The 141,259-nt window shown below is 34.2% G+C and overlaps 7 protein-coding genes and 6 pseudogenes across 9 annotated transcripts; 9 read left to right on the top strand and 4 right to left on the bottom strand.

Moving 5' to 3' along the window:
• Positions 1–2,156: 2,156 nt before the first annotated feature.
• Positions 2,157–3,764, bottom strand: LOC120193996 (transcription factor bHLH93-like). The gene is made up of 4 exons (XM_039196400.1): positions 3,085–3,764; positions 2,822–2,989; positions 2,563–2,730; positions 2,157–2,478 (listed from the first exon to the last, which is right to left on the bottom strand). Exons 1-4 carry the CDS (start codon positions 3,637–3,639, stop codon positions 2,392–2,394), a joined length of 978 nt encoding a protein of 325 aa, XP_039052331.1. The 5' UTR covers positions 3,640–3,764; the 3' UTR covers positions 2,157–2,391.
• A 38,420-nt stretch (positions 3,765–42,184) lies between these two features.
• LOC120194496 (phosphoglycerate mutase-like protein) lies at positions 42,185–46,015 on the top strand. Its single transcript, XM_039196788.1, has 8 exons — positions 42,185–42,267; positions 42,377–42,484; positions 42,762–42,841; positions 43,401–43,563; positions 44,672–44,758; positions 44,858–44,946; positions 45,073–45,192; positions 45,497–46,015. The coding sequence occupies exons 1-8, from the start codon at positions 42,208–42,210 to the stop codon at positions 45,624–45,626; spliced, it is 837 nt and encodes a 278-aa protein (XP_039052719.1). The 5' UTR covers positions 42,185–42,207; the 3' UTR covers positions 45,627–46,015.
• A 431-nt stretch (positions 46,016–46,446) lies between these two features.
• Positions 46,447–49,527, top strand: LOC120194086 (phosphoglycerate mutase-like protein). Of its 2 annotated transcripts, XM_039196486.1 has the most exons (10): positions 46,447–46,477; positions 46,982–47,047; positions 47,142–47,249; positions 47,349–47,428; positions 47,680–47,812; positions 48,268–48,342; positions 48,441–48,529; positions 48,611–48,745; positions 49,053–49,097; positions 49,218–49,527. In XM_039196486.1, exons 2-10 carry the CDS (start codon positions 46,985–46,987, stop codon positions 49,348–49,350), a joined length of 861 nt encoding a protein of 286 aa, XP_039052417.1. In that variant the 5' UTR covers positions 46,447–46,477; positions 46,982–46,984; the 3' UTR covers positions 49,351–49,527. The 2 variants fall into 2 exon arrangements, with proteins under 2 accessions (XP_039052417.1, XP_039052416.1); XM_039196485.1 differs by lacking the exon at positions 46,447–46,477 and having other exon boundaries at positions 46,951–47,047.
• A 9,629-nt stretch (positions 49,528–59,156) lies between these two features.
• Positions 59,157–60,887, top strand: LOC120194088 (annotated as a pseudogene).
• A 154-nt stretch (positions 60,888–61,041) lies between these two features.
• On the bottom strand, positions 61,042–64,417 carry LOC120194087 (annotated as a pseudogene).
• Positions 64,418–69,002: 4,585 nt separating this feature from the next.
• LOC120194495 lies at positions 69,003–70,031 on the top strand (annotated as a pseudogene).
• Positions 70,032–79,268: 9,237 nt separating this feature from the next.
• LOC120194038 (CBL-interacting serine/threonine-protein kinase 8-like) lies at positions 79,269–82,516 on the top strand. 2 transcript variants are annotated; one of them, XM_039196436.1, is made up of 13 exons: positions 79,269–79,359; positions 79,459–79,530; positions 79,616–79,723; positions 79,807–79,881; positions 79,994–80,047; positions 80,149–80,274; positions 80,475–80,564; positions 81,001–81,132; positions 81,304–81,423; positions 81,696–81,812; positions 81,987–82,043; positions 82,138–82,212; positions 82,396–82,516. In XM_039196436.1, the coding sequence occupies exons 1-13, from the start codon at positions 79,318–79,320 to the stop codon at positions 82,420–82,422; spliced, it is 1,095 nt and encodes a 364-aa protein (XP_039052367.1). In that variant the 5' UTR covers positions 79,269–79,317; the 3' UTR covers positions 82,423–82,516. The 2 variants fall into 2 exon arrangements, with proteins under 2 accessions (XP_039052367.1, XP_039052368.1); XM_039196437.1 differs by lacking the exon at positions 79,459–79,530 and having other exon boundaries at positions 79,303–79,359; positions 82,396–82,514.
• A 1,271-nt stretch (positions 82,517–83,787) lies between these two features.
• LOC120194494 lies at positions 83,788–89,274 on the top strand (annotated as a pseudogene).
• Positions 89,275–91,169: 1,895 nt separating this feature from the next.
• Positions 91,170–91,837, bottom strand: LOC120194493. The gene is made up of 2 exons (XM_039196787.1): positions 91,451–91,837; positions 91,170–91,352 (listed from the first exon to the last, which is right to left on the bottom strand). The coding sequence occupies exons 1-2, from the start codon at positions 91,835–91,837 to the stop codon at positions 91,170–91,172; spliced, it is 570 nt and encodes a 189-aa protein (XP_039052718.1).
• Positions 91,838–94,691: 2,854 nt separating this feature from the next.
• Positions 94,692–96,723, top strand: LOC120194492 (annotated as a pseudogene).
• A 6,448-nt stretch (positions 96,724–103,171) lies between these two features.
• LOC120194028 (NHP2-like protein 1) lies at positions 103,172–104,815 on the top strand. The gene is made up of 4 exons (XM_039196430.1): positions 103,172–103,399; positions 103,533–103,636; positions 104,413–104,544; positions 104,645–104,815. Exons 1-3 carry the CDS (start codon positions 103,291–103,293, stop codon positions 104,527–104,529), a joined length of 330 nt encoding a protein of 109 aa, XP_039052361.1. The 5' UTR covers positions 103,172–103,290; the 3' UTR covers positions 104,530–104,544; positions 104,645–104,815.
• Positions 104,816–119,257: 14,442 nt separating this feature from the next.
• LOC120194491 (transcription initiation factor TFIID subunit 14-like) lies at positions 119,258–120,056 on the bottom strand. The gene is made up of 3 exons (XM_039196785.1): positions 119,906–120,056; positions 119,452–119,540; positions 119,258–119,372 (listed from the first exon to the last, which is right to left on the bottom strand). The coding sequence occupies exons 1-3, from the start codon at positions 120,008–120,010 to the stop codon at positions 119,258–119,260; spliced, it is 309 nt and encodes a 102-aa protein (XP_039052716.1). The 5' UTR covers positions 120,011–120,056.
• A 6,400-nt stretch (positions 120,057–126,456) lies between these two features.
• Positions 126,457–133,609, top strand: LOC120194369 (annotated as a pseudogene).
• Positions 133,610–141,259: the final 7,650 nt, after the last annotated feature.

Here is a 141,259-nt window from a genome sequence, read left to right as displayed (position 1 = left end):
TCAGATCAGATGATAAAATATAGTACTAACTATATATATTTGCAGCAGGTAAGCACGAAAACGTGAACCAAAGCATGACCTTGGAAACTAGTTATCTGCACCCTCCAAACAAACAACCAATATTTCCTGAATTAAAAGAAAACTATATTATTACATTTTTTCTTGGATTCGGTGTCCTTGTCTATCCCATACAAACACTCAATCGCAGCAAATGAAACATGGAACTATTGCTGTCTTAATACCTATACGTAATTCCATTAAGTTGTAGAAAAATTATAAACAACACGGCATAAAATACTGAATAGGAATAAGGAGATGTATAACAATGGAAACTAATAATTAACATAAATTCCAGTAATATTTCGCCACAATTTAAAATATCTCGACAAAAGTCACTCTAATGGTAATGAACCAATCGACACAGGAAGAAGTGGAGGCTTTTTTGCTGTTATCTTAAACTTTTCAAGTGTAGCCGGTTCACATGGACAGGCCATAGCTAGGAACCTTGGAACTTCATCCCCTGGCATCAGTACCGGCAGGCCTTGCCTTCTGATTTTTAAGCGGTACTCAATTGTAAGTACACCGAAAGTTTGTATTTTTTTTAGCCATGGAAAAATAATTAGGCTACAAAAATAATCCGGTGGTGAGTGATCGGTATCCGATGGAGTGTTGTGGTTTTCATCATCTGAAGATCGGAGAATAAGGGACTGAAGCTTGTGCCAGTTGACGCAACTGATAAGGAACCCGCTTATGCAAAACAATAAGATTGAAAGAAAGATGAAACCTAGTGGGAACGCTATGAATGGTATACTTGAATACGATTCTGCATTTTTCATCTTTTTTATTCTTGTTTTTCTTCGTTCGGAGGCAAGATATGCAGAAAATAGGGGAAGCACCGATGGTGAAAGTTTTAAAATAAATAAATAAATAAATAAAATTTGGTTGAACTTGATAACAGTATTCGTGGGATTACTGAATACTGAGTGCACTTGATCAAGCACCGAAACTAAGCGTTCCTTTTGCTGGTGATTATATCTACACGAAAACATAATTACCCACTCCTTAGATTTCTTGAATATCTTCGGATAATATACTTCAAAGAATTAAATTACTACTATACATGTATGCATGAAAAAGCTTAATTTATTTATTTATCAAATATCTAAATTCAATGTTTAGCATTCGAAGACGAAGTTGAGGGTGCCTTTAATGCAAGCTGAGGAATTAAAAATGAAAAATATATATTAGTACTTGATTTCAAATGTTCAAGATGAAGAATAGATGGATAGATAGAAAGATACAATAATAACATAACCTTCTCTGGTAATATATTGAGTGACTTTGGAATTTGATTTTTTGTTCCTTTATTGTATTGCATATGTTAGGTCTGCTTCATTCCAAAGTAATTAAAAGTATTGTTATTTTTTTATAGGTCTCGAGTTCGAATACGACATCTATAATATGCATGAATATTTGAATGTTTATTGTCAAATATCATAATTCCTTTGTTTAGTCTAGCAATTGGGCATTATATTTACCCCAAAGGTCCCAAATACAATTTCATTGAGCTTTAAGTATTTTCCTTTAGTTTTTCACTAATGATATGGTGAAACATGTCATAGTTTAATTATTTATATTAATTTATTAAAAATAATATATAGAAATATTAACCCAACTATCGTTGATATGTGAACATACTACATCAATGGTAATTGAAATGATTTTTTTTAACGATAATAATTATAATAAAAATTGTTAGATTTTGATGGCTAAAATGAAAAGTGTTAAGAATTCAGTGACAGGTGTAGTCGAACTTTCCATATCATTTTTTTTTTCTGGCATTGCAAGACAGAATTGCATGCAAAATCCCCAGGAAAATCTTCAGGGCTTCACCTCAATCTCAATTGAGTTTTCCAATTTTTGGAACTCTACTTGTCATTACCAGCATATGTCAACACCATTCTGCCATGTGATATAAGAACCCTTAATTATTAAAAGTCTTGTACTTATGCAGAGCTGTCTCTGCATGAACAAACCATGAAGCATCTGCAGCTTAAGCCTGAAAAAAGCTCCCCAATGCATGAGATATGCAAATACACCTGTCTCTTTCTGCTCTTTAATGCATCACTGTGATCGGATTGCTTCTCTTACATTTTAGAGAGAAGAAAATGATAATAAAGAATTTTGTATTAATAAACAACTCCAGCTGAAATAGTTATTACAAATCTGTGATGACTTGGATTTTCTCTTATTTATGAAGGCAAAATTTACTAACAATCCATCAACTCAAAAGCTCATTCAAAAAGTCACAGAGAATTTGGGAATAAAAAAAAGGAGAAAATAACATAAAAATCACCAAAAAGTTGCTTCCCTTGTAGTCTAATTTTGATCCTACAAACATCTTCCTGCGTAGCCAGCATTTCTAAACAATGTTTGCTTTATGTCCTCAGAACTTGTTAATGTCCTCTGTTTCAAGTCCTGCAATAATGACCAAAACGCCTGTAAGATGAGTGTTTCAGACAGAATTAACTCCAGACATTACCAGTTTTGGTTTTTTATTACCTCTGAGCAAGAAGCTTGCATTGCGAAATCATTGAAGCAGCTAATAACACATTGTTCAATCTCAAGCCCTAATGCTTCCAATGTTGTTAAAGTTGATAACAACAATCCCTGTTTCCCCGAGCAACCAATCTCAATCCTCGTATCCACGTCTCTTCTTTCCACCTCAAACTGCAAAAAAAGCAAGTTTGGGTACACCAATTCCGGGTTTGGGTGTTTGAAATAAGGTTTCACCTGAAATGTTGCAGGAGAAAAGCAGTACCTTTGGTGTCTTTCTCACCAAGATGTCATTTGGTTTTATTTCATTGAAAATGTGAGCCATTTTTAACTCACTTGAGCCTGCTTCGATTTCTTGCTGCAAATTTGTGATCCTCTCTAGAAGCTCCTTTGTGTAATCTATGGTATCTCCAAGTATGGATGTCCTATCCATCTGTTGAAACATTAATAGAAGAAAAAAAAAACAGATAAGTCCCCAAAAAACGACTTTCATTTTAGCGCTAAAAGACTGTCTCGTGGATATCTTGCCTTGCTTATCTTAGGAACAATCGACCTTAACATGGAAAGGCGGTCGTTTAGGCGCTTTCTTCTCCTTCTTTCCGCCATCAGATTCTTCGACGGCTGGCCCTTTAATTTCTTGGCTCGATTGTTACGGTCTGTAGTACTGCAGGTCCTCATGTTGGAAGGCGCTTCAGGTGATTGAATAGGCTCAGCTTTGCAAGCAGTTAGCGCTTGTGCATCCAGCATGTGAAGTTCATGTACGAGGAAGCCGGATTCTGTTTCCTCCACCATATTGAAGCAGTCTTGAATCGGAAATGGCGTCGTATCGAACGTGTTGTTCGAAGTGTCTGTCAGTTGTGGTGCTGCACAGAATTCATCGCCGAATGGAACGTCGTAGACGTTGTTGAAGTTGAAACTCAAATCTTGGGAGAAGGAATCAGGAAGAAAACCAGCTGCATCATCAAAGCAATCAAAGTTGATGTCATTAGAGAAAATGGCATTCATTTCAGTTGGAACTGTGTCCCAATTGTCTCTTCTCAGGCCCAATAATTCCTCTAAGAATCCTTGTTCATTCATCTCCATCTCTCCCTCTATTTTTTTCCTTGCCTTTCTCTCTCTCTTGGCAATGCTATTATTACTAAAGATGCCTTGAGGAAATGAAAATCTGAAACCAAGCTTAAGAATTTATAGCCACAACACATTTGAAGTGGGATTATACCCTATGATTATTGTTTGAAATTATATTGTATTAATTTAGCCTTTAAGTGTAGGCCAAGATTGCAATGAAATCTACTTTAGCCTGATTCTCTCTCGGCAGCTGTGCAAGTCATTCACTACTATAATATTTTGTAATTTAGGTCTATTCAAATTTCAAATCACCATTGTTAAGTAAAATAATATTTTAGGAACTTATGTTGTGCGGCGCCTAAAAAACGGCTAAAAATGGTGTGACCGGTTAAATAAGTGGTCGGTTAAAATTTAGATCGGTTATGTTATATCATTTAACCGGAAATATTACCAAGCACAATAACATATTAGGTAGCGCTTAGATAATGTAATAGGTAGCGCTTATATAATAAAATAGGCATTTAACCGGAAATATTATCAAGTACAATAACAAATTAGGTAGCGCTTATATTGACATATTTTCTCATAAAAACGGTAAATTTAAATCGGTTACATTATAAATTGACATATTACATTATAAATATCGGTTTCGATGTTTTCAGGATCGATACAATTTTAAATGTATCGATATTTTATGCGTGCAACTAGATTGTGCTTTATTTTGGAAAAAAGTATCGACACATATTTAAAGAGTGTTCGATAATAATGTAGACATATTTGCTAATTAACCGGTATATTTAACCGGTTACATTGTAAATTTACCTGTTACAAATAATATCGATTTTGATGTTTCGAGGATCGATACTTTTAAAATGTATCGACACTTATGCGTACACCTCGTTTGCCATTCATTTTGAAAAAATGTATCGACACAAATTAAACAAAGTGTCGATACTTTATGTTGACCTATTCTCTCATGAACCGGTATATTTCTACCGGTTACATTGAAAATTTACCTATTACATTATATTATCGACACAAAATTAATAGTGTCGATACTTTATGTTAACCTGTTTTATAATAAACGGTATAGTGTACTAGTTACATTGTCAATTTACCTATACATTATATCATTGTCATTAAAATAGTCTAATTTTACCACATTGTAATTTTACCTATTACTTTAAAGTTATTGAATTCTGTAGTTATTGTACATACCTGAATATGTCCTGTAAATTTAATGTTGTACCACCCTTCACTACCACCACTGCCAATACCACATCCTATTGAAAGCACCACCGAAACATGTTCAATGAACCTTTACTTACATACATCTCCATCAACTCCTGTTGGGACTACTGAAATTGCACAACAAAATTTTTGCCAAGGATCATATTGATGTATACAATGTTAAGCCAACCGAGGAATGCAATAAAATACATAATGTTGATGAATCTGACATATTGTTGGTAAGCTCTTCTCTTCACGTAATCAAGCTTGCTACTTTACAAGGAATTCGCACAGGATAGGGTTTAGTGCACGTCGGGGAACAACACGGCTGACAGGAAGGGAATGTGAAGACACAATAATTTTGTTGTTCCAAAGAAGGGTTCGAGTATCAAAAGTCAATACGTTGATCGTCAACGTGTCATACGCCAATCACAAGAACATGATGCAAGGCTAGAATCGTAGTTACATCAACAAACACAAACGATCAGGGGTTTATAATAAGTCTTATCAGAAACATAATTATGCATTGTGACACCTGCTATGAACCATTTATGCGTTCTAATAGAGCTGTAACTAAGGCTGATATCGATGAGGCAACAACATTGAAAGGTCGGTGTTGGCACGTCACAAGTATGAACTATTTAACGCAGCAGGCAGGGGCTATCATAATGTTAGATTTACACATAAAGACCTCTACAATGCACTTCAAAGAGGCAACGCAAAGGAAATCGTTGATGGGGATGTGAATGCGCTTATTGCTTACTTTGATTAAAGAAACATGATGATCCCGGGTTTTTTGTGACATACTCGGTAGACGAATCAGGGGCGTGCATAATCTTATTGGTCGGATTCACATCGAGATCAGATACATATGCTTCGGTGATGTAATTGTGTTCGATACAATTACATAAGTGTCATACTTTATGTGAAGTGTCAATACTTCGAGATTACATAAGTGTCAATACTTTTATGTGAAGTGTCAACTTTCGAGAAGATATTTACCTATTTCTCTAAAGTGTCGATACTTGTTACGCGTACTTATTAAAGTACCGACACTTTCAACATAACCGGTAGCGTTTTACCGGTTTTGTCATTTTAATACCGGTTTTATCATATTTTTACCTATTATATTGTTATGGATCGATACATTTTCTTAAAGTATCGACACTTTTTAGGCGCTATAATTTCTTCTCTTTTAAATTATGAAAGTGTCGATACTATATTAATTTATCGACACTTTCAATATATCCGGTATCTTTTACCGGTTTTATCATTCCGAGACCTCTTTGTCATATTATTACCGGATATATTACTATGGATCGATACATTTGTATAAAGTATCGACACTTTTCAGACGCTATAACTTATTCTCTTTTAAATTAAAAAAGTGTCGATACTTATATTAATTTATCGACACTTTCAATATATCCGGTAGCTTTTTACCGGTTTTATCATTTCGAGACCTGTTTTGTCATATTATTACATGTTATATTGCTATGGATCGACATATTTTTATAAAGTATCGACACCTTTTAGGCGCTATAACTTCTTCTCTTTTAAATTATAAAAGTGTCGACACTTATATTAATTTATCGACACTTTCAATATATCCGGTAGCGCTTTACCGGTTTTATCATAATGACACCGGTTTTATCATATTTTTACATGTTATATTGCTATGAATCGATATATTTTTAATTTGTATCGACACAAACCGACAAGCTAAGTTTGCCGGTTGCCAAATTTTTTAATATTTTCTTCATGATTTCCACCTACAACATTGTTATTACTCGATATTTCAGGTAGCGCTAAACCGAATTTATTAAATATATTATAATGTATCCGATAACGCCGTATATTAGCCCGCCTTTCCTGAGACAATCCCAATATTTTAACGTTTATTCAAACCATAAAATGAGTGTTATCCTTGAAAATGTGAAAATCAAGAGTAAGGATAATGCACAATAAAATTAAAAAAAATCAGGGCATGATTGGTGCAGTTTATGGAGAAGCCTGTTTCATGGACGGATGATTTCAAGTCATTAATATTTTAATTATGATCAAAATATATTAAAAAGTTATTAAACCATGTTTAAAAGATCATTTGAATTATTAAATTTTCATAAATAATAAAATAGTCATCATATTTAAAAAAAACTATAAAATAATCCATGATCAAATTATTATAATTTATTATAATTAATATATTTCGATAATTTTTTAAATTTAATTATCCTTTCATAATTTTAAATAATTTATTGATTAAAATAATTATTTGTGTGACTTACTTTATCCTTTAATTAAAAAGATCCTCCGAGAAATTTAACCCAAAAATATAGTTAACATGATAGGCCACGTAAGGCTGCTTGAATGGTTAAAGCGTGTTAATAATGTTGGCCTTTCGGCCATAATCATATAAAAAACCAAGCTCATGTCCCCCCACACGTACACGGAAAATTTGGTAATAAACAGGGGTCCCATTCTGCTTCTGCCTCTAGAATTATGCTCACAAGTTCATAATTAGTTTTGGTTGGCACTGTTTCTGTTGTTTCCTACCCTTTGTTATTCACTCATTTTGGAATTACGATACCGTTCTGCTTTGGATTATTATAAACTAATAACTTAGATTTGACTGTGCTATGGATACATGGCCTGCCCAATGTAGAACCTGCAACTCAACTGTGTGTTAAAGGGATGGTTTTGGCTGATTCACATAACTTTTACTGGGTGCATGAATATGTGGAATACTAGATTCCAATTGTCTACCCTCATTTTATTATGTCTGCTGTTTACCCCTCTGTCTGGTCTACCAGCAATGGCGTTACTTGAACGTGGCATTTATATGCTTGTCCCCTTCTCTCATTCCTTTATCATTTGGAATTCTTAATGTCCAGTTTATATTGTTAGTATAGATAATAATTTTAATAAAATAAAGACGTCAGTATTTGTAAGTATAGATAAAAATAATTTTATTTTCATAGGTATGACATCCTAAAATTCATACAATATTAATCTTACACAAGACATTGAGGGTTACTTTTTAATTATCTATCAATAGTGCTTTTGGGGGGGGCGGGGGGATACTGCCAAGCGAAGGAACTTGATGTTTGACCCTTCAGTGTTCACTTAATTATATGATGACAGAGAATCACCACCGCAGGCTTTTTATTGGAACTGAAAGCCGAGGAAAAAAATAAAAAGAAATACTAAAACATACGGTGAAATGGAAGTATATATGTGAAGTATAAGAATTGTATTCAGCAAAACAAGAATTGCAATATTTTATTACGTTATATAATATGAAGCACACTAGGGTTTTATTTCAAGTTCCAATGCTTCTTTCCTACTACTGTTAAGTCAGAAACCCTTTTCCTTAGCACATAGTTCTATGTGCTGTATGCTGCAAAAGAATATTAAAACTATATCATAAATCGCTGTAGAAGTGTGATTAAATGTCAGTTTACATGAATTAACTGGTTAAATTACGATCATTGACAAGCCCCACGAGAGCAAGATGGGGTAATTGTCATTATATCAAAGCATTGTAATCATACAAAAATGGGAATTCTCCTCAACACATCAAATCTTTAGGTGAGTAGGGGGAGTTTCTATATTCATTACCATTAATTATAATACTGTTTTGTATATATATATATATACATACGCAAGCCATGTTATTGAATGAATAGTACGTATAATGGTCCAGATAATAATTAATATTTCATTTTACTTTTATACTATTCCACGTAATACTCTAATTAAATATTTTTTTCTTAATTTAATTATAACCTATACTAAAAGTATCAATAACAACGCACGTGAGAGAGCCCCTTCCAAAAACCTAAATCTAACACGATGTCTGGCTTATTTTAAAATAATAAGAAAACAAATTAACCTTTTTTATGACTATATTTATTATCAAAATGAATAAAATTATATTACTGCATTTATGCTTATTTTTCATTTTGGATGTCATCTCGATCTATTGTGCATCATCACAAATCTCTCTTTTATTTTTACTTAAATCAACAGTACGAAAGAATTGTCACCCGCATATATTTATGCATGTTAGCAATATTAAGTTTGCATTTTGGTAAGACGGATAATAAAATCCCCCTAGAGTAATAATCAAGAGACCCGAATTGGGTTTGTTTAATGGGAAAGTATACATGTATACAAAAATAGCTTGTTAGATTATTAGCAAGACATCGTGTTAAATAACTAAATAATAACAACACAGACATCAATATATTAAGATTATGCTGGGCTGTTCGCAAATAAGCGTCAATAATTTTTAGTCTCGCAATTTATGGGATATTAATGAACCCATATTGAGGTTGGTTTAGAAATTACTTCAATATTTATCATAAATGTACAACCCGATTTTCAAAATAATATTTAATTGAAATTTTTGGGTTTAATTGTGAAAATTTGGCGAAAATTTGGGACTGAATTGAAAGATTTTAAAACTTGGAGCTTGTTTTAAAGTTAAAGAAAATTCAGGGACCAATCCCTGAATTAACCTTGGAGTGTCGGCACAATTGTTATATCGTGATTTCTGTTTTTGAAAAACAGAATCAATTTCACAAATCCTTCCTCACGCACACAACTTCCAAACTCGATTCCGACGCCGCCGTGTGTTCATCATCGAGCGAGGAACAACCCTTCAAATTAATTGAAGCGAAACGCGGCCAAACGTCAGGAATTTCCATCAAAGTACGACGGTTTTGTTAGCTCTATCGCCGAGAAAATCTTAAATTCACCGCTGATCGTTGCTCCGTTTACGACACTCCGCACCATCGTGTTCCTTGTGCCGTTCGAGTTCACCGGTGTCAACCTTGTCCGCCGTAGACGGCGCGCGTGAGGAGGTGTGCAATCAAAGATTCGGCCGATTTGAAATCGAGCTCTCCGCCGTTCAAAAATTTGAACCGATCGTTGTTAGTATCTCGAAATCGCTCAAAATAATTTTTAGAAATTTTTCCGGGATTTTTAGGGCCCCGGAGGACGCCTCACGCGCTGCCGCAGGGCGAGTGGCTGCTGGAAACCGGTTTAACCGGTTTGACCGGTCTGACCCGACCCGAGCCGACCGTTGACCCGACCCGACCGTTGACCGTTGACCGTTGACTTTCTTTGACCAAAACTTAAAATGGCTTTGACCGAGCATTAAACGACCGTTAATCTTTCCGAGTATACCTATCCTGATAGTTTTTCGACGTGCCGATCCATTTCCACTGTCGTTTCGTTAAATTCGAACCCGAAGGCCTCCAAATAGATGGTCAAAGTGGTTGACTTTGACTTTGACCACAAATTTGAATTTCCAAAAGGTCATACTTTATATTTTTCGACGTCCTGATTCCGTTTCCGCAATCCGTTTGGTCAAATTTAGACTCGAAATACCCCAAATTGATAGTCAAACTCGAAAAATGCTTATATACTTAAGAAGACTAGCTTTGAACAATTAAATAGGATTTGGGACTGATAGATTATTATTGTTTGAAGGTACAAGAGACTCTTCGGATCGTTCGACAGCTCGACCCAGCTCTTCTAGATCAGTTAAACCACGTGTGCCAATATTCACCCGTTCGAAAATTGTAGCAGAGCGTGGTGAAACCAGCAATCAGTAAATTTGCTATTTGAACCTATTGTCGAGGTGTGTTCCCTACTTATTATTGAACTGTTTTATTGGTTTTAATATGTGGTACACCGAATTCATTGGCTATTGTTTTATGGATGCACCAATTTAATGTGACAATTTATGGAATATGGCTGCTATCTAATTTTTGTTTTGAAATGGTATATGATTACCATGTTTTTGGATTTATGGAATTTATGTCACGGTGCAATTGAATTTTGGAATTGAAATATGATGGAATAGCTATGATCAAGCTAACTGGGCTTAATGTGACTCTTGAGGGCCCCAAGATGTTTCATTAGGTCGGCTTTCCTTTGCTGTGTGCTTAGGGTAAGCTATATGGACTTATTGACTTGGGCTTAAGGATACAAGCTTCATAGCCTATTCTTAAGTCGGCTTTCTTTTTGCTATGTGCATAAAGTAAGCTATATGGAAAATAATTTTGGGAACTACTGATGGTGTACCAGAAAAGGGTTTAAACTATGATTTTCAAAAAGTTAAACTCTTTTACGAATTTGTGAGATTACTGGACTATGATTTGTACCTATTGTGATTTTATAGAAATGTTGGGACACACTGAGCCTAGCTCACCTTTTGAAAATGTTTTCCCCTTTCAGATACTGTTGGTTAGATACCTTGGTTCGAGCACTTGGAGGATCAACATATCTCTTGAAGTAAATCAAATTGTAATGTTTTTATCTGGCAAGTTGACTTTATTTTGGTGACATGGACCTTATTTTAAAATATCAGATTTTATAATGATACTCTTTTGCTAATACTGCTCGGTTTATTGTGATATTGAATTTGAAGACATGTTTTAAATTAAATTATTATTTATTGGTACTATATTTACAAGTTGGATTTTGATAGTATAATTTGTTTATAATTTCATGTTATTTATAATGTGATTTTATATTAATGGAATAACGGTTTCGAAAAATGTCTTTAATAATCATAATGTGATCCACTAGACTTAGTCGAAACGCATAGGCCGGGTCTAGGGGGTTCCATTTATTGGTATCAGAGCTTTTGGTTTTTAACCCTCGGACTGTGTATGAGTCCACATTGAAAATACAGTTTTGAAATATTTTACAAAACGAGTTAAGGCCATGTTACAAAGTTATTAAGATTTTAACTATGTTCGAGACTCCAAGTGCTTATCTAACCTTAAGTTTATCTTCTGTAGTAATCTCGAGATCTACCAAAATGAGTGCTAGACGTGGTCGTCGAACTAGTCGTGACGAGGTCGAGTAGCTAGATTTGCAGATCCGATTGATGAGATACGAGTAGATCCCCCACCTCCAATAGGTGATCCTGCTCCTACGACACCAACGAATATGCACCTACCGATGGTATTACATGACTACACCGATCATAGGAGCGACCGATATTGAGTCAGAGTCTACTGGAGTTGCATTGGATGAAATTTTAGTAGACAGTTTCTGGCAGTTAATACAGGGAGCAGTTAGAGCTACTGGTGTTGTATCTGAGGTTCCTATTTCACAGACGTTGATTGCCAATGGAGTTAGAACTTTTGGGGGACAGATTGGTGGAGCTCCTACTGAAGCTGAGGATTGGCTCCAGGATACAGAGAGACGCATGGATCAGTTGGGTTTGGACTCAACTAAGAGATATCTGGGTGCTGTAGCAATGTTAGATGGTAATGCTACACTTGGTGGGAGTCAGTGACCAGTAGTGTTCCTACCCATCGTTTGACCTGGAATTTCTTTAAGGATGCTTCGAGAGTCGTTTTCTGGGAGAGCGCTACTTAGCTCAGAGACGACAACGGTTTCAAGACCTGGTGCAGGGAGACATGACTGTTTCTGAATATGAGATCGAGTTCCTAAAATTGCTGAAGTATGGATTCAGTATGGTACCTACGGAGAGAGATCGATTTCGTAAATTTACCCTTGGACTCAGATACGAGCTGCGTAGGCAAGTTGTAACCCATCAGGATGAGATATTTGATGTGCTGGTGGGCAGAGCCAAAGATGCGGAAGAGGTGGAGGGTTTAGCTTCTGGTAGAGAGCGTGTTGATCAAGATCGATCTAAGAAATTTTCAGGTCCGATGGAGTCATCAGCACAGTCCGGAAAGAAGACTCGTACTTCAGCCCCTCAGAGAAGCAATACACGTTTCAGGCCTGCAGCATCCTCACCTTTAGCTGTCAGTCGAGGCGGTTCCTCGTCGTATTATAATGGGACCCTTTGTGAGTATTGTGGTAAACAACACTCAGGAGAGTGTCGTAAGAAGATGGGTCTTTGCTATCAGTGTGGATCTAGTGCTCATTATCGGAGGGATTGTCCTCAGTTAGTTTCGTTTGAGCAGACCACTACCCAAACTCCTGTTCGTTCGCAGACTATAGTACAGACCCCAATTAGAGATCGTAGTCAAGGAAAGACTCGAGGATCAGCGTCCAGGACAGACAGTAGAGTCCGACCTCAGCAAAATAGAGGGCCAACAGCTTCTGAGGCTAGACAGCCAGCTTTGGTTTATGCAACTAGACGTCGTGATGACAGAGATGAGCCTGAGGTTATTGCAGGTACATTTACTATTTATTCTACCCCATACTTTGCATTATTGGACAATGGCTCCACTCACTCCTATGTATCGAGCTCAGTATCTCGAAACCTTCAGATTCTGATCGAGAACACTGAAAATACTATTACAGTTACAAGTCCAGTAGGATAAGCGGTATTAGTGAATAAAGTATTCCGGCGTTGTCCTCTCGAGGTTCAGGGAGAAATTTTTCTCGCTAATCTTATGGAGCTTCCTTTAGAGGAGTTCGATCTAATTCTTGGAATGGATTGGTTGAATAAACACAAGGTAAAGCTGGATTGCGAATACAAGCGGGCTACTCTGAAGACTTCAGATGGTCGGACTGTTGTGTTAATTGGTGAACGGCGTGGTTATCTCTCCAATATAGTTTCAGCGATGGAAATTGATCGTATGATCCGGAAGGGATATGAGACCTTCATTGCTTGTATTTTGAACACCAAGGGTGCATTGTCCACGATCGAGGAGATTCGTACAGTTAGCGAGTTTCCTGATGTTTTTCCGGAGGAGTTGCCTGGATTACCTCCTGATAGAGAGGTAGAGTTCGAGATTGAGACTTATCCGAGATCTTCACCTATTTCTATGGCACCTTATCGTATGGCTCCAAGGGAACTTAAAGAGTTGAAAGTCCAATTGCAAGAATTATTCGATCGAGGATTTATCCGACATAGTACTTCACCATGGGGAGCTCCAGTTCTCGTGAAAAAGAAGGATGGGTCGCTAAGATTATGTATTGACTATCGGAAATTGAACAAGATGACGGTCAAGATAAATACCCACTACCCAGGATTGATGATTTTGATCAATTGCGAGGAGCTACTGTATTCTCTAGATTGATCTTCGTTCGGGGTATTATCAATTGAAAGTTAAAGGATCAGATATTGCAAAAACGGCTATTCGCACTAGATATGGTCATTATGAATTCTTAGTGATGCCTTTTGGTTTGACGAACGCTCCTGCAGCTTTCATGGATTTGATGAATCGGGTGTTCCGACCATATTTGGATCAATTTGTGGTGGTCTTCATTGATGATATTCTGATCTATTCTCGTACTGAGGCAGAGCATGACGAGCTTGAAGATCGTTCTGCGGACTTTGAGAGAGCATCGTCTATACGCCAAACTAAGCAAGTGTGAATTTTGGCTTCAAGAAGTGTCGTTTCTGGGGCATATTATTTCTGCGCGAGGTGTTCAGGTCGATCCCAGCAAGATAGAGGCTATTATGAATTGGAAACGACCTAAGAATGTATCTGAGATCCGTATTTTCTTGGGCTTGACTGGTTATTATCGACGTTTTGTTGAGGGCTTCTCGATCATTGCTTCTCTTTTGACAAAGTTGTTAAGGAAGAATGTGCCGTTTGACTGGGGCGAGGCACAACAGGAGAGCTTTGAGAAATTAAAGGCGGTTTTGACTCAAGCACCGGTGTTGATTCAACCAGAGTCCGGGAAGGATTTTACGGTGTATAGTGATGCTTCACACTCAGGACTTGGCTGTGTTTTAATGCAGGAAGGTAAAGTGGTGGCTTATGCATCCTGTCAGCTACGACCTCATGAGTGTAATTGTCCTACTCATGATTTGGAGTTAGCAGCAGTGATTTTTGCCTTGAAGATTTGGAGACACTATCTTTATGGAGAGAAGTGTTATATTTTCACGGATCATAAGAGCTTAAAGTATCTCCTGACCCAGAAGGAGCTTAATTTGAGACAACGGCTCTGGCTAGAGCTTCTGAAGGATTATGATTGTGTGATTGATTATCACCCTGGTAAAGCTAACATTGTAGCGGATGCTTTGAGTCGAAAGACGGTATCGGAGTTGAGATCTTTAATGGCCAGGATGAATTATATGATGATGGCACTTTGTTAGCAGAATTGCAAGTTAAGCCGACCTTGGTTATGAGATCAAGCTAAGCCCCTTGATAGCTCCTTGCTTTCCATCTTTGAGCAAGTAGAGCAGGGGACAAACTCAGATTACGCAATTGATCAGGATGAAGTTTTATGCTTTAAAGGTAGGTATTGTGTGCCTGATGATGCTGAGTTGAGACAGACTATCCTTACTGAGGCTCATAGTAGTCCATATGCTATGCACCCCAGTGGAGATAAGATGTATCGGAATTTGAGAGAGAGGTATCATTGGATCGACATGAAGAAGGACATCTCAAATTTTGTAGCGAGGTGTTTGACTTGTCAACAAGTTAAGGCAGAACATCAACATCCATCAGGTTTGTTACAGCCTATTAAGATTCTGAATGGAAAGGGAGCGTATTACTATGGATTTTGTTACTAGCTTGCCTATGACTCCTTCGAAAAAAGATTCAGTTTGGGTGATTATTGACAGACTTACAAAGTCAGCTCACTTCATTCCTGTGCGAGTAAATTATACTTTGGACAAGCTGGCAAGATTGTATATTTCAGAGATTGTCAGATTGCATGGTGTTCCTTTATCTATTATTTCTGATCGAGATCCGAGATTTACTTCGAGATTTTGGAAGGCGCTACATACGGCTTTGGGAACAAGATTAGATTATAGCACATCATTTCACCCACAAACTGATGGTCAATCTGAGAGAGTGATTCAGATTCTTAAGGATATGTTGCGGGGTTGCGTAATCGATTTTCATGGTATCTGGGAGAAATTTTTGCCTTTGGCTGAATTTGCTTACAATAACAGTTATCAGACAGCATTCGTATGGCACCCTATGAAGCACTCTATGGGCGTAAATGTCGCACTCCGATCTGTTGGACTGAGTTGCGTGATAGGAAAACGTTGGGACCTGAGTTAGTGCGAGAGACAGAGGACACAGTCAGATTGATACGTGACCATTTGAAAGAGGCATTTGATAGGCGGAAGTCTTATGCAGATCAGAGAAGGAAAGATATACAATTTGAGGTTGGTGATCAGGTCTTCTTAAAAGTTTCACCGTGGAAGAAAGTATTGAGATTCAGGCGTAAGGGTAAATTGAGTCCACGATTTATTGGGTCGTATCGTATTCTGAAGAAAGTTGGACCTGTTGCTTATCAGCTTGAGTTGCCTTCCCACCTCAGTCGTATTCATGATGTTTTTCATGTGTCTATGTTAAGGCGATACCGTCCAGATCCAGTCATTATTCAGGTTGAAGAAGTAGAGCTGAGACCTATTTCATATGAAGAGGAGCCCATTCAGATCTTAGAGAGAGATGAACGAGTTCTTCGGAATAGGCGAATTCCAATGGTCAAAGTTCATGGAGTAATCGAGGCCCCTCAGAAGCTACTTGGGAGACATTGGAGTCAATGGAGGCTCAGTTTCCTCAACTATTTATAAGGTAAATTTCGAGGACGAAATTTCTTGTAGAGGGGGGAGAATTGTACAACCCGATTTCAAAATAATATTTAATTGAAATTTTTGGGTTTAATTGTGAAAATTTGGCGAAAATTTGGGACTGAATTGAAAGATTTTAAACTTGGAGCTTGTTTTAAAGTTAAGAAATTCAGGGACCAAGCCCTGAATTTAACCTTGGAGTGTCGGCAGACAATTGTTATATGCGTGATTTCTGTTTTGAAAAACAAAATCAATTTCACAAATCCTTCCTCACGCACACTTCCAAACTCGATTCTGACGCCGTCGAATTCCGATCGTTGTTTAGAAACCTCGTTGTGTTCATCATCGAGCGAGGAACAAACCCTTCAAATTAATTGAAGCGAAACGCGGCCAAACGTCGGGAATTTCCAGTCAAAGTAGCGACGGTTTTGTTAGCTCTATCGCCGAGAAAATCTTAAATTCACCGCTGATCGTTGCTCCGTTTACGACACCTCCCGCACCATCGTGTTCCTTGTGGTTTCGAGTTCCGGTGTCAAACTTGCCGCCGTAGACGGCGTCGCGTGAGGAGGTGGTGCAGTCAACGTTTAATCCCATAATTTTCGGGATTATTCCATTTCAAAGGTTTAGGTAAAGGTTGTCAAATCTCTTTGACCTTGGTGACTGATTGTTTATTGATTTTGCTTAGTTTTCCATTATATCAGCTTCAATGGATGGCATGATTGGTGGCAGTGACTTGCTTGGTGATTGGCTCATGCATTGATGGAAACCGGTAACTGGGGTAATGGTCACTGGGTTGAGCTTGAGTTATAGGAAATTTGTAATCTGGGTCTTGAGCCTGTAAAAAAATAATATGTAACATTAATAATAATATTAATAATAATAATAATATAATTACATTGAGGGTTACTTTTTAATTATCTATCAATACTGCTTTTGGGGGGGGGGGGGGGGATACTGCCAAGCGAAGGAACTTGATGGTTGACCCTTCAGTGTTCACTTAATTATATGATGACAGAGAATCACCACCGCAGGCTTTTATTGGAACTGAAAGCCGAGGAAAAAAATAAAAGAAATACTAAAACATACGGTGAAATGGAAGTATATATGTGAAGTATAAGAATTGTATTCAGCAAAACAAGAATTGCAATATTTTATTACGTTATATAATATGAAGCACACTAGGGTTTTATTTCAAGTTCCAATGTTTCTTTCCTACTACTGTTAAGTCAGAAACCCTTTTCCTTAGCACATAGTTCTATGTGCTGTATGCTGCAAAAGAATATTAAAACATATATAAATCGCTGTAGAAGTGTATTAATGTCAGTTACATGAATTAAATGGTTAAATTACGATCATTGACAAGCCCCACGAGAGCAAGATGGGGTAATTGTCATTATATCAAAGCATTGTAATCATACAAAAATGGGAATTCTCCTCAACACATCAAATCTTTAGGTGAGTAGGGGGAGTTTCTATATTCATTACCATTAATTATAATACTGTTTGGTATATATATATATATATACATACGCAAGCCATGTTATTGAATGAATAGTACGTATAATGGTCCAGATAATAATTAATATTTCATTTTACTTTTATACTATTCCACGTAATACTCTAATTAAATATTTTTTTTCTTAATTTAATTATAACCTATACTAAAAGTATCAATAACAACGCACGTGAGATAGCCCCTTCCAAAAACCTAAATCTAACACGATGTCTGGCTTATTTAAAATAATAAAAACAAATTAACCTTTTTTATGACTATATTTATTATCAAAATGAATACATTATATTACTGCATTTATGCTATTTCATTTTGGATGTCATCTCGATCTACTGGGCATCATCACAAATCTCTCTTTTATTTTTACTTAAATCAACAGTACGAAAGAATTGTCACCCGCATATATTTATGCATGTTAGCAATATTAAGTTTGCATTTTGGTAAGACGGATAATAAAATCCCCCTAGAGTAATAATCAAGAGACCCGAATTGGGTTTGTTTAATGGGAAAGTATTACATGTATACATAAAAATAGCTTGTTAGATTATTATTATTCTATACATTAATATTCTCATAATTGAATTTAAACTTTAAAAGCAGCAAGACATCGTGTTAAATAACTAAATAATAACAACAACAGACATCAATAATATTAAGATTATGCTGGGCTGTTCGCAAAATAAGCGTCAATAATTTTTAGTCTCGCAATTTATGGGATATTAATGAACCCATAATTGAGGTTGGTTTAGAAATTATACTTCAATATTTTATCAATAAATCACACCAGTAGTAACGCAATTGGTGTTTCTTAATCCTCCACAAATAAAATCATAGCATATCAACTTGCATGTACATCTTCTTTCCAAAAAAAAAATTGTAAACAACAAAGAAATATCAAGATTATAAATCAATAATATTAATATTATATGCTTAATTGTAAATGATGAGATGCCATTGATCTTTGGTTCATTTCCTTATTATTTTGGCACTCTCTAATTAACTATATAAACTAGCCAATAGTAGAATACAAATTAGATTTTTCTCGGTAGTTAAAGGAATCGCTGTTTTTCTTTGATGTCACGAGTTTGAACTCTAACGAATGCAATAGGGTGATTGAGCGTTCAATATTAAATGGTTGAAAGTTTTTTTAATATATACTACTTTGTAATCACGTTAGCTTAATTAAAAAAAATTCTTTCCCGAAGTTATGGATTTATAACCTCCTCTCGTAGACTGATCTCGTATGCGTATCTTGTTAATAACAACTTAATGGATCATTCCGTACTAGAAACAACTAATATCATAACTAAGAAAATATCAATTAAGAATTGATTGTGGGAAGGGAAGGGAGGAAAACCAACATATTTTTTAATATATCTATATAATTGACAATGACACGCATCCACGAGATGCATAATACTATAGAAAGAAGGAAAGCTGAAATGAAATGATAAAACCACGGGTTGTTTCTCCCTACCACCCCGACACTAAGCGGTTTTGTCAACAGCAAAATATAGAGGGGAGCGGTCTCAACTCTCAATGGTCATGCTTCACTTTCAACGTGACAGCCCACAATATCTCATTTTAGGGTTTTGTCTTTTCCCCTTCTCCTCCTCTCATCTTTTTTTTTTCTTGTGTCTGAATTTGACAGCTTGTGTTTTGTTTGGTAGTGGATACTTCAATGGAGAGGGATCCGAAGAAATTCCTACAGTGCTGCCAAATACAGGCCACTTTTATCATTCTAGAAACGCAGGGTTTATTATTATTATTATTCATTTCGATTTTATTGATATTCATGGTTGTTTCTTATGACGCTATATAATCTACGTTCTAAATTTCATTATTTTTTTAGAGAATATAATTTATATTACTATTAACATTTGTAATGTATGAGACTTTGATTCAATTACGTGTGAAAGAATGAGAGAGTGCTCTCATGTACACTATAAAAGATGGACAACATTGTTCGTGAGATTTAAATCACATTTTTTTATATCAAAATATTAACAAACATTCAGTTAAAAATTATCCATGCTCGCATTTTTACCTTATTCGGGTTGCATAGTTTTCGGTTTTCTATTAATTGAATAAACATAACTAAAGATGACTTTTGTTTTGTGAAAGTGTATGGAAATAGAAATATATGATTGGGGAATTTGAAAAGGAGGTTAATCATTAATTGGGTTCACGAGTCATTCCAAAGCAGACAAAGATGAAAAAGAATTTATAGGCTAACCCGACAAGACAAACTTATTAAAAGACGTGTTGATATCAAATTCTCATTTGCCATTAGAAATTAAGACGTGGAAATTTAGGAAGAAAAAAAATCAAATAAAAGTTTTCCCTTTCAATTGGTGGTTCACGGATTCGGGACTTAGTACTTGTGATGGAGTTTTGCGTGATTCTATGGGAAATTGGGTTGGCGGGTTCTCGAAATCTATTGGTATGTGTTCAACCTTGGAGGCGAAGTTATGGGGAAGGTATGTGCTCACTTGAGATTCGGGAGTTCGAAAGTTGGTGGTGAAAACGGACGGCAAACATGCATTATCAGTTTAATCCGAATCAGAGCGAGGTTTCTTTCTCCCCTTTGGTGATGTGCATTAGAGAGGCTTTAGCTCGCCCTTGGAGTATTGTCATGGTGTTCAGTCCTCGAGGGTGTAACATGCTGGCAGACGGATTGGCAAAAACTATTTGGTAACTACCGTTCGGATTCCATTTCTTTGACTCCCTGATGTGGTGCAAGATCTCTTCCGAGTGAATTGTGAGGCTTTATCTCCCAGGATCATGTAGTTTGTGAGCTACTTTCTTTTGTATTAAAAAAGTGTCGATCGAATATGAGTAGAATAAAATTGGGTACATTACATAAATGGTCGCCAGACTATTCATATATTTCAAACTCATTTTTTGTTAAAAAATTAATGATATTCTAAGCTAAACGCTAACATGTTGACTGGGATATGATAGTTGTTTGAGATTTTATGATCATATTTTATCATATCACACTCACCAGGTTAATGTTCAACTCAAAATGCAATGAGATTTTTAACCAAAAAGGACGAGTTTAGGATATGAATAGTCGGATGATCATTTTTAACTTTTAATGGTTGAGAGACTCAACAAAATAATATCTTACAGTTAAGAGACAATTTCGTAACTTTTAATTGTCAAGAGATACAATAAACTAGTAAATTAAGATCATATAAGGATTATACAAGGAAAAATTAAATCTAACCAAGAAACTCGAACAAAGATATATACAAACAGATATGATCGCATCGATAAGGGGATCACAAAAAGGGGATCAAACTATTGGCCATCGACAAATTATAAATCAAACTCGAACGACGTGAAAAGTTATCCACGAATACAACTCGGGTATCCAAATCCAATTTGAGAGTTCAAAACAGAGAAGAACACAAGATATCAGATAAGCATCATCTTGATAAGTCGTGACGATATTAAATAAACCCTTAAAAGAAAAAAAACGAGAAAAAAAATGAAAAATATGTCAAAAAGCATAAGAAAACGTGTCATAAAGGTAAATGAACATATGCAACACAGACTTATTAAAAATAAAAAAATAAAAAAAATAAAGATATAATATAAAAAAGAAAATAAATAATACCTGTGGTCGACAACTAACATTAAAGATTGATCAATAAAGACGAAAAAAAGAAAGATTAACTGTATGAGAGAAAACCAGATTTTTAGGGATAGATTTTTTAATTTAATAATATTATTTTTAAAAATTGAATATAATTTTTTCATTAAAAGTAAACATATTTTACTACTACATCTAACCTTATACTTTTTAATTCGATAATATATCTTTAATTCGGTAGGAAAGTCTAGCTAGAGCTCTGGTCTACTTCTACTTTTTACCCACCACTCTTAGCTATATAACATGTGACTGCTGACCAATAAACGAAGGTCGTGGACCCAATTCCTGATCGTGCCAATGTCGAGTTATTTTGTGCCCACAAAAAATGTAGGATGTTGACGTTTAAACTATTTATTGATGAAAAACTTAGAAAATATTAACAATAATAAGGGTATTTGATTTGTAGTAACAGTCGATCGGCCCACCTCACACTCTCTTGCATAAATAATGTTAAAAAAATATCTTTAATTTACCAGCCCACCTTGTTGGGACTAAACCAATTATTGTTAGAGTTTGTCTTCAAGACATAATGAATTTCTTCTTTGTAATCCATGTTGAATCAGTCGTCTATTCAAACATAAAATGATTACCCCCCCCCCCACAATGAGAACGGGTTGAAATCTTGATTGTTAGGGTGCGGAATATAAAATTAAGGTCGAAAATAATATTATGAAAAATAGTATTATAAAATATCATGTTTGAAAGAACAACAAAAACTGATTTTTTTTGACCTAATTATATGTGCATTTTTAATGCATAAGCTAGGAATCTTGGAAACCTCATCACAATATGATTTCTTATACAGCTTTTCAAGAAACATACAAAAGCTTTCAAGCCCAGAATAAGGACATAAACATACGGTATCTATGTATTAGTGGGAATTAGTTATAATCTTAGCTATCGTTTTTTTTCCTTTTAATTATTTCACATGATAGCTAAAGTTCATATAAAAAGATCAATTATATATGTGGAGCGCTTAAGGATCCAAAACGACGACTGACCAAAAAAAGGATGTTATTCAATTGCCATAATATCTAAGCATAATATAAGTTAATTGAAACAAATAATAATTGGTTGTATGTTTGGGAGTCACACTACATGAATTTCATCATTTTTGTCTGTTCAAAGATTGAATTATTTCTTTAATACATTATAGCATAATTCCTTTTGTCATATATGAAAATCTTGTTTACGTGTGTTCACTAACTTTATCGAACAAAATCCGATGCCAATTGCAACTACGAATTGAATAATCTTCACAAATTTCTAAGTGTAATGATAATTAAACAAACAATTTAACCCCAAAAATCCAATCGCTAGACTGTCTCCTGCAAAATTCAATTTCGGAAACCCGAGTGGCGAATGGGTTTTAGTTAAGATGACCTAATATTATTATAAAATGTATCATTTCATTATATCTATTGTTGGAATCAACTTAAATTAGATGAGATCAAGAACGATGCTTTCTTTAAAGGTTGCAGAACACACATGAATTGATACTTGAAAGAATATGTAAATCCCACTTGTTTCGTTGTTTGAGTGGACTAAAAGCTCGCCACGCGTTAATGAACTGAATATATTTTAGCCTAAATAATATTTTTGGCGTCTTCAACCTTCATTTCCAGAAGACTAATCTTGAGTTTAAGATATGTTATTAACTGTCGTAAATAGGGGTGAGCGTTCGATCGAGTCGAGTTAAAAAGTTTTGAGTTATTCGAGTTGATGAATCATATTTTACAACTCAGAGTTAACTTGAAATTTTCTCGAGTCGAGTCGAATTTTTGAGTTTGTGTTTAAATTTAATTATCAATATTTATAATATTATGATATTATTTGATTTCAATTTAAATTATTTTTTTATGATCATACACAATACATATATATAACAATAAATTCCTTTGTGATATTTTATAAAAAAATAAAATACATGTATATTTCATTCATATGTGATACACATATACCATACAAAATTGAGAGACTCGACTCAAACTTGAAAATTCATCCACTAATTATTAAAAAATTTGAGTTATTCGAGTTGTATTTTACAACTCGATTTGAACTTAAAATTTTATCGAGTCGAGTTTATGAGATTATAACTCAAAGTCATTTCGAGTCGAGTTTTTTTCAAATCGAGTCTAGTTAAAATAATCGAATTTTTGAATCGAGTCGAGTTTTACTCACCCCACATTATTCGGAGAAAGAGCCAACGACGAACTAATTGTTTGACTAAGGTACAGATTTTGTTGAGCGATAAAGACGACAATATATTTATTTAATAATCTAAAACGTGGCGATAGATTGTTTTTATTTGTAAAATCTATTCAATTTTTTAATTAATTAATAATAAACATACACCTGCAAATAAATTGTTCGAATCATAACTTTTAAAATGAAAAACATTTTTTACTACCGAGATTGCTAAATAAATTCTAAAGACTCTTACGGAATAAATTCATTTTTTAATGTATTTGAGTGACATTTCGAGTCTTAATTTAGAGAAAGTATTTGATATACATAATGTGTAACAGATAACTTATATAATATGTCTATTTTAATGCTAAACACTACAATATAAAACTCTAAATTCTAAAACCTAAAATTTAAACCTTAAATCCTAAAGTCCTAAACTCTAAATTTTAAATAAATAATGACATATAACATTGTGCAAACTAAAATTTATACAATTTGTATATCAGATAATCTTTCTTGAATTTATGTACTTATTTTGCTCTAATATTGTTACTGTTTCTGCAATTTTTATGCGGACTAGAGTTGGATTAGGTTCTTGTAGGATGAAGATGAATTAATGTGTTTAATGTTTAAATCAGTTAACGATTCACCATTATGGACATAATATAAAGACGAGAGACCCTTTTAAGGGTTTCAATATCTTTCAATTTTGTTTGGGCTTGAACTTAGATCAGATATCATTGAACTTTTTGACGTACTAATTATGTAGGCCGGGGACAACAGGTATCTTGCATAATTAACAAACAATTAAGGTTTTGATTAAAATCAAGTGCCACTGAACAAATGGAACAAACCGAACCAAGTATTTGGTGCACGCGGTGACGTGTATATTTTGGGGATATGAAGTCTACGTACTATAAACATTCGTATTCACTGCACGCTGCCCTCGTTGACAATCAAACTTGTTGCGACAAAATCACCCGAAAATGTGTCTCACATCATCCCAACATCAAAATCTCGTACCTTTTCAATTTCATGCCATCTTCTAGGTGGACGAAACTCTTTTCCTTTCGTGTGATCTTCTCCTGATGAAAATTTATAATATTTAATTATTAATTTAAATTATCTATAAAATATCACTATTAATATATATTATAAGATCTCATTTCAAAAGTTATGAAATAAATAGGAGAAATCTTAAACTTATACATAGATTTTAGTTTAATTATGTGTCATAATGACTTCGAGGTCACATATTTATTAACAAAATAAAATATAAGAATTGTCATCATTCATTTTTTATTTAGGTGTGATTGAATCATCTCAAAATATGTCATTTTAATAAAATAATTAAAGAATTCTATTATAACGATAAGTTTAATATACAAAATTGAACAACAAATTCAAGAGTAAGGTTACACGTAGGAAAAATTAGTACGTTCATGACAGCCGTTAATAATAACAATACCACTTATTTAAATTGGTTAATAAAATTTATCCCCAAAGAAAAGTCCTTTAAACAAATGCTTTAATGTATAAAAAAAAAGCAGCCCTCGGTTTAAGAGATTTTAGTGTTGTTTAAATCATCCAAAAAAAAAATTTGTTAGTTTAAGTTCGTTCCACCTTGATATAAATATTGGTCCAGCTTATTTGGCCCATTGTTTTCTAATAGATTTGAGCCGAAAGCCACTCTAATTCCTATTGGAATTTTGTATAAGAAATATATTCCGTCCCATCATCACTTTTTTCTTTTTTGTGGTTAAAATTTTAAAATTTCCTCATTATTATTTTAGATAATTAAATATTATAATATATATTTAAAAACAATTTGATTGGATATTTTTAAAATACTTTTTCACATTTTTGGTAATAATAAATATTAAATATTAAGAAATCAAACGAAAATTTTGACTGCAAAGAGATCACTATATTATAAATGAAACAATTAACAAAACTCTTAACAACCCAACGAAACCCATCACCCTACCGGAATAAGAACAAAAAAAAAAAAAAATTAAAGTAAGCTGCAATCTGCAGCCAAAGCAGAGGAGGAGAAAACAACCTTAGTGTATCCAGCTAATCTCAGCCTAACATCACGCTTAATCTGTAAAACAATACCCTCTATACAACACTATGCAACCTGTTGTTCCTCTCCTGTCAAATATAATAGAGATAGCAGCATCAGGCTATCCGAATGATAGTGGCCTTTAAAGTTCTACCTTTACCATGATTCTGCACCCAACCTACCATATCCATCCAGCAAATCAACAACCAATCCTCATGACAAACCTGCATAATTTTTCTCTAAATCTGTTTGAAGAAAACACATTCAGCAAATAGGTGATCCCTAATTTCAATTTCAGAATCAAAACACACAATTTGGGTTAATCTGACCACCCCCACTAAGTATACGAGCTTTAGTTGGCAACCAATCAAGCAACACTAATCAAGATATAAACGAATACCAAGGTATAAATAATATTTTAAACTAAGAAAAGCCTTTTCAATCTGATTAGAAAGATGATTTGTTTCCACCGAGTTTGGAGCAAGTAAATTTGATAGAATTTTCGGTGGTTGATGTGGGATAATTATGATGTGTTTAAGGATTAAATTGATTAAAATTTATAATTATGAGAAAATAATTATTTAAAATTAAAATTTAATAAATGTATATATATATATATATATATATATATATATATATATATATATATATAAAGATTCAAACTGACATCATACTAGGCCACTTCACCAATGACCAGTTTTGAATGAAAAGTAACTTCACTGATTAAATTTATAGAAATAGAAGTTAGGTGACAAACAAAAATATGGTAAGACTTAGTTGACTAAATACGTAGTTTACCCAAAAAGTTAATAAAGAAGCAACACCAAGCTGGAAGATGCCAATTGATCATGTGAGTGCGTAATGCAAAATAGCAATGTTATTAATGTAACCCTTAGACTCAGTCTATGCGTTTCGACTCAGTTTAGCGGATCATATTCATGATTTTTAAAGACATTTTCCGAAACCCTTATTCGATCAATGTAAAATCACATTATAAATACATTTATAAAAGGATATAATAAATTACGATAAAACCTAACTTATGAATATAAAACTAAATAGTTAAAAATTTAATTTTTAAAACATGTCGTAAAATTTGGATCACTATAAACCAATTATCAATAGCGGAATAATATTCATTTCTGAAACAAATACTTCAAATAAAGGTCCATGTTACCAAAATAAAGTCAACTTGAAATATAAAAGCATTACAAATAGATGTACTTCAAGATATATGTTGATTCTCCAAATGCTCGATCTGGGGTATCTAACCAACAGTATCTAAAAGAGGAAAAACATTTTCGAAAAGTGAGCTAGGCTCAGTGTGTCCCAATAGTACAATAAAATCATAGTAGGTACAATAACCGAGTAATAGTTCAGTAAATCATCATAAAATCATAATGAAGTTTAACTTTTGAAACTCGTAGTTTAAATCCCTTATCCTGTACACCAACCGCAGTTCCCAGAACTGCGTCCGTAGGGCTACTTTAAGCACACAACAAAAAGGAAGCCTACTTAAGGATAAACTTTTGGGCCTGTATCCTTAGGTCCGTAGGGCTTACTCTAAGCACACAGCAAAGAGGGCCAACCTAATAGAGCATCTTGGGGCTCGTGAGCCTACCCAAGAGTCCATTAAGTCCGTAAGGTTTACCAGCTTGATCAAAACTATACCTCTGTAATTCAATCCAACCCAAAATCAATATTTCAAAAATACTATTTATGCAGTAAGCATAATTTCTATAAATCAGTAAACATCGTTATCATATATTAATGAAAACCAATAGTCATATATCAGTCATTGTCCATAAACCATCAATAAACAATAAATCATAGCTTTCAATGTACCATATTTCAAAACAGATAAAATAATTAAATAGTACTTAGGGAACACACCTCGATAATAGGATCAAACTGTAGATCTACTGAGTACTAGCCTCGCCACGCTCTGCTACAGTTTTCGAACCTAATTCATAATAACACTACATTACTAGAGGGTAACATAATCAATTTCTGAAATTATAAGATTTACGGGTCATACGGGTAAATACTGGCACACACGGTTTAACTGATCTAGAGGAGCTGGGTCGAGCTGTCGAGCGATCAGGATAGTCTCTTATACCTTCAAATAATAATCATTTATCAGTCTCAAGTCTTACTTAATCATTCAAAGCTAAAACTCTTAAGTACATATGCACTTTTTCGGGTTTGACTATCAATTTGGAGACTTTAGCGTCTGAATTTGACTAAACAGATTGTGGAATCGGAATTAGGACGTCGAAAAACATAAAGTATGACTTTTTAGAAATTCAAATTTTTGGTCAAAGTCAAAGTTAACGGGTTTGACTGATGATTTGGAGACCTTCGGTTTTGAATTTGGCAAAACAGACTTCGGAAACGGATTCGGCACGTCGAAAAATGTCAGAATAAGTATACTTGAACAAAATCAAATATCTTTTAATGGCCGTTTAAAACCAGTCAAAAGGGTTCAATAGTCCACAGTAAAAAAATTATAGAAATATCATTTTTTTTAAACAATTACCAAAATATCACTATTTTTAACAATAATTACCAAAATAGAACAGTTTTAAAATTAATTACGAAAATAACACCCTTTTTAAAAATAAATACAAAAATAACACACTTTTAAAAATAATTACGAAAATAACACCATAACCGAAATTAATTACGTATTTATCACTCTTTTAAAACTATTTATCAGCAATCTAAACCAAGACCAACTATAATATGTTTTCAATCTAAACACTGAAATATTATCCAAATTAAACGATCTTACTTTACCTACGGCGGATGAACGAAACAAGACAGTTGTTGGAATGGCCAGAATCGACAAAACTTAAAACGACGATCAGGGTTTTAAGTGTCGATTTCCCTTCTCGATTCAGTCTATCTATGACAGATTTCAGAACTGGGTTAGTCGAGGTTGTACAGATGGTTGCTGCTGAGACTGAAGGACACGACGGTGCACCACACCACCGATCGAAGGAGGCAGGCCGAATGTTCTAGAGTGAGTTAGTGAAAAATTCAGTTTTGGGTTCTGCACGGGAAGGTATTCTTGCAGAATTTATGTGTTAACTCCTAATATAATATAAACCCACCATTATTTGTTTCCAATAAAAAAAAAACTAAACATGGCATAGTGGGTATTCTTTTGTCTTCACTTCATTTTATTTTATTCTTAGTGCTATTATAATATTTATAGTGCTTATTATTTTATTTATAGTGCTTATTATTTTATCTATAGTGCTATTAGATATATATATATATTTTTTCTAGTGGAAAATTATGGGGCAGAGTGTGATAATTCTCCCCCTCTAAAAGAAATTTTGTCCTCGAAATTTACCTTATGAAAATTACTGAGGAAACTGAGCCTCCATTGACTCCAATATCTCACAAGTAACTTATGAGGGGCCTCGATTACTCCATTGAACTTTGACCATTGGGATACGCCTATTCCGAAGAACTTGTTCATCCCTTTCTAAGATCTAAATGGGCTCTTTCTCATAAGATAAATCATGTCTCAAATCTACCTCTTCAACCTGAATGATGTGACCTGGATCTGGACGGTTTCGCCTCAACATAGACACATGAAAGACATCATGAATACGACTGAGCTGGGGAGGCAACTCCAGCTGATATACAACATGTCCTACCCTCTTCAATATACAAAATGGTCCAATAAATCTTGGACTTAACTTACCCTTACTCCCAAATCTCAGTACTTTCTTCCACGGGGATACCTTTAAAAAGACTTGATCTCCAACCTAAAATTGTATATATTTCCTCCTTTGATATGCATAAGACTTCTGCCTATCAAATGCCTCTTTCAAACGGTTACGAATCAATTTGACTGTGTCCTCCTTCTCGCGCACTAACTCAGGTCCCAAAGTCTTCCAATCACGTAACTCAGTCCAACAGATCGGAGTGCGACATCTACGCCCATAGAGTGCTTCGTAGGGTGCCATACGAATGCTGGTCTAGTAACTGTTATTGTAAGCAAATTCAGCCAACGGTAAAAAGTTCTCCCAGCTACCACGAAAATCAATTACACAGCCTCTCAACATATCCTCCAAAATTTGAATCACTCTCTCAGATTGACCATCAGTTTGTGGGTGAAATGATATACTATAATCCAATCTTGTTCCCATAGCCGTATGTAGCGTCTTCCAAAATCTCGAAGTAAATCTCGGATCTCGATCAGAAATATAGAAAATGAAACACCATGTAATCTGACAATCTCTGAAATATACAATCTCGCCAGTTTGTCCAAAGTATAGTTTACCCGCACATGAATGAAGTGAGCTGACTTTGTAAGTCTGTCAACAATCACCCAAACTGAATCTTTTTTCGAATGAGTCATAGGTAAGCCAGTAACAAAATCCATAGTAATACGCTCCCATTTCCATTCAGGAATCTTAATAGGCTGTAACAAACCTGATGGATGTTGATGTTCTGCCTTAACTTACTGACAAGTCAAACAACTAGCCACAAAATCTGAGATGTCCTTCTTCATACCGACCCAATGATATCTCTCTCTCAAATTCTGGTACATCTTATCTCAACCGGGGTGCATAGCATATGGACTACTGTGAGCCTCATTAAGAATAATCTGCCTCAACTCAGCATCATCAGGCACACAATATCGACCTTTGAAGCATAAAACTTCATCTTGATCAAGGGCGTAATCTAAGCTTGTCCCTTGCTCTATTTGCTCAAAAATGGAAAGTAATGAGCTATCAAGGGATTGCTTAACTTTGATTTCATCAACCAAAGTAGGCTTAACTTGCAATTCTGCTAACAGAGTGCCATCGTCATATAAATTCATCCTGGCCATTAAAGACCTTAACTCCGATACCACTTTTCGACTCAAAGCATCTGCCACAATGTTAGCTTTACCAGGGTGATAATCAATCACACAATCATAATCCTTCAGAAGCTCTAGCCAGCATCGTTGTCTCAAATTAAACTCTTTCTGGGTCAGGAGATACTTTAAGCTCTTATGATCCGTGAAAATGTAACACTTCTCTCCATAAAGATATCGTCTCCAAATCTTCAAGGCAAAAATCACTGCTGCTAACTCCAAATCATGGTGGGATAATTACACTCATGCGGTCGCAGTTGACGGGACGCGTAAGCCACTACCTTACCATCCTGCATTAGAACACAACCAAGTCCTGAATGTGAAGCATCACTATACACTGTAAAATCCTTCCTGAACTCTGGTTGAATCAACACTGGTGCTTGAGTCAAAACCTCCTTTAATTTCTCAAAGTTCTCCTGTTGTGCCTCGCCCCAGTCAAATGACACGTTCTTCCTTAACAACTTTGTCAAATGAGCAGCAATGATCGAGAAGCCCTCGACAAAACGTCTATAATATCCAGCCAAGCCCAAGAAACTGCGAATCTCAGAGACGTTCTTGGGTCGCTTCCAATTCAAAATAGCCTCGATCTTGCTTAGATCGACCTGAATACCATGCGCATAAATAATATGCCCCAAAAATGACACTTCTTGAAGCCAAAACTCACACTTACTTAGTTTGGCATATAGACGATGCTCTCTCAAAGTCCGCAGAACGATCTTCAAATGCTCATCATGTTCCGCCTCAGTACGAGAATATATCAGAATATCATCAATGAAGACAACCATAAATTGATCCAAATATGGTCAGAACACACGATTCATCAAATCCATGAAAGCTGCAGGAGCGTTCGTCAAACCAAAAGGCATTACTAAGAATTCATAATGACCATATCTAGTGCGAATGATCGTCTTTGGAACATCAGATCCTTTAACTTTTAATTGATAATACCCTGAACGAAGATCAATCTTAAAGAATACAGTAGCTCCTCGCAATTGATCAAATAAGTCGTCAATCCTCGGTAGTGGGTACTTATTCTTGATCGTCATCTTGTTCATTTTCCATTAATCAATACATAGCCTTAGCGATCCATCATTCTTTTTCACGAACAGAACTGGAGCTCCCCACGGTGAGGTACTATGCCTAATAAATCCTCGATCGAATAATTCTTGCAATTGAACCTTCAACTCCTTAAGTTCCTTTGGAGCCATGCGATAAGGTGCCATAGAAATAGGTGCAGATCCTGGATAAGTCTCAATCTCGAACTCTACCTCTCTATCATGAGGTAACCCAGGCAACTCCTCCGGAAAGACATCAGGAAACTCGCTAATTGTACGAATCTCCTCAATCGTGGACAATGAACCTTTAGTGTTCAAAATACAGGCAATGAAAGTCTCATATCTCTTCCTGATCATACGATCAATTTTCATAGCTGAAACTATATTGGAGAGATAGCCACGTCGTTCACCAATTAACACAACAGTCCGACCATCCGAAGTCTTCATAATAGCTCTCTTGTATTCGCAATCCAAATTTACCTGGTGTTCATTCAACCAATCCATCCTAAGAATTAAATCAAACTCCTCTAAAGAAAGTTTCATAAGATCAGCGAGAAAAATTTCTCCTAGAACCGCCAGTGGACAACGCCGAAGTACTTTATTCACTAACACTGACTGTCCTACTGGACTCGTAACCGTAACAGTATTATCAGTGTTCTCAATCGGAATCTGAAGGTTTCGAGATACTGAACTCGATATATAGGAGTGTGTCGAACCATTGTCCAGTAATGCAAAGTATGGAATAGAATAAATAGTAAATATACCTGCAATAACCTCAGGCTCATCTCTATCATCCCGACGTCTGGTGGCATAAATCAAAGCTGGTTGTCTAGCCTCTGAAACTGCAGGCTCTCGACTCTGCTGGGGTCGAGCCCTACTATCGGCTCTGGATGCTGATCCATAAGGCTTTCCCTGATTACGACCTCTAGATAGGGTATGTACTGAAGTTTGAGAACGCACAGGAGTCTGGGTAGCGGTCCGCTCAGATGAAGCTAACTGTGGACAATCCCTCCGAAAATGATCACTGGATCCACACTGATAGCATACCCCCATTTTCTTACGACACTCTCCTGTGTGTCGTTTACCATAATACTCACAAAGGGGTCCATGAGGCCACAATGAAGAACCATCTCGACTGAAAACTGAGGGTGAATATGGTGCATACCTAGAACTGGTATTGCTTCTCAAAGGACCCGAAGTACGAGTCTTCTTTCCAGGACGTGCAGAGAACTCGTTTGGGCCAGAAAATCTCCTAGGCCGCTCTCGATCAACACGGTCTCTTACTGGAGCCAAGGTCTCTACCTCCTCAGCATCATTCGCTCTGCCTACTAGCACATCAAAAATATCATCCTGATGGGTCACAACCTGCCTACGTAGCTCGTATCTGAGTCCAAGGGCAAATTTACGACATCGATCTCTCTCGGTAAGTACCATACTGACTCCATATTTTAGAAACTTCAAGAACTCGATCTCATACTCAGAAACAGTCATGTCTCCCTGAACCAGGTCCTGGAACTGCTGTCGTCTCTGAGCTAAATAGCGCTCTCCCAGAAAACGGCTCCGAAAGTGCTCTTAAAGAAACCCCAGGTCAAACGATCAGCCGAAACACTACTGACCACTGACTCCCACCAGGTGTGGGCATTGCCATCTAACATCGAAACTGCACCCAGATATCTCTTAGTTGGGTCCAAACCCAACTGATATATGCGTCTCTTAGTATCCTGGAACCAATCTTCAGCTTCAGTAGGAGCTCCACCAATCTGTCCCCCAAAAGTTCTGACTCCATTGGTAATTAGAGTCTGTGAAATAGGAACCTCGGATACAACACCAGCAGCTCTTACCGCTCCCTGTATCAACTGCAGAAATTGTCTGCCAAAATTCACATCCAAAGCAACTCTGATAGACTCAGACTCAATATCGGTCGCTCCTATGATCGGTGTAGTCATGCCAGTAGCAGCAGTATGAGGCAAATTCGTCGGGGTCGTAGGAGCAGGATCACCTGTCGGAGGTGGGGGATCTACTCGAATCTCATCGATCGGGTCTGCGAATCTAGCCACTCGACCTCGCCCACGGCTAGTTCGACGTCCACGTCTAGTACTCATTTTGGTGGATCTCGTGTTTACTACAGAAGATGAAACCTAGGGTTAGATAAGCACTTGGAGTCTCGAACACAATTTAAATCATAAAAAACTTTGTGACATGACCTTAGTAACTTGTTTTTTTTTTAATATTCCAAAATCGTATTTTCAATTTAGACTCATACACAGTCTGAGGTTTAAAAACCAAAAGCCCTGATACCAATTAAATGTAACCCCTAGACCCAGCCTATGCGTTTCAAGTAAGTCTAGAAGATCACATCCATGATTTTTAAAGACATTTTCCGAAACCCTTATTCGATCAATGTAAAATCACATTATAAATACATTTATAAAAGGATATAATAAATTACGATAAAACCTAACTCATGAATATAAAACTAAATAGTTAAAAATTTAATTTTTAAAACATGTCGTAGAATTTGGATCACTATAAACCAATTATCAATAGCGGAATAATATTCATTTATGAAACAAATACTTCAAATAAAGGCCCATGTTACCAAAATAAAGTCAACTTGAAATATAAAAGCATTACAAATAGATGTACTTCAAGATATATGTTGATTCTCCAAGTGCTCGATCTGGGGTATCTAACCAACAGTATCTAAAGGGGAAAAATATTTTCGAAAAGTAGCTAGGCTCAGTGTGTCCCAATAGTATAATAAAATCATAGTAGGTACAATAACCGAGTAATAGTTCAGTAAATCATCATAAAATCATAATGAAGTTTAACTTTTGAAACTCGTAGTTTAAATCCCTTATCCTGTACACCAACCGTAGTTCCCCAGAACTACGTCCGTAGGGCTACCTTAAGCACACAGCAAAAAGGAAGCTTACCTAAGGATAAGCTTTTGGGCCTGTATCCTTAGGTCCGTAGGGCTTACACTAAGCACACAGCAAAGAGGGCCAACCTAATAGAGCATCTTGGGGCTCGTGAGCCTACCCAAGAGTCCATTAAGTCCGTAAGGTTTACCAGCTTGATCAGAGCTATACCTCCGTAATTCAATCCAACCCAAAATCAGTATTTCAAAAATACTATTTATGCAGTAAGCATAATTTCCATAAATCAATAAACATCGTTATCATATATTAATGAAAACCAATAGTCATATATCAGTCATTGTCCATAAACCATCAATAAACAATAAATCATAGCTTTCAATGTACCATATTTCAAAACAGATAAAACAATTAAATAGTACTTAGGGAACACACCTCGATAATAGGATCAAACTATAGATCTACTGAGTACTAGCCTCGCCACGCTCTGCTACAGTTTTCGAACCTAATTCATAATAACACTACATTACTAGAGGGTAACATAATCAATTTCTGAAATTATAAGATTTACGGGTCATACGGGTAAATACTGGCACACGCGGTTTAATTGATCCAGAGGAGCTGGGTCGAGCTGTCGAGCGATCAGGATAGTCTCTTGTACCTTCAAATAAAAATCATTTATCACCCTTAAGTCTTACTTAATCATTCAAAGCTAAAACTCTTAAGTACATATGCACTTTTTCGGGTTTGACTATCAATTTGGAGACTTTAGCGTCTGAATTTGACTAAACAGATTGTGGAATCAGAATTAGGACGTCGAAAAACATAAAGTATGACTTTTAAAAAATTCGAATTTTTGGTCAAAGTCAAAGTCAACGGGTTTGACTGATGATTTGGAGACCTTCGGTTTTGAATTTGGCAAAAAGGACTTCGGAAACAGATTCGGCACGTTGAAAAATGTCAGAATAGGTATACTCGAACAAAATTAAATGTCGTTTAATGGCCGTTTAAAACTGGTCAAAGTTATGGTCAAAAGGGTTCAATAGTCCACAGTAAAAAAAAGTACAGAAATATCATTTTTTAAACAATTACCAAAATATCACTGTTTTTTAACAATAATTACCAAAATAGCACCGTTTTAAAATTAATTACAAAAATAACACCCTTTTTAAAAATAAATACAAAAATAACACACTTTTAAAAATAATTACGAAAATAACACCATAACCGAAATTAATTACGTATTTATCACTCTTTTAAAACTATTTATCAGCAATCTAAACCAACACCAACTATAATATGTTTTCAATCTAAACACTAAAATATTATCCAAATTAAACGATCTGACTTTACCTACGGCGGATGAACGAAACAAGACAGTTGTTGGAATGGCCAGAATCGACAAAACTTAAAACGACGATCAGGGTTTTAAGTGTCGATTTCCCTTCTTGATTCAGTCTATCTGTGACAGATTTCGGAACTGGGTTACTCGGGGTTGTACCGATGGTTGCTGCTGAGACTGAAGGACACGACGGTGCACCACACCACCGATCGAAGGAGGCAGGCCGAATGTTCAAGAGTGAGTTAGTGAAAAATTCAGTTTTGGGTTCTGCACGGGAGGGTATTTTTGCAGAATTTATGTGTTAACTCCTAATATAATAAACCCACCATTATTTGTTTCCAATAAAAAAACTAAACATGGCACAATGGGTATGCATTTGTCTCTACTTCATTTTATTTTATTATTAGTGCTATTATTGTAACACCCCAACCCGTACCCGACCCAAATACGAGTCCGAGATGTCACATTGACTTTTAAAAACGATTTCCTTTCAAAATAATCGAGCATTTTAATTTGTATTAAGAAAATACGACCATATATGGTTCACTTGTGCTTGTTATAAAATTTTGAGTTCAAAAATACGTATTCGTGAACAGTAAAAATACGTTATGAATAGTGAACAGTGAATAGTGTGATGAACAGTACAAAACTTATAAAAATTTACATATTAACTTATAAAAATTAACCTTTCATCTTTATAAAAATTCCCATCTATGTTTCCAAATTTATTTAACAAAATAAATTGAATATTATTAATTACATATACTCATTAAAACATTACAAAACTCATTCGTATGACTTTTCAAAACCGATTAAAACTTATCAGATTTGACCATTTATTTACATGCCAACCACTATCGTTATTACAAAATACACATTATACATTTCTTTTCTAATCTGATCTATGGAAAGGAGAAACTGACCTGTTTTGAGTAACTTTTATCAACCGTCATCTTCTCGTAACCTACGCGTGAAACAATCACACGCTAAGTCGTTGACTTAGTGAGGCATATAAAAATATAAGAAAACCATATAACATTTTATCACTAATTTCTTTATATACTATATCAGCATATAATATAAACTTCAAATCTCACTATTGCATAAATAATTACCAATCTCATATAACAAATACATTTCACTTAGGAATGCACACAATATCACATATGAATCTTGTAAATACTTTCAATGTCTTTTATAGGCCCATGTACATTACTGAGAACTTAAGGTATGCGAGTACTGTGAGGTTGTGCACTATGCTGTCACCACAGCTCATATAAATTTGCACCGTAGTGCCACGTAGAATTTTGTCCCGAAGGACCGCGTAGAAATGCACCGAAGTGCCACGTAGAATTGCACCGTAGTGCCATATAATATGTCTCTAAGGACCTCATATAAACTCCTTAAGAATCATATATATGCTAAGGATCAAACATGTGTCTCACAAGACCTCATACATGCTCCAAAGAATACATATACGTCCCGAAGGACCACGTAGAATTTGTCCCGAAGGACCGCGTAGACCCTCTACTCTTGGCATGCCAACTATACCTCTAGATCTCATGACACATATCATGGGCATTATTCTTTATATTATTTCATATATTCACATAAAAACATAATTCACTTACACGTAGAACATTTCCATGTGATTCACATTCACATGTTCATATAATCACGCAATTTACTTTCATGTAATACATGTCACTTTTCATATGAATTCATATTCATATATCACATAGCTTATACTTTGTTCTTATGTCTTCTCATAGACATATATTATTTCTCACGTAGTCACATATATTCATATCATATTACCTATATTATTTCTCATGTATTCATGTAAACATGCATGTCTTATTTTGTTCACATATGTTCATATATACATCATATAATCCTTTCCTAAAGTTCACACTCTATTTTCCCATATGGCATATCACATAAATCACATAGCACATATAAGCACATATCATTTCATATAATCAAGTATACATACCTTTTATGTCATTCACATCATTATAATCAATAATCCATACACAACAACTATTGAAAATAGACTTATCACAAGTCCAATTCCTTATAATCCTATAAACTAAAATGCACTCATAAGAATCATACCAATCATATAACATTTTAGGAGTCCCTTCTTACCATAGTAACTCTGTCACTGGCTCATCGCGAGCCAATGTTTTTCGATAGCATAAGTACAATTAAATTGCACTCACCTTAGCCTTGCTTGCTTTGATTCAATCCTAATCCTTTGATTATTCCAGAACTTGTTTAGGCTCAATATCTACATAAATATAACATTTCAAACGACTATCAGAAGCCTAAACCTTAAATTTGATGTTAATAACTTAAGCCGGTTTAATAAACTAAATTTTCATTTTTCATTTAGGGGGAATCGATCCCCCCCCAGGGGGTATCGGTTCCCTTTGCATAATCTGGAAATTTTCGTTCCAACCCAGAAAATTACTGTTCATTACACGAAAATTCTCTATTTTCACTTCAATTCTTCATATTTCATCCCCTTTCATATTCCTACCTCAAGTATACATACTTAAACTAATTTATATCTATTTATTTTATCTTAAACCTTAGAATTCTATTCTCCATATAGAATTCAATAATCATATCAAATTTTCCATGTTATCCAAACTTAATTGTAACACTTATAACTTCTTATTCTCATAGATGGCAAGTCAAATTCAACCTCCAAAATCATTTAAACATTTCTATTCAAAATTTCACTTCAAAACCCATTTTCTTTCATCTGTCATAACTCCTTTATCTTTTGAATTTAAGATAACTTAAGCTTTCCTTAAGCTTAATTATCATTTAATGATCAAAACCTAACCTTTAATTCAACAAATAATCAACAAAATCGAAAACTCACCTTTGACTAGTCTTCCATGGTTGGAGAAGAAGAAGAAATGAAGAAGAAGATAAAATGCATTCATCTCACACGTTTTTATCTCCTATTAAAGGGGATAAAAATATCTTTAATGTCAATTGACCATTTTGCCCTTTAATTCATTGGATAATCACTAAAAACTTTCAAGAAATATCCTCAAATAAATCATTGAACTATTCAAGTATTCTACTTTTATCATCAAATTCTAAAATTTTACAATTTGGTCACTAACCCGTAGTTTGGGATGTTACAATTATAATATTTATAGTGCTTATTATTTTATGGGTAAAGTATAGTAATGGTCACTGAATATTTCTGAAGCTTGCATTTAGGTCCCCCAACTTTTAAAACTTGCAATACAGTCCCCCAACATTTATTCTGTTTGCAATATGGTCCCCCAACTTAAACCACCGTTAGAAATTAGGGTAAATTATATAAAAGGTTATTGAACTTTTCAGACACTTGAATTTAGGTCCCCCAACTTTTAAAACTTGCGAAACAGTCCTCAATTTCATTCTAAACCCCAATTTCCAAAGTAATTTAATTTCATTCTAAACCCTAAATTCTAAAATAATTCAATTAAATTCAATTATGTCATATTTATTATTATTTAATTTCATCTTATTTCATGTGATAAGTATTTTTTATATAAATATAATAGTATAATTCTTATCTGTTGAAGAAATTTTTTAATTAAAAAAGTAGTTAGGATATAGAAGAGGTTGAAAATAATTCGAATTTTAAATTTATAAAATGTTATTTTGACTTATAAATAAAAGTGTAAACTACTAGGTTGACAACTTAACTATCTAGCCCTTTTTACTTTTGTCATCGATCTTTTAAATTTATCAATCATACAACATAATTATTTAACTGTTTCAACTAAGCCACTAGTCGTTACCAATTGATACAAATGATGAAGTGACAGTTAAAAGGAATTGACATTATTATACATTCAGTCTTTATTATTTATATAATCAATTTGGTCCTAAATTAAATATAATTTAATAAATTAATCATTTAATTAGGATCTGACATGTGTTAGCACATGATCATGACACGTGTCATTGGTGACACATGTCACCACCTAATTATTTATATATGCTATCAATTTGGTCCTAAATTAAATAAAATTAAATAAATTAATCATTTAACCAGGATTTGACATGTGTTAACACATGATCATGATATATGTTATTGGTGACACATGTCACCACCTAATTAGAAGAAAATTAAGTTACAAAGAAGTAAAATTTGGGTCTTGGGCAAACTCAAACCTAAGTCACGCAAATGAAAGATACAGGGTGGAGCCACTAAGCTAACATCATCGTTTGTGTTAAGAGATATACAATAATACATATACTAATAGTATGACCAATGCCAGAAAAAAAAGAATATAATGGAAAATGGAAATAATGAGATTTGAACTTCGGCAAAAAATTTGAAAGCAATAAATGATGGGAAAATATTATATTTTTTTTACAATAAAAAATATTATATTTGATAAATTGTTTGATAGATTTAATATATTTTTTAAATATTAGTTGATACAATATTTTAAAAGAATAAATTTAAGATTTATATATTTTTAAACTAAATTTAATAATTATATTTTTCATATTTATAATTCATGATTATATATATAATCTTAAGTTGAGTATTTCTAATATAATTAATAATTTTAATTTCTTATTAAAAATAAAATATTCAAAAAATATAAATGATTCATACATTAATATATGAATATATTTTTTTATTTATACATCTAAATATAAATATACATTTATATAAATATATTTTTATTCGTATATTGAAATATTTTGATTAAAATATAAACATATTTTAAATACTAGTTTATACAAGAAAAATAAAATATATCAAAAATATAAATGATTCATACATTTAAATATAAATTGAATCATTTATATTTTCTATAGATCTATATTTAATAAGAAAATAAAATTATTGGGGGACTGTTTTGCAAGTTTTAAAAGTTGGGGACCTAAATTCAAGTGCCTAAAAAGTTCAATGACCGTTTATATAATTTACCCTAATTTTCTAACAGTGATTTAAGTTGGGGGACCATATTGCAAACGGAATAAATGTTGGGGGACTGTATTGCAAGTTTTAAAAGTTAAAGGACCTAAATGCAAACTTCAGGAATGTTCAGACCATTACTATACTTTACCCTTATTTTATTTATAGTGCTTATTATTTTATCTATAGTGCTATTAGATATATATATATATATATATATATTTTATAGTAGAAAATTATGGGGCAGAGTGTGACAATTAAAACCAGATCAGATCGGCTGGTTTAACCGGTTGAACCGTAAATCGGTGGTATGTCCGGTCCGGTTAACTTCCAAAATTGATTGTGCACAGAACCGGTAGAATCGGTTGAGAATCGGCAAAATCGGGGTGATCCGACTAATAACCGGCAAAACCGATGTGAACCGCCGGTTCTCTCTTTTTTTCTTTTAAAAAAAAATAAACCAAACGACGTCATTTATTAAACGAGCCAAGTCGAACTCGAGTACCGCTGAGCTCGACTCGAACTCAAAAAATTTAAAAGTAAGCTCAACTCGAACTCGAAATATAATATTGAAACTTGAACTCAAAAAGGCTCGAACTTAAAAAAAATGTAGAAGCTCAATTGAAGCATGAAATTCGAGTTCAATTGAAGCGAAAGAATAATTCGCTCTGTGCTCACCAAAGACTATAATTTTGAATGTCAAATTACCTCTAGTATTTATAGAAGTCAGTTGGGATGCTCTTATATGTTTCTTAGCCATGTGAGATTGTTTTGTTCTCATATTTTTTCTCTTTAGACTTTTGGGATGTTCTTCTATGTTTCTTAGCCATGTGGGATTTTTTTTTAAAAAATAAATCAAACGACATCGTTTGTTATGTTTTTTTTTCAGCCCCAAATTTATTTTTGATTATAGTTATATAATTATATTTATTATTTAATATGTTTTACCTTAAATATTATGTTATAATTGATTTGAATCATTTTGTTTCACTTTATATTATATATGTTTGTTTAAAAATATATATATTATTAATATTGTTTTGAATATTATGTAAAATTTTTAAAAAAAATTATTTTATATAAAATTCGATTCAACCCGATTGAACCACGATTAAACCAGTAAATCAGTACTTTCACCTTTTCAATGTTTGGTCCGATTTTAAAAACATTGCAAAATATAATCTCTGGTCCAAAACAATGGCTTCTAAAGTGGGGCACTCACGTTTCTGCCGGAGGAAGAGGTTAGACACATCGGAAATCAAATATTATAAATTTGTGATCTAGTTTCATTTGAGTGATATGTAAACTTGTTTCGTTTTCCTTTTGGGTGATTGCAGATATGGATGCAACAATCTCTCCTGGATTATACCCATTGCACCGTTGTAAAACTCCCCACTTGGTTCGTGTTGTTTCTGTCAAATAGTTACTGCTTTTTTTTAATTGATTTGAACTTTGGATTGAAAGTTGATAGGCCAATCTGGTTTTAAAATTGGGTTATTGTTTTGCAGGTGAGGCATGCTCAGGGGATTCATAATGTAGCAGGGGAGAAGGATCCTGCTGCTTATTCATCTGAAGATTATTTTGACGCCCATCTCACGCCTCTTGGCTGGCAACAGGTTTATAATGGAAAAACCATTGGTTGAATCATCGTGCTATTTTTCTTTTCTTACAAGAGGAAACTGAACAACTGAAATATATGACGACTGGGTTTATTTAGAATCAGTGTTTGCTTATCTCGGTTATTGAAATCTAGTGCATCAAAGTTAGTTTTGGAGAGTTTATTCTTTAAATTATGCTTTTGAGCAATGCTATTGATTGTCTTTGGCGGCACTAGTATGAATAATATTGCTTTAGCATGATTGTATTTGTGACCCTTATTGTAATTTATAACAGGTTGATAATCTGCGCAAGCATGTTCATGAAACTGGGCTTTCTAAGAAAGTGGATTTGGTTATTGTTTCCCCTTTGCTCAGGTATTATAAATTTTCAATTACATTGTTTGTTTCTCGAGAATTTCCTCTTGGGTACTTTTTTTTTCCTTTCTCTTCTTTTTGTTTTACTAGTACTGCTTTGAGAGGAAGAAAACTTTGTGGCATCATTTTTTAATCCTAATTTTAATCAGTGAACCTCTGTTTATTCCTCATTGTACTGTTTCTATTGTCAAATTATTTTGTTTCCTTTGCTTTTCATATGAACTTTTCATTTGAAAGATGAATCTTGCTTTAGGGGAGCAATTTAGGCCCTAGTTGCCTAGGCACATTTGCACAGATTCATATCGTTAAAACAATGGTACGTTTCACCTGAAAGTCTGCAAAATCAACAATCTTTTTTTTATTGTAACTTCAAACAATAGAAAAGGACTAGGAACTAAATCCAGAGGGAAATATGTATGTGAGAATCAACATTATTGTTTAATAGTGAATGTTTGTTGCCCGGAGAATGGAAATATTCATGATGTTTCTATTAATGTGTACCTAGTCGGAATATTTAATCATATTTCTCACACTCTAGCTGAGTCTTTATGTATTATAGGACTATGCAAACTGCAGTGGGAATGTTTGGTGGAGAAGAGTATAAGAACGGGATTGACGTTCCTCCACTAATGGTGGCAAATGCAGGGGAAAGTGGCCGTCCTGAGATTTCGAGACTGAATTGCCCACCATTTGTAGCTTTCGAACTTTGTCGAGAAATTTTGGTACATCCATTAACTTAATGTGTTTGCTTGATGCCAATGCACCCTACGAAAGAATTTGCAACTCAATGTGTTTCTGCTTATGCTTTTGTGTGTTGTTGCATACTGTGAATAGCCAATTTCGTGCATGCATTGCATTAGTAATGAACTGTGACTTATCCATTGAGACTAAAATGGAGTAATAATTTTACTTCAATTCTTTGTTAAACCCTGAAATTATATTTAACATGGATATTCAATAACCATCTGTATACTTATATGCTTCATCAAACTTCTATACTTTGCTTTCGGAATAATCAATATATTTTAGCCATCTATTTTATTAAGGGAGAAGAGCCCTGCCCCTCATCCACCAACCCACCCAATTTTGTTATTAAATACTTTTAAGTCCATGTTAACTCTGAAGTCAGGTAACTTGATCCCTCCCACCGTCTAATCCCGGTTCTAACGCTCTTACTCGCTGCAATTTGACTTTCCAGTTTTCTGCTTTAAAAACGTGGACTTTGGGTGCGTTGTTGTTCAATTTCTACGTCTGTATTAATGTGTTGTTTGCTTGTCCCAAGGGGGAGCTAGCTCCCAAAACGAATAAAATGTTGCCGAATCTCCATGGTGCTAATCCGAAATATGCATGGCACAGTTGATATGCATTTCAAGATAGTTATTAGTCAGAGACTCAACATAGATGTAATCGTGTAAAGATTGGAAGAAACTCGCAATGTTATGATGGATCATAATTTTAATGGTTCTGGCATATCATTATAAAAAGCTGGAAATTGAATGTTTTTGACATCTACGGCTCTACCCACCATCAATTGTGTGGGAAACTTGTCACATAATCCCTACTGTTTCAGTTCATTGGTAAATGTAAGTCATCTTTTTGATTGCTTACTTTAAAAAATTCTGTGATTAAAAGAGTAATGGATTATGCTGATTCTAGTGTAGTTAATGTAAGTAAAAACCAACCATAAGTTGATAAAGATATGTACACTCAAAAGAACTAGTTCATGTAGTAGAATTTGCGGCTAGTATCAATTGCCTAAGATGTTCACTTTTGGTATTATGCCTTTCTATCTCATTTCCATTGTTTCCTCCTTGAACCATCGAACTGCAGGGAGGCCATCCATGTGACAGAAGAAAAAGCATCAGCGAGTATCAGTCTCTCTTTCCTGCTATTGATTTTTTCTCTGGCAAGTACTTTGTCTCAATTCTCAATTTCTCATTATTATAAATTGTTATGCTTCCAAATTCAGCAATGGCGGACTGCAAGAATTTATGTTATGTTTTTTTTCCCTTTCAGATCGAAAGTGACAATGATGTTTTATGGGTAGCTGACACCCTAGAAAAGGACGAGGACGTTGTAGCCAGAGGAATGCAGTTTCTGAACTGGTGAGTGGTCCTGTTTCTTCCTTATGTGCATATTTTCCCTTTATGTTGGATCAACATAACAAAGAAATGCAAGTGTATGCCAAAACTGAACTGTCCCATGACTAGAATATATAACATCTCCTGCAGGTTGTGGACGCGTAAGGAGAAGGAAATAGCAGTTGTTTCGAACGGCGGACTTTTGTACCATACCTTAAGTGCTTTTGGCCATGATTGTCATCCATCAATGAAGACCGAACTATGCAAAGAGTGAGTTCTGCATAACCATTGATTGTTATTTAACCGGCATGAAGAAGGGTGTATACACAATTACATGCTAGTATATCTCCGGACAACAACAGAAGGAAACATGTTTCAATACTGATAACCTAAAACCTTGGATTTAACTGATTAATAAGAAATAACAGTTAATCATTTGCAGGTTTTCGAAATGTGAGTTATCATCTGTAGTTCTGTTAATAGAAGGTAAGGATTAACAGTTTAAGAACTTTAAATTGAACTTGCTTTCTCGCTGCGACACATCTTTTAATATACTTGTTGTTTGTCATTGCAGTATGATGGGATCGGATCCTGCAACAACTAACTATCCTGGAAAAATCCCTAGCGGCCTTGATCTTCCGAGTGCTGAGAAAACTTGCAGACGAAGGAAATGCCAATCGGTGTCGTTCGTGTTCCGAGGGTAGACCAAGCATGAACATTCAGATTGATATCCACAACATGATTGATAACAAACTGACTGCGATTATTTGTTTAGTGCTTGACACATTTGAAAGCACATGAACTGCTAAGTCCTACGATTATGAGAGTTTTTCTTATGGTCATTTAAATGGAAATGGGGATGGCATGTTGCACCCTTCTACAAGTCTGTCTTTGGCAGTATCATCCATTTTCTTTCGAGCTGTCTGGATCCGATCTAGTAGCTCTGAGGCCCTTCGAGGGCTTAGTATGATGTAGACATTGATACTGATTTTTCGAAATCGACTTTCGGATCCGGTTACTTTAACTGGAAGCCAGTAAAGAAACCGCATATCCTTAGAGGACAGTTTTAGATAAAGCTGTTTTGAATTGACCTGTTCCTAATTTAAAACACCAATGTGAACCAATAATATATGGATAAAAATACCACTTCAACTCATATGGATAAAAACATCCTTATCTAAAGAAAAAATAAATTAATTGTTAGAAAGCCTATCAAGAAAATAAAAATATAAATACCCTTCAATCCAACGTAGGAAAATTGTCGATCATTATCCATCAAATAATCGTGAAGTTAATTTTTCAAGGAAAAAAAAAAAGAGTAATGGTCGCGACTTCCACCGGCATCAACAGTAGACCGGTTGACTAGTTTTAGCTGACCGTGTCATCACACGATAATGCCAAAATGATATTTCCTTCAAAATTCTCATATTGACCTGGTAAAAACCACTCACCCACTGGATTATTACTTCGTTATTTCGTATAAAGGTCACTTGCGAGCTCAGAAAAATCAAATAGCGACACAGTTTTCCTTGTTGAGTTTTGTTTTGCTCTCTCTGTAAGCATTTACCAGGGAAACTTCCTTCATCTTATTAATTGTTATGGTTATGGTCTTTAATTCGTCAACCAGGTCTCCTCGTTCCAGATTTTCAATATAAAGAATAACATTTTTCTGAAACTTCAGTTGATGGGCTTAGATTTGGATTTTCGTGCATCAATTAGATGAAGCCTGGTCAATCTCGATGCACTGAAATCATTCATATTTAATATGTAGTTTTTAACCTTATACGGCTACGGAGGAAACTAGTCTGGGGGAATTGATTGCATCAACAAACTCTCTGAATTCCAGTAAATTAACATTACCAATGTCCTTTTCCCCCTCATTTCCTTCTGGTTTCTTAGACATTATAAGTTTGTTATTCTAATGGGATTTTTTAAACAAAGAAAAGTAGTGGGACAAGTGAGAGTGAGCGTGGATATATTTTATTTTATTTCCTTTATAAAACTTAGGCTAGTAGCATAGGGATAATAGCCTCAACTTGTTTGGTTGATCTGCATGCAGAGAATGGATGCAATTGCAGCACCTCCTTCGTTCTACCAGTTGGGCCGTCGTAAACGTATTCATCTGGTTCGTTTCCACTCATTATCTTTACATATTCACTTTGAATGTTGGCCATGTGTATGTAGAAATTACAAAAGATTTGTATGAACAATTTCATCAGGTGAGACATGCACAAGGAATGCATAATGTTGAATCAGACAAGAGTCGCGATCCACTGGCATCGTTTGAACTTTTCGATGCTCAACTCTCGCCTCTGGGCTGGCAGCAGGTGAATAGAGCTTTGGCAACTAAAATCTGTGTTCTTTTCCCAGTTAGGAAAAGCTCATTGTGCTGGGATTAATGACATCTTTGTACCCCTTTTTAATAGGTTGTTGATCAGCGGGAAACTGTTCGTCGAAGTGGCCTACTTGGTAAGATTGAAGTTGTCATCGTTTCCCCTATGTCAAGGTACCTAATTTTCCCATATTTCACACCCACCCGCCTCTCGAGACAGTGATGGATCGAGGAGGATGAGCGCCTTGAAAACTTTAAAATTTTTTTTATTGATAATTTAATTATATTCGTTAACACATAATATTATAATTATATTAAATATAAAGTTAATTGACGACATAAAATTCTACATCTATTCTTTGATGTAATAATATTTAACGAAATTTCTTCGATGCTTCTTCAATATTAAAATGATTGAACTGCAGAACATTGCAAACAGCAGTTGGAATTTTCGGTGGTGAGGACCAAGCGGATGGATTACACGTAACTTCATGGCAGGATTCAAACGTAGAGAGTCGGCCACCAATTGTAGCGTATGAACTTTGTCGAGAGCGAATGGTATGTCGCCCACGTAGCTTGGCCTTTTCCATTAGACTTACGCTTGATTTTAACAGCTATGTATTCATGATTGGAAGATGGTAGACTTCCTAAATCATTCATCCACTCTTTAATCAATCAAGCTCGGACCATGCCCTCCACGTTGAAGCTGGTTAGGAAATAAATTAATAAAAGACATGTATAATTATGATACACTCTATAATTGTTTCTTTTAATAATATCATCTCTAAAATTTAGAATTTTTATGTTGTTCTGAATTGTACAATATATCTTTTTAATGCGTTCAACACTTGCTAATATTCGTGTACTTTTTAATTAATAACGTATTATCACTTCAACACTTGTGAAACTTTTGATCTCGTATTGCAGTTTTTTTTCTTCTTCTTCTTTTTTTTTTTAAAGAAAACAAGTTATTGGATTTCGAAAACTTATGGTTTCGTTGGAATGGAGTACAGGGAAAATATGAATGTGACAAGAGAGAAAGCATCAGTCAGTATCGGTCTCGTTTTCCAGGGGTTGATTTTTCATTGGCAAGTACTACTTCACTCAAGACTCTCCATGATCCGTGAATTAAATAGCTTGCATTTCCATTCACATTAATTAACACAAACACGTCACCAATGATCAGATAGAAGATGAAGATGAAGTATTGTGGGATCCAAATGAAAGAGAAACTCTTGAAGCAGTCAACGCTAGGGCCATTAAGTTCCTCAAATGGTGAGTTAAAACCCAATTTTGTTCCGAAATTCAAATCCGACTCTTCAGAAGAAAAAAATTACTTAATATTCAATCATTTAGGTTGTGGGAAAGGAAAGAAAAGGTGATAGCGGTGGTGAGCCATGGTGTGTTTTTGCAGCAAGCGATGATCGAACTTTTTCAAAACAAAAATCATTACACTTTGCCCCTCAACAACGATTATGATCCATGCAGCCGGTCAGTATCAGTTTACCTCCCTACACCTCAACAAGTTGATCAATCATAAATCGCTTAATTTATACAAAATCACTCAATTTCATACTTTTTTTTTTCGTATATCTATGATTTTCTTTATTATAAATAAAATATTAGAACGACTCTTGACATAGCATCTCTTGGTGGTTGCAAAGAGTTTAATATCATACATATATTTCTCTTCTTTTGTATTTTTAATATTGACCTGTCTATGACCCATACATATGGAAATCATGTAGCTTTATTTTAATTTGACTAATAACTAAGCATCTATTGTCTATTCATGCAGCTTTAAAAATTGTGAAATTCGTTCGGTGATCACTTTCCATGAAAGGTGAATAAATGTATTTCAATCGCATCAAAATTTTGAAATTTGATTTAAGGTAATATCTTAAAGGAAAGGATGAGAAAAGTTGTCTAATTCCTCCATGTTATTTGAACTGGAAAATTGTAGCATGATGGGACTGGGATCGGATTCCATGATATGTAAGCAGCAACGTTGTGGAAGAATTGAAAACCAAGTGCTCCAGATCAGAGAATCTGCCAAAGATAAAATTCCAGTGGAGGAAGTGGAAGTCGTCACTTAATGATCACTTCGTGTCACATTTCAGCGCATGACTCAAGATCGCTCAACTGCTACCGTCGGATCATTTCACACATAGCTTGGTGCTTTTCGAAGAAATTGTATCTAGTACTGTCTTCTTTCTCTTTCATTTTGCCGGATTGGATTTTAATAATGTGAAATCAACAAACTGTTTTGTGTGCCGTTGCCATATCACAGTCATTGTGTTCAATTTTGTTTCTCTCTCTGTGGGCTTCAAGTAAAAAAGGGTCGAACTCTGTGCGTGGTGAGTTTTTAAATATAAACTCATGGTAATTCTATCATTCGACATAATGAACCGAGCAGCTAACTCCTGTCATCGCCTGTGGCTGTCGTTTCAATACACCGGAAGTTTTTTTTTTATTGTTATGGACTGACTACTACTCCATAGTTGTCTGTGTCTTTCGCTGGATGAAAGGCCACTTAATTAGTTACCCTTTGGCTTTCTACAAGAGGAAGCCACTTGCGAGCTGCAATGAACCAAGTGATTTTGGTATACTTTAATCATTATTTGTATTTTGCAGTTTTATTATGAAACGTCTTCTTCTATTACCATATTAATCCTCCTTTAAACCAAAAAAAAATCAATCCTAGGTCGACCGACATTAACGATCTGGTAGGAGGTGGAGTGTTAGGGAATTGATGCATGTACTAAACAAGACCAATGTAAGACTTTATGTTAAGGACGGAATTATAAAATCTTAGGGGTAAAATTAATTATCAACGGAAAATACACAAAAAAAAAAAAGACTATAATATTGAAAAACTTGAAAGTTTCTGGAGCAATTGCTCCCATCCATCCACCCGGACCATCCTTGCTACTGGAAGTCATGACACTCCACTGAGACCTAGGTGAGGTGGACCATCCTTGCTACTGAAAGTCATGACACTCCACTGAGACCTAGGTGTGAGCTTAGTGGTATAAGAATGATGCTCTGAATTAGGAATTTACTACTTTTTATTACCCGATTGTGTAATATGGAGACTTAGTCAAGATTGCGTGGGTTTAGGGTTCAGGTTGCTATGAATCATTAGTCAATTCCTCTTCCATTGTTATATTTTGTGGCAGACAGTGGAGGAAGACAAACTTTTTCCCCTTTATTTAATAGTTAAATAATTAATTTGAAGCTAAAGAGCAATATTCCTACACTTGTTGTTTGGGTCCTGCAAACATGTAATGAACTTTCAGATTCAAACCATATGTTTTACCAAAGGTCATTGATTTAAATCCTTGAAAATATAATAATATTAGAATTTTAATTATTATTTTTATATTTTTACTCTATTTTATAAAATTATTTCTTTTAAAATCATATAATAAGTAAACAATGACACTTGTCGCATGATTCATGGAAAAAGGGTCTTGATTCGTACGAATTAATCCGATAATATGTGGAAGTATAATGGTTTTTTTTGACCCAATACCAGGTGGGTACAAAATTTAGAGTACTGGCCTACCAAATTTTATTTAACAAACTACTACATTTGTTATAGTCTTTCGGATATTATTTTTTAATAGTTTCCACGTTGTAGGTCTCACATGGACTAATATTTAATTGGGATTATAATGACTCGTCATGTTGAGGTGACAAGTCCATTAATATATATATATATATTAAAAAAATCGATGAAACTCAACGTATCGAGGTGACGAGTTCCTTCGAATTCAAAAAACAAAAAGTAACTATTGTACAATGGGCAACAACGACCAAGGGAACCTCAATTTATCTAAAAAAATAATTTATTTAAATTTTACGAAATACAAAGTAAATAAATGTAAAAAAATAAATTTTTACATGAAAATTACAAAGTAAAAAATCAATTTTATCTATGTATTCTAAGTTCTTGATGATGTCGCGAAGTGGTCAAATGATAATGCTACAGGGCTTGTCAAGTATGCCGAGGTCCTAGGCCTTGATCGTCGTCGTAGTCGTCTTACCGAGGAGGTGTACCCAACACACTCCGTGATCAATCGTCGTAATTGCTTCGACTTGGCTTTGGTGACCATATAGGATAAGGTCCCACTCACCCGCAACCGCATGTTCTGTCGAAGATGCTTGAGTGTATGCGGTGCATCCCATGAACCTCCAATCCAATTCAATCGAGTATCGACTGAAGTATGAAATGGACAATTGAATATTGTTGAAAACATTTTGATGTTTCGATATAACAAATTAAGTTAAATGAATTTTAAGATTTTACAAATGATTTTCTAAATATATACTCGAATATCAAATTATTACTTCAAGTCTTCAAGATCAATTTCAAACCTTACTAAATGTGAAAAATTGTGTTTTATACTTAATATATTTTTGAAATAATTTTCAAAAAGTATTTTGAACCAAAATCAAGCCTAAAATCAAATTTTCAAAGTGATGCACCAATCCATGCATCGATGCACCATGGAATAAATTGAACATCGAATGCATTTCATGTATCGATGCACATACTATGCATCGATGCACTCAGAGTTTTATGAAAACATCGAATGCATTTGATGCATCGATGCACCAGCCATGTATCGATGCACTCTGGTTATTTTGAAACATCGAATGCATTTCATGCATCGATGCACTCTTAGTGCACCGATGCACTAAGGGTCCAACGGTCAAAATATTTGAATTTTACACTTGATGCACTTTGGGTATGCATCGATGCACTGTCGCTCCCAACTGATTTAATTAATTGTTTTCACACTTAAACGGCTCTATTGACTCCACTAATCATCCCCAACGTTCAGAATCATTTGAAGGTGTATTTAAACAAGCTTAGAAACCATTGATCAACAACAAGAATACACAAGAAACAAGAATCAAGAAAGAATCAAAGAGAAAACATCAAACATCAAGTGATTTTATCAATCCACCGAGCAGCTAACTCCTGTCATCGCCTGTGGCTGTCGTTTCACTACACCGGAAGTTTTTTTTTTATTATTGTTATGGACTGACTACTACTCCATAGTTGTCTGTCTTTCGCTGGATGAAAGGCCACTTAATTAGTTACCCTTTGGCTTTCTACAAGAGGAAGCCACTTGCGAGCTGCAATGAACCAAGTGATTTTGGTATACTTTAATCATTATTTGTATTTTGCAGTTTTATTATGAAACGTCTTCTTCTATTACCATATTAATCCTCCTTTAAACCAAAAAAAAAATCAATCCTAGGTCGACCGACATTAACGATCTGGTAGGAGGTGGCGTGTTAGAGAAATGATGCATGTACTAAACAAGACGAATGTAAGAATTATAAAATTTTAGTGGTAAAATTAATTATGAACGAAAAATACACATAAAAAACTAAAATATTAAAAAACTTGAAAGTTTCTGGAGCAATTGCTCCCATCCGTCCACCCGGACCATCCTTGCTACTGGAAGTCATGACACTCCACTGAGACCTAGGTGAGGTCCATCCTTGCTACTGAAAGTCATGACACTCCACTGAGACCTAGGTGTGAGCTTAGTGGTATAAGAATGATGCTCTGAATTAGGAATTTACTACTTTTTATTACCCGGTTGTGTAATATGGAGACTTAGTCAAGAGTGCTTGGGTTTAGGGTTCAGGTTGCTATGAATCATTAGTCAATTCCTCTTCCATTGTTATATTTTGTGGCAGACAGTGGAGGAAGACAAACTTTTTCCCCTTTATTTAATAGTTAAATAATTAATTTGAAGCTAAAGAGCAATATTCCTACACTTGTTGTTTGGGTCCTGCAAACATGTAATGAACTTTCAGATTCAAACCATATGTTTTACCAAAGGTCATTGATTTAAATCCTTGAAAATATAATAATATTAGAATTTTAATTATCATTTTTATAATTTTACTCTATTTTATAAAATTATTCATTTTAAAATCGTTAAATAAGTAAACAATGACACTTGTCGCATGATTCATGGAAAAAAGGTATTGATTCGTACGAATTAATCCGATAATATGTGGAAGTATAATGGGGTTTTTTTGACCCAATACCAGGTGGGTAAAAAATTTAGGGTATTGGCATATCAAATTTTATTTAGCAAACTACAATATTTGTTACAGTATCTCAAATATTTTTTTAATAGTTCCCACATTGTGGGCTTTATGTGAATTATTATTTAATTAGGATTATAATGACTCGTCACGTCAAGGTGATGAGTCTATTAATAATATATATATATATATTAAAAAAATCGATAGAACTCGACACATCAAGGTAACTAATTCTTTCAAATTCAAAAAACAAAAAGTAATTGTTGTACAACGGGCAACAATAGCCAAGGGAACCTCAATTTATCTAAAAAAAATTATTTAAATTGTACAAAATACAAAGTAAATAAATGTAAAAAAATAAATTTTTACATGAAAATTACAAAGTAAAAATCAATTTATTTATGTATTCTAAGTTCTTGATGATGTCGCGAAGTGGTCGAATGATAATGTTGCGGGGCTCGTCGAATATGTCTGTGTCGTAGGCCTTGATCATCGTCAGGAGGTGTACCCAACACACTTTGTGATCCACTTTCGAAAGACGATGATGGATTTATGACATTTGACGCCATCATTGTCGTAACTGCTTCGACTTGGCTTTGGTGACCATATAGGATAAGGTCCCACTCACCCGCAACTGCATGTTCTGTCGAAGATGCTTGAGTGTACTGTGGTGCATCCCATGAACCTCCAACCCAATTCGATCGAGTCTCACCTGAAGTATGAAATAGAGGATTGAATTCGAAACTAGCCTAAGATGCGTAATAGTACTTTTCAGCCGCAGATGCTGAAGCGGAAGAAGATAACAATGATGATTTCTTCTTGGACTTGGACTTGTCGCGTGTGGCCTGATGATGTTGTCATTCTACCCATTCTTATGGTGTCGTGAGATATAGTTTGTCATTTTGTTCATAAATCCGGAGATTGTGGGAATGGTCGAAATCTAAGTCCAGCGGGTAATGTCCTGACGATGGGGGAGTGATAGTTCATGTAGTAAGCGTGTCGCGCTGGCCAATTTTCATCATGTTTCCCACGCGTATTGATTGTATAGAGTGCGTCCATATCAACCTCTATTTCCGTAGGAATCGGCTGGTGCGTTGCAAACTGACGCATCACTCTATCATCCGCATGCCACTCAACAACCGTTTGGTGCAATAACGGCGTCACAACACACCATAAGTGGGACCCCTCTAAAATCGCACTGGCAATATGCGATTGATCTCCTCGTCAACATACGGAAGCCAAGAGAATTGTAAATATAAAATATCAAAGTTAGTATATATAAAGTTAAAAAGATTCAAAAAATAATAAAAATAGCGTATGCCATACCGCGAATCAATTGGCGATGTCGATCCTCATCCGTATGTCCCGTGCATCGGCACCCGTCAACTTCGTCTTCATTATTTTATGACGCCATTTAAAAATATTTAAAAATAAAAAAAAATTATAAACAAACAAACAAATAAAATTTTGAGATTCAATTAAATAAATGAAGTTAAACAATTATCTTGCAGCCATCGAAAACTCGACCAAGGCATCTATAATCGGTGTAAAAATGACAAGCGATATCAGGCCCAGGACTGTAGCATTAACAGACAACTTGCTACATTGGCTTTTCGACCACGCTGGACAGTTGCAACCTTGCAAAGCTCCCGGTAAAGAAAGACCAAAATCGTCGAGTCCCAACTAGTATTCCAGCACACAACGAAGTCTTCCAAATATCATATATATTGGGTGTGCACCAAATTACCATGTTTTTCGGTAATAATATCCCTCAGATCACTTGGAGAAGAAATGCTCTGGACGCGAAAACAACCTCTGCCTCTATAGACTCGTCTGTGACTTGGAATTCAAACTCCAACCACGTTATCATTACCCGATAACCCGTCATGAAGTTGGATGGTGGCCATTTTCTCAAGACTTGGTGGATCAACGTTGCGGGGTAGTAAAAGCTATGACTCACGATGGGGGCTCCATTCACCGGAACATCGAGTTGGTAAGCGACGTCTTCTAGAGTACTCATCGCTTCACCACTCGGGAAATTGAACGTGTGCGTCTCGAGGCACCAACTTTAAATCGGAGCCTCGATCAACGTCGGGTACACCTTGGAGCCACGTAAAAATATGGTTGAAAATAGACCAGATTGATCCAGATAAACCATCATCCGTTGATGTGACTCTCTGTTTGTCATCCCCTGACTAGGAATACTTCATTCGTTGTTTGACTCGCATTTGATCGACGAAACATAGACGTTATCCAAGTGCAACATATATTCTAGAGTTTCCATTTTTTGAGATTTTCACACAACGAATGTTTTTTTCATTTTTTTTTTTTGAATTCAAAGTTTGGTGAAATACTAAAATCCCAAACTCTTATTTATAGCCTTATCTCAAATGGTTATAAACAACTAGTTTTCCAAAATGTTCCGCTGAACTTATCACCTCGAGGTGACGAGTTTCATTGACCGTTATTGCCCCTCTGCCTGTTGAACAACAACTAATTTTTTTTTATGAATTCGAACAAACTCGTCACCTAGTCGTGATGAGTTTCATCGATTTTTTATTTTATAAATTTTATTTTTTTTAAAAAATAATATATATATATATATATATATATATATCCGAGTACCATTAAAAAAATTTATAAAAATATTTTTATAAATATTTTTAATAAACTCGTTACCTCGACATGACGAGCCATTATAACCCCAATTAATTAATATCTCATGTAAGACCTACTACGAGGGGACCATTAAAAAATAATATCCGAGTGAACTCGTCACCTCGAGATGAGAGTTCCAGGCAGATTGTAGTAAATACCATAGTTTGCTAAATAAAATTTGGCTAGTCCTACTATCCTAAATTTTTTACCCGTATGGAGTATTGGGCCAAAAAAAAATCAGTATAATGGAGAGCGTCAAAAAATTGTTTTCGGGAAATGGCTTAGCTTAGTTTCGGCTCATAGTCAGAGGGTTAGGACTTAAAACTTCCTTTTCACCACCACCCTGAAAGTTTCTCACTTTGGCCCAAAAGTGCCTATCGTTACCTGAATAACGTTATTAAATAGATCATAATTGTTATTATATATAAAAAAAATATGGTAATGTACAAAAATAGTCCACTGACTATAACATGTTGCTTTTTTGAGTCCTATGACTATTAAAAGTTACAAAATGGTCCATTGACTATAGAGTAATGCTTTGTTGAGTCACATGACTATTAAAAATTACAAAGTGATCACCTTATTATTCATATGTTCCAAACTTATCATTTTATGTAAAAAAAAATTGACAGTTGTATGAGATGAACGTTAACCTGTTGACTAGGATATGATAAAATCTGATTCTAAAATCATTTTACGTATATTTTGTGGATCAAATTTCCGTTTACATTATGTCGTCGAGTCAATGCTTGAAATTTATGCTGGCGAGCTATTGCTTGAAAGTAACGATAGTACTAGTATACATCATTAAAATATGATTTTATCATATCTCAGTCAATAGGTTGACGTTTAGCTCAGACAAGTGTCAATTTTTAACGAAAAATGACACTTTTGGAATATATGAATAGTTGGAGGATCATCTTGTAACTTTTTAATAGTCGAGAGACTCAATAAAATACCGTCTTATAGTTAAGGGACCATTTTATAACTTTTAATAGTCATAGGACTCAACAAACCAACATTCTATAATCGAGGGACCATTTATGTACTTTATCCAAATTTTATATATGATTAAATGTAAATAATTAAAAAATTATATGAAAATGATTAATGTAGACATTCAATTAATAGCTATTATTTTAATTACATATAAAAATATTATATATTAAAATTATTTACTAATATGTATATTAACGTTTATATGATTAATTCAATACATACAAGGACTAAAATAAATATATAATTTTTTTGTTTTAAAATAAAACTTCATTTAATATTTTAATATAATTATTTGACATATTTTACACGTGATAATAACTTTAAGGTATTTAATAAAATTAATATTGAAAATTTATTAATAATTAGACATATTTTTATGTGAGTAAAATTTTAAATTATTTAAAAAAATTCTAAGATTATGAAAAAGAATTATTCATATATACGTATGCAATAGATTTACTATCACATACTAAAATACATATGGTGTAAGCCGACTCGTATTCCTGAAGGATTCTACCAGTATGCCCCTGGAGTTGCTCAAGCGGATTTACTAGGTCAAAGTAGCCCAGGGATCTTCACTTTTGGGCTTTTTGTTTCCACCAGTATGCCCCTGGAGTATTCAATATTCTAAGCTAAAATATTACACAATAATTAAAGGCTTAGATTTTGACCGATTGACTTTGTCATCAATATTGTTGACACGTCTGTCAACGCAGATTTTGCCTTTATTTTGTTTATTAAAATTAAATTATTATTTATTATATTTACAAGAGGTTTTATTGTACATATAAAATTAAAAATCATTAAATGTTTATCAACTGATCTGTTAATGATGCATGAAATTATACATAATCAGCATATCAAATATTAATAATTAAAACTTACCTTAAACTTAATAAACATAACGACTTGAAACATATAATTATATTAATAATTTACTTTTTAGATCAGATTTGGGTACATGGTTTCTTCTCGTGCATAGTTTTTTTTTACGTCGTTCTTCTCTGATTTATAATTTTGTCGACGATCTTTTAGTAGTTTTGATACCCTATGTGGTTTGTTCGTCAATGCAATCAGAGATGTTTGTATAGAGAGATTGGGCTAAACATAAACGAATGCACATAAACGAATCAACATAAACGAACAAACATAAACAAATATAAATGAACGAATATATTATTGAACGTTCACGAACGTAAATGAACGAACGAGCACTCTGTTCATGTTCGTTCATTTAATTAAACGAACACAAAACATTGTTCATGTTCGTTCGTTTAATAAATAAACGAACATAAACGAACTTCCCGCCGAACAGTTCATGAACGGTTCACTCAACATTTGGTTCGTTTAGAGGCCTAGGAAAATAACTTGGTTGCTTCACACGTGTTGTTTCAAAAAAAGGAAAGCAAATAATGCCTGTCTCTACGTTGCATGGAATATTCAATCTACGAACAGCCTAAACTCATAAAAGTATTTAATCATTCACGTAGTCTATCCAAGCATGTACTGTAATCTTCAAAGTAATACCTTCAAAAAAATAAATCGATTTTTGATCTTATTATTTCATGTAATAATTCTAAACAAATTGCTTCAGTCAAATTCAGTAATTTAAATTTCAACATGTATGAATTACGCAATATTACTTTCCTCGCAAGTTTTAAAATTTTCCACGGCGTTCTTTCAATATTACTTTTCCTGTAAGCAAGGCTAAGACTTGCTGTTTTGCATGTAAACTGTATTGATTTTTCTACGAAATGTTTAAGCATTTTAATGTTATTATATGTCTATTTGAACATAGGATAGAACAGGGAAATTATAATATTATATAGAGAGAGACGATTGCATGTTTGAAAAGTTGTTGGGAAATGTACATATAAGGGGAAGTCAAAAGGACATTTTTCAAAGTCCCTTCACCATTTTCCTTCTTAAGTTCCATCATTTTTCCTTCTTATTTACTACAGAATATGGCCTCGTAATTCTACCGTTATTATATATTCAATCAGGAGTCACGTAGAAATATGAAGCAACCTAGAAAATTACTCAAATCTCTCGGTATATATAAGTATTTGGGCTGCAGCGTCTTGCAATATAACTTAGCATTAAAATTACTCATATCTAGCAAGTCATTAATAGGATACCCCATTCTATTTCTGCTCCATTAAGTAAAGCCTTCGCAGAAATTATGAATACTGCAGCTGCTCAATTTCCGTACCCATGGCAGCGTTGCAAAATTATTCACTTGGTATGTTTTGTTCATAAAGAATGCTCTGTTATTTAATTACATTTTTATTTTTATCAAAGGGCCGATTATGTAAACCAACCAAGCTGACCCTTGTAATAATAACTTCTTTATTTTTAAACCACTGGGCGTGATCACTTTTAGGTGAGGCATGGACAAGCTACGCATAATGTAGAGGGGGACAAGGACCGTAAAGCACTGTTGTCTGATCACCTCTTTGATGCACAACTCTCCCCTCTGGGATTGCAGCAGGTAATTTAATAACAAATGGATATTAACATGTACATATAATCATGCTTAATGTTCCATTTTGTTTTCCAGGTTTGTAAACTTCGCAAGGATGTTCACGCTAGTGGGCTTCTTAAGAAGATTGACTTGGTCATCACTTCCCCTTTGTACAGGTAAAAAAAAAAACCCCAAATTTCCTGAATTCTCAACTTCCCTTGTTGAAGATTCATAATTATTGTTATATATATACACCAAGCTAACGATGGTTGATGGTACAATGATGACTACTAGGACCATGCAAACTGCTATGGGAGTATTTGGCAGTGAAAGCCCGGCTGATGGAGGGAACAATGATAATTTTCTGCAACCCCGGGTGGTCCCCCAATTATGGCTGTTGAGCTTTGTAGAGATCGCCTGGTACGCCTTTAATATATTTTTATAATCACCCAAACCTATCAATCGACCACATTCGGATATTTATATCTAAAAATGCTTACCAATCACTGTATGCAGGGCCAACGACCTTGTGATATGAGGCGGAGGGTCAGCGAGTGTCGAGCTCTTTTCCCTTCAATGACTTTACAATGGCAAGTTCTTTAGCCATTATATTAAATGATAATCAGTGTTTAAAGTATGTATGGTTTTGATATTTGTTGGGATGGATCAGATGGATGGCGAAGAAGACAGCATGTGGAATCCGGACGTCCGAGAGTCTGAAGAGGAAATGGCTGCACGTATGGTCCTATTTATGGAATGGTACCACTTCTCTTTACTAATACATAAAAGAAATTGGCTATGTTTATTACCAGTTGATTAATTCCATTTCCACCCCCATTTCCAGGTTGTGGACGAGGCCAGAGCAGGAGATAGTGATTGTGAGCCATGGCATTATCCTTCAGCACATATTGTATGTGCTTGGAAATGACTGTCATCCAACAGTTAGATCTGCCTTATGCAAACGGTACTCACCCTTCCTTTAACCCAACTGGTATTTGCCAGTCGATATCATGGTTGTTACAATCATTTAAATGCTATTCAAATGTTCAAAGTTTGAAAAGTGAACCTGTGATTGATCTGATTCTTTATTTATTTATTTGTATAGCTTCGACAATTGTGAGCTCCGTCCGGTGGTCATTGTGGATAAAAGGTAATTAAGCATTTTTGTTGGCAAATTGAGAGTTAAGAACGGCGTCTCAGTCACTGTTTTCAAAATTGCAGCCTGAGGGAGGCGGATTCACCGCTTTGCTCACCAAGAGAAGTTGCAAACCTGAATGTTTCAAGAGGGGAAGTTTCCAACTGATTGGGGGGTTTGGATCACTTTCCAGACAAAATATTCACCATTCAACTCTCCCAGCATTCTTAATCTGTTCATCAAATTTGTATTCTTTAATCTTTCTTCATTTCTCTCTTTAATTTTAAAAGCAGTTTGACCCAAAAAGAAAGTCTGTTTGTATTACAAAATAATTGACTGAAAAGATGTCTCTTTTCATTTACAAAATAATTTGTACCCTTATCGTTTTATTAATCAAGTTGTCATGTTTATTACATGCATCTTACTCATGTCATGTTGTAGCATGTCCAAATGAACGCAAAACAGGCATCGGCCAAATTTCAGAGTAACAGCATCGTATGATATTCGATTCTGAAAATACTACATTTTACTACCAAATGTTCACACAGTGCACTATGATTTTCTGTCAAAAATGTAAGTCCCTACTAAAAGACTGAGAGGAGAAGGATGATGATGGCAGCAATGAAGACATTAGATGTCTTGATGGTTTTCTGGCTAGTCCTTCCCAGTAACTTCTCTGCTTTTGTCTTGGGAAGGGCTCGACTTCGAACAGTAAGGGAGGACTACATCCCAAAAGGATCTGGCGGTCACTCTGACAGATTCTTCTTCGAGCTCTATTATTTTTGAGGCATCATTTGGGGCTTCCATGCACATCAACTCAACACAATGGTCTTTCAAAACCTACAGGAGAATGAAAACATCAAATTTGAACGATTACTAAATAAATACAACAGTATAAATACAGGTAGAATACTCATTTATCAAAGATTGAACATGTCAAAATATTATGGACACAATTAAACAAAGAAGAACCTCGAGTGTTTCTGATGGTTGACGATAGTTGCTGATAAATGTGCCGGCCAACCATGGTACAAAGACCCTCCGAGGTAATGAAAGATTGCAGTTCTCCTGAATACATCAACTTCAGTTATTCCAACTTGTTAATAGTACAAGAATAATGCAATTTACTTCGAAACTGAGGAAAGAAAACACATAAAGGAATTGAAAATAATGGTTTAAGAATGAATACAGCAAAGGATAAACAAATCGCTTGTGTACAATTTCTGCTTATGTAATCAATAATGCAGCACAATAGTCAAACAATAAATTCCAAATTATTAGCATGAAGCTATGATGATAATCATGCAGCCACCACTACATAGTCAAATCTCAAATTTTTTGCATGAAGCCTTGATGATAATAATGTACAGTAAATAAGAAAGCCTACAGAAAAGTTATATGAAACAGAAAGTATCACTCCTCAAACCGTTTGATAGATAAAAGAAAAATTATAAATTGAATGACAGTAAATAAGTATTCTAATCAGAGTTAGGTTCTTTGATAAATAAAGACTTATCAACGATGCTAATGCACCTCAAGAAGTGTAAAACAAGTTGGGAAACCGGCTTTTCAGACGATGAGTCATTTCTCGTTTCCCTAATTACATCGTCATTTGGCCATACATCTTCATCAACTTCATCACAAATGATATCCAGCCTGCTTAGCAAACTCCTGATGATATCATCCTGGTCACAGCCATAAACGAAAGGAATAAAATCCGCTATATGTTTGTTTAAACATATCATCAAATAAAGTATGGCATGTCAAAGAAGAGAAATTCATAGATACATGAAAAAGCTTGCACCATGCATACACAAGCACAATTTACAACGGAGAGATATGATAAACTCTAATTTAAACCATAGATGACATAAGGAGGAAAGAGACTCTTAAGACCAAAGTTTTAGGGTTAGCATGTCTTTTGATCTGCAAGAGAATGTTAGAATCTTGGTGCACATATTTTTACTGAATTTGCCAACTTCAGCTCAACTAAATCAGATAATTTCATATATTTTCCAAATTTTCTATTCCAATCACATCCAGTCAGAAACATTTGAAACATATCTAACTTGGTCATTGTTATCTTACATAAAGATGCAATATCTAATCCCATTTATTTCTTAGGATGAGCATTTCCATCCCCAACACTTCATATAAATATAAATATATATATATATATATATATGTTAAAAATAGACCAAGTTGCCATCCAAATCAAGAAATGGGTACCTTTATATCAGCAACAGCCTGTGAAATTGGTTCCTTTGAATTCAAGAATGAAAAGGAACATTCAGAGCCAGTAAAATTGACAATACCTATGACATCTTTCTGGCTGCATGCTATGCAAAATTTAATCAAATTATTAATGTTAGATTTAACAGTATAACAAACATGAAAATATAATTGAGTTCAAACTTGAAATGGCCAGAGAACCTCCGATGTACATATCCTTAATGAATGGTAGAATCAACTCAACTTCATGCAAACCATCTGCTGTGCAAGTTTCATCATTAACAACCTAAATATAAAAAGATCACAACAAATTAACAGTAGAAAGCTGAAGGGTTTTTAAAAAGGAATGGATATCATTCCATAATTATAGAAGATTAATGAATAAGATGCTCTGAGATTCAGAAAGGTGATTAGATTAATTCTCACCAGGTTCCCATTGATCATGGCTTTTGTACCTCGAAGCTCTTTAACATAATTTGAAATTCCATTACAGAGAACACCAACAAGTGTCTCAGGTTTTGATGCTTTCTCTTGATATATAGGCAGCCAGGGGAACATATACCATAGTAAATAAAAAATGACCAGACGGTAGACATTCTTTTGAGGTTAAAATAGTCAGTAGGAAAATATCAACATAAGTACATAGAGAACCAAAAATGAGAAAAGAGAAACCAAGTTGCAAATTAAGCCTTGTTATATGATAACCTAATGCATTAGCCAAAAGGACCGTACAAGCTATGAGAAGCATGCAAAAAATAGATTCTAAGAAAGAGGACTGAACTTCACTTGTACCCCAGAAAAAAATTAACTGATATTCTCAATAATAGAGCTCTGTGATGGTACAGATTTGATTAAGATAAAAACGAATAGGTGATACAGGTTACCTAAGATCAAAGTTGTAGAAACACTTAAAAGTTTGAAGGGAAGTTAAACCCTTCCCATTTTGAAGTCACAAGGCCGTAACTTGCTTGATGTAATACTCGATGACATTGTACAATTTCTACATGTCCACCTACCAAAAAAATGCAATTTTCAGATCAAAATTGAAACTGACCTTTAACAACTGGGGAACGTGAAACAGCAATAACAAATAATGGTTACAAGTTTAGTTCTTATGAATACCTCCTTGGGCTATAACATATGTGAATAAGCAATCTTTCATCAAGGTCATCCTCCAAAAGGGATGCTGCTTCAGCAATTCCCTTCACAGTCTGCAAAATCCATTACATTTTATTAAACGAAAAACATGCCAAGGAGAAAGAAAAATAAGTAACAAACTTATGCCGAGAAATACCTGACAAAGCACCATGGTAGAATTCTTGAATGCAACCTCGCTAGCCCACACATAAATGCCGATTACTTTGATTCCACCCACCATCATTCTTTGACACCTTGATTCAATAACATTCTCATAATGTGAGGGGAAAATCAAATCCAATTCAATAATTCAAAGTAAACAAAGAAACAAGAAACGCACTTGGCGAGAATGTTCAGGGACCCAATCCTTGTCGATGACCAAAGAAGAGGAATAATCAGAGGACTGAGATTTGGGTTTCGATCCCTTTTTCCTATTGTCCTTGGCTGGCTCCAAGACCGAACAAGCAGATTGTCCGGCGTCGTTTTGAGGAGAGGGTATTAGATCGTACACGAAGCCACGATCAATACCGGAGCTGAGTTTCCCTATTACGAGACCAACCTGCATTCCAACGGGCGAAAATGAATTTGTCGTGAAATTCGTCAGAATTCATCCATCTATGTGATTTGATATTGGAAAGAGAAGGATTGGACCTGAGCCGGAGATAAGATTGGGAAAGACGATCTTCGGCCAGCTGGAGTTGGCTTTCCTCTCCGGCCACTGCTTTCACCATGATTTTGACTTCAGTGAACAACAGACCAAAGTCGAAACACTAGGATTTCAAGCACTAGGGGAGGCTGCTCCTACAAGAGCGGACTTCTAAAAACGGAAAAGTAACTAGAAAGATGAGAATGATGGCAGCGGTCGGGTTAGGGTCGGGTTTTTGGTCAACCCGACCCGATCAGAAAATATACAATCTCCAACCGAATCCGATCAGATTCGAAAACTTTTATATCCTCTAGCCGATTCGATCTGACCCAAAAAATATATAACTTCCGAGCTAATATAAAACAAGTACTTAATTAAAAAACAATGATAATAATTTTAAGTAAATTACATTATTATCCTCATGTCGGTATGGTAAATTTTTTTCACCCTCCACTTCAATCCGACCCGACCTCACCTCTTAAAAAGTCTGACTTGACTTGACCTGAACCCGATTTTTTAATAAAAAAATCAACCATAACAGGTTGGATCGAATCGAAACTCACCGAATTCGAACTAAATTTCCATCTTTAGATGAGATACTATTTGTTATGGGTTTATTGTGCAAGAGTTATAGTTTAAACTTTTTTACAAATGGTTCGGTGTTGCAATCTTTTAAGTGTTAAAGGTTATAAAATAGTTTTGTTCTTTTACTATGAAACATTAATTTGTTCACTATTTGTTTATTAAATGTTATTGAATAGTTATTCGATTATTTATAAGTTTTAAATTTATTTATTTTTAATTAATAATCAAATATGTTAGACGTTAACTTACTGGCTGAGATATAATAAAATCATATTTTAGTAATGTCTACCAGTACCGTCGTTACTTATAAGCACTGACTCAAAGATATAATGCTTCAAGCACTGACTCAATGACATAATATAGACGAATAGTCGATCTATAAAATACAACTCAAATAGTTATGAGATTAGATTTTATCATATTCTATATTAACCTTCAGCTTAGATGATTACTATTTTCTGATGGAAAATGATGAATTTGAAACATATAAATAATCAAATGATATTTTCATATTTTGTAACTTTTAATAATCAAAATACTTAACAATGTATCATTCTATAATCCGAAAACCATTCTATTTTCAATGTATCATTCTATCAGTGTTTTGAAAATCGGACCGGACCGGCCAGTTCAATCGGGAACCGCTGCCTAGACCGGTTCAACCTACACCGGTTGAACCGCTACTAGTGAATCGGCTGGAACCGCTGAACCGTTCAAACCGGAAAAAATTGAGAAAAACAGACAAAATCGCCAATTTTGTTTTTTTAAAAAAAAAAAATAAACCAAACGACGTCGTTTGTTAAACGAGCCAAGTCGAACTCAAGTATTGCTGAGCTCGACTCGAACTTGAAAACTTTAAAAGTAAGCTCAACTTGACTCAAACTCACGAGCTAAAAATTATCAAGTTCAACTCAAACTCGAAATATAATATTGAAACTTAAACTCGAAAAGGCTTGAACTCAAAAAAAATTAGAAGCTCGATTAAAGTCTAAAATTCGAGCTTGATTGAAGTGAAAGAATAATTAACTCAATGCTCACCAAAAGGCTCCATGATTTTGAATGTCAAATTACCTCTATTATTTATAGAAGTTATTTGGGATGCTCTTCTATTTTTCTTAGCCATGTGGGATTGTTTTGTTCTCATATTTTTACTCTTTAGACTTTTGGGATGCTCTTCTATGTTTCTTAGCCATGTGAGATTGTTTTTTTTAAATAAACCAAACAATATCATTTTGTTATGATTTTTTTTAGCCCCAAATTTATTTTTTAATTATAGTTATATAATTATATTTATTATTTAATATGTTTTACCTTAATTATTATGTTATAATTAATTTGAATCATTTTGTTTCACTTGATTTTATGATTTTTAACTTATATATGTTATGGCTTGCTTTGAATATGACTTGTGATATAAAAAATTATTTTTTATTAAATATTTTTGGTATTTTTATTTAATTTTTAAATAATTATGACGTCGTCCGATTCTTTCGACCGTCGAACCGGTTCTTTCGACCGATCAGACCGGTTGAACCAGTGAACCGGTAGCATGGCCGGTTCGCTAACCAGTCCGGTTCTGAAAACCATGCATTCTATAAAACCATTTGCGCATGTTACCCAAATTTTTAGATTGATTATAAGTTAATATATTCTAAGATAAATTACATATTAATCATTCGATTATTTGAACATTTTTATTTTAATCATTTAACTATATTTTTTCAATCATACTGAACGATATATCAAATAATTTAACTGTAGCATTCTAATTGGCAAACAAAAATACTACTAATAATAGATAATTAAATGTATTTTTCTCATTTTCAGTTTACCGATATTTGTATCGTTGACCTAAATTTAATGTACGAATGCACACGTGGAATAAAGGGATTTATGGAGACATCGCCTGCCACCAGAATCTGATAAATTTCCAGCAGTTCTTAGCTGGCCTTGCCACTGGTATTAATATTTCATTATAATATTAATTATTTTAATAATAACGACAACTGATGGAGGCGAGCTTTATTTCTGTGTTTTTCTATAAGGTATTCGATCCTCTGTCCGAACTCAACCTTCAGATGGATTGGATAAGCTGTTGTTTTTTTATATGACTTGAAGGGGCCGTTTAACCTGAAGAGTCTCCAAACTTCAGTAACGGAGTAGCGTAGCCTAGCTCATAGAACACAATACAAACTCCTTTTAGAATAGTGTTACAAATATTTAATAAAATATACAATTTAAATCTATGAAACAAACATACTTTATAAATATAAATACGATAAATAATACATTATATGAAACTGTGGGGTTGGTTGAGCGGAAACAAAGAGAGGGAGATGACTAACTTTGCTCAGCAGAACATTTTACATCCTCCATAAAAAACACAAAGTATGCATGAAATTAACCCGGCCAAAGCTGAGAGTAGAAACATACAAGGTAGAAAGTGAAAAAAGTGCATGTAGAAGGCACATATTAAAATCTCCTAGGATAATTAAGAACCTTATCATATTCAAATCATCCACCCACCATACCATCCATCGTTAACCCCACCAAACTTCACAACTTCAGTGCTCCCTTAATCTATGGGTAATTTCCACAAATTTAAGCCGCTGATGCATTTCTTACTTAACTCCACTTTCTTATTAAGGTGTACAACTTCACCGCATTGGCAGAGAGGAGGGTAGTGGCAGACCAAAAGCGGATCCATCCCGCTGCTCCAAAAAACTCTCACCAAACAAAAGTCGAGATTTTTTTTTTTTTTGCAGTTTGCCGCCGGTCTCCGCTGCACACTTGACTTCATCCGCCCACGCCTTTTATCAACGTCTCTTATTAACGTTGAATAAAATATATATATATATATATTTAATTAAAATAATAATATTTTTAATATGATTAATATTCATCTTTTCTGATTATTTTTTGTTAATTATAAATCAATTAAAGATTGCATACAAAAGCTGTTTATTATTTCTATATTAAAATTATGCTGGCATGTTTCTTTGATCAGTTTGAATATTTAGAGATTCTTCATATCTTAAGTCGCTTTTTGTAAGTGCAAATATTTTATTAAATATTTAATATTTATTAATTATGAGAAAATAAAATCTCATTGTTAGCTCTAAGAGGCTAAGAGCTTTTGTCGCTTAATATTTATTCATTTCAAAGACGTGTAAACAATATAAAAAAGCAAAACAAAAGCATATATATATATATCTGAGTTGATTTATGTTGATGATTTGAAATTTGAAATTTTAAAAATTCTATAAAATATATATCATGATAAATAAAAAATGTAACATGTATCTTTATTTTTAAATTCATTTTTTAAAACTTTATTTAATAATGTTTTTGAAACCCTTAAATATTAATAAATACGATATGTGCACTATGTTGTTATATTTTTCAAATGAATTATTTTATTGAAAAAGTACTATTTATTTATATTATCAATATAAAAAATTAGAAAATGGCGAAAGCCAATAAAAACAATTTATTAAAAAATAAATTAATATATTGGAAAATTTAAAGTAGGATTACAAATTTTAATGATGATTAAAATTAAAAAATCCTTGTAACCAAAAGATATTCCCAGACCCAAAAAAAAATTATAAATATATAGCCTTAAAAACTTTATGATAAGAGGGAAACATTTGCTTTCACTCTTCTTAATTATTTATTTCCATACAACCAGCTCCAGCTGGATCCACTAGCCCGCATTGCTCTTTAAGTCATAATCATACCTCAATTCTCCGCAGTTTTTCATCTTTCAATGGAACCCTAAGATTAAATCCCACAAACCTCACGAAATTAATCCCATGGAATCTTCTCCTGCTCCTCTTATCCGGAATCCGGCGATTCTTCGCCTCGTTCTCGAGAAATTGAATGCGAAAACCTGTCATTGGACGAGCCGCCGTTGATGAACGCTACTAATAATGCTAATTATAAGGTTAAGTTTATGTGCAGTTATGGGGGTAAAATCCAACCGCGTTCACATGATAACCAGCTCGCTTACGTAGGTGGAGATACGAAGATCCTGGCCGTTGATCGCAACATTAAGTTTTCTGCTATAATGGCTAAGTTATCTTCTCTTTACGGTGGGGGTTCTGAGGTTTGTTTCAAGTATCAACTTCCCGGTGAAGATCTGGACGCTTTGATTTCCGTTACAAATGATGAAGATCTGGAGCATATGATGATGGAATATGATCGGTCACATCGTGTCTCCGCCAAACCGCCCGGTTGAGGTTGTTTTTATTCCCGTTGAACCCACCGCTGGTGGCGTCGGGATTTGAAAGTAGTGATCCGAAGTCTGGGCAATGGTTCGTTGACGCCTTGAGTTCGGTTCAGATTCAGAACCTTGATGCCACTTCGCATCCAGCCGCAGCGATGCCGCAGCGAATCCCGATTCCTCTTCGGATTGGATAAGGTGAAGGCGCTGGATTCTGTCCCTTCCCCGGCTGCGGCGGTTCCCCAGGAAGTTGTTGTGAAGGATGTAACGGTGGATCGGACTGTGGATCGGAGGACAGGCATGTGATTGTGGACCCAATGATGTCTCCAGCAGAGATCCAGAGGCAGATCCATGAGTTACAGAAGATGCATATTTCTGCTACTCAAGAACAAGGCATTATGCAGAGAAAAGTCGATGAATCAAATGCTAAAGCTTACAATGCTCAAGATTATTCTCAAATGCCAGATAAGATCGCCCCTTCACCAGCACCAGTACCAGTACCAGCTCCTTTGCAAATGTCGATTCAAACTGCGTATTTAACCAACACTGCTTATCCATACCTGCGACCGCAGCCGCTGCCCCGGTAAAACCAGCCAGTGTACTAATTCCAGCTCCCTGCTGGTGTTATCAGCAGCCACCACAATACGACAGGTGACCATACAGGCGGTCACCTTATTTGGTGTACAGCATGTTGTTCAGGATGTTTACCGAGAGCAGCGGTTTTACAATGCGGTGCCAGCCTCAAAGGTTGGTGCTTACCCTGAGGGAATCCCATTTATGCTGCCCAAGGGCGGTGTGCCTGAGTCAGGATATGTACAGGTGGCTTATGATGGGCTGGAAGGCAGGTGTATTTCACAGCGGCGCCATACCAGGCGATGCCACCGTGACGCCTGCGGGTGATGTTTCGGGTGATAATCAGGATGGTAAGTTGCGGCGAACGCTAAGGTTCCTCCTCAAACTTCATCTGCGTAAGTTGAATTAACATTTGATGGTATTGTTTTGTTTGTCAAGTTATAACTATAATATAGTACATTGAATAAGACGTATTTTTATAGTTTTGGTGAATTCTTCAATTTTCTTATGGAACTCTTCAACAATTATTTTATTTTATTTTATTTTTCAATGCTGTTAACATGACTGGTAGAAAAAGAAAATATTTTACATTTTAACAAGTTCATTACCCCAATGTTGTCTGATCTTTTTGAGAGAATTGCGGCTATGTCTTGGTTTGTCTGACCTTTAAGTTTTAATTTCTATATTTGATTGTTGTTGTCCCATGTTACTTCTGGGGTCTTCAGAAATTGGCAGAAATTTTCATATTTTTTACCTTCCTTGGATCCGGATATGGTCTATATCTGTATCTCGGTGGTGTTGATTTTTACTTCCATGCTTTAACAAGGTGTTCAGCTGTTTATTTAACATATGCATCTTTCTTACTTCATATACTTGCCAGCCCTCACACTACTCCCCTTGTGATGACAACTATTAATCTGATCGTCATGGCCTACACGCCATCTTTCATAAGCCGTATTTAAGACTAATGGTTTTAGCTTCTCTGTCACATTCCACCATGTCCCTTCCAGCGCCCCATAGAAACCCAATACTGCCATCTCGGCATGGAACTTTCTCAAACTCACTACTAAATTCAGTGGTTCATTTTAAGAAGTGACTGAGAACCTGCAAAACCGTACTAAATCCCTTACTAAGCTGGCTTGCACCTAATTGGAGCTTCTCCCATGGTTTTCCAAACATTATGCCTATTTGATTCTCTAGAATAACAGTGTCACCGCCGCTGTCTCCTTGCTGGTTTTCATTGATCTGTTGGCGAAAATTAAAATTCAGTGGTAGTTAAGGGAAATCATATGATTTAGAAACGAAGCTTGGTTCAGCCCAGGTATCAATCTTCCTCGTTAATGGCAGGCTTCAACAGCTTTCGCGTGAAGAAGGATAAAGATAATAACAGTTATTTGAAATTCGGATGTTCCAAATCTGGACTCTTTTTCCTCATCACTAGCCTCATCGTAAAAGCTCGACTCTTAGAAATACTGAAAAGCATTGCAGGACATTGGGAATGGAGAATTGGGGAAAAGCAAATGCATTTTTGTTAGGCTACTATGTTGTAAGTAAGCACTGCTGATTATTTTTGAGAATAATTTCAGTGATCGAAAATGTCTTATAATATGTAATTTTTAATCATTTTTTATTTTATTTTTTGAGAATAATTTCAGTGATCGAAAATGTCTTATAATATGTAATTTTAATCATTTTTTTATTTGAAAAAATAACCAACAAATTTGCAAACGCGATTCTCTAAAATCGCAACGCGGTTTTTAAATTCGAACGTGGTTTTTTAAATTCGTAACGTGGTTTTCAAATTCGTATTGCGAATTTCGTTTTCGCAACGCTAATTATCGATATGGTAAACACGTAACTCATTTTTCAATTCGTAACGTGAATTTCGTAAATCGAATTCCTCAATTTCGCAATTAAATTACTGATATAGGTAAACCCGGTAAAAAATCCGGTAAAAATCTGAATTCGACAATTTGAAAACTGAATTTGTTTACTTATATCGTAATTAGCGTTACGAAATTCGAGTTGCGAAAACGAAATTCGCGTGCGAATTTGAAAACTGAGTTGCGAAAATGAAATGTTTACCTATATCGATAATTAGCGTTGCGAATTTGAAAACTGTTGCGAAATTAGAGTTCGCGTGCGAATTTTTGGTTATTTTCACAATTTCAAAAAAAATTGATTAAAATCGTATATTATAAGGTATTTTCGGTCACTAAAGTTTTTTTTTTCTTTCAACAGAACACAAACCATTGTTGAAGCAAACATCAATGATAGTAAGTAATGAACTAATCAGATTACCCAACTAGCTTTTACCGTTCTGGCCTTTATCTAAATTAAAAAAAAAAATCTAGGTTAACTATGTTTAGGTTGTAATTATTTATTTTTAAAGACAGCGAGAACAATTTAATAGGTAGTCAGGAATCAGGGTGAAATCAATTGGCTTTAGTAGGATTCTATAAAACATTCATTTTAATTAAATTTATTTTTTTTATTTTTATTTTTATTTTATATTAATTTTAAATTTGATTTTAACTTTATTTTAATGAAGAATTTCATTTTATAATTTTTTAAAGTTTTAATAGATATTTTTAAAAATTAATAATTCTTATATTTTTAAAATCAATTTCATTATGTAAGATATAACTTAATTATCCAAAAAAACATATTATAAAAATAAAAAAGTTAAATAATAATTTAATTTAATAATTATAGTTTTTAAATTTTTGAATTATCAAAATATTGATAGATTCCTTTGCTCGCTCCTACTTGTGAGACAATAATTTAAATAATAAAAAGCGATAAAAATACAAAAAGAAAGGAAAGTGGAGATGATATGACTGATAGACCTCACTATGGTGTAAACGAGCCGAGTCGAGCTCGAGTATTATCAAGCTCGACTCGAACTCGAAAATTTTAAATGTAGGCTCGACTCGACTCGAAAACACGAGCTTAAAATTTTCAAGCTCGACTCGAACTTGAAAGATAATATTGAAACTCGACTCGAACTCAAAAAGGCTCGAACTTAAAAAATCAGAGGAACGAGCCGAGTCGAGCTCGAGTATTGCCAAGCTCGACTCGAACTCGAAAACTTTAAATGTAGATCGACTCGAAAACTCGCGAGCTTAAAATTTTCAAGCTCGACTCAAACTCGAAAGATAATATTGAAACTGGACTCGAACTCGAAAAGGCTCGAACTCAAAAAAAATTCAGGAGCTCGATGAAGCTCGAGACTCGAGCTCGATTGAAGCTCGATTTTGAGCTCGAACTCGATTCAAGCTAGAACTCGATTCAAACTCGAACTCGATTCAAGCTCGAACTCGAACTCGAATTTGAACCTACAAAAATCTTATATTACATTTAAAATATATAAATAATTTTCTCTTTAATCAACCATCACCAATACATTTTTTTATGATAATATAAACTCATTTCATAAACTTTATAGGATGCATACAAGAGTAGTTATAGTTGTAGAATAGGTTCTAAACACATAAGATCAAACATGCGCGCACACAGCAGGCACCTATTTACAATCCTCCCCAAAGCAAAAAACAACTTTTGCCATAAAAGTAGTGTTTCGAAACTCAAAATACAAAGGCAAATCTTTCATAGAAAACACAAAATTCAGCAACAAAATATTCCAATCTACCTGTTCATGTACCACAAAACTCAATTCACAAAAAAAAACAGTAACATGTCAAAGATTCCATACATAGCACCTATAGAAAGAGTAAAGACAATAAATAAAAATTATTCTATAAAAAAGCATGAAATCATTACAAATATGAAGTAAAAATTACAAGATTAACAAATTCAATATTAAACCTTTTAATTTGTCCACATTATCGATTCTTTCGAAGGTACTGATATAATAATTTCTTTCGATTGTTTGTCAGCATTCTACAATAATTTAAAAACTCAAATAAGTCTACATATATTTAAAAAAGTAAAAAAACTATGTTATAAGAAAATACATTTACCTTTTTCTTTCTTTTCACTCCATGAAGTGATCTACACCAATCACTTGCACACATCAATATTTGAACTGTTTCTGGGGTAAGGGAAGACCTATAAGGATCTATTACACGACTTCCAGCACTAAATGTGGCTTCAGAAGCCACAGTAGTAATAGGAACAACCATACATTACTGCCATCCTAGATAAAATGTGAAATTTGTTTGAGTTCTCCTTCCAACAAGCAATGACTTCTCCTTACTTTACTTTGTTCGTTTATGATTCAGGTTCTAAGAAATCATCCCACACCTTTGATCTTCTTGGTCTTAAAGGCTTGGAAAGGATTTTCACCTCAACTTCTTTTGTTGTGCTGTCAACAGTTGGTTCAGAAGCTTCTATATTGCACTCTTCTTTGTTATGTTCATCATCACATTCACAAAAAACCAGGGGCGGATGTACATGGCCCCTAGGGGAGCCATTGCACACCCATTATTTGAGAAAAGTGTTAAATTTAGTTTAATTTGTTAATAAGAATAGAAAAATATAAGAAAATTTGCTACCCAATTTTTTTTAATAATAGGGTATTAAAATTTTAGATCCCTATTTTTAATTTCTAGATCGCCACTGCAAAAACTCTTCAACTCTTGAAACACCAATGGGTGTTGAAAACTTGTGGTTCACTAACATATCTAAAAATACAAGTGAAAAATAAATAAAAAATTAAAGGAATATTTATTTAAAGATACACAAACTCATAAACAAACTCACCAGAGAGGAAATGTACTATTCGGTCGTGGGAGCCGGGACATGAAAGTATAGTCAAAGTTCGCCAACACACAGACGCAAGCATTTAGACGAACAATGGGGACGGAATGCTTCGATTCCTCAGTTTTAAAAGCACGGTAGAGTGGGGTTTTCTAATGAACATTTGTATCTTCTTCTAGCTGATCTTAAAACGATTAGCATTAACTATTGAAAATGAAAATTCGAAATTGCAAAAAAAACCAAATGGATCATAATGAAAACGAAAGGGAAAGGGGCAAACCTGAGGAACCGAGAAAGGTGTCAATAGAAAAAATAAATTCTCTTTTGTCAGTTCCCAACACGACCATAAACAATGGCCCTAGCATGTTCTTGGACAGCTCAACAATAATCAATTATTAATTGATTTTTTTGGGGTGATGGAGCTCGTTTACACGTTGATAATGTACAAAGAAACACTCACATTTTGATAATAATAATAATAATAATAGGAAAATACATGGCATGCCCGACAAATATTTTGGAAATACTTAAAGCAAGTTCCATTTGATTTTTTTATTAAAATAAATTCCCAAAATAATGTGTTTATATAGCTTGTCAGAAATAGCTCGGGATTAAGGTTTTCTTGCTTGTTTGCTTCCAACGTTGGAATGAGGTTCAAGAGAATGTTTGTCATTGGGATAATTCCTTATATTATCCGAGAGAATAATTTGTTTTGTTTTTTATTAAATTTCAAATTTTAAAATCTTGTAGTTTTGGTTTAATTGTTATATTTTTTAATTTTGTAATGTGACACGGGAATTTATTTTATGTGATTGCAAATATGAAACTGAATTTAGGTATAATCAGATTGTTTGAATCAAGTTTGAATAAAGTTATTTGGATCTAAATTATATCCGATTCAATTGATGTCAAAACCAATTCATTTTTTATTTAATTCAAGTTTATAGTAAGTTTGTTTAGGTCTAATCAAATATTGAGTTATGTTAATATCAAATCGATAAATTTTCAGGTCGTGTCAATAACAAATCGACTAGTTTTTTATTATGGCTAAAATTTAGATCTTCGAGTTAATTTGGTTTAAGATATGAGTCAAATCAAATATATATAATTACTGATATATATTATTGTAAAACAAATCTTATTGTTTATTAATTTTATCATTTAGGTTTAATTTCAACTTTCAATTGTTCAATATTTTGAATTTAATCATTATTTAGGGTTTAGTATTTATAGTTTAGGGTTCATGGTTTAAGGTTTTAGGTATTAAAGTTTGTGTTTAGGGTTTATAATTTATAATTCAAGGTTTAGGGTTTAAGGTTTAGTATTTTACGTTTACATTTAGGTTTAAGGTTCATATTTTAGACCTTATGATTTAGAGTTTAGGGCTTGATGTTTAAGGCTTAGGTTTAAGGTTTAGGGTTTAATACAAATGAATGTTTTGTTTAATCATTTTATTAGGATATTGAGTTTATGTTCTGGGTGAGGTATTATCACCTCGGAATGGAATTCATCAAAAACTTGTAGCCTAATTAATATATGAAACTATCAATTCAATGGTATGGCTTAATGCAGCTGTAAATGACGAATTGCAATGGGTTGAATGGAGTTGATGACAATTTTGCTATTTGTTTATATGGTAATTCAATTCTGGAAAGGGGAAGTAAGTTTTCTTGTATATTTTTATGATGACTCATTAGCATGTAGGATGAGACTTCTAGTAAGCCTTCTTTTTCCATCATTTTATATTTATATTCAAGTTAGTTGTGAACCATCAAGCTATTTTTTATATTTGTAAATTTTATAAGTTAATTAAGTCAGTTTAACAAATTTCAAATACCTGATGTCATGATCGAAGAAGCCTTACAGTTATTTACTTTTTTTTCATTTCTGATTTAATTGCCGAACACCGACAGTATGTAGTTTGTTACTTTGTTGCTAGGCCTATGGTGTGAGCATGCTAAAACTTAGCGGCAAGCCTTCCATGCTAAAACTTAGCGGCAAAGCCTTCTTTTTAGCATTTTAAGATATTTTTGGTCATCCAAAATTTCAAACAGTAGATTAGGACAACTGTAAATTCACATTCAATGTGCATATATGTCTTAGTGAAAGGAATGTGAAGGCTTAGTGAAAGGAGAGAGAGTATACTTGTTTTGATATATATTTTTTAAATTATTAATATTTAAATTGAATCATATTTTTTTATTATATTATATTATTATCAATAAAAAATTAGTTATGAGGTAAGTAATATATATTTATATTAAATGCTAAAACCCTTGATATTTATAATATTTGAATTCAAAACCTCAAAATATAACAACAATTTAAAAAATTAGTTATTACAAATATTATCATTAGAAATATATTAAATATTTGTCATTAGATAAATAATTTTTTTATTAATTTAAAAAATATAAGAAAATTTATTAAAAAATAATTTTTTAACCATTTTCAATTCAAGATTATTCATCAATAATGTATTTTTAATATATTTTTAATAATGTAATTTTAAAAAATCTAAAATTATAATATAACATTTTTTTTTCGAGCTGCTCACGAGCTTTTCGAGTCGAGTATCGAGTAGCTCGTTTTGGCTCGTTAAGAACTCGAGTCGAGTTCGAGCTCGAGTCGAGTCCATTCGATCCGAGTATATATCGAGCCAAGATCGAGTCGATCTCGAGTAGCTCACGATCTGTCTCGCCTCACTTTCCAGACTAACCAAAGTTCGATTGGAGATATCCGTATTCTCTTTCAATCCTAATCGTATATTTTTAGATAGAGAAGGATCATTAGTAGTATTTAATTATACAGTAGTCATTTATATTTTCTAAAATTTATTAATTTATATAAATAATATAGAGAAAAATGTTTAGATGAGGGTGTTGGAAAAAACTGGCTCATATAGAATATTAGAAGATTTTTTTTAGATATGATATTTGTTACAATGTGAATGGAAAATCGCACGAAGAAGACATACAATAGAAATAACAATTTTTATTTTACTATATTTAACGATATAATTAAATATATTATATCTTTTTAAAAACATCGAGTGATTTGATCATTTTTTTCACACACCATTCATTTTATCTTAATTGAGGAAATACTTTTTTCAACCCTCCACGAAAATAAATTTATTTTTTCACCATATTATTCATTAAAACTTTAAAACCATACTCACTAAATAAATTTAAAGAGGTTACGTATATTAATTTTATTATTTAGTTTCTATTTTTCATGAAAAAAAATCACGTGGCTGATTTTTGAGGATTAATCTCTCCCTAAAAGCAATTATCGAGCCCATGGTGTGCATTGATGCTGTTTTCCACTCTCTTTCTTCTCTATCAAGCTAAGAATCACCGGAACTTTTAAGTTGGTATATGTGAGATTTTAAAATTATGGAAAATCTTTGCTAATCTCGAGGAATCCTCTTCAACACTTCAGGTATTTAGATTGATAAGAACAAATTTTAGATATATTATTATATATTAATCGAAGACATGGAATAAAAGAAGAAAGAAAGATGAAAAGTAAAGTTGGTGAGATTTTATGTTTATAAAAATAATAATATAAGATTTAGTTTATGTATAGTTAAAGGTAAGTATCTATTGTTAGGCTGGTAGAAGTTTTAATTTTTTTTATAATACTAAACCAGTAAGTTAAAAATGGTTATAAATAAAAACATTTTATTTATTTATTATATTTGAAGAAGTTAATGAAACACAAAAAGAAATGTCCAGAAGTAGAGTCGGCTAGCACCCACTATATAAGAAAGGAGCAGCCAGTTAAGTTTAGTCACCGCTAAATTCTAAACTCCAAAATTTACAACATTAAAAATATTTATCTTTGCAAATTCATAATCCGGAGAATTTATTTACTGTTCCCTCGAAAACAGAACTTAATTTTGTCTTTATTATACTTTCATTACACTGAGATTATTTATTACAAGTTTAGTAATTTTGAAGTGCAAAATGAAAGGCTAAAATCTACGCACTAACTCTTTGATTAAGCTTTGGTCGATTATCTTTTCTATACTTTAAAACACTTTCCTTTCTGTCTCCCCCCCTTTTTTTCTATTCCTTCTGTTTGGTGAGAGAGAAAGTGGGATTCCGAGACTGAGAAAATTGAAGAAAGTTAGCGATGGTGGTCAGAAAGGTAGGGAAGTATGAGATTGGAAGAACAGTCGGTGAAGGAACCTTTGCAAAGGTTAAGTTCGCGCAAATACGGAGACCGGCGAAAGTGTTGCCATGAAAGTCCTCGATCGCAGCACCATTATCAAACACAAATGGTCGATCAGTCAAATTTCCATCTCTTATGTTACTGAAATGAGATTTGGTAATTTCATGAGAAATTTGTTGAACGTATAATATAAGAGTAATTTTATTTATTTGTGTCTACTTTTTATGTAATTTTACTGGATTATAGGTGATTTCGATAAATTGCCATTGCTTAAATCATAGTCATAGTTATCAGTTCTAAATTTTTTTTTTGAAAAATTATCAGTTCTTAAATATGATTTGCAAGTTTGAGTTTCTATTGAAGCTAATCACGAATTTTATTTTCCTTTTATATTCATTAAATATTTCAGATCAAAAGGGAGATATCTATAATGAAGCTTGTTAGACATCCTTACGTTGTTCGTTTGCACGAGGTAAGTAATTCGGTAGTATAACTGTAGCATTAATCATTAAATTCAATATGGCTAATACTTGGTTGGTTTCTAACAAAATATTAGTTTTGCATTTGTTAGGTTATAGCAAGTCGAACTAAGATCTATATAATCTTGGAGTTCATTACTGGTGGTGAATTGTTCGATAAAATAGTAAGTATCTTAGAAGCAAAGATCCAGCTTTGGTCGCATTATCAGGTTTGTTTTAAAGGTGGACGGTAAATTGGTAATCTTGCAGATTCAAAATGGTCGTCTTAGTGAAGCTGAAGCTAGAAGATATTTCCAACAGCTTATTGATGGTGTGGAATTTTGCCATAGTAAGGGAGTCTACCACAGAGATTTGAAGGTTTCCTTTTCCTTAACATCCTTGTTGCTATTTTTCTTTGTTCAGATTTCATAATTCTTACTTGTTTTCTTCTATATTTACAGCCTGAAAATCTTTTACTTGATTCCCAAGGAAATTTAAAGATTTCAGATTTTGGCCTTAGCGCATTGCCAGAACAAGTAGGAAATTAAGTGAAGAGTGAACAACTTTTTTCGCCTTCCTCCTCGAACATAAAATAGTTTGAAAGAAGTATGATGATACGCTTTGTTATTTGATAATATGTATGTTTAGGGAGTTAGCCTACTTCGGACGACGTGTGGAACTCCCAACTATGTGGCACCAGAGGTAAAATTGTAATATATGCATATTTTGAGTTGAAAATACCACAGATTTAATTGTTTAATGTCTGTTATTGTCTTGCCATCAACATTTCCTTTTTGTTACAGGTTCTCGGTCACAAGGGTTATGATGGTGCTGTGGCAGATGTCTGGTCTTGCGGTGTCATCCTTTATGTTCTGATGGCAGGTTATCTTCCATTTGATGAGCTTGATCTCACCACACTGTATAGTAAGGCATGGGCTTTTTTTTTCCCTTCATGTTTACAAGTTTATCTTTATTGTTTATTTGTTTTTATCTCTTCTAATGGATTATGGTATATACCAAAAACATTGAAATAAATGAAAGAAAAACTATCATTTTTATAGCAGCAGCTTTTTATTAACTATAATTTTGACGTAACCAGTACTGCATTGACGGGTTCCTTTAACAGCAGATTGAGAGAGCTGAGTTTTCTTGCCCTTCTTGGTTTCCTGTGGAAGCAAAATCCTTGATTCATAGAATTCTAGATCCAAATCCTCAAACTGTAAGTATTTGTTGTCCAATAATTGATTTTTTTGGGTTGCCTAACTATCAAAATGAATCATAAGGCCACAGAATTTGTTTCAAGGTATACAAAATGATGTCTAGCTATCCTGGAATGCACCCTAAATCAGAAATGTCCAACCTAATCTAGTGTGGTTTCGAGAAGCCATTATTTATTTGGTTCTAGTATTCTGACAGCCCTCATGCAGACCACCGTAAAGACATGTTTTACATATGGATTGCCTTGACTAGTTACTTTGCATAACTTATTCCCATTGCAAACCATGAAGGACTCTGATCTCATATGAAACTAAGTGCACCTGTACCTACCATATGTATTTCTTTTTATTGATATCAGTATTTCTGTAAATGTAACATTGTTTTCAATATGACTTTTGTTTCCGCTTGATTTTCTTCATTCTCCCTTTTCTATACAGCGCATTACAATTGAGCAAATCAGGAGTGATGAGTGGTTTAAGAAGAACTACGTTCCTGTCAGACTTTTTGAGTATGAGGATATTAACTTGGATGACGTAAATGCTGTGTTTGATGATCCTGAGATTGATAAGGTATTTAACAGCTTTAATTTAGTTAAATGTGATGTAAAAGTATAATTTGGGTTTTCCAATCAATAATTTCAACCAAGTTTTCTTATGCATGTGTGCCTAAATTGGGTTTGTTAGATTAAATGCATCACTGCAACTAATTTTGAACTCCCAATTCCTAATAATATATTGTAGGAAGAAAGGGGTAATGAGCCACCAAGAAATGATGATAGTGGTCCTTTGAATCTTAATGCATTTGACTTGATCATTCTTTCTCAAGGCTTGAATCTTGCAACACTTTTCGACCGAGGGAAGGTAGAGTTCTTTGATAAATGTCAATAGCGCTTCTACCTCTGTTTAACAGTTCATGAAGGAACTAATTGCTTCTACCTCTGTTCGTGTTTTATTGGCTTTTCAATGTATAGTGCCATCTATTTATGAGCTTCGGTTTACCTTGCAGTCATATCTGGAAACCATTTATGGAAATTTCAAAATAACTTGTATTCAGGATATGTTTTCCTTGAGGCAGTCCGATATGTTTTTCCTGCCTAAATTAAGCTTTGTGAATGCATTATTCTCCCTGTCAGGACACCATGAAGTATGAGACACGATTTGTTTCACAGAAGCCAGGAAGGGTTGTTCTATCTAGCATGGAGGTTGTTGCTCAATCAATGGGCTATAAGACACACATTCGCAATTATAAGGTAGAGGTCTTGGGCTATTAACTATTGCTTATGACGGATTTTGCTCTTTATTTCAATTGGCATGTAGCTTTTATGCTTGCTAGTAAGTAAATGAATTCTAGCTGTTCCATTCCTGGGTTTGCTAATTATATAATTGATTGGGGAATCTTTTCCTGTACTATGTTGATTATTCAGATGAGAATTGAAGGTCTTTCAGCTAGCAAGACTTCTCATTTTTCAGTTATCCTTGAAGTAGGTTATTGATCTCAACTTTTGCTGAATTCTTCGTTAGCTTCTAACTAATATTTTTCCTCCCCATCCCTCTGATTTTTCTCGGGAATTGAAGGTTTTCGAGGTTGCTCCCACGTTTCTGATGGTAGATCTACAAAAAGCAGCCGGTGATGCAGGAGAATACCTAAAGGTTAGTTTACCTTGTTTCACACTCACATCAGGTGTGTTTGATCAAGTAATCTGCTTTAACATTCTTCTTTTACTCGATTACTTGGAATGTCGGTATGGGTCGACCTCCCCCCTTGAACATAATCTTTCTCTATATTCATTTGTTTTTGGATTCTGACGTAAACAATGCATCTTTGTCTCACAGTTTACAAGACATTTTGTAGCAACCTAGAGGATATCATTTGGAAACCGCCTAATGAATCAAGTAAATCAAGGATCACCAAATCCCGAAGTAAAAGACGCTGATCCTTTAACATCGCCAGTACTTTGAGCTGATATACGTGTAGATATTCAACCTTGAGGTTGACGTTACTACTTACCTAACACTCCCCAGCTCCTCTTCATCACCCAAGAGAAATAGGAATATATATATATACACTATTTATTTGTACATTTGTACTTTCTGCGTTAATGTTTCTAAAGCCCTTTGGTTTAATTCATAATTTGTTTCCTTGCATGAAACTATATGTTGCAATCATGCTGTATGAACAAGCAAAGTGCCTTTTGATGAGATCTACTGCTTTACATTCGTCATTCATGATTTTTTGGGTAAACTATACCATTGACCACTCAACTATGTAGCCCTTTACTTCTGCCATTGATATTGTAATTTTATCAATCAGACCACTTAACTATTTAATTATGCTCAATTAGATCACTTGGTGTTAATATGTTATGGAAATGATGACGTGACCGTTAATAAAATTAATATAGTTATACATTTAGTCCTCAATATTTATACATTTAATCAATTTGGTCTTAAATCAAATTTAATTAAATGAACTTAGTCCACCAATTAGATGGTGACACATGTCATCATATGGTTAAATGAAAATCAAATAGCATTTTGAAGCATAAGAATAAGGGGGTTTGGGTGAATCAACCAATTATACATTTAATCCACTAATTTGTAACTTCAAAAACCAATATTATATTACCTTATAAAAAGAAAAAACAAACAGCAGCCAATTTATGGAACTAAACTTCCACAATCCTTTCTTACATCATATTGGAATCATCATTCAAACAAAAGTAAGACCAAGATCTTCCCCGGCTCGATGTCGAAGAAATTGACCTCAACACTATGCAGTTTTGGAATTAAAAATATATATTTCAAAAGCTATTTAAAAAAAAAATCAAATTATAGTGGAGAGTTAAATTCATAAATAAATAAATAACTTTTTTTATATAGAAATTGACCTTATTTTTATTTATTTCTTATCTAATAATTATTTTTCTCAAATTAGCTTTATTAATAAAAAGGAGAAAATGTTTAATTATAAATATACTAATAACACACAACAAAAGTGGGCATTTATTGGGGACAAATAAGTGGACATAGAGGTACTATTTATAGGAGAGTAAGATACATAAAATACCCAGTAAAGATTCCAGCAAAACATTCCCTCTACGGAATAATAAGTGATTGATATTACTAGTAAAAAGAAAGTGGCATCAAGAAGCAAGTCATTGCAACTAAGCTAAGACTTCTTAGTTTTTATTTTTTTTTTCTCTTTGGTTTTGATTATTGCTGACAATGGGAACTCTGGAAATTGAAGCATCACTAAAACTGGCTGAGCAAGCGGTGAAAGAGGAGGCCGATATCGACGAAAGCGAGCTATCTCCGATAGAAGAAGTTCGTCTAACAATGCCAAACAACGACGACCCTTCACTCCCAGTATGGACTTTCCGTATGTGGTTCTTGGGTCTTTTCTCTTGCATCCTTCTTTCCTTCTTGAACCAGTTTTTCGGCTACCGGACCGAGCCGCTCGTTATCACCCAAATCACCGTCCAGGTGGCTACTCTCCCCATTGGACGGTGTCGTAACCGTTTTTCGGCGGGACAATCGTTTACTTGTTTTAAAAACAATTACGATTTTAATTTTGAAAAATGGGGTGATTTTGGATTAATTTGGGTAAAGCTGAAAAGAGTCGTCATCAACCTTTGGGTTAGGTAGGTCGAATACCTAAAAAATGTCTTTTAAAAAAATAATTTTAAGAAAAATCATTTTTTAAGACAAAAGTTGGTTTGCGTTTACCAAAGATTCGATTAAAACGGGTTTGGAAGTCGATTACTTGTGGGGAAGGATTAGCACTCCCACAGCGCCCAAAATTAGTACTGTGTCGCTTACACGTTGTCTTAATAATGGAAATCCTGAGTAAAATATAAAATTAAAATATGATCTATTTATTAAAATTTAATTAATTTGCTTTGAATTGATTATTTTAAAATATTCTTGAAATATATTTTAATAAATAACATTAAAATCGATAAAGTAATGCTAGCTAAAAATTAAAATAATAAATATATATACATATGAATACATAAGATTCTGAAAATATAATAAGTAATAAATAAACCGATTTACATAATAAACTAAATATCATTAAAGCTTTTATGATAGATAACCTTACTAAGTAAATATAATTGAAATTACTTTATATACTTAAAACGAGCTTAAATGAGTTTAAATTAATGTTATATATATATATATATATATATTAAAATTAATATAAATATTACGAAACTTAAACACCAATTTATAACATGAAATAATAAAGACTAAATAATTAAAGGGCTAAAAACAAAAGAAAAACAAATTCTATTATCAAATAAAACATAATATAGGGTGAGTGACTATAATATACAACTAATAATAATAAACGATATGTATTAATAAAACATTTGAAATGAACTAGATTTATTTTAAATATATTATAAAATATATTAATATCATTTATAAATTTCATATATAAAAACATTAATAAATCCAAATAAAATAAGTAATATAACTATTGAAATAAACAAAAGTGAACATTTTACAAACATACTATATTTACATATATAATATGATAACAAAGCATTAAAAATGAATAAACCAAAACATATGGTTTAAATTAAAGTAAAAAAATTTAAATAATAAATATATTAAATTAAAATTATGAAAAATGACCAAGACCGAATATATAATAAAACCATCAAATTCTAAATATTATACTAAAATAATGGATAAAATAAACATAAGGGAAAATTTAAAACATAATTAATAATTTAAACAAATGGAATTGTAAACAACATAAAGGACCGAAAATAAAAGAAAACAAAATAATTGACCAAAATTATAAACATTGTGAAAACTATAAATAAGTACAAACATGGACTAAAATAAATGCGTAAAAATATATAATGACCAAATTAAAACATAAAAGACTCGATATGAGTACCAAAATAAAACATACGTAAAATATGAAGATGAAATTAAAATATTAGAAAACATGCATGACTATCTAGGAAATAAACCCAATCTCTCAAAATGAAATACCATGTACCCTATTTAAACTATGTCGTTTCATCTAAGGAAAAAAAAAACTTAACTATATAATGGTCAAGGAACTTGAAAGCCCTCTATGTCAGCCAAGGTAAGTTCTCTTTCTCGCTCTTCGATTTTTTTTATGCTCGAAATCAAAATAAAAAATAAGAACAAAATACCTGAAAATTTTTGATGTTTTATTGCTTTCGTGTTCTGGAAAATTTGTATTACAGTTTTTTATATAAAAAAACAAACTCTCCCTTGTTCGAATCGTTCTCCCCTGTTCTCTTCTAAAACCGAGCTCCCCTCTGTGTACACTGATTTTCCGCCTCCCCCCTCTGGCGAATACTCTCCCCTTGTTTATTTATGGTTACTGGTAATGGAGTAGTGATTAGGATTTTTTTAATGGATTTGTGGTATTTGTTTTTATTGGATTTTCAGTGGGTCATGTTATATTGGAGTAGGTTTAGTGGAGTGAAAATGGGATGGTGTTTGGTGGAGCATGGGCACGGGTTGTAGTGAAATAGGGTAGTGGGTGGAAAGAAATATGATAGTGGAAGCTTTTTATTGATTGGGTGGTTTAGGTATAATCTGTTGATTTTGGGTGATAATTTGTTGGTTAATGATGTAGGCCATGACGACAATGAACACTGGTGGCTTAGTGGCTCGACGATGATGGCTGGTTCGGTAAGATGGCTCGGCGTGGCGTCTGGTGCCCGTGGTGGTGACGAGCTGGTCACTGACGGCTTGCTTCGGGTCTGCATACGGTTACTGTTGTTGGGTGTTGTTTGGGTCTTGAGACTTGTAATCTGGGCTGCTCATATTGGGTCTGCAATATAAATAATTATTATTTAATAATAATAATAATAATATAATAATAATAATTATTATAATAATAATAATAATCTTTTTAAGTCCGGTCAAAAAATGGGTGTCTACAGACGGTTCATGGCTTCGGTTCTTCCCACGACTAAGTTTCGTATGCCGGGTTTTGGTTCAAGGGAGTTCTCGCTTAACCCCAGACCGTTCAACATGAAGGAACATGTTTTGATTACTATATTTGCTAATGCTGGGAGCGCTTTCGGAAGCGGTACGGTTTATGCTGTTGGTATTGTTACCATTATCAAAGCGTTTTATGGAAGGAGCATCTCTTTCTTGTCTAGTTGGCTTCTTATCATTACTACACAGGTCGAGTTACTTAACTTTTTAATCCTACATGTTAATCATGTATAAATGATTCTAAGAATGAGAATTTCTCATATACGGCTTAACTTTCGTTTTATATGATAAATGGCGTGGTCTCTTAAACGCAGGTTATGGGATATGGTTGGGCGGCGATACCGAGGAAGTTTGTGGTGGAGCCGGCGGTGGCCCTCTACACTTGTTCAAATTTCTCTATTCAGGTACCTAGTACCTAGTATGGTCTCCCTATATATATATTATATGTATATACCGAAGCTTTAATTGATCTAGTTATGAACCATCAAGAGATCTCTAGTTAAGAGGAGTGTTATTATTCATAGAGAATCTAAATTTGAGCAGCTATATTTATAAGGTATGTGTACATTGTAAATGATTAAAAAAATAGTTGGATGACTAATCCGGAACAAAAATAATAGTTTAGGGTACTAAACGTATAGTTTACCATGTTAGTTTGTCCTTCGGCCTTTGACCTCATTTCAGCTCAAGGCATTCAGTGTTTATCTCTGGGAAGGAGATAACTGGCATATATATTGCACTATTTTTCATTGTTTAACATTGTTCTGCTGCTGATATTCCAGGATTTTACATGAAAAAGAAAAAAACACCGATAGCAAGCGCCGCATATCACGGTCCAAATTCTTTGTTATTGCATTAATATGTAGCTTATGCCGGTATGTATTTCCAGGTTACCTTTTCCAAACCTTGCAAAGCAACTCTTTGGTGTGCTTAGCTCTCCCCCATTCAGTAACAGCCCACCAAATCGGCTCAGGCATGAGTGGTCTCGGCATAGGGGCCTTCACACTTGACTGGACGACCGTTGCTTTGTTCTTGTTTAGCCCACTTGTTTCTCCCTTCTTCGCCATTGTAAACGTCTTCATAGGGTATGCCTTGATAATATACCTTGTGATGCCAGTATCTTACTGGGGACTAAACCTTTACAACGCAAAAACGTTTCCCATATTTTCATCGGACTTGTTCACCGCACAAGGTCAGTTGTATAACGTTTCATCGATCGTTAACAAGAAGCTTGAGCTCAATGTGTCCGAGTATGAGAAGTTAGGGAGAGTCCATTTGAGCACTTTCTTTACCGTCACCTATGGATTTGGGTTCGCCACTATTGCTTCCACAGTAACACGGGGCCTTGCTCTATGGAAGGTATAAATTGTTTCTATTTCAGAAGGAAACTTCGTTGTTCCATTTGATGTTCATCTTTAGTAAGAACCGTGTTTATTACAGGGAAGTTTATAGTCGATATCGAGCTTCTTTGGGGGAAAAGGCCGATGTTCATAGAGGTTGATGAGAAACTACAAGGACATACCTTCATGGTGGTTTTATTCGCTTCTTGTTGTGTCCATTCTTGTTGGTCTTGCACTCTGCATCTTCTTCAAAAAGTATGTCCAAATGCCTTTGTGGGGGCTAATATTTCCTGCTGCACTTTCCTTCTTTTTCACTTTGCCTATCAGCATTATAACAGCCACGACAAATCAGGTAATTTAAGATGGCAGTTTTGCTTATTCACAAGGATAATTTTCATAAAAATTTACACTTGATTGATGAATGTTTATGTTTTTCCCCGGCAGACACCAGGGCTGAATATCATTACAGAGTACATAATGGGAGGAATATTGCCTGGACAACCAATAACAAATGTCTGTTTCAAGACCTATGGGTACATGAGCATGGCTCAGGCAGTGGCTTTTCTTAGTGATTTCAAGCTCGGTCATTACATGAAAATCCCTCCAAGATCAATGTATTATAGTTTATTATAGATCATTTCTTTTTCTGTACTAACTTGCATAGTTCTCTTAATTGTTCTGAAGTTGCATTTACATTTCAATTCATTGGAATCATGTTAGCCAAAACGGTAAACCTTGGCGTAGCCTGGTGGCTTCTTTCTTCCGGTGAGAACATATGCAACAAATCTCTTCTCCCAGCAAATAGCCAAAACGATAAAGTCTTTTTCGACGCATCAGTTATCTGGGGTTTGGTTGGACCGAAATGGATTTTCGGCTCACATGGAGAGTATTCTACACTTAATTGGTTCTTCCTAGGAGGACTTTTGGGGCCAGTTGTAGTTTGGCTTTTGCACAAAGCATTTGCCAGTCAGACATGGATTCCCCTTATCAATCTGCCAGTGCTCTTAGGCGCAACCGGAAACATGCCACCAGTATCACTGTTGAAAAATACTCCCTGGATTCTGGTTGGAACTATCTTCAACTTCGTATTCAAGTACCGAAAGCAATGGTGGCAGAGGTATAACTACATTCTGTCGGCAGCATTGGATGCAGGGGTAGCATTCATGACAGTGCTGCTTTACATTGCACTGGGGGTTGATGATAGTGGTTTGAACTGGTGGGGTGCCAGTCCTCATGTTGTACCCGAGCACTGTTATCTAGCAACTTGCCCCACTTCTATGGGGATACCAGTCGACGGGTGCCCCACATTTTAAGCTTCATGTTTGACATTGTACTCTGTTAGAACCTGCTACCTTATTACTTGATGTGTACAAGGTATCAGCAAGACTTTAAGAATCGAAAAATCGCTCAAGCTTAACGAGTATCTATTTGTATGTATGTATATATGTGTATTTTAGAGATGATTATCTAGCTCAGTTGGTAGAGCACAAGATTCTTAACCTTGAGGTTGTGGGATGAGTCTCACGGAGGACATTTCATAATTCGGAGGTCTTTTACGGAAGCTGTCCTCAATTTGGTGTTGAGGGCAACTTACTATCTTATCTCCCCTTACCCTATTATATATGGGAACAAGGGACAACCATTTTTATATATGTGTATTTTTATAAATAATATCTATGGGTTAAATGTATATATGTCTCCAAAAATGGTCACATAATAAAGAAAAACATCACGTGATACAATAAAGAAGTTATGATGTACTGCATCTTTCCTTGGCAACCCTCTGGTCATCCCTTTCTTCTCACTTGTCAGTATCTTTGTAGGCTTTGCGGTATTCATGTATGTCGTACTTAAAATTTCCTACTCGGGACTAAATCTTTACGATGGTCGTACCTTCCCAGTTTTCTCCTCACATTTGTATAACAACAACGGGGAATTATACGACGTACCAGTATCGGAAATCCGAATTTCGGAATCAGAATGACCTCTTACGAGCACAGCAGGGACGTGTAAACTTGAGCATCTTCTTTATTCTCTCACTTATGGCGTTGGCTTTGCTGCCGTTATAACTACTCGTTCGCATGTGGCTGTTTTCAACGGAAAATGAGTAACCAAATGCCTCGGTAGGGACTCATCTTTGCAGCTGATCTTGCTTTAATTTTTTTTCTTTCTAAATAGGTACGTAGATTACATCAATTATAAAGGCATCATTTAGAATAACATTAAAAATATATTCAAAACACAATTTGATGAACCAAAACAAATCTGGAGAACTTGAAGAGTATTCTAAATAAACGAATGAAAAACCAATCTTCCTTAACTGAGGTCTCATCCTATCATCACGACAAGAACTAAAAGAGGACAAAGGACTGAATGTCAAATTAAAGTTGTGACTCAAACAAAGAGAAATACGACCAAGGGCTGCCATCGTGAGAAGAACGAAATCATAAATTGAGTAAACAGTTGAGGACAAAGAGATAACCTTACAACTCCCTAGTTTTTCCGGGCTAAACTAGAACCTTTCCCTAGCTTTTACACGGGATAAGCTAGAACCTTTCCCCTTTACAAAAGGATAAAAGATGTAAACAAGAAAACCTCTCTAAGGTAGGTGTTTACAAGATTGAGCTCACAAGAACAAAATATTTACAAGAGAAAGATGAAATAAGAATGAAAAACTCTTCTTTTGTGTTTGATTGCTTGGATAATTGTTCTTTCTACTTCTTCAAGTGTTCTTAGCTTGTATTTATAGCTTGGAATGTGTTTGATGTCGTATATAACCGTTGGGGATGTTTTGGAGCCGTTTGAGGATGATTTTTCTACTCAAAAAGGCTGCCCATAACATGGTGCATCGGTGCACTATCATGGTGCATCGATACCCCTTCATTAAATTCAAATAAACTAGTCGTTACTAGCCGTTGCAGCCTTCGTGCATGGATGCACATCAAGATGCATCGATACACAGCCTTGATGCATCGATGCACAGAAGGATGCATCGATGCACTGAATGATGCATCGATGCACTAATTGCATTTGGTGTTTGAGTGCATGGATGCACTGCATGGTGTATCGATGCACTAGTGCAGGTGTATGGATGCATGGATACACTGCAGGGATGCATGGATGCACTGCAGGGGTGCATGAATGCACTTTGACACCCTTTAGCATTTTGGCTCAAATTCAAATTTAATGAACTTTGAATTATTTTTGAAACCTTTTTAAAACTTTGAATAAATTCAATTCAAGTCCAAAAACATTTTGCCTTTAAATTTGTTATATCAAAACATAATTCAACATCCCTGAGAACAAAGGTTGCAATTCTGCTCTAGTTTTCAGAATCTTCCGCATACTCCAACTGAATGAGGCTTTGCTTTCCATAGACCAGAAGCCAGCCCCTTTAAGGACATAAGACCTCTCCCAAGCAACCCAGAGCGAGCACTCAGCAATAAGTAATTCCTTAACCAGTAGCATTATACATACTTTATTCTAGCATTTTAAATGTTTAAGGCCTAGCCCCCCTCAGATTTGGGGGTACAAATAAACTCCCAACTCACTCGAGCTCCCTTAGCTGGAATATCTCCACCCTTCCAAAAGAACCTATCACAAAGCTGGTCCACTCTCCTAACCACAGTAGCAGACAGAATAAGTTGTCTGCACCAGAAATTGGCAATGCTAAACAAGAATGCCTTCACCAGTTGCAGCCTACCTGCATAACTCAGCCATCTGTAGGACCAAAGTCTCAACTTTGCTTTGATTTTCTCCACTAGTCCAGCACAGTCTTTCTCAGTTAATTTCCTGGGGACTAGAGGTACCCCAAGGTATCTCACTGGAAGGCAACCTATTGTAAATCCAGTAGCCTCCTGCACCAAGGTCCTCTGATTTTCATTCACACCAGCAATGAAGATTTCAGTCTTAGAGGCATTAAGCCTCAACCCATACATCTCATAAAACCTTTCCAAAACACATTTTACCCCTATAATAGAATCCAAACTACCTTTGCAAAAAATGAGCAAATCATCTTCAAAACATAAGTGAGTCAAATTCACTCTTTTGCACTTAGGGTGAAACTGAATTTTTTTTCCTGAGGCAGCAATATCTAGCAACTTAGAGGGGATGTTCATAGCAATTACAAATAAGTAAGGGGATAGGGAGTCCCCCTGTCTAACTCATCTTCTACCTTTGAAAAATGCCACAAGGTTACCATTCAACATAATGGAGAATCTAGAGTCTATAACACATGCCATTATCCAACTCCTAAATTGTTCTGGCATCCCTAACCCCTTTAAAATAGCAAGCAGAAACTTCCAGCTTAAAGAGTCAAAAGCTTTCTACAGATCAGTTTTTATGGCATATCTATGGGAAATAGAACTCTTGTCATACCCTCTGACAAGATCTTGTGCCAAGAGAGTATTACTTTCAATGTTTCTTCTCCTCACAAAGGTTGACTGGTTGGGAGTTATCATCTCAGGATGGTATTTAACCAGTCTACTCACCAATATCTTAGTGACTGTCTTGTAAAAAACATAGCAACAAGATATAGGTTTAAAATCCATAGCTTTACAAGAGTTGGGCTTCTTAGGAGCTAATGCAATAGCAGTAGAGTTAAAGGTATGCAACATTCTAGAGGTTTTAAAAAAATACCTCACAAAAACTATGAAATCTATTCCAACAATGTCCCAGGCAGAATGAAAAAAAACCAGCAGTTTATCCATCAGGGCCATGGGCTTTATCTTGCCTTGATTCCAAATGGCCCCTTTAATTTCATCATCAGTAATAATTTTGACCAAGTCAGCACTAGCACCTTCAGGGAGAGAGTACCCCTAGCAAGTCCCTCAGTAATTTGTCAGTACACCCCAGCACATTTTCATCTACAAAACCAATATGCCTAGTGAAATAGTTCACCAATTCTTCAGCCATGGAATCAAAAGTTTCCAGTTTATTCCCCCCTCATCAACCATCACCCTTATTGTATTTCTCTTCCTTTTGACTGCAACTTGAGAATGAAAGAACTTAGTACACTGATCCCCATCTAGTAGCCAGTCCACCTTTGCCTTCTACTGATAGAACAGTCTTTCAACCTTTTCTAATTCAATAAGCTCTTGGCCTAATTTCTTTTCATTCACGACTTCACCTGAATTCCCTACAGTTAAATTCACAACATGTTGTTTCTCTAATTGTTCTCTTTTTTCAGCAACTTTCTCAGATATATTAGAGTATCATCTTTTATTAAGAGCTTTTAACACAGGCTTCAGCCTCTTCAATTTGCAAAATAGAGCTTGCATAGGGTCCCCCTGCACAGCCTCAGCCCAAGACTGCCCAACCACCTCCTTAAAATCAGGGTGCAGTGCCCAGAAATTAAAAAATTTAAAGGGCTTTGGTCTTGAAGCAAGGCTCTCATGAGAGTACCAAGCAATTGCCATGCAGTGATCAGAAACTCAGGGGCTTGGAATTCCACATGAGAGTTCGAAAAAGCCTCACACCATTGATCATTAACCAACACTCTATCTAATTTCCTAGCTAGGAAGCCCTCTTCATGTTTATTTGACCAAGTGAAAACATGCCCAAAGAAGGGGTGATCCACTAATCCCAGACTTGTCATACAGTTCCTCAAGTCCTCCATATGCCCAAAGAAGGGGTGATCCACTAATCCCAGACTTGTCATACAGTTCCTCAAGTCCTCCATTTCTGATGGGAGGTGTCCATCCTCATAGTTTGAGCTCTCTCTAGCTTCAGCAGGAACATTAAAGTTACCCCCAACAATCCAAATATTACTACCAACTAATGAACTTACATCAGAGAGTTGATTCCACAGCTCTTTCCTTGAAGCACCACGGTTGATTCCATGGGCTATTTTGTGGTCGTTATGGAAATGTCGAAATCATTTAGAAATGTTGAAATTATTAATAACATTGATATTGTTTCAAATCTTAATATTTTAATTTAATTATTAATGTTGCTATATAAATTGAACAAAAAGGGAAATATTTAACACTGAATGTTATATTAATATTAAGTTCATAAAATAATAATACATTATTGAAAATTTAATACTATTATAATAATAATTTGTATTAATTTATACTATTAAAATGTTTATATTTTATATAATGAAATATTTGTGCTAAATATTTATAAATTCTAGTCTACATACCTGTTATTAAAAGAGTAACATAAAACTTTTTTCAATAAAATATTAAGAATAATATTCAAGATCAAAAGAAAAGGTTAAATAATAATAGTATAATATTAAATAATAATTTTAATAAAATAATAAGTAGTATCAATCATATTAATAATTTATTTTTATTATTAAATAATTTTTATATATTATTAAAATATAGATGAGCATGTTTACTAATATTGAAACCTATAGTATGAAAATAATTTTATATTAGTATTTTAATGTTTAAATTTTCTTACAATTCAAAAGTAAAAGTTATTTTTAATATAATAATATTTCAATTTTATAGGACGTCCCCGAAGGGGCAATATATTATTAGTTCACCTTTCAATATATTTATGTAGTCTGATTTAGGTTATGTTTTGATTAAAATGAATAATGTTAATCATAAGGGGTTTTAAATGAGACCTCAATTCTTATCCAAAAAAAAAAAAAAGTGGAAGACAATTTACAAAAATGAAGAAAAAAAAACGAAGGAATTGACCTTATTTTCCTTTAACCAGTAAGTTGTTTCCTGTTATATATTTATGTCATAGATTCCTCCATTGGCTTTGGATCTTAATATCTTATATATTTTTACGTTTAAGTTTCCATAAACTCTTTTTGCAATCTATATGCAGACATCAAAGATGCAAGCCCCAAAATCAAACGTTGTTTCTGGTTCTGGTTCTGGCCATGAGTTGAGGCGAACATCTTTTGACAGAACATGGGAAGAGAATGTTGCAGAATCAGTGGCTAATGAGCTTGTCCTACATGCTCACTCTTCCAGTGTTTCTTCTACCAAAAGTGGAACACTAGTTTCTGTTGAACAGAAAGATGAATCCTCAAAATATAAGATGAAAGACACGAAACCTGTTAAGTCTGGTCCATCATCTCAGGAAGAGAAGAAGGTTGGAAAATCCAATGAAGAGAAAAAATCTAGGCCTAGGAAAAATGATGGAATTTCAAAATATCAAGATAAGTCAGGTTGGTTTTGTCTACTGAATTTCAATTAGTTATCTGTTCTGTATTTCTGTTATTTGTTTTTGATTGCCATATACTTTCTGATGTTGTGAATTAGGTTGAGCTACTAGTTACCTATGAAGGGTCCCAATTTGTTGTAAATGATCTCAAGTTGCTGATGGATACTTTTCACCGTGTGGAGTTCACTGGGACTTGGAGAAGACTGTTCTCTCGAGTTGAGAAGCATATTATATGGGGAGTTCTGAAGTCTGTAACTGGAATGCAGGTAAGGGATCTTGATACGAAGCTAACTGAAAATCACGCAATCTGAAAATTCTCTTACTTTAAGGGCACTGGTCTCCATGTCCACCTCCTATTGGCCTGACTTATGATTTGGACATCCGTAATTCTTCGTGAAAAATATTGTAAAAATGAGACAACATGGGAAACAATGTTAGTATTTAGAATTTGTAGTTCATAACCGCATTTGCAAGTATGATGAAGCTTAATTTATTTGTTAAGTTTTAATCCCCAATGCAGATCTGCTTACTTTCCTATTAATTATTTGGTATTTGGTAGGGTAAGAAATTCAAAGACAAGGCACATACTCAACAGCCGAGTGGAAATAGAGTTCCTGATAGTGACCTCAATCTCAGTGACATTGACCATGTTGAGAAACCTGGTCCATATCCGGTAACCTTTCTTAACCGTCCAAGTGATGGAGCTGGGGATGGATTTGTTACTTCCATTAGGGACCTCTTCAACACTCAACGGCTAAAGCCAAACAATTTGTGCTACGAACTATGAGGGGTGAAGCAGAGAATGATTTCCATGGAGAGTGGAGTTAAAGTGAAGCAGAATTCTCTCCATTTGCCAGGCAGCTGACCATAACCAAAGCTAAGAAACTTATTAGGCGGCACACAAAGAAGTTCCGCTCAAGGGGACAAAAAGGTATGTATGAGTTTCCACCCCTTTAACATAGTACTTCCCATTTTTATGTTTCTTATGGAAAATGAAAGAAAAACAAAAGGGTTTCCTTATTTTTTTTCCGAACACTGGTGTAATTCTTGAGGTTTTCCTATTAGGCGTCAAGGGATTTAGTTTATACCGACTTGACTATACTTTGTTCTGGTTCAGGTTCATCTTCTCAACAGAGAGAATCACTTCCATCATCGCCAATGGATCCGATGGAGATCACTTCATTTGAAACCGACTCTTCTAGTGGATCCTCACCATATGAGGATTTTCATGAATAGACTCGTCTCATCTACTGATAAGGATTGTTTGAAGTCCTTGATTGGAGCAAACAGTATGTGATCTGCATATATATGCCCAATTTACTTCAGAATAGGGATGACAAGCAACTACATTTTGACTAACATTTAAGCATGCATGAAGACAGACTCGTTGCTGATCTTCAAACAAAACACGGTTGCAGATCACCGGGCTCAAGGAACACGAAGGTATACCTGCTTGGTTATTGAGTATGGATATACAATTTGATGGTACCCTTCTATTCTGGGTGATTGATCTTTGGATGCCTTGGTCAGATCACATTTGCCTCTTAATGACCCTCTACCCATTTGGCCTGATAGAGAACAAGTGATGGAAGCAGGTTCAAATCAACAAAATTTTGTAGGTTGGGTTGAAAAATATAAACAGATTATACGAGCCACCAAGCAGTATAATTTTGTACATACATTTAAAATAATTTATATATTGGGATCAGTGGCGGATGCATCCCATTATTTTGGAAAATTAGTTAAATTTAACTTAATGTGTTAAGGAAAAAAGAAAAAAATTATAATTTTTGCATACCCATTATTTTTAAGAAAAGAAAATTAAAATTTTGGACCTCTATTCTTAAATTTCTGGATCAGTAAGTGATTGAGATAGAAATAGATGTGGAAGTTACTCTAATCTAGATGCCATTTTGTGTGGCGAAAACATGTTTGTACTTTTATCCCAAGTTAATTGTATGATTTGTATCCGAACCGCCTAAAATAACATGATACTTTTTATCCCAAGTTAAATGTGGAAGTTAATGAAGGCATATTATTATTAAAAATCACAGAGTAACATCATTAAGATCCAATATAAACTTTTCATTTGTATTAAAAACATGGGACCCATTTCCACATATGCTATTGTTGTCATACCAGCATCTAACGATAATCAATTAGCATTGCCTGATTCCTTCAGATATTTTTTGCACAAGTCGGAATTTCAACCTTTCATGTGTTTTCCCCTGTTAATTAGAATGGGGTATCTATTTATATTTATTTAATTCTTAAGCAAATGCCATAGGTTTTAAATGCTCCCACTCTCTGCAAAACTTATATTACTATAAAACTCCTCCAATAATGGCCTAGAGTTTCTGTCTTTATGCCTTTCTATTGTTTTGTATTTTTCTTTTTCTTGGTGGATGAGTAGGACCATAAGGGATTCCTATTGTTTTATCATGCATGTGAATTGCCTTTTGGAAATAATAATTGCAGAGATTACATGCAAAGTTTGTCCATTGAATTTGAATGTATTTGCAAATCCAAATAGTTTTTTTTTATTACATAGAGGGCCGAATCTTAGATTATAAGGAGAGAGAAAAAACTCCCAAGCACTAGGCCACTGTTGAGAGTTTACAAATCCAAACTATATTTAATTTTTTTTTGATGAATTACTTCTAATTCAAGAGTTGGAGTTGGGGTTATGAATATTTAGATACTGTAATCTGTATAAAAAATTATGCTGATCAAAGGTACTCAAAATTTTATTTTATTTCAGAAATTATTTTTATGGAATTTTCAAATATATATATTCAACGCATTCTTATTACACATAGTTAAAATTATGATGTTAATTTAATTAATACAATATATATTTTCAATTTAATATATTATATCTAAACGTCTTTTATATTCTTAACACATATTAATTTATATAACTTGTTATTGATGCTAATTTCTCGAATCCTAACATTACAAAACAATGATATCAATTAATACTAATTTAGAACAATTTGATCATAATATATTTAATTTAACCTATCAGCTTTTAATTAATATATAATATGTATTGAATCAATTAAATTAATCAATAATTTAATAATTATGACCAATCAAATTGATAATTTTACGTGCAACTTTAATAATATAAATATTTATAAATCAAGTTTATGAAAAATGACAGTTGTATATGGCATGTATGCAAGTTGCATTAGAATAATTAATATTGGTGCATTATTTTCAGTTTTCGGTTAAGAATATGAATGATTGGACGGAACTTCACCAGATTACTTCCTACATTTTTTTGGTTATCACAAGCAACCTCTCTTCCCTCAATTTGTCTGCTAATAAAGGAAGGACAAATATTAAACAAAGTTTCAACAATAAGGCAGATTGGCATTGTTAGGCTGGAACAAACCCCAAATGACTAAGAAATAAAAAATAATTGAGCACAATTGATTTCAAACGATAATTTTTTTATATGACATTCTATAGTATCATCAATCAAGCACACATGCTAATATTACATAAACACTTGAACATACGTGGGTCTATAACGTCGACGATTAACATAAATTATTTATCAATTGATAGTTTTCTTTTTAAAAAAATCATTTTGACACAAAAGAAAATATTAAAAATTAGAACCCGTCGAGTGACCTCAATGGTTAAATAGAGTGTTATTTTTTCTTGAGGTCTAAAGTTCAAGCAGATGCGTTTGCAATGTGTGTATTGTTAATAATTAAGAAATATTTTGAAAAAATACGACATTGTAATCACCATAAATGATTTAAAAAACAATAAATGATGAAAACTAAAATTTTTAAAAATATATATATATAACAAAATATCAAATTAACGGTTTTTATTCAAAAATGAGAATTTAAAAAAAAAATCAATTTCCTATGGATGTTATTCTTCTATGAGGTCTTGAGTTCTTGAACTACTTGATATTAATGAAACCATATATTTTCAATGTTTGAAAGTTTGATCGTATCAAGCAGATAACAGTGTTTTCAGGCAAAAGAAAAAGATAATAACGTGACCTTCTCATATCTTTTAGACGCTTATCGATTCATGGAATACTTAACAACAACATCAATTTCCCTATCAACATAAGCACGTAAGGTCCGAGAGTTGTCATATTATTATTTTTATATATAAGTTTCGATTGTATGCAATCTACCATTTTTTTTTTTGGATTAGGATATTTTTTCTATAAAAGGTAAATCACAAGTAAAAATAATTGTTCATTCACGGGTAGTGTGGGAGTGGGTCAACCAATTTTGGTTAGGAACGTCCTTTGCATTAATTGATCCAGCTAACACCTTTATAAGTCAAACCACATTCAACGGTGTCGTTTCGTGATCCAACTTCTTCTTCATCTGCATGGTCGGAGGCCGAACATGCATTACTTTCCCAATTTTCTAAACATTAAAAAAAAGGAAAAAATATCAGTCGCTATACACTTGATAATTTATATTTTAAAACTATAACTGTTATAAGTTAAGAAAAGTTAAATATTAAAAATATTGAATACTTATTTTTTTAATTGAGCGATTACGAAATATTGTCTGTTTTCATTTTAAAAAAAAAACAATTAAAATTTGTATATTTTTTATAAAAATAAACATTTTGCTAAAATAGGAACTATATGAATGATTGCGCAAATTGTAGTTTATTAATGTAAAATGCAACCAGAGTTTTGAGGGTGAGTATCTTCCACGTTGCTTGTTAACTGCCTTAGATTTCTCAACTTCTCTCCCATATCTTAGTTTAATTAATTAGGCTCAACAACATATACCAAACAGAGGTGCGTGATCTGGACAAGATAGTAACTTGGCATGCTCTATTTAGTTATAAAGATGCAAATTATAATGCATGCACCGTCTCGCATTGTACATAAGCTATTCTTCTTTTAATCATGGATTTTCATATGCTTTCGATTTTTCTTAAAGTTGGGGAAAACGGTGCCGGATCTATTCTTTATTTCCGTCCTTGTTTTTGGGAAAACATGATTATTTTAAAAACGAATTTTCAAATAATAAAAAAAAATGACATGTCCTCTGTCCCCACGACAAAAGCCCAGCCACTCACGTGCGACCTTTCCCCCTCCAAACTAGGATAAATCAAATCAAGTTCATAAATAAGTAGGGACGTCACTAGAACCGTCCGGATTAACTACATATATAACAAGCGCAGTAATATATTAATAAATCTGTCTATGTTGTTATTTGAGGTTTGATGCACTTAAGTTTCTTTTAATGTTGGGAAAATTAAATCGATGAGTAAAATCATTCGGGTCATTTGATTCATTTAATCGACTAAATTCAAATTATGGATCTGAAAATAATTAGATGAAAGATTAAACCGTTCATATAGTTTATGCATACTTTACTTGTGTTGATCTGATTTTAACAATCATAATTTTATAGTCTCGTTTTGTTATTTGAAATAAATAATAATATTATATTGATTCCTAAGTTATATAACGAATCTTCCATATGCATAATGTCTAAAGATTTTACAAGAAAACCGAAATCATCGTTTTAAAAAATCTTCAAATCACTTCACTAGAAATATATAGCAACCCAAGCATATAATATAAATAATTACTGGCACCCAAAAAAAAATGTAAAGTGCCTAAATCTAGAAAACAAATCATTTCATAGTGAATCATAACGTGCACTCTACTTTCTTGACATACATGAAAGCTAATTGGGATATTATTATTTTTCATTTTTATATGTAAAAATTAAATCATTTTAATATAAGAAAATAGATAAATTAATCAAAAAAATAGAGAAAATGCCAAAGAAATGTGTATTAATTTGAAGTATGTATTTCTAAAGTTTAATCTTTTACACTATCATTTTTTAACTCTACAAAATAATGAATTGAAAAATATATTTTCTTTAGTTTTTTTTCTTCATTTCTATTAAGCACATTCAATTTTCTATTTCTTATCTTTAATTTCATTCTTCGAATTTTTGTCGTGTTAGATTAGACTCGAATTTTCTACATGATTGTTTTCTTTTTAATTTTTTTTGAATTCATTTTATTATGACTAAGGATGTGTGAGTTGAGTAGGGTCGATTTTTTTTTTCTTGGCTCTAACCTAAAAATTAAATGTATCCACTCGTCTCTACTTATAAAGATTTCAAGCTTTGAGTTAATATTCGAGTATTGACCCGAATTTAAGATAAATTAATTTGTAAGCTTGATTAAATTTGATAGCCGAAAAATGAACTTGATCGATAGAGAATTAAACCCAATTGACATTGAAAAGGGAAACTTTTTATTCGAGATTGAATGAGGAAAGACTAAAAGATTAATTATAACATTTACGAAAAAAAATGTTGAAATTCATTTATTTTTCTATTATTTTTTCATTAGTATGTGGTGATTATAATGTCGTATTTATTCGAAAGATTGTTAATCATTTGACAATTAATGCCGAGATCTTTAAGAATAACAATCATTCCTTTAACCATTGAGGTAGTTTGGTTCGTGCACTTTCCTGTGTGGAAGAGGATAAAAAGTTGAACATTCAGCTAGCTTATCCTTCCCCTTCATTCATCTCTTATCTCTGTCTACCTCCCCCATAAGCTTTCCAAGCAGAACTATGACTTCTAAATCCAATAGGGGCTCGTTTCTATCATCTTAATTAACCATTTATGATTGTAGAGGTAAGATTAACTCCTAAAATCTCAAGAGCTTGAAAATAAGCTCATCACCTTCACAGGAGGCGATGTGAAATTATATAGGGTTTTTGAGAGGGTTCAGACCATGGAGCAATCCTAGGCTTCATTCACAGTGATCTTGCATTTGTGTTAATGTTTTTCTTAATCATGTGTTTGAATAGAAATTTCTTTTGGTGATTGTTGGACAATAAAAGGAGGAGAGTCTTCTAGTCCTGAGAGGAAGAAAAGAGTTTGAATGGGCAGATCAAAGATCATTAAACATCTATATTTGCTTAGATACTATGTAGTCATTGATGCTCAAACCCAAAACCTATATGAATAACAATCATTCCTCTAACTACTAAGGTAACTTGATCTGTACAAATCAATCTTAAATCTTAAAATCAATAAGAAGTAAAATAATTCAAACTATATACATTTTAGGATACAATGTTAACATCCTCATAATACCACCATTCCCCTCAATTTGTATTATACCAAATATTTTAAAGACATCATGATACTACATATTCATCCAATAACATACTAACATAACAAATTCAAATAAATTGTTTAAATTATGATTGATCCGTTGCCCAAGAAATGCCGCGATGCATGCGACAATTTCAGATATCTTTCCTGTTTAAGTCAAAAATAGTTTCCATAAACTACTAATCCCGCTCACCAACTCTTCCATTAGTCCAATTGTTATTAGATTCAACTCTAAACGACACTTCCTCGAAAGGGAAAGCAATAACAGGTAAAAAAGTTAACCTTTTTTTAATAAGAATCACATGATTTCGTGGTAAGCTGACAACTCCAAGTAAGTAAACTATATTATATAAAATCTGCTGATGCTTTTCAATTCTTTTTTTAAAGTAGTTAATATACTATTTAAGGTAATAATCTACATTGATAATCGTAATATATTATTTTATTCAATATTCTGACTTTCTTACTTCATGAATATATTACTCAAAAGGCTTAAACAAAAAAAATCTCTAATATATATATATATATATATATATATACGTAATATAATTTTAAATATTTAAATTATTTATGTTAAAATAGATATATAAATTAATATATGTAATTATTTTAAGTATTTACATTATTTTATATAAAGCAAATATTTAAATTTTATTTTTTTATTTTAAATATCATAATAATCTTAATTAAAATCTTAGGCACTGTTTGGTTCAGGTCATATTTAATTCCTGTTGGTAATCTTTTTTTCCGGGTAAACATACCCATGTTTGGATGGACTACATTCCCAAGTGCTGGGAAATAATAATTATTACCAATAGTGATTTTTTTTCTTACTTTCCCCGGAATGTTATACCCCATCTCTCTTAGGTATTTGCTTATTCCCGGTTCTCTCGTCTAAAGTACCCTTCTCCTTCTTGGTTATGATCGAGCGTAGTTTGGAGGAAACACTCTGTCCCTTCTTCTCATATTGTTTTCCTCTGTTTTCTCCAAGAGAAAAATGGTAATGGTTCTCTCTTATTTTTTTAAGCTCATTTAGTTTTATCTATGCATTATACCTTACAATTGGCTGATATTTTTTGCATACTGGAGAACCTATGAACCCTAAAGCATACCCACTAGCAGATGCTCAGTTGACAACGACGATTTTAGATCTTGTACAACAAGCTGCAAACTACAAGCAGCTCAAAAAGGGAGTTAATGAAGGTTAGTAAACAATACCCATTTCCATTTTTTCGTTTATTGTAATTATTGTTATCGTTTCCGATATGGGTTTTCTTTCTCCTGATCTTCTTCTTAATTTCTTTTTCTTCTTTAATTGGATTTGTTTGGGATTCAGCTACCAAGACCCTGAACAGAGGTATCTCAGAGTTCGTTGTGATGGCTGCGGATACTGAGCCCCTTGAGATTCTGCTCCACCTTCCTTTGCTTACTGAAGATAAGGTAATTGTTCTATAGAATATGCATATTTTTCTTTTTGTTTTTTCTGGTATAGACTTTTTGATTGCTTAATTCTTGTTTAATATGTGAGTTTACACTAGGAAAAGTTATTGCTAAGTGGTATTTTAGTTATTTTAAAATTTATGTGGATGCAAAGTTAGTTAGGTTGAAATTGCTTGATTGAATGGGAAAAATATAAGTTTATGCTTTGTCTGCACTATTTGAATTGTGTACCTCACATAAAAATATGGGAAAACTACCATATCAAGCTGCAAACTTGCTTCTAGTTGCCAAACTCAACTGTAATTTACAAGTTGGGTGACTATATGAAGACATATGATCTTAAGCAGTTTTGGAGTTTCTCTCTTTTGTTTAGTACTTATGAGTGGTATATGTATTTGTTGTTGATGTGCTTATGGTTGTTGTATGTGTTATTCTGTGCCCCAACTTTAACGTTTTAATTAGTCGTATCACTGCTGTAATATTTAGCTTTGGGTTTAGGGTTTGACTAATTGTCTTCTGGGGTGTCTAATTTTATTGCTTCAAATCAATGGTGTACTCACTAGCTATGAATTTGAAGTATCTTTGACTTAAGGTTATACACTTTGTTTAATGCAAATTGTTTCCCACTCTTGAGCTTGGAAGCATTCATATAACACATCATCTTGACTTCTCAATTTAAAGTAGTTCATCATAGAAGCAAAATCTTAGCTACAACACCTTGATTCATTACCTAGATTTTGAGCACAATAGTTTACTTTGTATTTGATTTTTTGCATAATGTCCCCTATGTATTTGTTCCTTTAAAGCAAGCACTTGGACGAGCATGTGGGGTCACAAGACCTGTAATTTCCTATTATGTCACAACAAACGAAGGAAACCAATTGAAATCCTAAATACAACAACTCAAGGTACTTTTGTTACCTTGTAAAATTAATGATATTTTGCACCCTTTTTGGCTGAATCTGCTTCTACATCTGTATCTTCTGTTTTTCCATTTGTGAAATGTAGGATGCTATTGAGAAGCTCTTGATCTAGAATCTTATGAAAACTCATTTTCGGTGTGACGGGCCTCTCAGATTGTGGTGGTCGGTCCTTTAGAGGCTTTGACTGATGAAGTTGTGCCACAATTGAACAACTCTTTTATAATTTGACCAATGCAATTGTTATGTCGTTTATGTTTTCCTATGAATTGAGAAAACAAAGGATAATCTTGAATCGATATTTACGGCAGCTTAGTATGATTGATGTTATTACTTAAATATAGCATGTTCAATATGCATTTGAATTTCTGTTATAGCTTATATACACACACAAGCAATTGCATTACAATGGGATTGAAATGGATTATTGTGGAAATTATTATAGTTTGTTATTTGACGACAAATATTTTTTTCCTTTGTAGGGCACAACTCACAAAAGCATCCAGACTTCGAATGTTCTCTTTGAGGTTTTAAAGGTTGTCAATTTGACACAATCTATTGAGGTTTTATAGGTGATGTTTGTAAATCGAAAGAATCCAACAATGAAAAATTAATCATTGATATGAAAAATTAGAAGCACTGAATTTATGATATTTGTTTTTGTAAGCTATTGAAAATTGAATGTTCAAGTAGATTTTGTATTTGATCTCTTATAAGTGATATATTTATAGATATATTTTCTTTGATTAAAAGTTCAAAGGGAAAAAATTACGATTAAAAGGAACATTTAAGATTAATGTAGTTGACTGTAAAAAATTTCCTCGAGTGAAATTAACTTAATACATCATGTACACTATAATTTTTCTTCACTTTTCATATTAAATCATTCCTCAAGTCATATTAAATCACTTTTCATACTAGAATGTAAACCTAGTCGATTGAAAAATACAAGAAACCTCCCAGTGAATGCGTCACGTATAAACCGAAGCTAGTTTCCACAGTGTAAACATTTAGTTAAATGTTGATGTAAAATTTTAATATATTTTTACATAAATTATATAAAATTTAATATTAATTAAAATAAAAATAATACATGATATATTTAAATACTCAAGTAATATATTATCAACAGATAAATTTTTTATATAAATAATTTTTATTTAAATATTCACAATTTCACTTGTTAAAAAATATAGACTAAGGACAATTTGGTAAAATATACATTCTAGTAATCTTCTATTCCTTCAACCAAACACTGTAATCTTACATTCCTGCCAAACCAACCAAACACAATAATATAACATTCCCAGTAATCCTATTCCCTGCACTACAACAAAACTGATATGTAGCGGCGTTTGGAGAGAAAACGCCATAAAAGTTAAACATATAGCATCGTTTACAATCGTAGTGCCATATATTGATACTTTAGCGGCGTTTGTTGTAAAAACGCTGCAATAGATTTGACATATAGCGTCGTTTTTACAAAAAAATGTTGCAATAGGGTGGTTTATTGCGACGTTTTTTAACAAACGCCGCAATAGAGTGGTAAATTAACAGCGTTTATACCACAAACGCCGCAATAGATTAACATATAGTGGCGTTTTAGCCAAAACGCCACAATAGATCGGTAAATTAGTGGCGTTTATACAACAAACGCCGTAATAGATTACACATATAGTGGCATTTATTCTTAAAACATCGCAATAGTGATAATAAATAGTGGCGTTTTTAGATAAACGCCGTAATAGTGTTAATCAATAGTGGCGTTTTTAGAAAAACGCCACAATAGTTTTAATCAATAGTGGTGTTTTTTAACAAACGCCACAATAGTGTAATCAATAGTGGTGTTTTTTTTGTATAAACGCCGCAAAATGTTAAATATATAGTCCCCTTTTTCTCCTACTCGAACCCTAAAATCAATTAAACTCTTTTTCTCTCAAAGCTTCTTCTCTGGAACAACAATAGCTCTCAAACGATTCTTACCGACGTCGTCGTTTGTATGTCCCAGTGACCAAATCGGGCCTCTCACCGACGAACTATAACACAACTGCACGGTTTGATCCCTCTTATCATTAATGATCTTTTTCATTTTTTTGGTCTTCTGAAAATGGGGAAAACCCAAAAAGCTAACGTATTTGAGAAAAAGAGAGCATGTGTTGCCTTGAGTAAGAGAAATTATCTTCGACGGAATGTCTAAGTGGCGTATTTACTCTGATAATGGATCAAATTATCGTTGGGAGGATATCGGTCCGGTCTAGCCGTCGAAACTGGATAATGACCCGAAATGAACTCCTATTGCTCCATACCCTTCCATGGTCGATCTCATTCTTGAAGGTAATAATCTATGAATCTTTCAGCCGCTATAATTTGATTTTCTACGCTCAGTCAAATTTTATAGATTGTATGCATATAAGATCTTCGAAGCTTATTGAGAACGATGATAGAGGAGTGGATAAATACCCGATGTTTAGAACTGAATTTGGTAACTCTGTGGCGTTGAAAGAATCTTCAATTGCAAAAGCAATATCTATCCTCAATGAAGATGAAGTTGCCTCTACTATTACTCCAAGTAAAAATTTATATCATCTATTTAAATTTATTTTAATTTTTATTTAGTTCGCAAGCCACCTACAATCAAGTTTTATATTGTAGGTGAAATGTCGTTATTTGTTTCAAGTGAAGCACTGAAGCACGCAAGGACTCTTCTTGGTGAATCGGAGGTAAGAGATTTATTTGGTGAAATGGATGAAGAGTTTCTCCATATAGAGTTTACACGGAGAAAAAACTTAACGATACGTCGTCAAACAAGGAAAACAACTTTCCTACGTTTTTTCCCCACGAATGAGCACAACTAAATTCTACTGAACAATATGGTAAAGACTGTTTATGCATAACTTTAATGTTTCTAAATTGTAATGTATTTTGTTGCTAAGTATTTTTATGCATAACTTATGTCTTAATTAAAATGTATGGTTGTTGTTAATATGTAAAATCAACTAATGTTTCTCCATATACTGTTTATACATATATCAGTCAATTTAGTTGATGTACATTAGAAATGAAATATATAAAATCAACTAATATTATCTAAATAAAAGGTAATTTGCGGCATTTGTATCCAGAAACGCCGCTATAGATCTGACATTTTGTGGTGTTTGTATCCAAAAACGCCGCTAAAGAGTAATACTTTAGTGGCGTTTTTGAAACAAACACTGTAAAATGGTTGTATATTGTCATTTATATCGGCGTTTTTCCAATAAACGCCGCTATAGGTACGTACTTTAGTGCATTTTTATACAAACGCTGCTATAGAATCGTACATTAGTGGCGTTTTTATACAAACGTTTAGTGGCGTTTCTATACAAATGCCGCTATATACTCATACTTTAGTGGCATTTTGAATCTAAAAGCCACTATAAACTCGTACTTTAGCAGCATTTTTATATAAACGCCGCAATAGACTAGTACTTTAGTGGCGTTTTTATACAAACGTCGCTATAGACTCGTACTTTAGTGGCGTTTTTAGATAAACGCCGCAATAGATATAATATTTTGCGGCGTTTTTAAATAAATGCCGCAATTGTATTCTTCTTTAGTGGCTTTTTGTAATAAACGCCGCAATTGTTTTCTCCGTTAGTGGTATTTTCGTAATAAACGCCGTAATAATTTATCCTATTGTGGCGTTTTTAATATAAACGCCGCCATTTTTTTTTTCTTTTATCAGATATCCCCTATTCGAAATCCTGATCCCTTATTTGTTTTTCCTCTAAAACTTCCCTAATCTAGCTTTGTGTATTTGGGTTTAGGGTTCAACACAAACCATCGTCTCGCCGTGGATCATCAATCACATTATTTACTTTCTCCAACATTATCTCTGCTACTCCCATTTTTTATTCAATTTTAGGGTTAACAATATTCTATCAGTATTATACCAAACCTCAAGAAACATGCCAAGGAAGCTTCAAAGGGAATTGAAAAAAATAGGTACGGGAACACTCATCCATTCAATCCGATTCATTTGATTGAACTCGAAATTAAATTGTATAGGAATTGAAAAAGTTTTTTCAAAACAGGGTGAGACATACTTTTTGAAAGATGGAAACTGCATAGCATGTATATGTATATGACATTCAAGCTTACCTGCAATTAGGATGAGATGTAGTGATTGAACTCTTACTTTAAATTACACAATTGTGTTTGTTGACACAGCTAATATGTTTATCTATGGTGGTTTCTCTAAAAATAAATATACATCCAGCACCCCATTGGAAATACAGTCTATGCATCTCATAGGAATGTTATAAAAATACAAGCACACTTAAAGAGACAATGCTCACTTATTTGAAATATCATTTAGTTCTTCAATTGAAAACCCAGATAATAATATTTCTACCAAGAAAAATGATAAATGGGGTCGTTCCAAGTTTAACTTTGAGATCTTGAAATGCCAAATGCTTTGGGTTCTAACTCGATGTACCTTCATGACAGACAACTAATGTGCTGACTTCCGTCTTATCTGATCGAATGGCACGTAAATACAGCACTTGGATACATCATCTTATGACAAATAAGCTCATTTTCTCCCATGTTTTTCTTGTTCTTCGTCTTTTTTGAAAGCACGTTCAATAGATATCGGATTACATTCTTGTTCTTATAAGGAGCTATTTTGTTTCCTTTAGGTGTAAAGATTTGCATATTTTTTGGCGCGCTTCCTTTACTCTATGAAGTGAAGTTCTATGCTTGTGAGGTAATAATTTAGTATGAATTGTAACTTATTTGGATAAGTTTATGTTTCAGGTTGGGCCTTGTTGCAACGATCAAGGTATGCTACCTACTTTTGCGGTGTTTCAATTTTATGGTGTTTCAATTTATTTGTTTGGCCTATTGACATGCACATATGCATATAGACATGTCTACTTCCTCATTTTAGTATTCCAAGTGTGTGTGTTATTGATGCTAGTTGGTGTTGACGCCATAGACTAAATAAAGTTGAATAGACTATGTCATGTCAGCTTCAATTCTAAACTAAAGGATAATGTGAACTTTGTTATAATGAGCCAACTGAAAGAAGATATGAAACTCAAATCTAGTGCATGAATTGAAAACCTCAAATGCATACAAGAATTACCTTAATGCTGCTGTTCCCTTTCCCCAGTCTGTACATGAATTGAAATAGCTAGGGATAGAGCTAGGGTGTTGGGTGCGGTGTATGTTTGAAAAATATATTTTCTATTGATTATTTAATTTTACATTCCTAAAATTTTATGATGATTTTACTCCTTTTATCTTTTACGTTCCTGACAATAGCAATGATCACAAATTGTTGTTTGTGTTATTAGTTGGCGTGTACCAACTTTTTCTTTATTCGTTTCGTGGTAATATATATGTTGTCCAAGGTGATTGATTTTTGTTTTCTGATTATGAAAGCAACAAAGCGCTGCAAAGGAGTTTCAGCAGGAGAAAATATTCCTTGGAGTTAGTTTGCTTGATAGATTCCTAAGCATAGGATTCTTCGAAACTAAAAGGATCATTCAGATCGTTGTAGTAGCCTGTCTTACATTAGCCGCCAGATTAGAAGAAAATTAGCCCTACAACAGGTGACAATTGAGATAGTTCTTTTATTTCCATGAACCTATACAACTATGGGGAACTTGAAAATGAGTTACAATTATGGAGTGAAATTTGCTAATGAGAACCAAAGATAATGGTTTGCCTGAATGCACGACGGTATGGCTACTATACGATGGAATATGAATATAAAATGATTCATCCTTTTTTTTGGCTAAACTTCATATCTATCAGGAATATTGATTATTGAGTTTATTGATAATGTTGACTAAACAGAGCTTGGAACGGTTGGTACAATACATAAGCTAGCATAATGGCAAAGAAAGGGCTCTGAACATACCATTTCCGTTCTTTTCCCTCCTTCACGAGTATTTGCTTGGAAGGTGGGTGGCAAAGACCTAAGCATAGCCCAATAATCAATATAAACGGTAAATTCTATTTGACCGGATAACTCTGCAAACTATGACTTATTATGATAATGTCACCAACATAAACGGTAAGGATAACATTGTTACCTTTTGATGAAACCTTCTAGAACAATGTGTGATCTAATAGAATTGACCGTATCCATAGTTAATTACAACTTTGTTAGACCTTTCAAACCATGTACGACAATACTGTTTTAGGTCATACAATGACTTATGTTTTAGGTAAATTCCATTTGACTGGATAACTCTGCAAACTATGACTTATTGGCTAGCTAAATTCAAATAGTTTATGAAAGAATTGATCTATTCCATTAATTGCTATGTAATGAATATGAAGCATATACACCTTTGGACTATTGGGTTGGGTGACATTATATTAATAGGATTACGAACCTGGAAATATTAAATAACTGAAGAGAAAGCATAACATGTGAAACCTAACATAAAATAAATGGCATGAACTCGAAAGCCCACATGTAATTATGGACTGAACTTTCCTATTGTTACGAAACAATTTAGTTTATTTCTCGCCAGAGATTATTCATTTTTCATTTAACCAGTTTCTTTTTTAAATGTTATGAACCTAAATTTAAGAAATTTTGGTTTTCATTTAAAGGTTAAAATTAGTTCTTTATTTCTTTATTCATTTCTCTTTTAACCAGTTCTTTAGTTATTTATTCATTTTTCATCATGTTATCAAGGTTAAAATTAGTTCTTTAATTTTTAATCTCTGAGAATTTTGTGTACCCTTTCTGCATAAGTTCAATATATATAAAAGTTACTGGGGAATTGGAGTATAGTGTATAATATTGGCATGTGAAGCAGTAGATTATGTAGGAGCATGAAATGATCGAGCATGAAATGTTAGGAGAAAAAGAGTATTGTTATCAGCTTAAAAAAATGTTTATCAATTTAAAAGTTCTATAATTTAGGAGTCATTAGATATATACTATGTTTAAGGATTATGGACTATATCTGATAGTTTAATGCTTCTGTTTAGGTTCTAAAGTTATTTATAATATTAGTAATTAACATTTGAATTTGAAACTCCATAAATACGAAATGGATAAGAGTTGGATGTATTTCTCAACGGTAAGCATCGAATATCGAAATGGAGTCGAAAAATTTCTAAATTTAGTTTTTCTGAATGCAAGCCAAGAGAATATGATTCTTTGCCCTTGTAAGAACTGTGTTAACATTAACTGGCACATTCGTGAAGTTATGTACGAGCATCTAGTTATTTTTGGATTTGTTCAGGAGTATAGAAAATGGATCTTTCATGGAGAGTTTGTATCAGATAGATATGCTTCCACGAGTTATTCGACTTATCCTACTCCTTCTCACCATCCAACTTTTAGAGAAGATGACATAGAAGGGATGTTACGAGATGCATTTAATATGCACACTCATCAGCCGTTTGTTACAGAAAATTATTTTCAGAATGATGTTATGATTTCTTTGAGATGGGAAGAATTAGAAGTGCTGAAAAGCCAAATGGAGAAGCGATAAAGTTTTACAAGTTGCTGAATGAAATGAATGAACAACTTTATAAGGGATCAAAGTTTTCAAAGCTTTCTTTATGCATTCGTCTTTTCCACTTAAAATGCCTGGGAGGGTGGACTGGTAACTCATTTACGCAATTGTTGGAGTTACTAGGAGAAGTGTTTCCTTTTACAAAAATCCCTCAATCATGCAAAGATATGAAGAAAATGATAAAAGATTTGGGTCTTGGATATGACAAAATTAATAGTTGTCCGAATGATTGTTTGTTGTATTGGGGTGATTGAAAAAATCAGGACTCTTGCCATGTATGTGGAAAATCTCGATGGATGATTAGGGAGGCAGAAAATGTTACTGAGGATGAAGCTCAAGCACGATCAAGAAAGAAACCGATTAAGATTCTGCGATATTTTCCTCTCATACCTAGGCTACAAAGATTGTTTATATCCTCCAAGACTGCTGAGTCTATGAGGTGGCATCATGATGGCAGAACCGATGATGGATTATTACGGCATCCAGCGGATTCTTTAGCTTGGAAGTCATTTGACAACAAGTATCCAAGTTTTGCGAGAGATCCTCGAAATGTCAGGCTCGGTCTTGCAACTGATGGGTTTAATCCATTCAAAATTATGAGTACTTTGTATAGTACTTGGCCTGTTGTACTTGTTCCATACAATTTTCCTCTCTGGATTTGCATGAAACAATCATCTTTCATCTTATCATGTATCCATGATAATCCCCTGCGAGAAAGGCCCTGAAAATGATATTGATATTTATATGCAGCCACTAATTACTGAGTTGAAACAGTTATGGGAAGGGGTCGAAACGTACGATGTGTTGACGAAGGAGAATTTTAATTTACGCATGACTTTATTATGGACAATTAATGATTTTCCTGCGTATGCAAATTTACCGGGTTGGAGTACCAAAGGTCGTTACGCTTGTCCTTGTTGTGATGTAGAAACATGTTTGAAGTGGTTGGTTAATGGAAAGAAGTTCTCTTATATGGGACATCGTCGGTGGTTACCTGATAATCATAGATTTAGAAGTCAAAAGAATATGTTTGATGGTGATGAAGAGTTTCGAAATGCTCCTGACCAAACAACGGCTCTCAAATATTCAGAATGTTGAAAAATATCAATTTTACTTATGGAAAGATGAATCAACCAAGTAGTGCACGATCAAAGAAAAAGGCAAAGCAAGTCAATGAAGAGGTTGAAGTTGACGAACAAACTGATGATGAGTCTGATGAAGAGGATTATCCAAAAGAGGTAGACTTATGGAAAAAGAGGAGTATATTTTTCGAGTTGCCTTATTGGAAAAAGCAGATTTTGAGACATAATCTTGATGTAATGCATATTGAGAAGAATGTTTGTGAGAATATTATCGGGACCATTCTGAATGATGGCAGAAAATCTAAAGATAATCTTAAGAGTCGACTTGACTTAGTGGACATAGGAATTCGACATGATCTTCATCCGCAATTACGTCCAAATGGAAGAAATTTCTTTTCGCCTTCTATTTTTTTCTTTTGAAGAAAGAAAAAGAAGTGTTTTGCACGGTGTTGAAGGATATAAAATTCTCAGATGGGTATGCATCAAACATTTCTCGATGTGTCAGTGTTAAATATCGAAGACTTTATGGTTTAAAGTCACATGATTATCACATATTAATGCAAGATTTATTGCCAGTAGTTGTTCGTGGTTGCATGTCGAGTAAGGTGACGTCTTGTATCATTGAACTTTCTAATATAATGAAAGCCATATGAGGGAAAGTTCTAATGGTTAAAGAACTTGAAAAACTACAAGATCGAGTTGCCTTGACTTTATGCAACTTGGAGAAGATATTTCCACCTTCATTCTTCACAATTATGGTGCATCTGCTAATTCATCTTCCTCACGAAGCAAGAGTTGGTGGTCCAATTTTCTATCGATGGATTTACCCTATAGGAGGTGTTATTTGAATATCACGTTTCAAATTACTACTGATTATACCTCTCACTCAAATGTATTTACATAGTATGTTGTTTTGTGTATAGGTTCTTGGGAAAGTTGAAGTCTTATTGTCGTAATAAGCGTTATCCGGAAGGATCAATTGCTGAAGGGTATTTGGCAGAGGAATGTATGACATTTTGCTCTAGATATTTGGAAGATGTTGAAACAAGATGGAATAGACCAAATCGAAATGATGTGTTAAGTACTGATGACTTACCTCAACATTATTTCTTTGGAAGTTATGGTCAACCATTAGGGAAAGTTGAAATTGAACACTTAGATGACACGTCTTGGGTACAAGCACACCGATATGTTCTTTTCCATCACGATTTAATAGATCCCTTTCGCACATAAGTCTTTCGGACCCAATCCTAATGAAATCTCTTTATCTTTTATATTTATCAATTTTTAACGACATAATATTCTTTATAGTGAGTTTAAAGAAGTATTGAGATCTCGAGCACGCTCCCGAAGATTAAATCAGCGAGAGCTACATAAGTTATTCACAGAAACTTTTCATGAATGGTTAGGCCAGACGGTAAGCAACTAAATCTTACAGAACACTTATAAATTATATGTGTCTTGTTTTTTATATCGACGTCAATGCAAATTAATTCACCATTCATGTGTAATAGGTTTGGAGTGGGAGAGAAGTTAATGAAGAAGTTAAATGGCTTTCTCAAGGTCTGAATAGAATAGTTAAAAGATATAATGCCTTCCTCATTAATGGGTTCAGGTTCCACACGAAATCTCGTGAAAGATTAAGAAGAACACAAAATTGTGGAGTCGTCGTTACTTCGTCAACTACAAGTTATACTACTATAAGGGACAATAATCCGCATGAGGGAGAGGTCGATTATTATGGAAATCTTACGGACATTATTGAGTTAGATTATTATGGAAAATGAAAGGTTGTGTTGTTTCGGTGTGACTGGGTTGATGTAAATAGATGTATAAAAAGAGATAAATTCGGGTTTACAATGGTGAATTTCTCTCGATTAATTCACACGGGTCAACGTTTGATGGATGAATCATATGTATTTTCTTCTCAAGTGAAACAAGTATTTTATTGTCACGATCCAATGGATGACGGTTGGTATGTTGTGCTTCGAAATACTCTCAGAGACTTGATAGACATCGGGGATGGAAGTAGAGATGACATTGAAACAAGATCAGAAAGTTTTCCTCTACTACCACAAAACTTAGATGAAACTATCAGTAATACAACACAATTTCAATGGGTTCGGAAGGATGTTGATGAATATATTTATGACAACTGAAATTATATAAGACTTTTGTACGATTTTATATCTTCATTTATTTATTTATAATGTTATAACCTTTAACATGTTATCTTTCAATATATTCATTAATTAATTCATTTTTTATTACTCATGTTTGTTTATTATAGATATCATGCCAAGGAGAAAAATAAATAATTTGCTGGTTGTTCGATTTTCTGAAGACCATGAAGAAAGAAATAACGAGGAATCGAATGCACCTGAGTCTTCCGAAGTTCCGGAAACTGTTGAAGAAGACGTAGAAATTCAAAGTATTCTTCGAAACATTATTTACTACTTTGTTCATTTTCAAAACTAGCATTTAATAATTTCTTATATAGTTGAAAATGCTGGAACGCGCAAGACTCGAGGACGTACAACTTTGAAGGAATTATACCAACTTCCTCCTGGCATCGTGTCAAAGTTTCAAGAAACGATGTCGGTCAACCTATTGGCCCAGAATCACGTCTTCTAGTAGGTTACTTAGGCATAGTTGGACGTAATGTGAATCTGTTACCGATCAATTATGAGTCATGGCGCGAAATGCCTAATAGTAACAAAAATCAAGCGTTGGATTTTGTTAAGGTAATAATGTCATTATAATACATACTCTATAGAAATTCAATACTAATTTATACTTACGGTGCACACTTATATGTTGTATAGGAGAAATTTTCTTTAGAGGTCTCTGACAATTATGTGAAGCAAACGTTAGAGAATAGATAGAGGGATCACAAGAGCTCCTTAAAGAAGAAATACTTCAAGAATGATCTCAGCCTTGAAGAGAAGTTACAAACAGTCCCACCAGGAATGCTCAGGTACCAATGGGAAGATGCAGTCAGATTTTGGTGTTCACAAAAAGGACATGTATGATGTATTTTTCAGAAATAATTGTAACGAATTGTAAATAATCATTAAAAGTGGTTGTTTGACATTGTAGACCCGAGAGCATATTGGTGTTGCTAGCAGGCAACAACAAAAGTTTACGCACACGGCTGGATCGAAGAGTTTTGCTTGTATAGATCATGAGGAGGTATTATAGATTATTGAAATAGTGTTTTTGTATTCCATGTACATACTAACTCATAGTAATTATATTATGGTACATTGTAGAAAAATGCATCCGGTTCTAAAGTTGGTCGAATCCAACTCTTCGACATGACACATACGAAGAAGGATGGCACTCCTATGACTGCTGACGCTGCAGAAATTATGGTACGTTTTTTGGGTAGATGTTTTCAATTTACCTGACTTTATTTATATTTGTACCATGACATTTTTTATTTTAATTAATTATTCACTTTATTAGGAAAAATTGAGGGAGAAAAAGGTGGAGTATCATGTTACTGCTTCGAGTCAAGGTATTGTTAATGATGATGACATTGAAAACCAAGCTATTAATGACGTTTTGGGTCCTGAAAGATATGGTCAGGTGCGCTGTCAAGGATCATTCGTTACTCCCACCAAATATTTTGGATCCAGTTCATCACAGTACATGTCATCACAGTCTCGATCTTCCCACCAAGAAGTTTGTCGTTTAAAAGAAAAGTTGGCTGAGATGGATCAACAAATAGCTAACTTGAAAGCGGAAAATAAAGCAAGGGAAGCAGAGAGAGAAGTAGCAGAAGCAACTAGAGCAGCAGCGAAAGCAGAGAAAGAAGCAGCGGCAGCACAGAGAGAAGCATCATATCAACAGAAATGTGAAGAATTTGAAAAACGACTCAATGATATGATGTTAATGATTCAGAAAACGCAACCTCAGAATCCATTATCGTAGTCTCATTTATGTTATGAGCATTCTACTGAACCTTCTGTAACTGAACTTATATTACGTTAATGAAAACTTTTATTTATTATATTGGATTTAATGTTGTTTGTTATGGATATAGAGTTTGATATTATTATTGTTTTGTTTGTTGGATAATGGAACAGGTTGAAAAAATAGTTTTGGGGTAATCAAGCATAATTTTATGATTGTTAAATTCTGTGTTATTTAGCGGCGTTTGTAAAAAAAAAAACGCTGCAATATACCATACATTTAGCGGCGTTTTTATCCTAGAAATGCCGCTATATACAGACCTGTACCGGTGTTTTTATCAGAAGCGCCGCAAAACATCAACACCTACTACGACGTTTTAGCGAAAAACGCCACTAAACATCATAACCTATTGCGGCGTTTGTCTGAAAAACGCTGCTAAATATTAACACCTATTGCGGCGTTTTTATGACAAACTCCGCTAAATATCAATACCTACTGCGTCGTTTGTGAAAGAAACGTCGCTAAATATCAACACCTATTGCGGCGTTTGTCACACAAAATTTGCTAAATATCAATACATATTGCGACGTTTTTTGTGAAAAAATGCCGCGAACTTTAGCGACGCTATTTTCAACGACGATTTTTACGGCGTTTGTCTTAACGCCGCATGTGTTTTTAGCGGCGCTTATAAACGCCGCAAAAAGCCTGTTTTGATGTAGTGCTGATAATCTTTTATTCCCACTGGTAATCTTAGATTCTGTGAACCAAACGCACCCATAATGTATTAATATATCATTGATGAAAAGGGATTTTAATTAAAAACAATATTTAAAATATTATAAAATAATAATTTAAATATTTATTTTAAAAAATAATAATTTATGTACTTAAAAGAAGAAGAAAAAACATGACATAGTTTCTTTTTTTTCACATTAAGCCTACTCAAAATAACAAAATGAAATATATAAAGGATTACCAGGTGTATTTATAGTAATTTCTTCGTTTGCGAACAATATTAATATTAAAATTCTGATATGTGTTTTATTTTATATTTTATAACATTTAAATTTGCAATAATGATACTTAGTATAATTTAATTATTATTAATGAAATAATTTTTATTAAGAATATATAAAATAAGATATAATCATATTTTTTACGGCAGAGATTATAAAGCACACAGCAAACTGTTTCTTTAACAAAAAAGGGAAAACGGTCACGTGATGCCCTTACTCACAGCGTACCAGCATACAACTGTCCAATACAATCTCTGCTCGCTGTAAACAAAAAACAAAGGAGAAATTGGTAATTCCGTGTTTGCTTTTTCCCGATTAAAGTATAATGGTAAATCTTACCATTGACTTACCTAGAGCTGTAAATGAGACGAGACAGATCGCGAGTTATTCGAGATCGATTCAATCAAGATTCGATAAATAATCGGATCAAATGGACTCGAACTCGAGCTCGAGCTACTCGATATTCGACTCGAAAAGCTCGTGAACAGCTCGAAAAAATGTTATATTATAATTTTAGATTTTTTAAAATTACATTATAAAAAATTATTAAAAAAAATTATTGATAATTATAAAATTTTAAAAATATATTAAAAATTATATAATACTATTACCCTCAAATTTTAATTTTTTTAATTAAACAGCCCAAATCCAATTGTTACATTGTATATTATTAAAAGAAAAATAAAAGCTCATTTAATTAAGCACATGTTAGATTACACCCTAAACCTAAACCCTAAAACCTAAGCCCTAAACACATGTTAAATTACACCCTAAACCCTAAAACCTAAGCCCTAAACACTAAATCCTAAACCTTAAACCATTAATTCGATTATATGATAAGGGTTAAGTTATGCACATGAAGGTAACGTACAAATTATGCAAAATGAAATTAATGAAATTAACATGGGTTTATATGTAAATAAACTAATAAATCACACTTGGTCAAATCAATCAATAGGTCCATTATCAAAACAAACGGTGATCAAAACATAAAATAAAAATAAATTAACAAACCGAATCATACAAACGTAAACCTTGATTAATGACGAAATTAGAAGATTACAAATATAACAGGTCCTAAACTGCTAGTACTTTATTTCTAAAACATGGACTACCGCTAGTCCTCGAAGCGCTGCCGTTTTGGTATTGCTTAAAGCTACGTCAGGTTATTGAAACTGGGATGCAGTTGAAACACAACATGCTTTATCACTGCTCCAAGATCTTCATTTGTCACCCCACGCACATAAACAATCCACTTATGTGACTGTGACCTAATTAAAGGAGATATCTATTTAGTATTATTCAATCACAAAACAAGGGGATATGCATATCATGGAAAAACATACTTACTCACTAGCCTTTCGACCAAGATAAAAGGCAATAGTTCCATAAACAATTAGAACACAAAGCTTAATATCTTTAACTCTCCTGTTTGTACCCTATAAATGATCAGAACATAAATTAAATAATGTTATTATAATGGAAAGATAGTGTTTCAACTAAAAGGGGAAACCCTTCCAAGCACTAAACAAAATTCAACATTTCCCACTTCTTGTTTTCAAATGTTAATAGCAGAATTATGCCTAAGCTCTAATTAGGAATAGAAAATTTTAGTTCTTATAAACCCAAAAATCCTTCACAAAAAGGAATGAAGCATTAAACAACTGCTACAATGTCCCTGGTATTATGCAAATGGAATAATCTTACCCAAAAAATCGAAGAACCTAGAAAAATCGAAACGTTATTTTAGTAGGAATGCAGATAAATGTGACCAAAAGCAATTGAAGAAGCTAAAAGAGATGACCTTTTTGTCGCTATCGTTGGTAGTTTTGACTAGTTTGATGATGCGTTGTGGCTTAGAAGCAGAGCCGCCATCCTTAACTTGGGCTTCGATAGCCGCATGAGGCATTTCAGCAGACAGTTGAAGTGGGATCAAAACCAGAAGCCAAATAAGGTTTTCACCTTCAATTCTTGTATAATAATATAGGGCTTTTTCGATTAATTTTGAGTGGATAATAAGAGGGGTTTTTTGTGAGGGGGAAATTGGATGAAAAAGAAGCACTCGAGTGAGATTCTTCAGCCCCACCAGTGTTCAGGGTGGAGAATCGTGGTGAAACAGAATCCCATATCGAGTGAGAAAGATAATGGAGTGGAAATTGTACTCAATAAATAAGAGGCAACTATGAGCGTTAAAACGTACTTACCTGTCGAGCTTGAATCGAGCTCAAAATCGAGCTTGAACCGAGCTCAAAATCGAGCTTCAATCGAGCTCGAGTCTCGAGCTCTTGAATTTTTTTTGAGTTCGAGCCTTTTCGAGTTCGAGTCGAGCTCAGCAATACTCGAGCTCGACTCGACTTGTTTATACCCTTAGGCTCACCATTCTTCATCTCTCCGCGATATCTTAAGAAAAGTGAACTAATATTCGGCTAACAAATGGTGTAATCAAAAATTTAATAAGATACTTAACAAAGTTGATTTAGCGCTACCAAAAATATTGAGTAATAATAATGTTGTAGGTGGAAAACATGAAGAAAAATTAAAAAAATTGGCAACCGACAAACTTAGTTTATCGGTAGGTATCAATACTATGCACATAAGTATCAATATATATAGTAATATATAAGAAAGTGATGAAAACCGATTAAAAGTATACATGTATCGATACCTTTATAAGTATATGTATAAAAATATCAGTACTTTAGTGATTCAAAAGAATTGCAATAAAAGTGCCTATAAAGTATCGATCCCTTACACACATGTATCAATACATGAGGATATAATAGGTCGAAATTTGACAAATCCGATTTCATTTTGACAAAACATGTATCAAATTTGACAAACCCGGTTGATATTTGACAAAACCAATTTCAATTTGAGAAAACCGGTAAAGAGTTACATGTTGAAATTTGACAAATCCAATTTCAATTTGACAAAACCGGTAGTGAATTTGACAAAACCTGTTGATATTTGACAAAACCAATTTCAATTTGATAAAATCGATAAAGAGCTACTGGAATTATTGAAATATGTATCGATACGTATATAAGTATATGTACCAAAGTATTGGTATTGTAGTAATTTAAAAGAAATGAAAAAAGGAAAATGTCTCAAAAGTATAGATACCTTACACACATGTATCGATACAAAGCAATCTAACAGGTTTAAGTTTGACAAAACCGGTAAAGAGATATTAGAATGGTTGAAATTTGTATCGATACTTTTATAAGTATATACACCAAAGTAACAGTACTTTAGGAATTTAAAAGAATTGCAATAATAGTGCCTATAAAGTATCGATACCTTATACACATGTGATACATGACAATATAACAGGTTGAAATTTGAAAAAACCAGTTTCAATATGAAAAAATTGGTAAAGCGCTATCGGAAATGTTGACAGTATCGATTCTTTTATAAGTATATATATCATAGTATTGGTACTTTAGGAATTGAAAAGAAATGAAAAAAATGAAAACATATCGAAAGTATCAATACCTTACCAAAAGTATAGATACTTGGGTAATGATATCGATTAAATATAAATAACATAACCGGTTAAAATATCAAAGGCATTGCTACCAGAGAAATAGATAGAAGACGCCCGTAGTTTTTGAAATCGAAGTGTATTAGTTGTTGCGAAATAGAAGCAAGGCATTTTTGAAAACGTAGTTGTTTGTTTGTTGTTGCAATCGAATCAAAAGATATGTTGTCGAAACTCAATTTTTTTAGTATTACAGTATTAAAAAATAGGGATTAGGTTTATGGGTATGAGGTTTTTGAAGTAAATAAGGATTTAAGACCGATTACATGTAGAAAGTGATATTCAAGGTAGAAAATAAATATAATACTTTTATATAATATATAGGTAGAAAATGATATTGTAGGTTGTATAAAGGTATCAACACTTGTAGTATAAAGTATTCCCATTTCTTTAAAGGAAACTCGGTTACTATAGGATTATTATCGATACTTGTATATTGAATAAATGTATGCAACTTGTATTGATTTTTGAGTTAATTTAATGCTTAAATGTTTATAACTAATATATGAAGGGAAATGAAGTCAATGGATCTTGCAATTGTTGTTCGCGAAGATAACATGAAATGGAGTCCGAGAGTATCAATAATGAAGTAAATCAAAAGCAACCACTGGGTGAATATATGTACTTCAAGTAAGTATCAATGTATTTGTGTTATTGTTGTTGAAATGGTAATTGGATTAAAGTATTTTAGAACTTTAAATTGATTACAAATTTCAAATCTTGACAGTATAATTGAATGCCAAAGGATGAAGGAAGATGGTAATTACAACATCAGTTTGGTATGTAAATTGAAATTGGCATTGAGTAGTATTTAGCGTTAATTTATTGATTAAGAAATGTTTATGCTTAAGTTTAGGTGAAACATGAGGTGTTGGAGAAATTGAAGTCGATGAGTAATGCTAAGAAGGAATCGTATGTGACATTGTCCAAAAAAGATAGACAACAATATAAAGCTTGGAGGAAAGCACATGAAAAGAATGTATTCATTAAACTTGTAAGTATTCTGATAAACAATATATAAAACACTAACATTAAATATTTAAAAAAATATAGGAAGGAAAAGTTGTAGCACCAAAAGAGTGAACTCCATAATTGAACACATGAAAGAGAAAAATAAAGTTCACGTGCTGGAAGAAATGGGGTTTGGATCTTGGATCTAAATAGGAGATCGACCAATTAGGAGGGAATTGTGTCAATCATTGATGGAGGAATTTTATGTAGAAAAATATAGAGTTCAATATGGTGATTATTCATTTACTCTGGGGTCTCATATGTTGTAGTTATATTGGGGCTAGAAGATAAAGACAATAGTGTTGAAAAAGTCATTAAGATGAAGAACAAGAAAGCACTTGCGAAGAAATATGATTTAAAGCCCCATTTGACATATGCTGGACTTGAGGAGGAAATTATAAGAGAAGCTTATGACGGGGATAACCTGAAGGCCCGAGTACTATTGTACTTTGTCGGGATTTTTCTTTGTCCAACGGGTGATACATCACCGAGCAAGGACAATATCAAGTTGATTTGCGATGAAGGGTTTAAAGGTGAATTGAATTGGGTTGAATATGTCCATGACAAATTGATTAAATCAATAATTCGCTTTCAAAAGGTTTGAAACCAGACATACCTCAAAGGGTCATAACAATCTTAGAGGTAAATGAGTTGAAGGATGTGTTGGGTTAGAAAACATTTAAGTATAATTATTATATAAAATGATAAATTTCATTATAAATGCAAGTTGTATTGTTTGATTTTTTATCTGATTGTGCAAGTGTGTCATCATTCCAAAGAACCGGAATGGCACGCATCCGTGCATGAGGGAAGGAAAAAGTAGTTCGAGTGATGGTAAAATTGAAGTTGGAAAGACCGAGCAAGCAAGAAAGGTTAATAAAAGTAATTATATAATATTAAGAATATAAAAATGTATTAATATTGTAATTTAATTTTGAATGTTATGGCAAGGAGGAAGAGGGGGAAGAAGAGAAGATAGTATGGGAGATTATGGTCAGGGTAGTTCAAGTAAATTTGACATTTTGATGTCTGAGCTGGCGGAGCTAAAAAAACCGTTTCTGATTATTTGTAAAGACAATCCAGAATCGAAGAGACAATTGAGAGCCTTAAGGGGGAAGTAGGTAGAAAAATTGATGGATTGATGAAAGAAGTGATGAAATTAAGGGGTGAATTTAAGCGGGTGATGGGAGAAGTTGAAAAAAATCGATAAAGGGGAAAAATGAGGGCTGAAATAAAAGATATGAAAGTTATGTGGAGAAAAATATGATGAATTTAAAAAATATGAATAAGAAAAATTGTATACAGTGAGGAGGAATGATGTTAATGTTATGCGGACATCGGAGATTGTAATCGATGCTGACCTGGATTCAGAATGTCCTGCGCTTAAGAAGAAGAAACAAAAAGTAAGATGAATAAAAGAAAATTGAATTTGATTTTTATTATTGTGTTATGACTAATATTTGTAATAAAAAATTGTAGGTTGAAAAAGTGAAAATATCAAAAGATATTGGTGCATTTGAAAGTGAAATGTGTGAATATATATGAAATAATGGGTTACCCAATTGACTTATCCGTTTACATTGTTAATTTACCTATTACTTTAAAGTAATATGTTTCAAAATTCTAAGTATCGATACTCCAAGTATCGGTTTGAAGTAAGCAATTAGTGCATTGACATCCCTATCGACGATTTCTTTTATTTTACCTCTTTGAAGTGCATTGTAGAGGTATTTATGTGTAAATCCAAGATTCTGATAACCCATATATAAAGTGCATTGTAGAAGTAATATGTAAATTTACAATGTAAACGATAAAAGTATATCGGTATAATGATAATAACGTAAACACATCGTATCAATACTTTGTTATATCGGTGTCGATACTTTAATTCCAGTATGCATCTCAAACAATTTGGACGCAAAAAGTATCGATACACATATATAAAATATCGATATACTCAGAATTTTGAAACCTATACTTTAAAGTAATAGGTAAATTTATAATGTAAACGGTAAAAATCTACTGGTTTAATGATAATAGGTATAAATATAATGTATCGATACTTTTTTTTATAGGTATCGATATTTTTATTCCAGTAAGCTTCTCAAACAATTTGCACGCAAAAAGTATCGATTCACATGTACAAAGTATCAATACTTTTAATTCCGAAACCTATTACTATAAAATAATAGGTAAATTAACAATGTAAAGGGTAAAAGTTTACCGGTATAATGACCATAGCGTATATACCACGTATCGATACTTTATATATATATCGATAATTTTATTCCAATATGCATCTTAAACAATTTGCACGCAAAATGTATCGATACACATATATAAATCTTCGATACTTATAATTTCGAACCTATTACTTTAAAGTAATAGGTTAATTTACAATTAAAACGGTAAAAATCAATCGGTATAATGATAATAGGCGTAAACATCAAATATTGATACACATGTATAAAGTATCAATACGTGGAATTTCGAAACGTATTACTTTAAAGTAATATGTTAATTAACAATGTACACAGTAAACTTTTCTACCGGTATAATAAAAATAGGTGTAAATGTACAAGGATTTATACTTACATATAAGTATCAATTCTTATAAATTCGAAACATATTACTTTAAAGTAATATGTAAATTAATAATATACACGGTAATATGTTGATAATATTGATAACAAATTAAGTAATTAACTTATTTTGTTATCATCTGATTTCTAAGGCTCCACCAGCTTTAAACAAGCGCTACCTATTACATTAAATAAGCGCTATTTGTTATGTTATTATGGTTAATAATGCTTCCAGTAATTAAACTATTTTGTTATCGTCGAATTTATAAGGTTTCATTAGCTTAAACTTTGGTAACATTTTAGGCGCTACCTAATATGTTGATAATATTGATAACAAATCAAGTAATTAACATATTTTGTTATCGTCCAATTTCTAAGGTCCCATCAGCTTTAAACAGGTGATACCTATTACATTAAATAAGCGTTACTTGTTATGTTATTATGATTGATAATGTTTCTAGTAATTAATCTATTTTGTTATCGTCAGATTTCTAAGGCTCTATCAGCTTAAACTTTGGTAACATTTTATGCCCTACCTAATATGTCGATAATATTGATAACAAATCAAGTAATTAACATATTTTGTTATCGTCAGATTTTTAAAGTTCCATCAGCTTTAAAATAACGCTACCTATTACGTTACATAAACACTACCTATATGTTATTATAGTTGATAATGTTTCCAATAATTAATCGATTATGTTAAAGTTAATATTTTTTTGACACATTTTACATACGACGATAACATTCTCGTTTATTACTATTATCATTTCCAACATAAATAATATTTTTGATAAAAACATATAACATTTTAAATATTATTTTTAAGCAATCATCAATTTAATCAGCCACACCAATTTTTAATCATATTTTAACACCTCGCATCATAACCTCCACTCTCCCCCAAGAGCCAAAGTCAAAGATTGTGCATTATCACGGAGGCCTTCCTTCCCTGTATTGTGTGTTTTGTTTTTTGATCACGAAAACCCGCGGGGTTCCAGAATAGTCCCCTTTGTCTATCCTATACCTAAGCGCGCAGTGCGCACCCCTTCCTCCTCCTTTCTACGTGCCGCTTCCTCCTTCCTCCCAATTCTTACATGTGAGCCTATTACAGGATGTGTGCCTCCACGCTCGTTAGCCCTCAACCACTTTTCCCTGATATCTTCCTTCTCATGTATTTTAGTTTCGAATCTCGATATTTCATTCTACGTCCCCATACTTTCTCCCTGCACTCTGCACTCAATTATATTAAAAACTCACCGTCTTCTTCCCCTCTCTCTCTCTCTCTCTACTTCCAAAACCGTTTGTGCCCGCGGTTTTGCCACGGTTTGCGCCATTGTTTCAATACTAAAAGCCAAACCAACTTTACGTTGTTCAGAGTTTGTTTCCCCTTTGCTTAGAGCTTGTTCTCGGGGGTCCTTTGATAATTTGCAGGAGTTGTACGGAATGAGCAACTAGTTCGGGTGGGGAGAGTTGATCATACGTGCGGGAGGGAAGGAAGGGAAGAAGAGAGAGATAAAGTGATATTGTGAGCGTCGTGTGAAAGTATGCCTCATCGAACAACTTACTTCTTCCCTAGGCAATTTCCCGATCGTGGCTTCGATGCGTCTACCAAGCAACTATTGGATCAGGAGAAAAAGCTCGCCGCCAAGGAAACATTTCCCACAGCTACAGCGGCTGCGTTTGGAACCGCTACTTCAACAGCAACAACAACAGCCACAAGCAACTTCAACGCTGAAAATGAACGCAACAACTCAATCTCAGGGACAGCTTCAAAAGATTTTAGGACGCCAGCTGCTAAGACCGACAGCGACAATTACAGCTACTCTCCGCTATCAGATCTTTTCACGGACGAAAAGCTTCACGTCAAAAAGCAACAGCTCGCCGCTTTCCGCGATTGGTTCCTCGACAAAAAAGCTACTACAAACAGATCACGTCACGTGAAACCTTCCCCTCGAGGCCTCTCTTCGAGTACTGATCATGATGAAGATCAACAGTTGTTATTAGCTCCGGAACCAGCTCCGCCGCCACACCCTTCACTTCTTCCTCCGGCACCTGCTCCGGAAACCACAACCATCATTGATGAACGTAATGTTGACCGAAACTTTGACCGGCAGGTGTCACTTACAAGGTTCTCTAGTGGTAGTAGCTACGCGGGGAGTTTGTTTTCTGGGACGACATTGGATGGCACCTTGTCGAGTGACGTTAAAGATACTTGGACAAAGGAGACATCATCGACCCCCGTGCCGGCGATGGAGGAAGTCGAGGAACAAGAGGTGGAGAAGAGTAAAGATGACTTAGCGCTCAAGTCAAAGGAAAGTTATTATTTACACGTTATGCTGGCTAGAAGGCTTACCTCTCAAGCTAGTCTATTTGGTGAACCTTTGCTATTGCAGGAGTGTCATGGACCTGTTGCTGTCGATGCAGAAACAGTTTCTTATCGTCTATGGGTATTTTCTCTATTTCCCTATTGGCATTTATTTATGTACATGTTTCACACTTGCAAGTTAGTAACTTAGTATCCATGTTCAAAATTTACGAAACTCTAATGGATTTATATTGAATTTGCAGGTTAGTGGCTGTTTATCATACAATGATAAGATATCAGATGGTTTTTATAATATTCTGGGGATGAATCCATATCTCTGGGTGATGTGTAACGAATTCGAAGAAGGAAGACGCTTACCACCTTTGATGTCTCTTAAAGAAATTGAGCCCAGCGAGACGTCTATGGAGGTTGTTCTTGTTGACAAACGCGGGGATTCGCGCCTAAAAGAGCTTGAAGATAAAGCCCAAGAATTATATTGTGCTTCAGAAAATACCTTAGTGTTGGTGGAGAAACTTGGAAAGCTCGTTGCTATATACATGGGGTGGGCTTTATTTTCTCTCTTTTAAATCTATTTTCACCGATGATTCATTTCCTTTTCACCGTTTCTTATCAAATTATTCATTGTGTTCGAATTGTTTTTTATATTTTAGAGGAAGTTTTCCAGGGGAGCAAGGAGATCTTCACAAAAGCTGGAAATTTGTCAGTAGGAGATTGAGGGATTTTCATAAGTGTGTTGTGCTCCCCATTGGCAGCCTATCAATGGGACTTTGCAGGCATCGTGCAATCCTCTTTAAGGTGCCGAAAGATTAGCCTTTATTACTTTATTTTCTCACCGAATTCAATCTACTCCTATGATCCATCCATCCACTCGCACGCAGAAAATGAAAACTGCTAGTGGTGGCTCAAGAATCTGCTCCTTTTTTATGGGCATAAACAATAACAATAATAAAAAAAGCCGTTTCCTTGTCACTTCATTGATATAATCCGGTTTGCTGACAGTGCATCTCTATGCACTATTAGTGTATCTAATATATATCCACTAATGTAATCCATTGACTTGAATGTTAAAATATATGCGCGTCAACAAATATATGTTTGTTTCTTTTATTCCATCTCTTCTTTCTCCAGAAATACACTCCTATGGAATGAAAGGCATTTTGTTTATATATATTTTGTTAGTTTGGGCAGACATTTTATTTTTCATTTTGATCCAAAGTAATTAGTGTTTCTGAAGTTACTAATATATTGGAAATGCCCCTCTTATATAAGGTTTTGCTAACAAGGACTGCGAGTTCCTTAAGCACCAGATTTTTTTTAAAAGCCATGTATAAATGTGTTAACAGAGGTATTTGTAACTCCATTAAATGAGCACTCTCTGTATCGCGGATCATTCAATGAGGTATTGTAGCCTGCTATGGTGAATTGACAAGGCTTTTTTGAAATGTTTGATTCTTATGGGGTCTCCGTTTTGGTCTACACTTTGTCCCCCTTCTCAAATCTGTTGTTATGTAATGAACTTCTGAAGCTTATAAATATTTTTCTCTTTTTCACGATTCAAAAGATTTCAAAGTTGTTGTTTTATAACCTTCTTGCCGAACATGGCTTATTCTTGATTAAAGAGATTGTCTTCACTTTATGATGCCAGACCAGGATATCAAATGAAAAATGAGTGTTTGAGTTTATAATGTTGATGTGTGAAATGTATCTGGATTCTTAAGGCCTGATCACCTTCTAAATGTAGATTAACATATGATGACCTAGAAGAAAATGTGTCTCTTTTGGGATCCTTCACTAACATAGTGTATTGTTCAAATCTGCAGAAATTGGCCGACTACATTGGTTTGCCCTGTAGGATTGCTCGAGGGTGCAAATATTGTGCAGCCGATCATCGTTCTTCTTGCCTTGTCAAAATCGAAGATGACCGACAATCACCGAGGTAAATTGTGCAACTTTTAGTTTGCATATTTGCAATTAAATTGTTTGAATGCAATAAAATAAACGGGAACAACTTTATGACATTGTTTAAAGATACTTGCATCGAGAAAGTTAGTGATTCTTTGATCTTCAAATTTTTCTAGTTCTGTTTCGATGCATTGTTGCTTAGAGACATACATTGTTTTGCAGGGAATATGTAGTTGATCTAGTTGGGGAGCCAGGGAATATCCATGGTCCAGATTCATCTATCAATGGAGGATTCTTTTCTTCAATGCCTTTACCATTTCAAATTTCTCATCTAAAAGAATTCCAACAGCCTCACATGGATAATGCCTCTCATTGTCAGATTAATGATACAAAGAATTCACGTTCTCTTTGTGAGTATCCTCTACTTCCAGGTACGTGATATTTTGTACACAAATTCTGAAAAAATGGACCAAAATTGTTAAACCAAACTGAAACAGTGGAGACTAATCTCCTGCAGGTGGCAATGAGAAATCTCAAGAATTGAATGGCAGCAGCTTGCTTGAAAGTCAAAAGGCACCAATATATGCTCAAAGTTGTTTTGGAAATGAATCTTTGCTGACTTCTGAAACTGCAGCTGTTACAACAACGCCCGAAATTTCTGAACTCAGCGGAGACAAAGTTGCCTTAGATCAAACTCTTAGAAAAGAGATTGTTATATCTGGTAGCTCAGTGGTGAAAAGTGTAAATCAGTTGAAAGTTAACTTGCCTAGTCAACCTGATCTGGAGGATATCGGGGTTGAACTTGATAACCGGGGTAGATTCTCTACTGTCACCTTCCCAAAGTATATAAATCTTGAACCTTCTCTTGCAATGGATTGGCTTGAGATATCATGGGATGAATTGCATATTAAGGAGCGTGTTGGTGCTGGTAATTCTCTTAGTTCTTCATTATAGGATATTACTCGTACTTCTTTACTTTTCTCTATGCACTTGGTAAATTGAATTGTATCTTAATAGATAATTGTTGAAGCAAGTACCAACTTTTTTTGCTTAAACTCTCCTTTTGCAGGTTCATTTGGAACAGTTCATCGTGCTGAGTGGCATGGATCGGTTAGTATTTTTTTTGTTCTTGCAACTGAAAATCATTGGTTTTCTGATTTCGTGGAATATGAATGATTCTGATATCTATCTTTTCCTTTACTTAAAGAATCGGATATAGAATGTGGTACTCTTGTTCATGTTTTGCTATCTTTTGCCAACTAAGCTTGGTGAATATCTTGATCTCTTTTATTCCTCCTAACCGAGGATGGTCTAAACACTGTCAATCACTTTCTAGAACTGCAAATTAAAACATTGCCTAAGGAATTTCGTTCACAACAGAAGTTTAATTGAAGGAGGGTGAGAAATATGCCTTCATTTGATACTTGAATTGGATAATAAATGAACTTATGGGATTGTACAAAAGGCGCCAAGTAGGACTAGTTGATATGTCGAATGTGCTGTTGCATATGTGTAATGGTGTACACGTTTATTTTGCTTTAGCATAGACCATATTATCTTGAAATACATGGTACGGGCTTTAACCTCAGCAAGGGAGAGCAATTGTTTCTCTTTAGTTTGTTTCATTGTTTGGCTACATTATCAGTATCTTTGGGATATTTTTCTTTTGTCATAATGTTTTTTTGGCTTAAACAAATAAACTATTGTTGTCCAAATGCAGGATGTTGCAGTCAAAGTCTTGACTGTCCAAGATTTCCATGATGATCAGTTGAAGGAGTTCCTAAGAGAGGTTTGTACTGGACAAAACCTAAATAAGATATTGTTATTATCCGTATGTTTTAGCATTGCATATTTCTTTTAACTGCTTCAACTTTCCTTCGGCATCAACATTCTATAAATGGCTTTCATATGCATTCAATGTCCTTCTCAGGGACATCCATTTCTGTGCCTTAATGCATGAATTTATGCTTGAAACTCTATTTATTTTCACACGGAGCTGGTGGCATGTTGTTTATTTTAACACATGGCTAAGTTATCACGTAATTTACTCCTATTTTTTTAATGTTCTTGAGCAAATATAGTATGCAAATACACAGCTTAAGTTATCGATGCATTTTGTTTAGGTTGCTATAATGAAACGCGTTCGACATCCAAATGTGGTCCTCTTCATGGGAGCTGTGACAAAGCGGCCTCATCTGTCAATAGTGACGGAGTATCTGCCAAGGTAAAATCATCTTATTTCATATTATGATAATGAACCGATTTGTTTGTGCAACTAATATGCCTTAATAAGACGTGGTTTTTTGTCAAACAGGGGTAGCTTATACCGCCTCATTCATAGGCCAGCTTCCGGGGAAACAATGGATCAGAGGAGGCGATTGCGCATGGCACTGGATGTGGTTTGTCACATTCTTTACTCACATTTTATCTATGAATGAAACTTGATGTTGGCACGGTATTAATGTTTTATATTGAAAACAGGCCAAGGGGATCAACTATCTTCATTGTCTTCGTCCTCCTATTGTTCACTGGGACCTTAAATCTCCGAATCTGTTGGTTGATAAGAATTGGACGGTAAAGGTATGACAACAAAGTTTCTCATTTTGACAAATTATGAATTATTTTTTCATTTCCAAGCATGACTTCATCTTCTTATGCCATTTCTAGGTCTGTGATTTTGGATTGTCCAGATTCAAAGCGGGCACTTTTATATCATCAAAATCTGTTGCGGGAACAGTAAGTAGTCCATGACCTCCTCTTGTACTGAATATAAACTAGCACTTTCACACATCAATAGGTGCCCAAGGAGTTTTCTGTTATAAGTTAGTTATTCCAAATAACTTATGACTAGTCTTGCTCCATCTGTTTCCAAATGCAATATCGAATATATAGTTCTGCAACGTGTGTGTGCTCTTCAAATCCTGACATAATGTTCTGTTTTAGAAGTCAACAATCATATTCATTAATGCAAGACCATTTATGGGAAAAATTATGAATAATGCATAGATACGATAAAAGTTCAGAATTGTATATGCATTATATTTAATCTGTCGGTCTATTGTGGTTTGAGAATTTTTCATCCGACTGCATCAATCAGCATGTAATCATCTAGTTCTTTTCTTTCAGCCTGAGTGGATGGCTCCGGAATTCCTTCGTGGAGAGCCTTCAAATGAAAAATCCGATGTTTACAGTTTGGAGTAATCCTATGGGAGCTTGTGACCATGCAACAACCATGGAGTGGACTCAGTCATGCCCAGGTGAATGAATATATTCCTTTTTTTTTTCCTCAGTTCCATTCTAGTTCTTCTTATGTGTTTCTTATCAAATGTAATAATCAAAAGTGTTAATGAGATCTTTATTCGAGTTGTTTCGAATAAAAGGTAACGTTGCTAATTGTGGTACCTAAAAAACTTTAGGTGGTTGGTGCTGTTGCTTTCCAAAACAGAAGGCTGGCCGTTCCTCCGAATACCTCTCCAAAGTTGGCTTCCCTCATGGAATCCTGTTGGGCTGAGTGAGTATACTAAATCCTATGATTTATCCACTGCACTTGGTATTCATATTATAATCTTCCTGAAAAGGTTGGCATGTAGTAGACCATGCAACCAACTTGCTTCGGACATTATTTTTGCAATCAAAATCGAACTTCCGTAGTTAACGATGACGGTGTTTCTTTTGATTGTTTGCAGCGATCCGGCTCAACGGCCATCTTTCGCCAGCATCGTAGAAGCACTAAAGAAGTTACTCAAGTCTCCACTACAGTGACAGTGACCCTTAAGCCAAGCCATTCCCACGGTGAAAATAGTATGGAATAAGCCGGTTCAGGGAATCTATTTTAACTGCAGCAAACAACTATTGCACTTGGCTTTATAATGTTTATTCCACTAACAGATCTGCAACCGTAGATTTAGATGTGTTAATCTAACCAACCCATTTGGAAGGCGGTTAAAATGGGATTTTAAACATAGAAAAGGACTACGAATAAAGTAGTACAGCAAACTATTTAAACCGACTTTGCTGTATTAAATACGTATTTGTTGTTTCAACCATGGGGACTGCCTTTTAACAAAGTGTAAATCCGAAGGGGTTTAAGAATTCGGAAATTTACCTTTGGTTATATAGTATTTATTATGTATTTTCTTTGTATACGATGGGTTGTGTAATCGTTAACTTGGTTAGGCCTACTGAAAGCAGAGTTCGAGATATTTGGCATACAATATTTGCTTTCACTATGGTTAAATTTAATAATGATTTAATCGTCACTTGTTCGTTTTTATTCCATAAAATTAGATATTAAATTTATTTCTATCAATTTTATTTCTGAAATAAATTTTTCACGATATATAAATTTTATGATAAATAGCTATTAATGATTATTATTTTTTATTATAATGTAATACGTTAAGATTTACAAAATTATATTTTCTGTCTTGATATAATTAAATTACTAACAAATTAATTATATATTTAAAAATTGTATATCTCATCATATTAATTTTTTAGATACAAATGTCTTATGTTTGATATGTTTTTATTATAAATTATTTATTTATAATATTTTTATAATTATATTAGATATAAGTTGATATTTTATATATTATAGTATTAAAAATATAAATGTTATTTTAATATAAATATTTTTAATTTATTGTATTTATGCATAATCATTTATCTTCATAAAATATTTTTTAATAACAATACGAGATTTTAATATTTTTCTTACTAAAAACATTAAAACAATATCAAAATAACATGAGATGAAACCCAACCCATTGAGACTGGGATCATTTTTTTCTCATTATCATTTTATTTTAATCATTTATTATTAAAAATTTAACAAAATCTTTAACTTAGTATTTTTATTTATCTTTTTAATTAATGATGTGATATTATTTTATTACGACACAATAGTATCAAAATTAAATTTTTAACGGTGTATGATTAAAATGAAATTAAAATATAATAATAATAATAATAATAATTTAAAAATTAAAATTAAAATTAAAATAATAGTTAAATAATTAAATACATAATTTAATATTTTTATTTCATTAATATAAAGTAATCCGGTACCTCAAGAAAAAGTTACTACTGATTTTCACTATAGGTGATATTCTATGTCTAACTTAAACCCCGTCTCTGTACTTATAACAAATAAATTGACGCTAAAAATACAGTAATAATAGAGAACTTGCAATTCCTGTACCAACTTGACGGCCAGTCTCACAACAATCACTACTGCAACCATCATCGTCGTCCTCTGGGAAAACCCTCTCTTCCTTCTGTTGTGTTTTTCTTTCTTTCTTTCCCATAAAATTTTCAAGGGATTATGTCAAAGATGTGGACAGATCTACTTTTACAAGGCGCTATGATTCTCGTTACGATCTTCATGTTCCTCGCTATGCACGATATTCCTAAGAAGATCTTCACCAAAATCCGTTACAGGAATCGAGCAGACTTCCAAGCCAAGCGCCACTTCGTCCTGGGAGCCCAGCTCTTAGCTCAAGCCAGATCCTCCAAGTCTCGTTCATCCACCGCCTCTCTAGCCCAAAAAGCCGAATTCGAGGCCGAAAAGGCCATTTCTCTTGACCCGAAAGACGCCGCTTCTTACATACTCAAAGCCTCGCTCTTGACCTTCAGGCTTCAAGACCTCCGCTCTCGACTCCCTCGATGTTGCTCTCTCCCCTCTTGCTTCCAAGTCTTTGACCGATAAAGAGCGGGGCGACGCGCTTTTAAACGAGCTGAGTTAATGATGAGCATGAACCAGCGCGGAAGCCGTGTTGACTCAGCGATCGACGATTTGACCAAAGCTGTAGAGCTAGGCGGGGATAACGCCAAGGTGTTTTGTCTTCTGGGAGATTGTTACGAAATGAAGAAGATGAAGGCGGAAGCTAGAGCGGCTTTCGAGGAGGCTCTTAAGGTCGAGCCTACCTCCTCCGTTGCTCGCGCTGCCATTGACCGATTAGGGTCGTAGTTTTTGACGTCACCTAGTTATTAACGCCGTCGTTTTAAGATTTTTCTGAATTACGAAAGTGATCATGTTATTTGGTTGTATTTTACTATTTTGGTGTGTTTTACTTTTAGATCAAATCGGAAAACAATCTCGGTTCCATCATTCCATAAATTCTATTTTTTTTCTAAATTTTATTTTTAAATTTGTTTTTAAAAAGATTAGTTGACCTTTATGTTGAAAATTAATAAAACACATGGGCTGCTAAGGGGGGCTGCTAAGGGGGCTGCTAGGGGGGGCTGCTGTAATTTTTTATTTTTTATAATAGGGTTAATTACAATATTAGTCCTTAAGCTTCAGCTATAAATACCCTAGCTCATTTAGCTTCAAAATCATCCCAAAAATCATTTCTTTCTCCCAATACTAGAGAGCTTTCTTGTGAGTAGTGAGTGTTTTGTAAACACATGTAAAATTTCTCTCTTAGTAAAAAGATCTGCAGCAGTCCGGAGACGTAAGCAAAATTGGCTGAACTCCGTTATCAATTTCGGGTATTATTTTTCCGCTTTTATTTCGCATTCTTACAAATCTGGTTATAGGGAAATTACTTGTTCTCGTTATATTTCCTAACAACTGGTATCAGAGCTTTTGGTTGTGAATTTTGTCAATTTTCTGCGAGGTTACTATTCATTACTATTCACGTGAATAGTGAATTTCGTGAATAGTGAAATTCGGTCGGCGATACGAGTTTGTCGACGGAGGTGTTCTAATACACGGCGGTTCGCAGAAATTGTCAGAAACGATCCAAACGAAGCCAGATTCGAGTGGGAGCGATGGCTGCAGACGAAGGGAAGGTGAAAATTGAAAAGTTCGATGGTGCGGACTTTGGCTTTTGGAAGATGCAGATCGAAGATTTTCTGTACCAGAAAAATCTATATCAACCCCTCTCAGGAAAGCAACCAGAGGGCATGAAGGATGAAGATTGGGTTCTTCTCGACAGACAAGCCCTCGGAGTTATCCGACTGACGTTATCCCGAAATGTTGCTTTCAACATAGCAAAGGAAAAGACCACGGCAGGTCTTATGGCAGCTCTCTCCAGTATGTATGAGAAGCCATCGGCCTCAAACAAAGTTCACTTGATGAGGCGATTATTCAATTTGCGGATGACGGAAGGGGCATCAGTGGCTCAACACCTGAATGAACTCAACACAATCACAACCCAGTTGAGTTCTGTAGAAATTGAATTCGATGATGAAGTTCGAGCTTTAATTCTCTTATCATCTCTACCAGACAGTTGGAATGCTACTGTTACAGCAGTTAGCAGCTCGTCGGGAAATAGAAAATTGAAATTCGACGATGTTCGGGATCTGGTACTGAGCGAAGAAATTCGACGGAGAGAATCGGGTGAAGCATCAACCTCCTCAGCCTTGCACACGGAGTCCAGAGGGAGAACTTCAGAAAGAAATTCAAATCGTGGCAGATCCAAATCCAGACGGGAAAAATCCAGAACGGGAAAGAAAGATTTTACCTGTTATAATTGTGGCAAGAAAGGTCACTTTAAAAGAGATTGCCGAGCACTGAAGAAAGATACCGGTGCACAGGAATCTGCCAACGTGACAGAGGAGACAGGTGATGCCATGATTCTAAGCGTCAACAGTCAGATTGAATCATGGATCTTGGATTCAGGGGCATCTTTCCACTCCACCCCATGCCAAGAAATCATGGAGAACTATATCAGTGGTGATTTTGGGAAGGTTCATCTTGCTGATGATGAAACCTTGAAGATCGTCGGAAAAGGAGATATCCGACTAAAGCTGCCAAACCAGACCACCTGGAAGCTGACAGGAGTGAGACATATTCCTGGCCTCAAAAGAAATCTGATTTCTGTTGGACAGCTTGATGGAGAAGGATATAGTACAACCTTTTCAGGTTGTGAATGGAAGATTACCAAAGGAGCACGTCATTGCTCGTGGTAAGAAGACTGGTACTCTCTATGTAACCTCAAATTTAGAGAATATCATTGCAGTAGCAGATGCTGATGGAAAATCAAACCTATGGCACCAAAGGCTTGGCCATATGAGCGAGAAAGGAATGAAGATACTTCTGTCAAAAGGGAAGTTGCCGGATCTAAAGAATGTGGATGTCGGACTATGCGAGGATTGCATCTTTGGCAAACAAAAGAAAGTCAGTTTTGCAAAGATTGGCAAGACACCCAAGGCAGAAAGGTTAGAATTGATTCATACTGATGTATGGGGACCATCCCCAGTTCCATCTCTTGCAGGCTCACTATATTATGTCACCTTCATCGATGATTCAACAAGGAAGGTGTGGGTTTATTTTCTGAAGAAGAAATCAGAAATCTTTGATACCTTCAGAAAATGGAAGGCCATGGTGGAAAATGAGACTGGTTTGAAAGTCAAGAGGTTGAGGTCTGACAATGGAGGAGAGTACAGAGACAGTAGATTCAGAGATTTCTGCGCAAACAATGGGATTAAGATGGAGAAAACAGTTCCCATAACACCGCAGCAGAATGGCGTAGCAGAGCGCATGAACAGAACTCTGAATGAACGTGCTAGAAGCATGAGGATACATGCCGGATTGCCCAAATTTCTATGGGCTGAAGCAATCAACACTGCAGCTTACTTGATCAACCGTGGGCCCTCAGTTCCTTTGGATGGCAGAATACCAGAGGAAGTTTGGAGCAAGAAAGAAATAAACCTTTCACACTTAAGAGTGTTTGGTTGTATTTCTTATGTACACATAGACTCTGCTGAAAGAAGTAAGCTTGATGCTAAGTCCAACAAATGTGCCTTTGTTGGTTATGGCGGTGATGAGTTCGGTTACCGGTTTTGGGACTATGAAAATCGGAAGATCATCAGAAGCAGAGATGTCATTTTCAATGAGAATGTGATGTACAAAGACAGGTCAATTGTAGAATCAAGTAGTTCAAATACCAAAGCTGAAACAAAGGAATTTGCTGAGTTTGAGGAGATTCCTGGAAATGATGTTCAAATCAATCCTGAAGCAGTTCAAGAAGAACCAAGCACACCAGAACTGAGACGCTCCTCCAGAATTCCTAAACCAACCCAACGGTATTCTCCTTCTTTGCACTACTTGTTGCTAACTGACAATGGTGAACCAGAGTGCTATGATGAAGCAATGCAAGTGGAGGATTCAGTCAAGTGGGAGTCTTCCATGAAAGATGAGATGGACTCGCTTATGTCAAATCAGACATGGGAATTAGCTGAATTACCACAAGGCAAGAAAGCGCTCCATAACAAGTGGATTTACAGGATCAAAGAAGAGCACGATGAGAGCAAATGTTACAAAGCAAGATTGGTTGTCAAAGGCTTTCAGCAAAAAGAAGGTATTGACTACAATGAAATTTTCTCTCCAGTCGTAAAACTGTCTACAATCAGACTGGTGTTGAAAATTGTAGCTGCAGAGAATTTACATCTTGAGCAGTTAGATGTAAAGACAGCTTTTCTTCATGGTGATTTGGAGGAAGAAATCTATATGAGACAGCCAGAAGGCTTCATAGAGGCAGGCAAGAAAGAGCACGTATGCAGGTTGAAGAAGAGCTTGTATGGTTTAAACAAGCTCCTAGACAGTGGTACAAGAAGTTCGATAGTTTCATGGGTAGCAGTGGTTTTACCAGATGCCAAGCAGATCATTGTTGCTACATCAAGAGGTTCGACAATAGCTTCATTATTTTATTGTTGTACGTTGATGACATGCTCGTTGCAGGCCCAAACATGCAAGAGATCATAAACTTGAAGCAAAAATTGTCGAAACAATTTGCAATGAAAGATCTGGGCGCTGCAAAGCAGATTCTTGGGATGAGGATCAAGAGAGACACAAAGTCGGGGACTTTGATGTTATCACAGGCTGAGTACATCAACAAAGTACTCTCCAGGTTCAACATGCAAGATGCTAAACCAGTAAGTACACCTTTAGGTGTTCATTTCAGACTCTTCAAAGAACAGTCACCAAAGACGGAGGAAGAACGTGCACACATGGTGAAGGTGCCGTATGCCTCAGCAATTGGAAGTCTGATGTATGCCATGGTTTGTACCAGACCAGATATTGCTCAAGCAGTGGGAGCTGTTAGCAGGTACATGAATAATCCGGGAAAAGTACACTGGGAAGCAGTCAAATGGATCCTCAGATATCTGCGGGGTACTACAAACAAAGCACTTTGTTTCAAAGGTGGAGATACGATACTAACAGGCTATGTAGATGCTGACTTAGCCGGAAATGTCGACATCAGAAGGAGCACTACAGGGTATGTCTATACTCTAGGAGGAACTGCAGTGAGTTGGGTTTCTCAATTACAGAAGATAGTTGCTCTCTCCACAACCGAAGCAGAATATGTCGCTGTTACGGAAGCCAGCAAGGAGATGGTTTGGCTCCAAAGTTTCTTGGAAGAGTTAGGCAAGAAACAAGAAAACAATGTCTTGTATTGCGACAATCAAAGTGCTATCCATCTAGCGAAGAATCCGTCTTTTCATTCCAGGACGAAGCACATACAATTGAGATATCATTTTATCCGGTCTCTTCTGGAAGATGGGATTTTGAAACTTGAAAAGATTAGTGGAGCTCAAAATCCGGCAGACATGTTAACAAAGACGGTGACCACAGAAAAACTGAAGTTGTGTTCAGCTTCAGTTGGCATGCTAGAATAAAAGACCAGAAATGCTGCTGCATTGATCGAGGTGTGAAGACAGATTAAAATCAGTCTTCAAGTGGGAGATTGTTGAAAATTAATAAAACACATGGGCTGCTAAGGGGGGCTGCTAAGGGGGCTGCTAAGGGGGGGACTGCTGTAATTTTTTATTTTTTATAATAGGGTTAATTACAATATTAGTCCTTAAGCTTCAGCTATAAATACCCTAGCTCATTTAGCTTCAAAATCATCCCAAAAATCATTTCTTTCTCCCAATACTAGAGAGCTTTCTTGTGAGTAGTGAGTGTTTTGTAAACACATGTAAAATTTCTCTCTTAGTAAAAAGATCTGCAGCAGTCCGGAGACGTAAGCAAAATTGGCTGAACTCCGTTATCAATTTCGGGTATTATTTTTCCGCTTTTATTTCGCATTCTTACAAATCTGGTTATAGGGAAATTACTTGTTCTCGTTATATTTCCTAACACTTTATTCTCATGTAATGAAGGGGAGTTAGGATAGTATGTTATCCCCAACATCAGGTTGAGAGCAGTTTCTGTAGGAAACTTTCGAATTATAAAATACTTGAATTTGATTCTACGACCCCAAAATTAAAAATCTTGTGCTCTACCAAATTTATTTTTAAAATTATGTATAAAAGCATCTATAGGTCCTCAAGTTTAATTGATTCTTTATAATTCAAATGAAGTTTTTAATTTTTTTAATCCGTGACAACTTCAATTTTTTATACTGATTGTCGTCCTTTAGTTCTCTTTTCTATTTTAACTTTTTAATAAAAATAATTATGTAAATAAAGAGGAGATTTTCTCCCCTTAGGGGCTATTTAATTCGGGAAATGTGGGATTTTTATAGGAATAGAATATACATTCCTCGTTTGGTTGGTCGGTAATCTCATTTCCGGTAATGTAAGATTGTTAACAGTGGATTTTTTAGGTATATTACCGGGAATGTCATTACCTCAATTCTCTTAAGTATTATTAGATTACCGACGTTTTAGACTAAAATGCCTTTAAATTTTTTTTCCAAAAATATCTTTCTGTCATTGAATAATAAAAATTCTACAAAGGTTAAATTATAAATTTATCCTTAAACTATTTTAAATTTACAAAAAAATCTATAATTAAAATTTTATATAAAGTTCAGGGATTAAAATAAAATTTTACTC

Source organism: Hibiscus syriacus, unplaced genomic scaffold (genome assembly GCF_006381635.1).
Source record: "Hibiscus syriacus cultivar Baekdansim isolate YM2019G1 unplaced genomic scaffold, ASM638163v2 tig00116997_pilon, whole genome shotgun sequence".
Taxonomy (NCBI): domain Eukaryota; kingdom Viridiplantae; phylum Streptophyta; class Magnoliopsida; order Malvales; family Malvaceae; genus Hibiscus; species Hibiscus syriacus.
The sequence above is the reverse complement of the archived record's forward strand: the minus strand, read 5'-3'. Positions and strand labels throughout refer to the sequence as shown.

Bases quoted from the DNA above. Each gene is read 5' to 3' on its own strand.
- LOC120193996 (XM_039196400.1), bottom strand. From the start codon at position 3,639: ATGGAGATGAATGAACAAGGATTCTTAGAGGAATTATTGGGCCTGAGA. The intron at 2,990-3,084 runs GCAAGATATCCA...ATGTTTCAACAG, and splicing joins TTGTTCCTAAGATAAGCAAG to ATGGATAGGACATCCATACT. The intron at 2,731-2,821 runs GTACTGCTTTTC...CTTTTTTTGCAG, and splicing joins TGGTGAGAAAGACACCAAAG to TTTGAGGTGGAAAGAAGAGA.
- LOC120194038 (XM_039196436.1), top strand. From the start codon at position 79,318: ATGAAGCTTGTTAGACATCCTTACGTTGTTCGTTTGCACGAG. The intron at 79,360-79,458 runs GTAAGTAATTCG...TGCATTTGTTAG, and splicing joins ACGTTGTTCGTTTGCACGAG to GTTATAGCAAGTCGAACTAA. The intron at 79,531-79,615 runs GTAAGTATCTTA...GTAATCTTGCAG, and splicing joins GTGAATTGTTCGATAAAATA to ATTCAAAATGGTCGTCTTAG.
- LOC120194496 (XM_039196788.1), top strand. From the start codon at position 42,208: ATGGATGCAACAATCTCTCCTGGATTATACCCATTGCACCGTTGTAAA. The intron at 42,485-42,761 runs GTTTATAATGGA...AATTTATAACAG, and splicing joins CGCCTCTTGGCTGGCAACAG to GTTGATAATCTGCGCAAGCA. The intron at 44,759-44,857 runs GTCTCAATTCTC...TTTCCCTTTCAG, and splicing joins TTTTCTCTGGCAAGTACTTT to ATCGAAAGTGACAATGATGT.
- LOC120194493 (XM_039196787.1), bottom strand. From the start codon at position 91,837: ATGTATGGGTTGAGGCTTAATGCCTCTAAGACTGAAATCTTCATTGCT. The intron at 91,353-91,450 runs GTGAGTTGGGAG...CTACTGGTTAAG, and splicing joins TTCCAGCTAAGGGAGCTCGA to GAATTACTTATTGCTGAGTG.
- LOC120194028 (XM_039196430.1), top strand. From the start codon at position 103,291: ATGAACCCTAAAGCATACCCACTAGCAGATGCTCAGTTGACAACGACG. The intron at 103,400-103,532 runs GTTAGTAAACAA...TTTGGGATTCAG, and splicing joins CAAAAAGGGAGTTAATGAAG to CTACCAAGACCCTGAACAGA. The intron at 103,637-104,412 runs GTAATTGTTCTA...GATTTTTTGCAT, and splicing joins CTTTGCTTACTGAAGATAAG to AATGTCCCCTATGTATTTGT.
- LOC120194086 (XM_039196485.1), top strand. From the start codon at position 46,976: ATGCAGAGAATGGATGCAATTGCAGCACCTCCTTCGTTCTACCAGTTG. The intron at 48,746-49,052 runs GTCAGTATCAGT...CTATTCATGCAG, and splicing joins GATTATGATCCATGCAGCCG to CTTTAAAAATTGTGAAATTC. The intron at 49,098-49,217 runs GTGAATAAATGT...GGAAAATTGTAG, and splicing joins GTGATCACTTTCCATGAAAG to CATGATGGGACTGGGATCGG.
- LOC120194491 (XM_039196785.1), bottom strand. From the start codon at position 120,010: ATGCCTCATGCGGCTATCGAAGCCCAAGTTAAGGATGGCGGCTCTGCT. The intron at 119,541-119,905 runs GTCATCTCTTTT...GATCATTTATAG, and splicing joins CCAACGATAGCGACAAAAAG to GGTACAAACAGGAGAGTTAA. The intron at 119,373-119,451 runs GTAAGTATGTTT...TCCTTTAATTAG, and splicing joins CTTGGTCGAAAGGCTAGTGA to GTCACAGTCACATAAGTGGA.